Genomic DNA, 143,846 nt, shown 5'->3' with positions numbered 1-143,846 from the left:
CAAATGACACCAGGTGAAAATTTAGATTTGCAGGAAGAAATGAAGAGCACCAGAAATGGTAAATATCTGAAATAAATATAAAATATTTTTTCAAAAATCATCTCTAATTACATTTACATATATATGTTATGTGTGTATATAATGTATTGTAATTTGTATTGTGATTTATAAATTTATAACAAGGATTCAAAGGGCACAGGTGAGTAAATGAAATTATACTCTTGCAAGGTTTCTTACATTATTGATAAAAGAGTATAATATTATTTGAAGGTAGACTATGATAGCCATACCTCGATTCATGGTCATAATGTATAAATCTCATTTGCTTCCATGAGAAGGAAAAATTATAGCATTGCCATGCCAGACATTCCATTTGGTGATTTTCCCAAGTATTACAGGTAGTGTCTGGGTTTCTTGATCAAATACATATCCTTATATTGGAAACTCACATCTAATAGCCTCCTAGAAACTTGGCATTTCTAACAGAGTTGATTATTTTTAATAAGATAACAAGGTCATGCATCTGTAAGTACAGAAAAGAAATATCCTGGAGCAATGGAAAGAGCACTGGAATTTGAGTTAGGGAGCCTAGATCTAAATCCTAGCCAAACTGCTAATCAGCTGTGTGAGCCTTTCCTTCTTGGTTTTAGTTTCCATGTATAAAAATGGGGATTATAATAGTACCGACCTTGGAGGTTTGTTATATTGATTAAATAATGTATAAGAGGGTCTAGTCTAGCACCTAGCGTATCAGTTACTTCTCAAAAATAACAATTGGTACTTGGATGGGAGACCACTAAGGAAGACCAGATGCTGTAGGGTTAAAAAGTTAAAAAATAAGGGATTGTAAGCTGACAAGGTCCTTGCCATCTATGAGGTCAACCAAGGGTTGCCTCACCTAAATAAAAATAAAATAAAATAAATAAAATAAAATAAAAAAATAACAGTTGAATCTAATGTTATAGTATTCAGAAAACTAGAGGTAGCTCAGAATGGGAAAACTGAAGTATTAAGAGATGGAGAAAGAATATCGGCTGGAAGCTCCTTGAAGACGGATAACATTTATTTTTTAAATCATCTTTGTTCTTTGAATATAACTCAGTGCTCTGCTTAGCAAAATTTTGATTCGAAATGATCTTGTCAGGCAAGAAGAGCAAAAGAATTCTAGCAAATTATAGCCCAAATGTTGCTTCTAATATTGTTGACAGGAAGAGGTTAAGCCCTTGCTTAGGCTTTGACCCCTCTTTCTTTATCCCTTACGGCATTCCATTTTATAGTTTAATAGTGGTGAAAAAAATTAGCAGTTATTTAGTGCCTATTACATACCAATCAGTGAGTTAGAGATCTTAACATTATTGAGTGGGTTTTTTTGGTCGTTATTGCAGGGGCGAGGGGCAGAGATTAGTAGTATCCAACAGGAAGTTCCTTTCCCAAACTGTACTACGAAGTGGTGTGTTACAATGAAAGCAAGTCTCACATGAAATCTGCCACATGCTCAAATATTTACTAACAAGCAGGCAAAACCAGTCATACAACTTGGAAGCACAATGAAGTCCCAGCACTTGATCTTTTTAGACACTTTGCCAAGCACTTTGCATGAAAGGATTTACTTTAGGTAAATAAGATACTCTAGCAGCAGGATTCATCTAACCTGCTAGTCAAAATCGGGTAATAGAATCAGGTAACAGAATCACTAAATGGAGGGAAAAAGACCTAATAAGTCCTAGCTCATTACTGGGCTCATTAGATTCTTATATCTTGGTCAGGCAAGGGTGGAGGTGCCTGTACAATACAACACTTCTAGCTAAATCACACATCTTGACACCGCCCATTTCACTTATAAAAAACCATAACTAACATCTAACCATAATTTACAGCCTTCTAGTGTTGATGGAGATAAAGATAGTTGATGTTCTTATTGTAACTGTTATTGGAATATGGACCATTGATTAGATTCCTCAGATATTAGCTAACCACTCCTAGAGTGTATATTTCTTATTAGGGTAATTCAAATGTTAACTAATAGCCTCCAAGATTCACTCTAAAACTAGTTAACACACACATATATCAAACCTTCTAGACTGAAATATTTTAACATATATCATATGTTTAACATATATGATTTCACATAATATAATTGAATATTTAATATAAGTAAATTACAGACAACATAACACCTTCTCTTGGGTTTAGTTTGCTTTATGTGAGGAGATCGGATGAGCTGACTTCTAAAGTTTCTTCCATGATCCTATATATGGATTTTAATGCAATTAGAAGGATCTGCATTAGGATCATGAACAAATGTACTGAGAGTTGCTAGAGAGTCATCAAGCATGAAAATCTTTTATTTTAGAAAACTCCAATATTTTCTTCAAAGGATTTATCTTTCTAAAATAACAGCTCTTCTATTTAGGCCTCAATCACACCTGTCATCCTCTAAACCCCCTTTTATAAATAAACATTTTTAAAATTATTGAAGTAAAATTGACATAAAACATTTATTAGTTTCAGGCATATACCTTAATGATCCAATATTTGTATATATCACGTAATGATCACCACAATAAGTGTAGGTAACATCTGTCACCATACGCGATTACAGAATTTTTTTTCTTGTGATGAGAACTTTTAAGATATACTCTTAGCAACTTCAAAATATGAAATACAGTATTATTAACTATAGTGACAATGCTGTACATTACATTCCCATGACTTATTTTATAACTGGAAGATTGTACCTTTGACTCACCCGTTTTGCCCACCCTCTACCCATGGCCTCTGGCAACCACCAATCTGTTCTCTATGTCTATGAACTCAGTTTGTTTTTAAATTCCACACTTGAGTAAAATTATGTGGTATTTATCTTTCTGCCTGATTTATTTCATTTAGCATAATGCCCTCAGGGTCCATCCCTATTGTTGTAAATGGTAAGATTTCATTCTTTTTATAGCTAAATAATATATGCTGCCATCTTCTGTATACACACACATACATACACATACATATACATATCACATCTTTTTACATTCATCTATTGATGGATACTTAGGTTGTTTCCATATCCTGCCTGTTGTAAATAATACTGCAATAAACATTTTCTTCAGAGAAATACCCAAAGTGAAATTGTTGGATCATATGATAATTTTATTTTTAATGTTTTGAAAAACCTCCATACTGTTTTTCATAGTGGCCGCACTAATTTACATTCCCACCGACAGTACAGAAAGGTTCCCTTTTTTCCACATCCTTGCCAGCACCTGCTATCTCTTGTCTAATGATGATAACCATTCGAACAGGTGTGAGGTGATCTGTTATCGTGGTTTTGATTTGCATTTTCCTGATGATTAGTGATGTTGAGTGCCTTTTCGTGTACTTGTTGGCCATCTGTATGTCTTCTTCGGAAAAATGTCTATTCAGTTCCTTTGTCCATTTTTTAATTGGATATTTTTGGTGTTATATAGTCATATGAGTTCTTTATATATTCTGGATATTAACTCCTTATCAGACACTTGATTTGCAAATATTTTCTCCCATTAAGTAGGTTGGCTTTTCATTTTGTTTATTTCCTATGCTATGCAGGAGGGAAAGTTTGCAGAAAGCTTGATGTATCCCCACTTATTTATTTTAGCTTTTGTTGCCTTTTAGGTATCAAATCCCAAAAACTGTCACCAAAACTGGTGTCAAGGAACTTACTGCCTATTCTCTTCTAGGAATTTTATGGTTTCACGTCTCATGTTTAAGTCTTAGATCCATTTTGAGTTAACTTTTGTGGTATGGTATACAGTGGCACACTTTCATTCTTTTACGTGTAGCTGTCCAGTGTTCCCAACGCCATTTATTGAAGAGATTGTTCTTTCTCTCATTGTATATTCTTAGCTCCTTTGTTGTAAGTTAATTGACCCTATATACATGGGTTTATTTCTGGGCTCTACGCTGTTCCATTGATCTATGTGTCTGTTTTTAATGCCAAACCATACTGGTTTGATTACTATAGCTTTATGATATAGTTTGAAATCAGAGAGTGTTATGCTCCCAGCTTTGTTCTTCCTTCTCAACATTATTTTGGCTATTTGGGGGTCTATCCTCTAACCCCTTAACATCTGATATTTTTCTTGAAAACATTTATCACTACCTGACATTACATATTTATTTACTTATTTATTTTCTATCTTCTACTACAAGACTATAATCTTCATAAGAGTAGAAATTTTGTTTAAAACTATATCCTCCCTGCATGATCCATGGCAGCAGCTTGTTTCAACGATCTATTGTGGCATAACACACCATACTAAAATGCAATGGCTTATTTGTTTACCCACAATTCTGTAATTTAGCTAGGCTTAGTTGGCCAATTTTTCTCTTGGTTGCACCTTTGGTCATTCATATGGCTGCATTCCCTTGGAGGCCCAGTGGGGCTGGATAGTCCAAGATAGTCAAGTCTAGCTGGTAGCTGTTGATTGAAATACTTTGATTCTCCTATGTATGGCCCATTCAAAAAGATATCTTGGGTTTCTTAAATGGTGGCATCAGTGTTCTAAGATAATGAAGGGGAAGCTGCAAAGCTTAGCCTCAGAAGCTATATGTATGTATGTATGTATGTATGTATGTATACACACACACATATAAAAACATACACTATTACTTTCACTATATTCATTTGATCAGTGCAAGTAACAAGGACAGTACAGATTTAAGAGATTGGGAATTATATGGGAGGTATAGCGAAATTATACTGAAAAAGGGATTGTTATTCTAACAATCTATCACAATGCTCAATAAAGGTTTGTAGAGTGAACAAATGATTGTATTATATCATGTCTAAAGTTCCATGCTTTATATTCAGAGTCTGCTGTAATCTCGTTTCCAGAGCATAAATCTTATATCTTTCCAGCAATACTCGTTAAAATCTGCTTTGTAATTTATTTATTTGTATATGTGTTTTATCCTCAAAGGAAGATATCTGTCTTGTTTTCTGTGTATATCCCATGTATCTAGTAGATATTCAGGCTCCAAAGAGACACTCTGTAGATACTTATTAAGTTGAACTTAATTCAACAACCTTGACATCTTATTCCCCACCTTCCATTCCATCATTACAAAGTCACTGGTTGAACAAGTCCCTGAAAATCTTACCATCATTCATGTCTCTGTTCCTGTTGCATTTTCCCTGCCTAAAATACTCTCCTTCTTTCTCTTTGCTTATTTCAGTGTTTCTCACTGACATTTAGCAACCTTGGCCCTACCCACTAAATTCCAGTAGAGGCTGGGTCATATGACAATCATGATATATATCCACTGGCTGAATACCACTGGTAAAACCATTCTTAGGGCCGACAGTGAGAACAATATTATTTTGTCTATCAAGTACCACCTCCTGTCTTAGGAAGTGTTCCTTCCCCTACTCCAACTACATTGTGCTTGAAAGAGTTACTATATTCCTATACTATTCTGCCCTTCTAGGGACTGTTGAATTATCTGCCTGTTTTCAAAGGGGTCAGGTATTAACACTCAATACAAGATTTAATACAAAGTAGGAGTGGAGCAGATCCCCTTTGTTCTGTAATAGAATCGCCTTCCCCAAAACATTAATACACGGGTAGAGTCTCCCTAGATTGGTTGAGGCATACGTGACTGAGATATAATTGACCAAGTCCCGGGAATGCTAATGTCTAAATAAACACTGGCACCACCAAGGCTTTAGGAGGAGGTTGGGTCATGAAAACATTTGAGTTTTTACAAAACCTGAATCAAAAAGCCTGAGGAAAAAAAACTGAATAAAGCAGGGCAGAAAAATTTCTCTTATACATTTTTTTTCCTGGGTAGGTAGCCAGAAAGGAAAAGGGCATTGAAGAGAAAATATATGAATGGAATACAAAAAGCTACTTAATTAAGATTTTTGGTTGCTGCATGAATGGCAGTCGGAAACGGAATGGAGAGATGAGCCTGCATTTGGGGAAAACCTCTTCAGTCACCAGAAAAGCTGAGAGAGAGAGAACGAGAGAGAGAGAGAGAGAGAGAGAGAGAGAGAGAGAGAGAGAGAGAGAGAGAGAGAGAGAGAGAGAGACTGAGAGCAAGCGTGAGCATGAGCACATTTCAGTTTGGACAATGGGTGGACAGGGATGAGCTAGAAAGGGAAAATTTTTTATTCTACATATTAACTGCACCAAGCTTAAGTGACTCCATATTTGGAATTAGTGACCTATATTCTCATATTGGTGAATGACACCATCATCTGTCATTCACTAATCCACAAACCTGACTGTCATGACAGTCACACTGTCTCCAACATCCCTTGCCCCTCAAGGTTAGTCATCCTACAAGCCCTGTCAGTTTTGCCTCTTTTCTCCAGTCCATGTCCTCTCCACTGCTACTGTCATTGACCTAATTCAGGTCCTTATAATCTCCCACATAGACAACTGGTCTTCCTGCCTCCAGTCTAATCCCCTTCCAATCCATCCTTTAGATGCTGCCAGAATAATCTTTTCCTAACATGTATCTAACCATGTTGCTCTCTTTCTTAACACCTCTCCCACCCCCACCCCCCAGCTGCCCAGTTTATACTGTCTAAAAACTAAACTCTAAGGATAGTATTCTAGACTTTTTCTTCCCTGTTTAACTTTCAGACTTTGTTTAGGCCACCGCGCGCCCCGCCCCCCCCCCCCCACACACACCCTGTACTCTAGTCCTTCTGACCTACTTTCACTTCCCCAAACACAACATGCTTTATCAAGTCCCTGCACATACCTGGAACGCCTTCTGCTTCCTGTACCAGCCTGGAGAACTCTAATCCATCTTGGAAACTCAGTTCAGAGTCATTTCCCTTTGACTTACCCCAGACAAAGTTAATCGCCTCTCTCTCATGGTCCCACAGCTGCTTGTACACACTTTCACTATTATACAAGCTTGTTTGCTTGCCTGTCTACAGTCAATAATGGAAATCTCTCTGAGAATGAGACTTTGTTTTATCTTTATATTCTCTGTGTCTAGCATTGGCTTAAAATAAGTGCTCAAGATTTGTTGAATGAGTGGATGAATATTTAATAGATACTTTAGGTTGCTAAAAATTGTGGTCAAGAAGCTTCTGCAAACAAAACATTGATGGTGTGCGTGCTGTCTTGCCTTGGCAAAAGGCCCTGGTATTTTTTAGTTTTGTTTTTTAGGCCATGGTATTTTAATAATTTATTCCACAATTATTTATTAAGCTCCCACTGTGTGTCAGGTCCTGTGCTGTTTTTAAAGGTCAGGGGATACAACATTAAGCAAGAAAAACAGCCTTGACCTTTGAGCAGGACACTCTTCAAGAGAAGATTTAATAACTATGGAATTACAGTACAGATTTTTTTAAAGCAGATTCTGGGAGATGCAATTATTTCAAAGGAAAGTTTAAACAACTCTTTGAATAACACTTAAATTTAAAAAATGGTTTTAGGGTAGAGTAATACATGGACTGACATGACCACATCCTGCCACATGGTGGCACTGTTTCTCCATGAATGAAGATTAAGCGGCCTAGGACTTCAGAATAAAGCGAATAGTTCCCACAGTTTACTTCAGAGGAATGGTAGTACTAAAAATTTAACACGGTAGCATTTCTCGATTTGCAATAAAAATGAACTAAAAGATATAATTCGTCAATATTTTCCCTCCAAACTTTCGTAAGCCTTTGGAATCTGCTTTTGTTTGCTTTCTAGCAAGCAAATATAAATAAAATTTTGGAATGGGCTGAGAATGTTAAATTTCATAGTCTATGTTTTCATAGACATCTAATCTCAGAATTGCTTTTTCTTATCGATTTGGGTGCTATAATAATAGATCCTACTAGTGAAAATGTTTCTTAATTTATATGACCAAATTAAAGTGTCAGTACTGTAACGTATTTTCTACAGATTATCTTAATTCTAGGTGCTGTGCCAATTAAATCCATTTGAAAATGAAGATCTAATCCAATCTTTTATAATTACAAATAGAGAAAACAAGACTCTGAGACACTAAATGACTTCTCTAAGGTCACAAAGCCATTTACAGGACAAGTTCAGGCTCGTCCCTGCAAAGTGAACATTCCAGATCTTTTTCTGGTTGTCATCTATCAACTTCATAAACAGAAACTGTTGGGAGATTAACCTGGAGAGTCAAGAGATAGAGCAGAGTCAAGGTGACTCCCAGGTTTCTTAATTGGTGAGTGATGAATTACGGTGCCATTCAGCAAAATTGAGACTACAGACTGCTAATTCCAAATACAAACTCCCTTTAGCTTGGCATAAATTAATATATAGAATAAAAGGTTTTGCCTTCCTAGCATACCCCTTCCACCCATTATCCAGATCAGAACTCTCTTAGTTTCTCTGGTGACTGAAGAGGTGCTCTCTAAAGAGCAGGTTCAAGAAGAATACTATAGTTTTCAAATGACTAAATTAATTTGTTCAATGAATATTGATCGACTTTCCTACTATGAGCCAAGTATGTTCTAAGCCCTTTGTTTTCAAAGTGTGGTCTCCATATCAGCAACATTAACATCACCTGGAAAGTGTTAGAAATACAAATTCTTGGGCCTCACATGAGACATACTGAATCAGAAACTCTGGGAGTGGGGTCTGAAATTCTGTTTTTACCATCCCTTCAGATCATTCTTATGCGCGCTCAAGTTTAAGAACAACTATTCTAGATAGTAAGGACATGGCGTTAAAGAAAACAAAGTGTCCTCTTGGAGCAAACGATATACAAATAGATAAATGTAAAATTTTAGGCAGAGGTAAGTTTTATCAGGGAAACCAAAACAGGAGACAGAGGGAGAAGGTACAGGGTACTCAGGCAAGGTCTTTCTGAGGAGTATGAACTCTGGAATCAGACTGAACAGGGTGTGAATATTGGCTCCACCAGTTACTAGCCTTTTAATGGTTAAGTTTCCTCATCTATTAAAATGGAAATAGTAATATTACTTACCTTACAAAGCTACTCCGAAGATTAAATAAGATAATGTTTTTCAAAATTCTTGCAACATGGTAACCTCCAAATAAATGTTAGCCCTCCAAATATGAGTAAGGAGTGCTATAGATGTATATCTGGGAATAATCAATATAGAAATTAATAGCAAAGTAGGTGAAAAGGTGGATATACTGAGATGTGAGAGGAGAGAATGGATGATAGACTCTTGTTGGTGGGGGCAGAGTGGGCTGAGAAGTGGTAAGGAGGGGAAGAAATGAAGATGAGGGGAGAGAACTTTTATCAGAGCACAGTTAAAGGTGGAAATTTGGAAGAGGAGTCCAGTGTATAGATTGACTAAGTATCCTGGTTTGCCTAGGATTGAGGAAATGCCCAGGAGATGCGAACTTCAATGCTAAAACCTGGAAAATTTCAAAAACAAACAAACAAACCCTAAAAAAATTAATTAAATTTAATTAATTAAAAATCGAATAAATAAAATAAAATAAAATAAAACCTGGGAAATCTGGGATAAGTTGGTCACCTTAAAAGTGGATAGGATCATGGGGAGGAAAGTGGGGATGGTAACTACTGCAAACTTTGGTGCTCTCTGATCTCCTTTCAATAATCTTATAAAGTACCTTCCAGTAGCTTGACTCAACTGAAGCCAGAGGGCAAGGGAGCTCAAGAATGCAGTGGGGAGAAGTCAGCCTTGGCTGGACAGAGCAGGATAAGGTAAGACAGAGAATGGACTTGAAGGGGCAAAAAGATGGTAACCAGCATACTGAAAAGAGATTAGAATTTTCTGGAATTAGCCTTATTCTATACTCTTTGTTCTTTTTACTGTCTTGTCCAAAGAGCTGGGGAGTAGGATGGGTGGGTGTTTTCTGCATCCTCGAATTAACCTTACATAAAATTATAAAGGTTATCCAAGGATATTCTTTAGTATCTGAGCGGCCCACAAAACTTTTTCTTTTTGATGTTCAGTGGTTTGAGTGTCATGAACAAGAAGGAGCAGGTAGAATGTAACTGCTCCAGAGATGGAGGTTCTGGAGAAAGTCCCCGCAGGCACTGGACTCTAGTATGGAACAGGGATGCCCTCTGGTGCTCAGAGATTTACTCCCAGCTCATTTCCTGCCTGGAAGGCTTACTCATCAAATTACTGCTAGATGGGAGCTGTTGCGCTATGGTAAGGGTCAAAGGTCAAAAATCACCACTTTCATGGTACAGTCTTGCAAGGGCAGGACACTTCCAGCCATCCCCAGGCTCAGTTGACAAGGCAAGCCGCTACCCGCCAACCCAAACCAGATTATAGTTGCAGGGCTAGCCGAAATCGCTTCATGATTGGTAGACGGATTTGGGGCGTGGCTTTAATTTCGAGAGCCTCCTCTGGATTGGTGCAAATCGTCGAGGGCGGAACCTCCACTCTGGGTAGGCGCGAAAGCTTAAAAGTCGCTGCAGGGCTGGAGACGGCGGGAGCAGCTGCTCAGCGGCTAAGGGAACTCAAGACCTACTTGGTCCCAAGGGGAGTGCTGGAGAGGCCGGAGTCATGACGGCCGAAGTGGCTTCTGAGGTGAGTTCATGTACACGCTTCCATCCGCGGCCGTGGAGATGAGGCGCCGAGGGGTGGAGTGGAGCAGGGGTAGTGCGGGACAGAGCGGGTCGCGGAGGCCGGGAAGACTACAGCTCCCGAAGTGCACCGCGGTGTCTCAGCCTCGGGGACCCGGCAGCAGAGACCCCCCGGCCTCGCGATCGTGTGGTCCAGTTCCAACGCTGGGATTCCCGCGCCTTGGTCCCCTCCGCTGAGTTGCTCCGGGTTTTAGCAGCGCGCGCGGCCGGCCTCGCAGCTCTTCCTCAGCCTGCCCCGCCCTCCCCTTTGGCGCGTTTCCTGCAGTAGGAGTTCTTTTTAAAGCAGCCCAAAAGAGAGGAAGGCCCAAGCCGAACCCGGCCTCTGGGCTACGGGGCAGGATTCTCTGTAAATGGACGGCGTGGGTCTAAGGGAGTTCGTAAGAGGTCATCGCGCGGGGCGGGAGAGAAGTACCAGTCTCGGGGCCTTCCGGGTGGTAGCTGGCTGGGCGCTGGCGGAACGGGTCATAGAAACGACTTCTGTTTCCAGTCCTGTGTTCTTTCCTGGGCGGGACTAGGGTGAAACACTTGCCTTGGGAGCAGACTTCAATGAAACGCCAAAAAACTCAGTAATCGAGATAGTATTTTAATGCAGCATTAAAAAGTTAATAAATGCAAAAAATCCCATCACTTGATAATGAATAAAATATCAAACTTTTAAATAAAGACAAGACCTGACCCTGTGCTTGCATGACTCAGTCTCTCACCTCACCCTAATCCTGGCCCTGGTTCCAATAAAACTTCATTTATAAAACAGGCGGCTTTCTCTGAGATCTGCTTTTAAGTGGATCAGTGATGAAAATAGCCAAATCTGAGCATCAGAAGACATTCCTGTCTACCTGACGTATGATCGCTATAGTTCTAAGAAGCAAAAGTATAAACAATAAGAGGGTGTGTGTGTGTGTGTGTATAAAGGTGACAGTGGATAAGTGAGGACTTGATGAATGAATGAGACTCGGGGTGGGGGAGATAAGTGTGTATGAAAGGCTAATTAATTCTGAGCAATGATGAAAAGGTGTTACTACTGACCTTTATAAATATGGAGGTTTCTACACTTGATCTGAGTTCAGAATTGGGGGAGAAAAAAAAAGCAGGCAGCCGACTTCATGATTTTTAAAAATATATTCATATTAAGATAGTATGTTGATTATTGAGTTTTTTGAGATCCTCTCTTCTCACCCTGTTCTTGGCCCTGTCTTTTAACTGTTACTAGTACTGCTGCAAATTGCCTAGAATAAAGTGATTAACAGCAACGCTATATATTGAACTGTGTGGTTACCTAGTATCTGGATCCACAAATGGAACCAATAGTCTTACTGCTTTGGATTGTTGGGAAGACCGTCAGCATATACATGATGATCCTCAGTGGTTCTTCAGTGCATGTTATCTTTGGTTATTTTAATAATTGTACCAAGCATTCAAATCAATTTAATAGTTATTAGAGAAGCCTGTAGGGTGAGGTCTTGTAGCCTATTACATGACAGATGTTAATATTTTTCCCCTTATTAAGTTGATTCAGAAACCTGAGAACACCAAGGAGGTCAGAGACCTGGCATCTATGACAGCTTGGTCACTAACTTGTCAAGTGAGCTAATTTAGCTCTCCTTTAATATTTTACCTTTGACTTTTAAAATGATTTTGTTCGGAAATTTTCGAACATACAAATGTAGAAAAGCTAGTCTAATGAACCATCACCTAACTTCAACGTTTATCAAATCATGCCAATCTTGTTTCATTTATACCACCACCCATTTCCCCCTCACTAGATTACTACTTGAAAGCACATTATTTCATCTATAAACATTTCATTTTGCATCTTTGAAAAATAAGGGCTTTCCAAAAAAGATATTACCACAATATTATTACAACACCTAAAATTTAGAATTATTGCTTAATATTAAATATCCAGTCAGTGTAGATTTCTTTCACACACATATACTTTTAGTTTGTTTGAATCGAGATCCACAGAAAGTTCACATATTATGGTTGTTGGTATATGTGTACAGATCCCCCTCCCTCTCTTTCTTTCCTTGCAATTTATTGTTAAAGAAACCACATAGTTTGTCATACAGAGTCTCCCACACCTGGATTGCATCTCTGATGTTATTTCACATGTCATTTGGATACACTGAGAAACAGTTCACATAGAAAAGGCATAATAAATGCTTGATTCTTTTCATTTTTTACCATTACAGTCGCCCCTCCCCCCCATCTTATCCACCGAGTACACTTTCCAAGACCCCCAGTGGATGCCTGAAACTGCAGATAGTAATGAACCCTATAAAAACTTTTCCTATGCATACATACCTATGATATAGTTTAAGTTGTCAATTAGGCACAAGAAATTAACAACACCAATTATAAAATAGAGCAATTATAACAATGCGCGAGTGTGGTTTCTTGCTCAAAATACCTCAATGTAACCATCCTTTACTTAAAGTAAATGGCTTTGTGTCGCTTGTTTCAGGAGATCCCTTGCTGAAGTCTCCATGTAGGCTCAATGCTTTCTGGTGCAACACATTACAGTCAATTAGAACATGTTTTCTGTTCTGTTTTTCACCTACAAATTCAATGCCTATCCCATCTTAACTAAGCACTTATCACACACTGTGGCCATAACTTTAGCAGTTCGAGGTGGGACAGCAAAACTAGCACGAATTTCTTTCTCTTCTACAATGTCACATTTTAATTCTTACTGTAGATCTTAGTAACCTCAGCATATGATGTTTTTTTCTTTCCTTACTGAGAACTTTCACCTTTTCACTTAAAGGAATCACTTTACGGCTTCTCTTTAGTGTGTTTGAATAGCCAACATCACTACTCTTTTACTTTGGATCTATTATTAAGTAAAATAAAGGTTCCTTGAACACAGGCACTGCACTATCAGGACAATCCATCTGATAACTTAGGCAGCTACTAAGTGACTAACAGCTGGGCAGTGTGTACAGTATGGATATGCTGAACAAAGGGATGGATGATTTATGTCCTAGGTGGGACGGAGTGGCATGGTGTGAGATTTCATCATGCTACTCAGAATCATGTGCAATTTAAAACTTATGAATTAAAAAATAAATAAAACTTATGAATTATTTGTTGAATTATTTCTGGAATTTTCCATTTAATATTTTCAGACCACAGTCAACTGCAGGTAATTGAAAGCGAAACTGTGGATTAGGGTGGGGACTACTATACTCAAAATGAAGAGTTGGTTCTATAGAATTCTTTGCAGGTGAACAATGAATTTTTGTGTCATCCTTCATTGAACCATTATACATATGTATACATATATATGTAGACATATATATACTTTTAACCTTATTTCATCCTGATGATTCCATAATGATTTGTGTGTTATTAGGTACTTAGAGCTTTCTGTCATCTGCTGGTCAATACAAAGTATATTTGTACTTTCTAGGTTCACCTAGAAGTCAGTGATCCAAAACTCATTTCACAAGAAGAAGCAGACAGTCCTTCAGACAGTGGACAGGGCAGCTGTGAAACAATTGGGACTTTGAGTGAAAGAGGTTTGTAATAGTACTTTTATTTTTAGGACAAGAATGTGGGAGCCTGGGTTGTAAGTGGATTAGATTAATTTCATTATTCTCTTGATTTGCTAAATTATTAATGCCCAACCTTATCGTTTATTATTTGTCCCTTCCCCCAACCTTATTGTTTATTTTATTATAAAAGTAAAATAATAGTGTTTGTGCCCTTTTGAAAATAACCATTTTTATTATATTATTATGTATGAAACATCCAGAAGCTACCACATTGCCTGGTTGAATGCATTCATTCCTGCTATAATAAAAGGATTTTTAACACCTGCCAGAAGGATTAGATTGTAAATATGTATAATTACATTCCTCAGTAAGAGACATTTTTCCAGGGACAATATTTTTCAAAATATATTTTTAGATTTGCTTTGCTACAATCACTTAGTGGAAGTTACATAATATCACAAGGTAATATATCACTTGGATAATTGTATATGTTTTTGAGGAGTAGTAGGAGGAAGGCCAAATGACAGTAGACTTCTAAATAAAAGTTGTGTTTCCTCCAGATTCAGATGAAGAGATATTCGTGAGTAAGAAATTGAAAAGCAGGAAGGTGCTACATGACAGCGATTCTGAAAGAGAGGACACAAATGCCTCTCCAGAGGAAACTACCTATGACAGTGTCGAGGAGGAAAATAAAGAGAACTTATATGCTGGAAGAAATGGGAAAGTCAGAAGGATTTACAAAACTCTGGCAGACAGTGATGAAAGTGACATCGAGGCGTCTTTGTATCGGGAAAATCTTGAAACCCAAGTGACACCTTGCTTAGAGGTGGGTCTCCAGTCTGAAAACTCAGTGGACTTTACTGTTAACAGAAAAATTTCCAAAACAAACATACGTGATAAAGAAGGAACTGGAGGAAAAGCAAAAGTAAAATCAAAGAGAAGACTTGAGAAAGAGGAGAGAAAGATGGAGAAAATTAGGCGGCTGAAAAAGAAGGAAACAAAAAACAAGGTACATTTTAAAGAATCATTGGCTATTTCTAAGGCAGATTCACATTTTAGAAAAGAATGCTTTTAGTTCTTGAGGTTGTTTCTGCACTCCGAATATTGCTTTGACTTGAGTTTTGCATTGTAAGAAATGTGGTATGTGATTTAAAACTTGCTCTCATTCCCTAGTTCAGAGGACACTTTCAAGTAAATGGGTTTCTGATTTTCTTTGTGAGCACATGGAGTAATTCTTTGCTACTTCCAACCTGATGAAAATTAACTTAAAAGGAGGATTTTTCATGTGTTCATCAGTCAAAAGTCTTATTTGCTAACTGGAAAACAATCCTCAAGTTTTATAAACTAGTTGCTGAATAAGTAATTGACCTTTCAAAAATATTTACTGTTAATTAAGTTAGTTTTGGACAGTTGCATACAATCACAGCTTGAACTTCAAGGGATGACTGTGGGTTAAGGAACCAGTGAGAATGTTCTAGAATGCCACATATTTGTCTACAGATGAAACACGGGCTTTTTTTGGCCTGATCCAAATTGCCATATGATGTTGTGAAATACTGGATTTTGAAGTGATTGAATTTTGCTTTTTCTTTATGCATTATTCAGGAAGATAATGTGAAACAGCCATTTAATGATAGTGGCTGTCTTCTTGTGGATAAAGATCTTTTTGAAACCGGATTGGAGGAGGAAAGTAACTCTCCATTGGAAGATGAAGAGTCACTGGAATCCATAAGGGCAGCTGTGAAAAGCAAAGTAAAAAAGCACAAGGCAAGTAAATGTCGATTGCAATAAGAGCTAACCCATTGCTTCTAACCTTTGCTTTATTTTATGATTTACTGTTGGAAACTTAATTTTTTTTTTCAACATTAGAAGAACACATATCAATTGATGTAAGTGTTTCCAGCTGTTAATTTTGGAATTATGCAGTACAAGTGACAGGCATGCCAACTTGTTTGAAAACTAGGCAGTTGGGCAAAAAGTAAGATACTTTATGTTGTGTAAGAAGCAGGTAAGTAGTGAGGCAGAGATGGAAATTTTCACCTTGTGGCCTCTAAGAAATGAAACTAGAGGGTTTCAGAAAGGATATCGAAGAGACACATCAGTCAAAGCATTGTTGTCCCGAGTGTTTGGAAGCATAATTGTTCTTCCTAAGGTCATCTTTAGCAACCTGGGAATCATGCTCCCTCCTTAGGGAAAGACATACTACAGAAATATAGGAAATGAGGGCTTAAACTCCATTTGAGACATCTGATTTGTTTTTTAGGCATTGTAGAATGCTGTATGGTTAAAGTTTTCTATTTGATAATTATTGATTTATTATTAATGTACCATAATGTAATGTTGGAGTATAAAAGCCATCTTGAGTAAGCAACATTTTATTTCAGCTTCACTTTTTGTTTTATTCAACTTGTAATCTTCTCTTCAGAAAAAGGAGCTGTCTTTGGATAGTGGGGTCTCTTCTTTTGAAGAAGCAAGTGAATTATCAAAAGGCACCATGAGGAAGGTGAGGTAAAGCTGTATACTGAATAGTTGTCATGTTGATCTCTTTCCCCAGGAGACGGAATTTCTCAGGGATAAATATTTTACCTCGTTTATTATATTTTCCTGGTATCCAAGATATTGCTTTGTACATAGTAGGGATACAAATATGGATTAGGTTGAATTAATTCTATCTGACCTGCAAATAAATAGAGCTCCTTGAGTTGATATTGTATTGTTATTATTAGTGGTTACTGTTACCTCTCTGTCCTCTTTCTTGGAGAGAGCAAATCCTTGCGAAATAAATATTTTCTGGATAATAGTTTTAATGTGGTCTCACTTTTTGTTTTCTTCAAGGAAAGAAAGGCAGCCAAATTAAGTAAGGAAGCATTAAAAAAACTGCATAGTGAAACTCAGCGCCTTATTCGAGGTAATACAAATCAATACAGTAAACTTTGAGGCAAATCACAATATTTCTTTGTAAGCTCAATTTAGATGTTGGGGATTTTTGTTTTTTTAACACTCCTAACGTGAATTGGATTACAATATCAAATTTAGAATGGCTCTTGGTGAATGGACATTGTTCTAAAGCTGTGGGACATTACTACAAACAAAATGTCTAGAACTGTAGTGGTGATAAGAGAGAGTGGTTTTGTTTGTTTGTCTTGCCATGGTGTTTTATTAGTTATTTTTGATAGTTGCTCCATTTACATTAATTTTTAGCTTTTGAGTAGAATAGTATTTTAAATGGTTGTACTTCTAGTTAATATAAAACAGTTAAATTTCCAGATTTATAAAACAGCAAAGTTGGGAGTGTTTTTTTAATGGTTTTCTATGCTATATCAGGACCCTTTTGGAAACTTTTCAAATATGCAAATTTTTAGGCTCACAGAAATTTTTATTTCATCGGCTTGAAAGGGATCCAAGAATCTGTATTTTTTAAAAAAAAACTCCCTGGATCAGTTTGACTTCACAACCAGATTAGAAAGCCATTGGTCTTCAGGGAGTTCTTTTCTACTCAGGTCTAGTCTTTATTAAAGCCAGGATTGTTTTCTATTTCTGGTGATGTCTTTAGTTGTACTGTTTAGTTGACTAAATATAAAGTGACATTTCAGAATATACAATATATAAATTTGCTTGTTTTGTTTCATTTTATAGAGTCTGCACTTAATCTTCCATATCATATGCCTGAGAACAAAACCATTCATGATTTCTTCAAACGTAAACCCCGACCCACTTGCCAGGGAAATGCCATGGCATTACTGAAGTAAGAACCCTCTTTCCTGTGATTGTAATTTTCATAGACATTCAGTTTTGTAGCACTCCAAAAGTTCAGATTCCTTACATCTTAAAAACCGATTTAACTGATTCATTTTATACTAAAGAATGAGGTGGTTTCAAATTTAGGATAATTCTCTACTCAAACATATTTCCCCTTCTCTAGGTCATCTAAGTATCAGTTAAGCCATTACAAAGAAATCACAGACACTGCAAACACAACTGAGATAATGAGTGACCACCATAGCAAAGATTCTGAGCAGACAACAGGTACAGGATACGAAATGGGAATTAATGCACTCCCTGCAGTTTCAAAGGAGCTCCAGACCACTGCTGGATCGGATGAGTCTTGCAGTCAGGATTTGGTGGGAAGTGAAGTATTAGAAATCCAGGAGAAACAGAAGCAGAGTGGTGCTAGACCTTCACCTGGGGACAGCTCTGTGGCACAACAGGAATCCAGCTTCCTCAGGACCGAGGACAATGAGGGGTATCAGACTGGAGGGCTTGTAGTACCTGAACTTGATGCCCCAGAAGGAGAAGAAGGCCTGAAAAAAACAGAAGAAGCAGATGAAAAGGTGGAAGAGCCCAGGCAGCAAACTAAATCAGCAGCAGTTGTGCCCTCTGAAAAAGCAAGGAAGTTTACTCTGGATAGACTTAAACAACTGGGAGTAGATGTTTTCATTAAACCTCGTCTGGGTGCTGATGAAGATTCCTTTGTGACACTTGAAGAACCTGAAGCCAACAGAGGTAATTGTGGGGAGCCTCTCCAGAGTGATTCTGGTAGCTTTCGATTATATGCCTTTTGGAAGACAAGGGAACATAGGAGAAACCAGTAACCATACATGATCTTATTCTACAGATAAACAAGCACACCTCTCTTTATTGAGCTTTGCAGGTGTTGCATTTTTTACAAATTGAAGGGAAGCCCCTCCACCAGCAAAACGATTATGACTTGTTTTATTGTGATATCTGCTTTATTGCGGTGGACTGGCACTAAACCTGCAATAACTCTGAACTATGCCTGTACCAGATATGGGTAGACTCCCATTTAGATAAATTTGGCAGAGTATCATGTTTTAAACTGTGTTTTAAATGGAAGCCTGTTAATAGGTTAATATTCAAAAGAAATACATTGCTATTACGGTATGACGTTCATAAAAGCATTACTATTCATCTCATGGTCAAAGAAACATTTTGGTTCAGGAAATTGTCTGCAAACTGAGTTTTTTTTTACTCATTCAAATATTAAACTGTCTACTACATGCAAGATGCTGTAGGACATTCTCCCCCCAAAAATCTGACATTTATCCTCCACTTAAGCCACTCACACATTAGTAGGGAAGATAACTATGCAAGAAAGTGGTGACATGTTTTATAATGAACGTGTGCCCCTGTGCCCCTGATAGTTGGAAAACATTAAATAATGTGAAGAAAATGGAAAAGTATTCTTTGCTGAAAGAAACATTTAGAATAAACTGCTATCGGAGCTCAGAGGAGGGATAAATTTCTTCCAATAGGTAGTTAAAGGAAAGCTTGACGAGTAGATGGATATACTTAATTGTTGACTGCCTTCTTTATATTTTAAGTAGGATTTTCTGGCTTGTTCCCTACTCTGTCTCTGGTGCTTCCACAGTGGATGACTCATTCATTGTAGGTTTCATGAATGAATGAATGATCCTTCAAGATAGAACTCAAGTATTACCACATTAGATAAACTTTCTGACTTACAGGTAGTATTGGGTGTTCCCTCTGCGTTGAGGCAGTGTGGTATGATAATTAAGAGCTTATGCTTTATAGCAAAGCCAGAGTTTGAATCTAGACTGCTATTTACTATTTAACCTTTAGTATGCTATTTGGCCTCTCTAAGCTATCTTTTTTAAAAAATGAAATAATGGCACTATCTGGTTCATAAGGCTATTGTGAGGATTTGTTGAAATTATGCATACAATTAGACAGCATAAAGCAACACTCAAGAGCTGCTGCTTCTGCTAGTATTAGTGAAATTAATACAGCAAGACTCTCCTTCGTGAAACAGCTTATGGTTGACATGTGCTATGTCTACCACAGTATTTGGTGTGTAAAATATGCTCAGTGAGTCTTTGTTGATTGAATGGATAGACTTCGTGGAAGTAGAGATAAATACATCCTTGGAAGCAACAGAAAGCTCCACATGGTACATATTGGAAGGATGTGTAAGTCAGTTTGACCAGAGCAGAAGGTGAAGTGGAAGGGTTGTGTGACAGAACTAGCATGGTTCCGGATGTAGTTCCATAGTGTAATGGTTAGCATGTCAGCTTTACACACAAAAGGTCCTGAGTTCACGCCCCAGTAGAGCCACAGTCTATGGTCTATGGCCATGCCACCCTGAACAAGCCCAGTGTATGATCTTGGAAGCTAAGCGGGCTCGGGCCTGGTTAATTCTTGGATGGGAGACCACCTAGGAAGACCAGGTGCTCCAGGCATAAATAATAATAATAATAATAATAAAATAAAATAAAAACTAGTATAGCTCCATTAGCAAAGAAGCCTGGGAATGAGCTGTTACCCAGAACGTGGGAGGAAAGTTTTGTTATGTGGGAATAAACGTTCTCTAAACAGTTCCAGTGTAAGAGATGGGGAAGAAACATGTTTTTGAGTACTTACTATATTAGATATTGCTAAATTTTGTTGTACGGGACTACAAGTTACCTAAACAGTCCTGGACTGACAGACAAGAAAGGGAAGAAACCTGATTTTGAGTACCTACTATATAGATTCTATATTAGTTATCTTGTATACCAGTTAGGTTTGTGGTTCAGGGGCCAAATGTGAGTGGGATTTCCTCTCTGATTGTACTGATTATGCAGCTTCATAAAAAACTTCTATTCCTACTACTGAGTTACATCACTGACTGGATCGATCGTGATTTTCTTTCTTTTTTTTTTTTAATTGCCCATAAGAGTGCTTAATAAATGGTGAAATGTTCAAAATAGGGAATTTTTTAAAAGGAGACTGAAATCAATGAAAAATTAAGCCCCCTAAATAACTGAGAATTACGGTAATTTTTTCTGCCAGTTTGATACTTTAAAAAAAAAAATGTACATATTTAGAAACGCCAGTTGTAAATTTCTACCCTAAAGTGAAGAACAGTTGCAGCAATCCATTGGTTTGGCTTAAGTTTTTTGAATTCGACACAGGTGTTAGTAGCAAAGGAGTGTATGGTGTTTCTTGTGTGTTTTTCTTCCCTACAACTTTGTCAAGCTTAAAAAACTTAGCTTATAATTCTTAATTGGAATCTTAAAGGAAAGAGTTTGAGTGTGGCAAACTGACATACTGGTTGACCTTTTGGTTTAGAACTGGAAGCATTGAAGCAGCGTTTCTGGAAGCATGCTAATCCAGCAGTCAAACCCAGGGCTGGTCAGAAGGTAAATGTGAACATCGTAGTGAAAGATGTGGGCACTGATGGAAAGGAAGAGCTAAAGGCAGATGTGGTACCTGTGACTTTGGCAGCTGAGAAGCTGGATGAAGTAAGCCACACAAAACCAGGTATTTAAGTTTACTTCTTTTTTTTTCTTTTTCAGCTTTATACTTTGTACTCTTTCAGGTCTTTTATGGCCACTGAAGTGAAAACTTGTAGAATCTTTTTTTCTTCGATACTTTGGAGATTGACTAACACTACTTCTAGCATGATTCACATGTAGCATTGCCTAGATGTATGGGGTTGGTAAGATGACTTTATTTCTTAAAATAACCTCTGTCTTATTTTAAGAAACTGAATATCCATTGTAGAAAATACGTAGAAAGAATAAACAAAATCTTCTACAGTCCTCTCTCAGAGACAGTTTCTATATCCATATTGTGTTATATCTATCCTTTTAAACTCTATTTGCATATATGTATGTTTTTTAAAAAACTGTAATCATGCCATTCCTTCTGCTGTGTAATCCGCTTTTTTATTTTAACAATGTACTAGAGGCAGATCTGTTGTTCTCACTCCCACTTTGAAAATACAAGTGATATGTCACATGGAAAAAATGTAAAACACTGAGGAAAAGATTTAAAATGAAAAAGTAGTCTTCCTAAAGACAACTGTTAACATATTTTGTGTTCTAGGAAAATTCATATGTATATACCATTGTGTGTCTTCTGTGTGTGTGAGAGAAGGAGAGAGACAGACAGACAGACAGAGACACAGATAGACAGACACGGAATACTTACTCTCTCAATGCCAGGCATTGCTTTAGGTACTTTACAGTAAATAACATCAATATCCTTATTTTATATATGAAGAAATGATAGACAAAGTATTTACACAGCTCTGTTATCAGTAGCCTAACCAGACCACCTAACTCCAGAGCTCAAACACACATTATGTTGCTTTTGAGGTTTTTTTTAACAGCTGCCTAATATTCCATTGTGTGAATATAATATGATTTATTTAATCATGTTCCTGTTAAGGAATCTTGTTTGTTACAGTTTTTGGTTTCTGATACAGTGTTACATCCTATTATGAGATATACATTGGTATAGCTGGATATAAAATTCTTTACAATGGAATCATTGAGTCAAATTTTCATATACATCTCATCGTCCTTTAAAATAGTTACATCAATTTATACTCTGAATCACAATGCGTAAGAGTTCTTGTTTTCTCTTGTTAAATATGTCAAAAACAATATCTCATTTTCATTTGTATCTTTTAAATTAGAGGTGAGGTTAAACATTATTTTAATTTATTAACAATATATGTTCTTTTTTCTGTGAACTCCCAGTTCATATTTTTTGCCCATTTTACTCTTGAATTGTTTCTTTTTTTTTTTAATGGCCTCTTTGCCAGACTCCTGAAGTCCCACTACCCCCCGCCCCTACCGTGGCTTTTTGCCCTTTTAATAGTAAATTTACAATCCCAGAGTATAGAACATAATTCTGGAAGTTCTCTTTTACACTTCAATTCATAACAACACCCATTTGTTAAAATAACAAAAGCCTAGAGTGCTAAGGTCTCTGATTTTCCTTTTGGAATGTGACGATAATACTTCTGGAGTTGCCTGGAATTCACACTCATGTAGTATGTAGTCAGTCATCGTGTCTAAAGCATTTCTTCGTATTTCTGTTCAGGTGAAAAGCTTCTGGTGCTGAAAGCGAAACTGCAAGAAGCAATGAAACTCCGAAGGTTTGAGGAACGCCAAAAGCGCCAGGCATTATTTAAACTAGATAATGAAGATGGATTTGAAGAGGAGGAGGAGGAAGAGGAAGAAATGACTGATGAGTCTGAGGAAGACGGAGAAGAAGAGGAAGAGGAAAAGTTAGAGGAAGGAGAGGAGAAAAAAGAGGAAGAGGAGGAAGAAGGCAATCAGGAGGTTTCTGGCAATTATGTAATTTTGTTACTTGGTCATGATGAATAAGAAAATCAGATCTGAATAAGAGTATAAGCATATTTCAATTTGAATAAAATAGTAACACCTGCAGTTCATAGAGCTATGCTATGGCTTGTGTTAGTTTATGTATTGTAATGTAATGCTGATATTGAGATGCCTTCCTATGAGTAGGGACTTTTATCTCTGTTGTTTATTTAGTTTATTCAGAATAGAAAGTGATTTTAACCTTGGCCAGGTTGATGTCTGGAATTAATTCTCAGGCAGGCTGAGACCTTCCTGAGTTAATTTCATTTTTCATTGAGGAAGGTATTTATAGAAGGGCCTCTTGCCCTCATTCCATAGTATTGTTTTCTTCTGAGAGAAGATTGATGATGATAGGATTTTTGGTAATAGAAAAAAGAAAAGCTTCCTTGTTTGTGTGCTGGGGGCGCTTGAAAGAGTTGGGTAATATTTAACCTGGGTGAAGACAGAGGAAAGCAGTGGCTGAACTGGGCAGCATGTCACAGTCTGGTGGGTTTGAGATCAGTAGTTGCCCTACAATCTCAGGCTAATCTTATAACCTCTCACTGGTAATTTTAGACTTCTTTCATAATCTTGTAGCAATTTTGGGAGGGTAAAAGGTAAGGTAAAATAAGTATAAAAGAGCTCTAAAAGTGTCAGGAAAGATTATGTTAATAATAGTTAGACTGAGCCTCCTACAGGTTTACCTTTTCAGATTTAAGGTGTGACCAAGTAGCTATATTTCAGACTAACTGCGTTTGCTTTCAAATCTTTTGACGTGTATCATTTTGTTTTGGGGCGGCATGATTGATTGATAAAGGATGCAGAATTCCTTCTCAGTAATGAAGAAATAGAAACCAAAGATGAAAAAGAAATGGAAAAAGAAAACAACGATGACAGTAGTGAAACTGGCAAGTCAGTCGGCCTTCTGTCTGTTCTCAAGCCTCTTTCATCAGATTCCACCTTACTTCTCTTTAAGGACAACTCTTCCAAGATGGGGTAAGTAGTTTTCTCTAAGGAAAAATAAGATCCCCTTCGCTTTGCCACTCTAGTAAGAAGCAGACATATATCTCAAGTAATTTACGTTCTTATTTTGTAGTTACTTTCCTGGTGAAGAAAAATCAGAAACAGATGAAAACTCAGGCAAAAGGACTAGCAAACTGGGTAAGTAGTGACTCCTGGGCAAAAAGTGACTTTTCTTTGATTGTCCAACTTTGATACTGAAGGACTACAACTCCATAAGTTTCATTTTTTGAACCTTAGTGGACTTTTCCCAGTCTTACATGTGGTAATGGAAGCAGTATATGAATTAGAATATTTTTCTTGGTTCAGTTTTTGAAAACTTACGCGCAGTTTCTTTATAGTTGACCAGGGGCATATAATAGGACTGTAGCGAGTATGTGTTAACCGTGTGAACCATAAAACATTTCTACTGTATGTAGATAAAGGAAGGGACTAGATAATGGCGAGAGTGATCACAGGCATTAGGCAGGGTGATAGACAGGAACTTTCAGGTGGTACTTAGCTCAGAGGGATAAACCTTGACCCTATAATACACTTTTAGCACTGTAATTTACCTTTGTAAATTATATGTTTTGGAACATATAACTTGAGAGTTTTGCTTATGAAGGTTACCTGACAATTTCAGTCTCAACTCTTTTTCTTAAACATATCCACCTTACTTCTGGAAGCACATTTGTAAAAGTTATTTCTCTTTCTTTAGATGAAGATGATTCATGCTCATTGCTAACAAAGGAGAGCAGCCACAATAGCAGCTTCGAGCTCATTGGCTCCACAATTCCATCCTATCAGCCCTGCAATAGACAAATAGGCCGTGGGACTAGTTTTTTCCCTACAGCAGCAGGATTTAGATCTCCTTCCCCTGGGCTATTTCGAGCCAGTTTGGTCAGCTCAGCTTCTAAGGTAAGATGGTAATGGCTTTCTGATTTCCTCCCCCTTTTGCTTCCCACAGTTCTAAATAAAGTGTGTCCAAGCCAACCAACTCCCACCACATTATGTATGCTCAGTTTAAAAATCCACCTCCTTTGTGTATTAAACACAAGCTCATCCAGTATTCTTACTTTCTTGGAAATAGTTTTCTTTTTGCTTCTCTTGGCTATACATTGTCCTTCTCAACTACAATTGCGTGAGAGTAGATTAAATATTGCAAATAGCAACTTCTGTTGTTGTCATGACAGTGAATGACATTTGTAAAATGTTTTGTTTTTGTTTGGTTTTATTTTGGTGCCAGAGTTCAGGAAAGCTGTCTGAGCCTTCACTTCCCATAGAGGATTCCCAGGATCTGTATAACGCCTCCCCAGAGCCTAAGACACTTTTCCTAGGAGCAGGAGACTTCCAGTTCTGTTTAGAAGATGACACTCAGAGCCAACTGTTGGATGCAGATGGGTAGGTAGTTTTATGTTTCTGTGGGTGGGATGGTGCTGGGTACTGCTTAATTTTGTTTAAAAATAAAGTGAGCTTCTGTCACTCCATCTGTGCTTTCTCTTCTGAGAAAGAGGTGTACAGACCATTAGTATTACATTCTACAAGTTTGAACAAAGTCTCTCCAGAAAATAAACATAAATAGCCCTTGCTGGCATTCTGATCCTTCGGTCTCTGCCTTATTTGAAATGTATTGCTCTTGTAAAGGCATCAAATTTCCTTGTATCCATCCTACTATGTTATGATTGCTGGGTGGGGTTGAGAGTTGAGACCTGTGGCACATTACATGGACATAACACCAAGCCCTATTCTAGCATTAGCTAAAGCCAGAATTATCCTTTACCCTTTATCTTTTAAATAGCATTTATGCTTTCATGAAACTTCCTCCTCTCTCTTTAGATTATCACAAGGCTAAAGGTTGAATCTTTTGTGTTCTGGTTTAGGATTCAGCTTCTAACTTTGGTATTGAAAATGAGATGAGTTTTTCACCCACTACTTTGTTTTTTCCCTAGAGTTTTTTATACTCTTCATTGTGCTTGTAGGTTCTTAAATGTTAGAAACCATAGGAATCAGTACCAAGCTTTGAAGCCTCGATTGCCATTGGCCAGTATGGATGAGAATGCCATGGACGCTAACATGGATGAGCTATTGGATTTGTGCACTGGAAAATTCACATCTCAGGCTGAAAAAGCTTTGCCCAGGAAGAACGACAAGAAAGAGAACATGGAGGAACTTCTGAATCTTTGCTCAGGAAAATTCAGTTCTCAGGGTAAATATCCAACAAAGAGCATCAGGCTCACCACAGTCAAATATCTTAAGTCAGTACCCTTGAAAAGAATCATCTTACTCTCAAGTGAAAAGTTTATAGAAAACAGGATGTGATGGATTCCTGTATGTAGGTTGAATTTACTGCTTAGCCTCTGACATTTAGAGCCCTTATTTTCTTAGGGCGATAAAGCGTCAACTTAAGATTGCTCTAGCTTTGGCCATATGATTTGTCATTTATGGTTAATATATGTGCAAAGCTTAGAAAAGTGTCTAGTGTGTAGTAAATATAAATGCTAACTTATTATTGCCACCGGTACACCCCTACCTCCCCCTGACAGCAGAGGCTGTAATGTAAGCTCTGTGAGAGTTGGGATCTTTGTCTTGTTCGCTACTGCATCCATGGTACCTGGAACGTAGTAAGCACTAAATAAGGATTTGTCAAATGAATGAATAGCTGGTTAGCTCTTTTTGGCTAGCTTTAGAACTCTATTGAGCTGGCATGTCTTTAGATGACTGGGGAAAGTGGATAAAGCTGTCATTCCTTGGTAACAAATCTTTTTCTTTGTTATGTAGATGTCTCCACTCTGGCTCCATCAGAGTTAAATAAGCAGGAGAAGGAGAGCAGCATTGGTGATCCAATGGAAGAAGCACTTGCTCTTTGTTCAGGCTCTTTCCCAACAGACAGGTGATTCTCAATGATTGGTTGAAACTTGGGAAGGCTTAGTCTTCTGATGAAATTCTGGGGTCAGGTTCTCTGTGCTTAGCAATAATCAACCATCTTAGAGGCTTCATATCCTGGCTGAGAGCATTGAAGTAGGTCTGAGCACTCCACATCCAAAAATTAGAGAAAGGCAAATCAAAACCGCAATAAGCTACTACCTCATACTCATTAGGATGGCTACTATCGAAACAAACAAACAAAACTTTTTTTACGGAAAAATTTGTTCTCTGTTGGTGGGAATGTAAAAAGAAGCTGCTATGGAAAACCGAATGGCAGTTTCTCAAAAAATTAAAAATACAATATGATTTAGCAATTCTATTTTTGGGTATATACACAAATGAAGTGAAAATGGACTCAAAGAGATATTTGCACACCCATGTTCATAGCATCATTATTCAGAATACTCAAAAGGTGGAAGCATCCCAAGGAGATAAACAAAATATGTTTTGTGTGTTGTTTGTGTGTAAGCAATGGAATATTATTCAGCCTTAAAAAGGAAAGAAATTCTGATATGCTGCAACATAATGAATTGTCAGGACATTATGCTAAGTAAAATAAGCCAGTCACAGAAATACAAATACTGTATGACTCAATTTTCATGAAGTACTTAGAATAGCCTAAGTTATAGAGACTGAAAGTAGAAGGGTGATTGCCAGGGGCTGGAGAGGAAAGAATGGGGAGATGTTTTAAGGGTATAGAGTTTCAGTTCTGCAAGATGAAGAGTTCTGGAGGTTGGTTGCATGACAATGTGAATGTACTTAATGCTACTGAACTGTACACTTAAAAATAATTAAGGTGATAAATGTTATGTTATATGTATTTTATCATGATTAAAAATTTTAAGGTGTGATATTTTGTTTCCTGATTCTCGAAGAGATTGTTGGTACTAATAAAATACTTTCAATACTTTAGTTCTTAAGGCTTTCAACAACTTATTTTATTGATTTGTCAATTTGCATTTTAGGGAAGAAGAAGGTGAAGAGGAGGAATTTGGAGACTTTCGGCTTGTCCCAAATGATAATGAGTTTGATAGTGATCAGGTGAATTCAAAGAGAGCAAAGTAATCATAACTGAATTCCATGTATTGCTGCTGTATGGTGTTTTTTTTCTAGTCTTAATTCTTGAGAATTTTAAATTTAGCATCTTAACCAAAGCAATTTCCTAGAATAAGATGTTTGGGCAGAAGTTTATAAATCTTGTTTTAGTTGAGGACATGTTTTACTCTACGTAACTTTGGGTGTGGTCCTGTATGATTTTGCAGGATGAATCTAGTGACTCTGATAATGAAGATGTGGCAGCGGAAGACTACGAAGATGATGATGAAGAGGAGCTCCTGAAGCAATCCGAGAGGCTGAAAAGGAAAATGTAGGTGTTAGGTACATTTCTTCAATTGCTAGAGAGCCCTCCTAACATTGAGTTGTAGCTTGCCACCTTTTTTACCTAAATTTGCTGGTTCTATTTTTGCTTTTTGTGGTTAGCACAGATGAAATAAAATCCATTCACATGATATCTCTTGAATATTCAAAGACAGTCATGTCTTTAGGTGTTTTCTATACTGAATATCTCTGGTTCCTTCAGCTCTTTCTCATGTGACATTGCTTTCATATTCCTCACGTTCTGGATATTCTCTTTATTTTCAGATGTGGTCTGGCTACTGCTGTACGTAGTAGAACAACCACATTCCTTGTTCTGGGTGCGTACTACTTAGAATGTAACTGAAGGTCATCAGAACTGATTCATTGTAGATCCTGAGGATCTAGTAGACAATTAAAATTCTCTGTATCTTTTTGCTTATGAATTAATGTCATTCCAAGTTTTCCTCAACCTCGTCTTGAGCAAATGATTCTCATTTATTTTTCTAATATTTTGTTATCGTACTGATCATGTAAGTAAAACCATTTATTTTAGAATAGTTAAAAGAAGAAAGATATAAATAAAAAGTCATCTATGTCCATCATCCAGAATATTTATGGAAGTGTTGTTGGTGGTTATTGCCTCATAACCTTTTTTATTATATATAACTATATTTTTTATAGTTAAATAATATATTATTATATAGTTGAAATCTGTACAAATTTTTTATGTGTACAATTTTGCTTTCTTTCCCACTTAGCATTTCCATAAGCAATTTCCCATGATACTACATAGTTTTATAAATAACATTTTAATAGGTAGTTCATATTATATGTGGATGACTTTTGGATTTCATTTATAGGACATCATATTGATCCCTATTAGATTTATATTATTGTTTTTAGCCCATTATTCCATTCTATTAAGATCAGTTTTTGGTTGTAATTTGTCACCTGTCAAATTAATTATCTCATACGGCATTAGGTCATCTATAAATTTTTCTAAGGCAGTGGTTCTTAAACCTTGTTTAAGTGCATAGTCCTTTGTTCAGATGAAATTTTATAAAGAATGACAGCTAAAAGTTGAACTCAAAGAGGGTAGATGGAAAGATTGGGAAACTTAGTGACTAGTAGCCCCAAAAGAATTCCCCCAGAAACAGGATTTAGAGAAACTCAGCTTTAAAAAAATAACAAGTCCATGATAAACACCAGCCTTTAGAAAGGCTTCAGACTTCTGCTACTCATAAGCGTAGATAACAGGACTTTGAACCCAGAGTGATAGCAGTTTTGTTCTCAATGAGAACTGAAGTCAGAAAAACTCACAGTGGTTTTGATTACCGGTAACTCTGCGCCTCAGACATGCCTCTAACTTGGGGGTCAAGATTTGGTGGACTGTAAGAGATCCCAGTCTGTTTACAGGGTAGAAAGCAGACTGGGATCAAGGTAATTCGAACCTTCCAGCACACATGTCTCAATTGTATAGAGGAGATCGAGAGTTCTGGCTTTAAAGTCACCAGCCTAATTGAATCCAGGCTCTATTACCTCCTAGCTGTGTGACCTTGGGTAAATTGTTTACTCTCTGAATCTCAGTTCCTTCAACTGTAAATTGAAGGGAATAATAGTACCCCCTTCCGAGATTATGCCCTGTAAAGCACAGTGGCACACAGGATGATGAAATGAGACTTTTTGTTATCAAAATGTATTACTATAAAGTTGCTTATTGTTATTATTAGAGGTGGCTCTGTGTTCTACTTTTCTCATTGCTTCAGTATTCTGTGTATGTATTTATCATTGCATTTTCTACTCTTCAAAATTATTTTTCAGGAGATTGAAAAAATACCTGGAAGATGAGGCAGAGGTGTCAGGGAGTGACGTGGGAAGTGAAGACGAGTATGACGGGGAAGAGATTGATGAATATGAAGAGGATGTAATCGATGAAGTACTTCCTTCCGATGAGGAACTACAGAGTCAAATCAAGAAAATACACATGTCAGTATCCCAATAAGCCTTTCAGTGCATTGGGGTGTGCCTTAAAGCAGGCCCCATAAACAGGTCCTGGATTTGAACACTATCGCTTCTCCTGTTGTAGGAAAACGATGTTGGATGACGATAAGCGACAGCTCCGTTTATACCAAGAGAGGTACCTTGCCGATGGGGACCTGCACAGTGATGGTCCTGGACGAATGAGGAAATTCCGATGGAAAAACATAGGTATCTTGGTTGTCGCCTTTAGAAGCAAATGGTACAATGTGCATATTTGTCCAATTTAAGATGACAAATGGAAATCAAAACTATTGCAGGCTGTTGTGGAGGACCTGGCCGTAACCATTATTTTCGATTACTGGGTGGGAAAATTTTGTGTCAGTGTATGGTAAATGGTAGGAGTTCATTTGTATATGTCCAGGCATCCTCTCCTATGGGAATTGCAAGATGCTGAGAACCGTAACTCTTTGCTTTAGATGATGCTTCCCAGATGGACTTGTTCCACAGAGACTCAGATGATGAACAGATCGAAGAACAGCTTGATGAGACAGAAGCCAGATGGAGGAAGGAGCGAATTGAACGAGAGCAGTGGCTTCGAGACCAGGTAGGGAGTTTGCAAGGAATTTGCCTCTTCTGACCCTAGTGCATGAGGAGAGGAGCTAGCCACATAGCTTGTCATGGCAGTTTCAAACTCTTGGACAACATATTGCTATTCCTTTTAATCCTCGAATTTTCTTCTGTGCTTTGAGGTTTACTGTGGGCGATTTTCTTCATGTTTCTTTGTCAAAAATTAATTTTTTTCTTTTTGGTCTAAAACAACAAAAGGTTGGAAAAAGGAAAACTAATGATATCCCAGGTATTTTAGCTTCATAATCCAGGCTATACTATTTGGGGGAGCTGTAAACTTTTGTTAATACTGTCTGACTTTCATTTTCAGGCACAGCAGGGGAAAATTGCAGCTGAAGAAGAAGAAGAAATTGGGGAAGATAGTCAGTTTATGATCCTGGCCAAGAAAGTTACAGCCAAAGCACTGCAAAAAAATGGTGAGCTCTTGGTCCTCCTCAGGGTCTAGTGCCCTGGATTATTAGTGCTGGAACTTTGGAGGTGACTCAACCTTCAGGGGCTATTGCAGCTTAGTCATGGGTCTGTATCTAATATTGTCTTAAGGAGGCACTTCAGAGGTGGGGAGAGTTGGTTGTGTTCTTGGATCTTAGGCTATTGGGTAATAGATATTGTACTTGTGAGTACATACAGATAGCTGCTTTTGCATTGCTTTTGCATTTTTTATATAGTTGCCTGAGATTATATATCTAAGTGTTAGAGCTAGAATTCGAACCCAGATATATCTAACTCCAGAACTGAGGTTCTTAAACACTACTCTGCACTCTTAGCGACTCATTTTTTCTTATTACTGTTAATGTTTAGTCATTAGTTCAGCTCAGTTCTCTGTCTTTATGTTACTACTTGCTATAGTTTCAAGTCAACATTGTAGAATAATCAGATTCCCTATGGCTTTAGTTTATTGTTATAGTTAAAGGCTTCTTAGCTTGTTTAGATTTCAAAGTAATCCTCCCCACTTTTGCCCAGAACAAACTTCTCTATTCTTTTCAGCCAATCGCACTGTGGTTATTGAAGAAACAAAGTCTTTACTCAGAAATCCTTTTGAAGCCATCAGACCAGAAAGTGCCCACCAGGTTGGTTGAGGACCTTGTTAGCCTCATGTCATGATCTGCAAAGTTATAAAGTCCCAGGTCAAACTAAGGGAATACTCTGTCACTAGGGGAGGGAGGTGGCTGTAGGAAACAGAAGTAAATGGCAAAGGACCCTGCTATTTCTTTTCTACCGAAAGGGGTAGGAATATGTCCCCTCAATACCTGAGGAGGCTGGGAGAGACCGACTTTTCATTCTATCTTTGGCACTTGGAATTTGATACCAGATGACTCTTCTTTCCTCAGCTGAAGACAGGCTCACTGCTAAACCAGCCCAAAGCTGTGCTTCAGAAACTGGCTGCCCTCTCTGACCTCAACCCCAGTGCTCCCCGAAATTTAAGAAAGTTTGTCTTCCATACACTTTCTCCTGTCAAGGCTGAGGCAACAAAGGAATCACCTAAGCCACAGGTAGGGAATTTGAGAATTGATTTGGTAGCTTTCCAAAGCAGAATTTACTTCTTTTTATTAAAAAAAAAAAAAAAAAACACACATACACACACACGTGTATATATAAATACACACACAAACACACACACCACAGAATGTGTGTGTGTGTTTGTGTGTGTGTGTGTGTGTATGTATTTCCAGCTTAAAGGCTTCTGCTGCAGTGTTAATTTTGGATTCCCCAGTAAGGTACAAGGCGATTGCTAACCCTAGTAGGTAATTAGGTTTGAAACTTGCCTGGGGAGTTTATATATATATATATACTTTTTCTGTTGTTATTCATCCATGATTTAACTGAGTTAATCAATTAGCTGAAGAGCTAATTGAAGGCAAGCACTTGTATGAGAGTCTTGAGCTGCCTTGACTCTGTCTTTGCTCTCTAGGTGAGGCGAAAGGCTACATCATTAATGAAAACTCCTTCACCTAAGCGCCTCAAAACAGGTGATAGAACTTCAGAATTGAAGCAAAGTATCTTCAGGTACTTGGAAAGCTAACACCGTCAAGGATACCAGCACCTACAATGTAACTGCTTTGAGAATTTTCTGGCATTGAAAAATGAAATCAATGCTCACATGGATGATTCTTCCCTTCCTTCATAATCAATGCATTGAGATTGCCAACACAGATTCCAGGTTTTTTCTCTGCATGGCTCTGGACGTCTTTTTCCTAGTATTGTTTCCTGGGTTGGCCACTAATCTTAATTCTGCAGTGTTTACAACATTGACTCATGGGACACTTGGGTGAAGACTTACTTCCTCCATTAAATATTTGACATTCTATCCTAGCAGCTTTCTGGGTTGATACCTCTTTGTGAAAGGGGTGGTTAGAGGAGGAGGAGAAGGAGGAAAAGTATGGCATTATAGAAAATTAGAGAAAGCAGTGACTGTGAATACCAGCATGACTCCTTCACACCCATACGATCTGTACCACAGTGACTGGAACTCAGTGAGAGACTTCTTGGAGGACCTAGGAACCAACAGATGGGCTGTTCCATTAGTCTTGCCCCTTCCATTTTTTTGTATACATCTTCCCAAGACAGCCCAAGTTTCCAAATAACCTTTGCTTCCTCTATAATAAGGACTCAAACTGGTACCCAAGTCAGAAAGACCTTGGCCCCAATTTTGGGGACTATGAGGATGAAGATAAAAGGATTATACCCAGAGTCTATCCCATGGGGCAGAGAACCTGCTCCTGGGACTGAATTATTGATTTGAAACAGTGTCGCTCCAAGACCTCCGTTCTCATCCTGACAAAAAGAAATATAACCATTATTTATTGCATTCACCTGGGTGGAGTACATCACCAGTCAGAGGACAATGTAATGCGTCATTACTTATTCTGAGAGAAGACCACCATGAAGTTTAACCAAAATAGTGTTAAGAGAATTGCCATCACTCCTGAGTTTCCCTAAACTACCATGAGGCACTCAGATTTTAGATATATATTTGTTCCCTCAGAACTGAGCATCACTGTTGTTTTAGGGAAACATTCCATGTGAATGATGGGGTTTCACTGTTGGGAGCTGGACTTGGGAAGTTGGATGAATTACACCAGTTTTTATTGGCAGGTGGGAAACACCAATTTAACTGATGCAATTAGGGTGTCGGTGTTCTCCATTTCTTTCTAATACACAAGATGCTGACTTTGACAGAATTCATATTTGTATATTTGTAATCTTGTAATGGGAAAAATGTATATAAAGGTGTTTTAATATGTATGTAGTTTTTCAATAAATCTCAATGCCTCGAAGGCAGGATTTGCTGTCCAGATTGAGTGTCTATCTAATGTTGAGGAACAGGTTGAATGTTGTTTCTTTCCTCACATTTAATTTCGATTTTGATTTTTTTAATGCTTTTTTTTTGTTTTCAAGGAGCATTTTATTTTCAGCCTATCATAGGGAAGCCCTCTGGGTCTAAAGTGAGAGGCTGTTGTAGTTGTCCCTACACTGGCTTCTCAACTCCAGTGAATTTATCAAATTACCAAATGTTTTGGGTTCAGTGCAGGTGAGGAAAGTTTATATAAATAGTACCTGTTGCTACAGCCTTGTGATTGGCAGCCATGGGTCCAAGGTGAGGGTTATTTCCCTTCACTCTGAGTCCTCTAAACAGTGCTGGGCAAAAGAGAACGGGCCAAGAGGGCTTGATATTTCTCCACCATTGCTTTCCTGTATCCTTTTTGTGGAGAGAGATGGAGACTCTTTGGAATTGACCAAATCAGAGCCTGAGAAATTTTGGAAGCAAATGGTTTCTGTTATAGCTTCCAGAAAGAGAGCACTCTTTGGAAAAAGAGAAGTTGAATCTTAAGGTCTGAGTCATTTTTCCTCGTGCCAGCATAGCTGTCATAAGTTAATCTAAGCCTCCATCTTGGTAACAGATTTGAAGTGGAGAGTTGTGACCTTACTCATGCGCCCCGTGCCCAAAGCATTGAGCCATCAGCTTCAGCTCTGTTTTAATGAAACTGAGGCCCCATGACTTGCTGCTATGGCTCCTGCTAGGACTAGCTCTACTAGTTTGGAAATTACATACCTGGAGGTATGAGTCTGGGAGACAGAGTATGCTCAGTTTCAATCCTTTTACCTCTTGTTCTACACACCAGCATAGGGACATATGGTGTTTGCTTCATTTAAACAGGTCTCTGACCTCATTAATTGTGTCCATGATTGCATAAGCCATTCTAGGGTCTTTTCCATAAAGCACCAAGTTATATTCACCAAAGCACTATAGAGACAAGGTGCTCAGCTCCCTGTGTATCCCTTATCTTCACTGCTTCTCTGCAAACTTTACTCCACTTCGAGAATGTCTAATGGCTGAGACTGGGTATTTTTGATCTCTGTCCCTTGAAGCCCTGTCCTGAGATTTGTGCATCTAAGGATAAGGAACAGTGCTTCCAGGAGGAGTATTGTTATGCTATTATCTGATTATATCATTGTTGAGATGGTGTTATATCTTCTACCTTGTATCCTACTCACTGCCTGGCACATGGCCTGGAATGTAGTGTTGCTCAGTAAATGGTGAATGAATAATACCACACCTTTCAGAGCCTCCATTTATATCTGTAAAATGAGGATAGTAATTCATCCTTGTCTCAGGGCTGCTGTGAAACAAGTTGAAAATGTACGTAAATACATTATGTCAAGTGCTACTCCGTAACCATAAGAAATTGCCAATGTCATAATAACATGTTTTGTGGACCACTCCTTAAAGGCCTGTTGTTTCATTAGCTTCTTAAAGTTAACATTTTTAAAAATGTGATCTTCCCTAAAAACCTGCTAACCCTCTTGTGTTTCTCATTTCAGTAAAAGGTACCTCCACACACCTAGTCACTCAGGTTAGAAACTGGAAAGGCATTCCTGACACCTACTTCCTTACTCCCATAATCAGTCTCTAGGTCCTGTTATTTCTACTTTTTTATTTATTTTTTAGGCAAGACAACCCTTAGTTGACCTCACAGATTGCAAGGATCTTGTCATCTTACAATCCCTAATTTTTATTTTTTTGTTTTTTACACCTGTAGCACCTGGTCTTCCTAGGTGGTCTACCATCCAAGTACTAACCAGGCCCAACATTGCTTAGCTTCCGAGTTCAGATGGGACCAGGCTTGTTCAGGGTGGCATGGCCGTAGACAACTACTTTTGAATTACATCTTAAGTCAGCTCACTTCTTCCAGCTCAGTAGCCATGTCCTCCTCCAAGATTTATAACTTGGCAGGTTACTGCAAATGTATGCTTTGGGTAGTGCCATGCCTGGCACATAGAATAACTCAATAAATATTTATTGAGCAATATGTGATCTGAAACCTGGAAGAGTTAATGGTGAAAAGCTTGGAGCCGAATCCCCTACAAAGATGCTTTCTAGTGGGGGATAGAATAGAGGTGGTTGCTATGTGAGACCTTAAGTCCTTGCTCAGCAATTTACAAGTGACATGACCTTGGATAAGTCATTCTCTCTGAACTTTTTCCTTAACTGGAAATGAGGCGAAAGTGAAATGGCTTGATTTCGCACACAGGGTGATGGTTAGGATCAAAGGGACAAATTCATGTGAAATGACTGAGGCTGAGCTAATGCCGGCTAATCCACTGCTGAGGAAGGGGTAGTGCTGATGCCTCACCACAGTTTAGCTGAGTGGGAAGGAGATGCCAAGCCTCACCAGTCTCCACAGGTTCCAGCCCATGGGCGGATCTCAGGACCAGTGATGGCTAGCTCTGTGCCAGGACCTGCGAGGGTGGTCGGGATGTAGATCTGCTCATGTGTCTGGATTCTCACAGTGAGCTGGAGAAACAGGGACATCTTTGTATATGGCTGACGTCATCCCAGATTTTATTTTTGGAGACCCAGGTACCAGATATCTCTGTCCCGAGTAGTTGTATCATCTTGGGCTGTGCTACCCACGTCTCCCATCCCCTCTTTCTGTTCTTTTTTTTTTTCACCTTAAAGTTTTTTCATTTTCAGTTTATTGATCTAGTTCTTGCCTGCGGTGGGATACATAATGGGAAAAGGGGGTTCCAAATAGCATAGCCTAAGGGTGATTGGCAGAAACTATGGGGTTGGGCGCCTGGGTTCTTTCCCTTTATTCTAGAAGGAATGGCAGTGTTATTCTTGATAGCTGGTGGGCTAGAGGTGGGGGTGAAGAGGCAGCTCTGAGCTCCAGGCTGGAGAATAACTGGACCCAGTCTAAGGGGTGGAAAGCGCTGGGGCAGGGTTGGGAGTGAGTTGTGTAGGTTTTTCATCCTCCACCTCTCACCCTTTTTCTCAGAGGCTGAAGGAAGGAAAAATGCTGACTGCCCACCCCTCTCTGTTTGTCTTGTCTAATTTAACTTATGTTATTTATCAAATAGACAGGTTATTTGGAAAACCAGATGGACCCAGGCAAAAATCATCTGAGTTTTCCAAATGTGAAAAATTAGGTTCTGGGGGCCCAGGAGGAAAGGCGTGTGTGTGTGTGTGTGTGTGTGTGTGTGTGTGTGTGTGTGTGTGGTGGCGGGGTGGGGGGGATTGGGAGGGGGTGAGGAGTATTGAGGATACTTTTATGTCTCTGTAGTCAGAACCAGAAATTGCCCCATGACATCCAAGCTTCCCCCCTCCCTCTTTTTCCTTCAAGTTCTTTATGATTAGAATATAAATGAGAAAACTAAAATCTTTATGTTGGTGGCTGGGAGTGGTGAAAGGTTTAATTGGCCAAAGATGAGAACTTGTCAGGGCTATAATAGAACAACAGCTGACAGCTTTCTCTGTCTCTCCAGCTCTCACCTCCTACAGAGCCAGTGGGTTAGCAAGAGGTACAGGGTACAGAGAGATTTCTGGAGCAGAAACCTCCACTTCTTGTCCCTTCAGTGTTATCCCAAAACGGTCACAGGGACTGGGAAAGTTAGATGTAGGGGAAGAACTGACCCTTTCATAACTTCCCGATGATCAGATGGCCAAAGAACACTGGGGATTAGGAGTTGTCTCTTCATTAAATATCCAGGGAAGGAGCTGGCTCTGTGGTTACAACCAGGGTTCTGCTACCTCCGAGCAGCAGAGCAGCAACCTTATTAGGAACGAATCGAAGCAGCAAGTGATGGAGGCACAGCTCTTGGCTGCAACAGAAGAAACGTTCTGGCTGAAGGCAGAGAAAAAGCCATCTCTCTACATACACACATGCACATGCAAGGAACAGAGCCAAGACCCTTTCTGACAGTAGCAATAGCACTTGTCTCATTGTGAGTGTCATTTTTTAAAAGTGTTGTTAGACTGTGAAAGCCACTTAATAACTTCATCTCATCTGAATAATCTGAGTTAATACTAGCATCACAGTTGTGAGGATTAAATAAAAAGGAATTCGTAAAGTGTCTGCCTCCAGGCCTAGCACATAGTAAAACTCAGTGAAAGTCAGTTGAATGAATTAATCCTTGAATCCAAGCATTAAGGTTCCCCTGACCATTTCCAAAGTCCAGAGTATAACAACTTGAATATCTGAGACTTATGGGCTGTTGCATTGAGCCTGGAGCCTGAGAAATGACCTAACCCTGCCATTCATTTAACACATGTTTAGTGAGTTTCTGTGGTATTCAGGGTAAACCCCATGATGAACCACCCCATCCCTCTTTGATGAAGGCCTTGTTGGGCCAGCTACTGGGAGCACTTACTGCAGGCAGCCTTAACCAGTCAGCCCCTTTGGAGACTGCCTCAGTTGCAGAGAACACCTTGCCCCAAGTCATGCCCCTTTTCAGCACAGCCCCCATCCAATGACAACAAGGGTGTAAATACCTGGCCTTCTCAGCTCATTTCAGGACAATTCTGAAGGGCCATTCTCTCTTCAGAGCTCTCCTAGGGGTGAGCAAAGATGATCATAGGCCTGTATGGAAATTCAGCTTCCGTCTCCTCCTTTCTACAGATGTTGATCCAAAGAGCACTTTTTAATAAACATCCTGCATGCTAAACTGAGTCTGCTTCCTGGCAAATCCAACCTGCAAGTGCTAATCCTGGTGGCCAAGGCTTTAGGACAGGAAGTAACAGACTCCTTTGCAGTTTCCAGCGTTTGTCTTCAAGCATTGGAGGTGTTGGTGCTGTCTTTTAATGCCCACCAGAGGGCAGCAGCATCAAAGCAACGTGCCCTCCGGAGGCTCAGCGATGTGGGAGGACTTTTTCCAGTCCCCTCTCCCCTCCCACCACTAGTGTCAGAGTTAGGCAGGATCCATTCCCTTAGTGTGTCCACCCTCCTGTCTAAGGGGAGAAAACTTTCTGAAACTTTCTAGACCTTAGTTTTGTCAATCTTAACACCCCCTGCTCCCATACAGCACCAATCCCTCATCTTCTAAGGCCAATCTGTCTTCTTACTGCAACCCCTCCCCCCTCCTCAGGGGGCAACCTCCTTGCCCAGGATCTCCCAGCCCGCCACACTTAACACCCTCAACAGATTTGTTTTCTGTGTGACAGGGTAATTATGAGCTTGGGGCCAGGAGGCCCAGGGGCCAGTCTGAGGATGGTCACTTCAATCTGGTTCTCCCTGTTCTGCTAACATTATTGATTTTTAGTTTTATTTATTATGATGATGTTTTGTGTGTGATCTGGCCCTGGTGACATGAGAAATGGAGGCGAGAGGGCAAGAACACGTTTATTCTTGTCACAATTTAGTTTCTCAAAACCAACTACCTACCTGACATTTTTTTAATCTACAGGTTTTATAGTATTTTTTGTTTACTTATCTTCATTCTGTCCCCTAAAGCCAAAAGTACTCCCAGAGGTTCTTCCAGGAACCAGAGCCAGATGTGGCTACAGAATGGGTCTGGGGAGAGAAGTGGGTACAGCAAACATGGCATCATTCGTTAGCCATTAACTCTTCCAGCAAGCCTTTATTGCATTCCCATTACCTGTCAGTTATTTCTAGGCTAAGCTCCCCAACTCCCAGTCTGTTTTCATTTCTCCCCCACTCCCCAGGGTCGTCCTGAGTCAGGCCAAGCTCTTTTTTTTTTTTTTTCTACATTGGTTTTTCTAGCTGTGAAATGGGTGAGAGAAAAACCTGGTCAGTAAGGTCTCAGAGAAAGAGGGATTGAGATTGGGTGGATCCAATTCAAAGGTTGCCTGCCTGACTCTCAGGCTACTAAAGGCCTCCCATAATGTACTCTACTTCCTTATAGGGAAGAGGAAGGACAAGCTTTAGGCAATAAATCACAAGTAGGAGCTGGCGCTCTTAACCTCTTAACCAGGATGATTGCCATGGGAATCAGCTGAGGCCAAGGGCGATTTGTGGGGCCATGTTCCCCCAGCCTGTTTTCACTGTGTGAGCCGGGAGAATGAATAAATCATTGTTCAGGGGCGGGATGCAGCTGCTGGGCTCCTCCCTTCGGCACATGCTCCGACTTCAGCTCCTCCATTGAGGGCTGCTGGAGCAGAGCGGTTTATACACCCAGCTCCCCAAATCCTATTGAGGCCTCCCCCTCTGCACGAGCCACCGGCTCCAAGTCCATTCAGCCTGGCCCTTTGTGCTGGAGGTTAAGTGGTTACATGTGGGGGACACCCAGAAAGGACCTGTCAGGCCCTGAAAAGCTGTGCTGATACTGAGCCCTCCTACTGATGAATGGGGTGGGTGGAGCAGAGGTGGGCGGCCAGAGGGTGGGGTGGGGAGAGGGCATGTGGATTATGGAGCCCACAGAGGCAGCTGCTAGGAAGGGGGTGGAACAGGCGCCCCCTTCTCTCATTCCTCCTTCAGCTTCTCTGTTGTGTGCTCTGGGGTGTTCAGCAGCCTCGGAAGCTTGGATTCGGTTTTTCTGGACTCCTGGTGGAAGAGCGGTTTCAGGGAGACCACTTAGCACTTGGTCCGCATTTGTCACAAGGGTGCACTGGGGAGAAAGAGTCCACACTACCTTTTATTCTTCCAGCAGCTCCAAAACACCCCTTAGTTTCTCCTTTTTCCCTTCAGTTGTGGGAGGGCAGGTGGGTGGGGATTCATCTCCTAGATTCATGTGCTGCGGTGGATTTGAAACTGTCCCATTGAGCTTTAAAAGCTTCATCACAGTCCCCTCAGGAGCTGTTTACAGTGGGAGGGTTCAGGGGAGGAGAGAATATCTCAGACTGGGTGTGTTGCTAAGAGTTTGCCTGAAAAGAAAAGATTGTAAGGCTTCAAAACAATTTTTTTAACTTTCAGATCTGACATATCTCCTGTTCCACTTTACAGCTGAGGAAACAGGTGGGAAATGACCTGTCTTACTTGATCACACAGCAATTTCTGGGTAGGCTAGAGTGGCACTTCACCTTTAGAGGCAGAGGAGAAATGGATGAAGAAAATAATGAGTTCATCAGCTTTGTAGGCCTTCCTTTCCCAAGATGAGCTAATTCTGGGGAATGAATTTCCTTCTAATCTGCCTCAAAGGCTTTCTGCTATGCCAAAGGTCGTCCAGGGCTGTGCCTGGTCCTGGGAGCCCAAGCAACAATGTTCACATTAGAATGTTATTTGTCAATGTTCACAGCATATTATCTTTATTTAACCTAAAAAGGTTTAAATAATTTGATTTGCCGAAGTTCCCAAAGCCATGTGAGGAGGCTGGAAGATAATGTGGGCTCAGGAAAAGAGAAGAAAGCAGGTAACAATGTAGCTTGTACTCCAGGACTAGAAGCCTGTGCTTTGTTCTGATGTGGACACTTTGGGGGCTTCCTCCGTCATTTCCCTGCTGCCTCCAGGAAGAAGCCTCAACTCCTGGGAACGGTGGTGAAGACCTTTCACCATTTGGCCCACTTTATCCTCCAGCCTCATCTCCTACCTCTGTTTCTCCCCAAGCTCCAATCACATTAGCCTCCTCTGAACACTCTTACCACACACACCAAATACAGTCTCCTCTACCTTCTGCTTTCTCTTGGTGAGCTTCTATTCATCCTTCAAAGTCTGGCTCAAATATCACCTCTGTGAAGCCTTTCCTTAGCATCTTGTGTGCTCCTTACTTTTGGCTTCTAGCTATGTTGCAGGGCCCGTCACATTGTATAGCCCACCTTTTTTTATTTCCCTTTCTAAACAGGGAGCTCCCTGAGGCCACTGCCAGTTCTGATCCTGCTCTGACGAAAAGTAAGCACTCCTAAACTGTGTGCTGAATGTGAATAAATGGACGGGAAAGGGCGGGTCTTTGACATTGAAACACCTTGATCCTACATACCTCTTTCTTCCTGGAAGGACTGACATTGAAAAATTATCCGTCTACAGAGGAACTCATGCCTGTCTTATTTCTTGGAGTAGAATTTCCTTTTGTCTTCTCTTGTTTCCTTGCCTGGATCTGGCTACTTGCTGCTTGCCTCTCTTGGCTCTGGGATCTGTCTACTTGCCAAGACATCTACTCACTGACCACTGCTGTATCTTCATGATGGGCTGGCCTGCTGCAGAGCCCTGTTCAGGCTGGTACTGACCATTTCTGGTGATTTTGGTGCCCCTGTTAATTAAGTCTCTGCAATCTAAGTAGCCACAGATACCCCTTCACCTAGCATGACTGATTCCCTGGTATCCTGACTGAGGAAGCTTCTGGTGAATGAATAATAGACAACTATACATCTGCTTTTCCGTGGTCATGTAGACATAGGTGCCTCTGCCTTTCTGTTTTTTTTAATTCTCCAGGCTCCCAGCACTTTGAAAATTAGAGAGTGGCCAGACCCACTGTATGAGTACTTTGTTAATTATAAAATGTTAGCATATCCCATACAACACTGCCCTTGACTAAGAGAGGCTATAACCTGATGCCACTGGAATTCATTGGACTTATCACATACTATGTTATTTAGAACATCTAGATATAGAACAATAGAGTGAATAATTGATGATTCAGCTATGCCAGGTTGGGTGCTTTAAATCAACAATCTATAATTATTTTTCTTTTGTAGCTAGAACATACATGAAGAGGTCGAGGTAGGTGTGGCAACTTACTATGATTTTGCCTCATGACTTTCTCAAAGAGTTTACTTCCTGTCTCTGACATTCTAGATTCTGCAGATCAAGAGGTTTCAGCATCTAGGGAGGAATGTTTCCAATAAGGGAACACAAAGATGATTCTATTGCATTTCAAGCTTCTCATAATACTAGAGGAATAGAAGAAAGAAGGTCATAGTATAGGCTGGACTGATAAAGGGGAAATAGAGTTGCTACTACTTAATGGGGGTTAAAAGTCATGAGTGGGAGCCAGGGGTGCTCTATTAATCAGGATTCTTTTGATTGCCAGTGAAAGAAAGTCCACTCAAGTTACGCATGGCAAAATAAAGGCCTTATTGAAAGGTATACAAAGGTCTCGGGACACAGGGACTGGAACATCACTAGGACTTGTCTTTTGTCTCTGCTTCTGTGTGTCAGCATCATTTTTTCCTACTACAAACTGACTTCTACTTGCCAGGGAATGTGAATGCTATAGCCCTAGGCTCATATCTTCCCTCCTTTGTCTTTCTTTAATTTTATTTCAGAAAGTTGCAGAGAAGGACTCTGACTGACTCATTTGGAGTGGGGAATCCTACCTCTGGACTCATCAGTCTCCCATTTAACCCATATGGTTAGAATTGGGAGAGATAGAGCCAAAGGAGAGGTGGGAACTGTTCTGGGCCCACCAATTAGTCAGATTACATTATGGCTTTATGGAATAGAAAGCTCTGTATAACTCTAGACCACTGAAGCTCAGAGCCTGTAGGAGTGAGGATTTGGATCACCTCATTAGGAAGAAAGCTCTGGCTAAAGGCAAGGGAAACTTGCAGTGGATAAAGGAAAAGGGAAGACTAGTTAGGCCTTGGGACCTAATGTAAAAATGGGGCTGAGGTCTCTGCTTATATATTCTTAGCTGGAAGAGTGTCCAAAGGTTGAATTACTTTTGCCTTCTCCTTTTTATTTCTTTTTCTCTCTTAAATTATAAGTTGTCATAATCATAGGATTTTTTTCACCCTCTTCCATTTTCTTTTGTACGCAGGATTCTTTAGTGTGGTTTAATTTGGCATTTAGTCTCTAGGTTGCAGAATGAGTTGGAATCAAGTTGAAACCGGAAGAGGATGCCATATCATGGAGATCACAGACTGGAATTTTTCCTCATTAAAAAGCAACAACAAAAAACCACCATCACCACTACCATCAACAAAAACAGCAAAAGAGAGAGAGGAGGGAAAGGCAAGATATTTTAAATGTATTATGATTCAAAGATGAATCCATATTAGTTTAGATTTGAAACAGGGTATGTAGGGGGGTCAATGAAGCAGATGGAGCCAATTGCATAGTTTGCTCAGTAAAATGGGGGTGTGGAAAGGACCTCCTGGAAGCTTATCTACCTGGAAGGCTAAATTTGTCCAGTCTTTCTGGGGCTGTTTTAAGGAAAGAACTTAATTTAAGAAGCCTTAAGTTCCCAAATACCAGCCAGTACTTTGGTTTCTATCATTAAAATTAGCCATTACTCTGTTCTTTTGATTGCAAACTGGGCCCCCAAACTCTGCCTCAAAGAAGAAGGGAGTGAGGGGATCAGGCTTTGGTAAGTAGAAACTGAGAAGAGCTCGCTGCACTGGGGTCATGGAGGTGTTCCCTGCCCTATGGAAATCCACCCTGGCCTGGGGACAGTAGCCCAATGTCCCAAAGCAGATTTTCTTTCTTCTCTTAAAAACATAGCTCTCACTCAACAGCAAAAATACCCCCAAACAATCCAATTTAAAAAAAAATGAGCAGAAGACCAGAACAGATACTTCTCCAAAGAGGAACTACAGATGATGGCTAACAGACAAATGAAAAGATGCTCAAGGTCGTTAATCATCAGAGAAATGCAAATTAAAACCACATTGAAATATTACCTCACACCTGTCAGAATGGCTATCATCAATAAATCAAAAAACAGCAAGTGTTGGTGAGGATGCAGAGAAAAGGGAACCCTCAATACATTGTTGGTGGGATTGTAAATTGGTACAGCCGCTATGGAAAACAGTATGGAGGTTTCTCAAAAAATTAAAAATGGATATACCTTTTGACGCAGCAATTGCACTTCTGAATATCCAAAGAAAACCAAAACAATAATTCATAAAGATCTATGCATTCCAATGTTCATGGCAGCACAATTTACAATAGCCAAGATATAGAAGCAACCTAAATGCCCATCAACAGATAATAGAATAAAGAAATTATGGTTCATATATACAATGGAATATTACTCAGCCATTAAAAAAATGAAATCCTACCATTTCCAATGACATGGATGGACCTAGAGGTTATTATGCTGAGTGAAATAAGTCAGACAGAGAAAGATAAATACCATATGATTACACTTATACGTGGAATGTAAGGAACAGAAAGAACAAACTAATCAAAAACAGACTCATGAATATAGTGGACAATTTGGTAATTGACAGAGGGGAGGGGTTTTGGGGGCTGGGAGAATGGGGTGAAGGATTAAAGAAGTACAAATTAGTAGTTGATAGTTGAACACAAGGAAGGGGAGCATGGCACAGGAAAAGCAGTGAGCATTAATATGATGGCTAAGTGGAGGGCCAGGGGAGGGAGGGAGCAATTGGGGGAATCGGTTTATGAACAATATAAATGTCTAACCAATGTACTGTATACTTGAAACTAATTTAAGTAAATAAAATTTTTAAAAACATAGCTCTCATAAGTGGCTTTAATAATTAAGCATAAAATGAATACGTAATTTCCAATTTGTCATAGATGCTATGAAGAAAAGGAACAAAGTGCCCAGGGATGATATAAAAGGGGGGTCAGAGAAGGTTGATCTGAGAAGAGATCTGAAATATGAGAGGGGGGAAGAGAACGTAAGGCAGAGGAAATCGTGTGTCCAAAAGCCCCTCTGCAGGAAGAAGCAAGCGTCAGGCGGGAGTGCCTGAGGTGGAGCGCAAGGGCTGAGCCAGGGGAAGCAGACAGGGTAGGATGCTCAGAGGGGCCCGAGGCTGCTGCTGCCTTAAGGATTTACCCTGCAACGGGGAAGCTAACGAGGGTTTTTCAGCAGGAGGGTGGTGACATGATCAGTTTTCATTCTGAAAACGTCACTGTATCTGCAGTGAGGCGAGCCGATTGGAGAGGCCCAGCGATTACAGTTAGGAAATAAAACTGGACCTACAGGCCTCGGTCAAGGCTGCGGGAGGCGAAGCAGGGGAAGCGGTTTCTGCGTTCGGCGCCCGCGCGCGCGCGCGGCGCCGCAGGAAACCGAACCAGCCCACGTGGGCCAGGCCGCCCCGCCCCGCGCGCTGACACCTCCCGGCTCCGCAGTCCGCTCCTGGGGCTGGGCGCGCTCTCGTGCACCCGCACCCCACGCCGGGGTCCCGCGTGACGTCCAGGCCGAGGGACCCCTCAGCCGGAAGGGTCAAGTTCTCGCCGCCGGGAGTGCAGCACCAGAGCCAGCAGCGCAGAGAGGAGCCTCCAGGCGGTGAGTCCGAGCCCAGGGCGGGGAGGTGGGGCGGTCTGCGGACGAGAGGGAAATCGCAGCCTCCGCCCAACTGCCGCATAGGGGGGGATTAGGGAAGGATGGTCTCTATCCTGCCCGGGGGGTAGCCGACCTCTTCCGCAGGGCCAAGCAGGAAGGGAGGCCGCTTCTCTCCATCCTTACAGAGCCAACTTTCCCCTTACCCACCCACCCGCACCCCGGCAAACTGCGGATTAGCTTGGAGAGAAGCCTTATCCTGAGGTGTCTGGGTTCCCATTTCACCGTCCACGAGAACCCTGTCATTCGCAGCACCACCCCTGTTGCATCCGAGCTTCCTTCACGGCCCCGCCCAAGTTCAGGGAAAAGAAAACATTTGGGTGGGGAAGATATCCAGGCACCTTGCTTAGCTGAGAGTTCGTAGATCACCCTACACCATTTCCCCAGGACTTCCGCCCACTACTGGATGTGGGGAGGGTCCTTGCCACTTCCACTATCCCTCACTCTCACTGATCCCTCATCTTTCTAATCCTAGTGATAATGTGGTCAGTAGAAATCTCTTGCCAGTTCGAACCCTAATTTTGGTAGAAGCTGATTATTGGGGAGGAATTAGGAGCATGGTCTGCCCTCCCTCCAGGCCTCAGGTTGGAGCAAGCTACAGGCGGGGACACAAGACAGGAGGCATGGAGGCGGGGAGAAGGTCCTAAGAGAGGCTCGTGGTCAGTGTGTGTGTGGGGCCCTCCTTGGGCAGTCAGCAGAAGCCTCCTGCTACTACTGGCCCTGTTTACCTGAGCAGAGATAGCCCACTGCAGTCCCCTCCCTCTTTCAACAAGTATGGTCTGACACCTGCTTAGTGCCAAGCTCCATGCGGGCTCCTGCAAATATTCTGGAGGATAGAGAAGTTCCATGTCTAGTCAGGGAGCCAGATTTATAAATTATTATAAGAGAGTTTTTAAAAAATTGAATAGACATTTACTGACCCATCAACTATGTGCCAGTGACAGGAAACAAACATGAATAAGACAGTATGTACTCAGGGCAGCGGAGACCCAGAGGAAGCCAAAGTTAATTGTGTTTGTTTGTGTATATTGGGGCAGTGGGGAAAATATCAGGATGGCTTCAGAGAGGCGGGGATATTAGAGCCGAGTTTTGAATTATGAAAAAGAATTTGCTGGGTGGAGAAGGGAGGACCTCAGGGGGAGGGGAGAGGAAGGGTATTGCAGGCAAAGGGAATTGTGTAAGGAGAATAATAAGATCTCTGAGCACTTTGATATGATGGGAGGGGCAGAGTGGCAAGAGGCAAGTCTGCAAGGGTAAAGAGGGACCAGTTGAAGCACAACTCTGTAGGGCATGTAGGGATTTAGCAGGAGTGTAGGCAGGGAACTCAGAGCTGTGACCAATGAAATTTACATTTTTCACCGGAGGCAGAAAGATCAATGAAAATGCTGTGACAGTCTGTTATCCAGGTAAGAAGTGGTCTGAACCAAGTGAAAGTGAGGCGAGATGTATGTAAATAAACACATAGGTTTTTTAGGAGGAAGAATTGTTGGAATTTGGTGGCCATTGAGATGGGGGAAGGAAGCAGAATGAGGAGTCCAGGATGCTCTCAGGTTTCTAGCTGCAATGACTGAATGGAGAGTGGGGCCATTCTGCTGGGGACAGTGAAAGTGGTGAATTGATTTGGACGTGTAGAGTTTGAGGAGCCTGTGGTTGGTTGCAGAGTTGGATATCAGTTGGATCTGGGCTGGAGACAGACCTGAGAGTCACCAACACGTTATGGCTCTTGAAGCTACAGCAGAGCAATGAGGTCATCTGGGGAGAAGTGTATAGAATGAGAAGACAACCTGCCTCAGAGAGCTGAAGGAAAACCTTCTGCAGGAGACTGAGAAGGAACAGTCAGAGGAAGAGGAGGAAAACCAGGAAAGGAGGTGTGACCAGAGTCCAGGGAAGGGGACTGAGAGGGAGCAGCCAGGCTCACGCTCTCTTCCTTGTCCCTGCAGCTCGGTCGCCTTGACTCAGGCACCCCATTCTGTCCTGCTCTGACTCATTCTTCTGCTTCCCCTCTACAGACCAGATGTTCGCCATCCAGCCAGGGGTAGCTGAGGGGGGCCAGTTCCTGGGGGGCCCACCTCCTCGAGAATGTCAGCCTGAGTTCCAACCAGACAGCAACTCCAACTTCGTGGCAAGTGCCAAGGATGCCAATGAGAATTGGCATGGGATGCCAGGCCAGGTGGAGCCCATCTTGAGGAGGAGGTCCTCTCAGCTGCCCTCTGACAAGCAGGCCTTCCAGGCCCCTGGGCTTCCTGAGGGGGAGGTCCGCAGCCCACCAGAGGGGGCAGAGATCCCCAGAGCTGAGCCAGAGAAGATGGGTGGTACTGGCACAGTCTGTTCCCCTCTGGAGGACAACGGCTATGCCAGCAGCTCCCTGAGCATTGACAGCCCTAACGGCAGCCCCGAGCCTGCCTGTGGGACCCCTCGAGGCTCTGGCATTTCAGATCCTCTTCTGCCCTCAGTGGCCCAGGCCGTGCAGAAGCTGCAAGCTCAAGAGCGCTACAAAGAACAAGAAAAAGAGAAGCACCACATGCACTTGGTGATGTACCGTCGGCTGGCCCTGCTCCAGTGGATCCGCGGCCTGCAGCACCAGCTGGTTGACCAGCAGGCCCGTCTGCAGGAGAGCTTTGACACCATCCTAGACAACCGAAAGGAACTTATCCGCTGTCTCCAACAGAGGGCAGCGCCATCCAGGCCCCAGGACCAAGGTTAAGAGTGTACTGCCACAGAGCGTGGCAAGGGTATATGCATAGATTTGCAGGCGTGTGAGTGTTTGTGTACATGTACATGATTATTAGCTGGTATGAATGCAGGTAAGCATAAGTGAATATGTACGTGCTAATATGTAGGCAGATATGTGCAGACGTGTGAATCAGCACCTGTGTATCACCTTGTGTGTGTTGTGTGCACACACGAGCTAACTTATGTGCAAGCCTATGTATGAGTGTGTCCATCTGTGTATGGGTAGTATGTATGTAAGAGGGAGTATATTTGTACATGCATGTGAGGACAGGTACTCAACAGTGTGTGTATATGTGCATGAGTGAGGATATACAGCTGACCCTTAACAGATTTGAACTGCACAGGTCCACTTATGTGTAGATTTTTTTCCAGCAAATATATACATACAATACTGTAAATATATTTTCCTTATGATTTCCTTAATGACATTTTCTTTTCTCTAGCTTACTTCATTGTAAGAATATAGTATATAATACATATACAAAATATGTGCTAATCAACTGTGTTATCAGTAAGGCTTCTGGTCAATAGCAGGCTACAAGTAGTTAAGTTTTGGGGGATTCAAAAGTTATAGATGGGTTTTTGACTGTTGGGGGTCAGCACCCCTGCCTTGTTCAAGGGTCAACTGTATATGCAAAAGATGTGTGTGCCTATGAGTGAGTTTGAGTGTGCAGTGTTGTGGTGGGTGTATATGAGTGAACCCTAGTGTGTGCAGGCCTATGGGTAGAGGTGCACGTGCACAGGTGCCGCCATGGGAAGTGTATGTCAGGAACATGTGTATTTGCAGGCAGACTCCCTAGCAAGTGTGTGAAAATATATATTCAATGCACACGTGGGGCATCCATCTTCACCCTATGCTACCCATGGCCTGCCATAGCCTTTTTTCTCCACAGGGTCCCACTGCTCCCTGGAAGGAGTGACTCCTGCTGTCATTTACAGATGATCCATTCTCCTGGGATTTCCCAGGCCACCTTTCCTTCTCCCTCCCCTCACTCCTCCCAGGCCTTGCTCTACTAAGGCTGTTGTTCCTGATGATGGATTTGTTGAAGGTGGTAGCTGCTTTGACCTGCCTTGGCTTTTTGGCCACAATTTTGCCAGGGCAATTGGTAGAGAATTAGTATCAGGGAGGGGAGCTGGGGATGGTGATCAACACCATGGCAGGGAAGGGGGCGGGATCAGAGAAGAAGAAGATGATAGGGGACTGTCCCTTTAAAACTCTGCTTTTGGGCATATGGGAGATAGGGATGGGGGGATAAGGATGGCAGAACCCTACGAAGAATAGGATAATGAGAATTCTAAAATACCACTTCCAAGCAAACCACACTTCTCCACTGCGAAGGAGCTGTTGCAGATCATATTGATTTAAGCTTCTGATGAAAAGGAATGTGTGCTTATAAGCTTGCAAGGAATGGACAAGGTGTTCCTAAGTTGCTGGGACAAATCTTACTTCCTTCTTTGTGCCTCTACTTGTTATGTCTCTCTGGCTTTAGCAACACTGGATGTTGACTTAGTTTGGTCGTTTCCCTGAAGTCAGACTGTTGAGGCCAGAAGGAGCCACAGTTTGGTTCTCAAGGTGGGTAGGGGGCAGTGTCTGCCCAGCCTCTGGAACCTCTTAGATGTTGGGTCTTATCCTCTTCCACCACTGCATGGCCCTTTAAATGGGGATTGACAGTCTCCAGCTGAAGCTCTGAGAGGTGCAGAACCAGTGAGTTCTGGGGAGAGCCAAGGACTAAGGTAGCCAAGCTCTCTGTTTTGCTTCTGGGAGCCAAGAAGATGCAAGATCCTGATGGGTGAGCAGCAGCACTGAGGTCACCAACTCTGCCACTGACCTTCAGTCTTCCTATCTGCAAAATGTGGGGACTCTTTCTGACTATCTCTAAAGAGTTTCATCCCTGACAGGTGGATGGGTGAGAGGAATGGGAAGTGAGGCTGATGCAATGAACTTGGGAACTGAGTGTCTATAACTTCTGCATGTTGAGTGTGAACCAAGATAAATAAACTGGGCCAGAGAAATGCATTTCTTGTTTGTGTTTTTATTCTACCTGTTGTCTGGTGGCTTCTTTTCCACATGTCTGAACTCCCTTTTTGAGCAGGGCTCTGAACTGGGGTTTTAGTCCCAGACCCATAAGTTTAATAAATGCTGGTGGTGAGAAAGGAGCAGGGATGGGGATGCTCTGGGGTCTGAGCCAGGCCTCAAATCCACACTCATCATATACATGCCCACACCTACCAGGCACCTACAGAGACACACGGGCACCTGCCAGACCGCACACCTATGCAGGCGTTCACGCCTACACACAAGAGCTCACACAAATGCACACTCCTGGACACAGATCCTCACGCGTGCTCCCTCTGCTCCCCCACCGCTCTCAGAAACACCCCTGCAGCCCCCTGTGATGCTCCCAACCCCAGCACGGGGAAGCCTGGGAACGTGTCTGCTCCTCTCCAAGCCTGAGGACTTCTCTAGTCAATCCTTATTCTTGCCCCGCTCCTCCCACCAAGCCCCTAGGATCAAAACAGGTCGATCCTATTCTCGTTTATCACCGGTAGGTTTGAGGAGAGATCCATCTGGTTGTGAGAGTGGCGAGCGCCGGGAGGGAGGTGGCGCCGGAGAAAGCTGGAGCGGGGGAGCGGGGTGCATCTCATTAAGGTCAAGGCTGGGGGAGGGGCTAGGTCCTCTGAGGGCCCGTAACCCCCCACACTCAGGATGAAAGAGGGCTTTGGCGATGGGACAGGGGCAGGCGAGGGGCTCTGGGCTGGGGGGGCCGTGACCTTGTCCCATAAGGGAGCGCGAGGTGGAGCTCCAGTGCTCCGCGCTAGGGAAAGAGGAGAGGGCTGGAGGCCAGCGTTCAGCTGGTGTTCAGTGGTCTCGGACAGGGCTCCTCCCCCGAAAGGCGAACACAAAGGGGAGGCCTCCGCGGACTCGGTGCTGCCTGGAGCCGCGCCCCGGACTGCACAAAGCGGGGGCAGGGCGGGGCCGAGCCCGCCCCACACGCCGGCGCGCCCTGGACTGCTGATCCGCACCACTGCGAGCGACGTTTCCTGCGCCTAATCCCAACAAGCATGAAAACGGCTCCGGCAGGCCCGCCAGCAGGCCTTTTGTTCTGGCCCCTCGCGGGACAGCTGCAGCCGGGATCCCTCCCCTCTTTTGGGTCTTCTCCCCCGCATCCCTTGCCTTTCTCCCCACCTCAGCTGCCTGGAAGGCCGGCAGCCTTCCAGGGCTTTCGCCTCGGGCACTTGGACGCACAAAGGGGGGCAGCGCCCCTAATCTGGGGGAGGGGGAGGATTAACCCCAGGGTCTGCAGGGAGGGTTGGGGCCGTGGAGTGAAGAGCAAGAGAGGGCTGCAGATAGGCCCTCCGCTGCTAGTGTAGGGGTGTGCAGGTGATGTGGGCTGCAGGTGAGAACGTAGTTGCAGGACTGGACCTGTGAGCGTGCATGTCTGACTGGGTGCGAGTTAGGGCGGAGGGGGCTCCGGTGTTCCGCAGGCTTCTTGGACTCCTAGCCGGCCCCCCAAACCTAGTATTCAGACAGCTCTCCCTAGACCTTGATTCCCCCCTTGGGCTGTCCTGGAACTCCTCTCCACACTCCTCCCGGGATCTCCATCACTCTGTGTCTTCAGTTCCCACCCATTCTCGGGACTCCCGAACCTCTGTCTCCAGCAGGGCCTCTGCCTCCCACCCTCACCTGCAAATCCAACTGGCCGCTGGACAGTGCCACCCAGATGACCCGGAGCAACTCAAACTTCCCATGTCCCAAACTGAGCTCATCTTCTCCCCACCCATAAACTGGGTCGCCCCACTCTTTCATTTGTGGTGTGAGTTTCACCCCTCCTACTCACTCCTCCTGGCACTCAACCACCAAATTCAGTCCCTCCCATCTCCCAAGCACTTCTCTAGCTCATGTCTTCCTCTCCACTCCAACTTACCCCACCTTGGTTCAGACCTCCATGATCTTACCTGGACAACGGGAAGGACCCCTGTTCTTGCTCTCTCTCTTGCATCTACCATACTACTCTATAATGGGCTCATATAAGACTCCTTCAACCGAAGACCTTTCCAAGTCTCTCCAGTGGCTCTACTTGCTTGCCTTGCCTTGCAAGGCCTTCTCTGATTGGTTCCTGCATCTCTGCTAGCCTCCTATTTCTCCAGAGTCTGGTGTTCCACAAGTTACTGTCTAGTCTATGAAGATATTCCCCAAGAGCCTTCATGGAGATTTTTCCCTCTCAGGAAAGGGAATGAAATCGCTGGCTAGCCTTGTTCCTCACAGAACTACCCTTCAGAGTCCCAACGATCAGGGAACTACAGAGCAGTGGATGATTCAGAGAAGCCAGCCAGACCCTCCAAAGATGGTGAGTGTTGGCCCAGGCTTGCCCACACGATGCTTGCCACATGCAGGATGGCTGGGTTCCTCTTGAGCTGATGAGGTGCTGCCCTTCGTTGGGCTCCCTCAGGCCACTGTGGCTACAGAGGCCACTCTAGCTGCCTGAACCCCCGGGGATGCTGGGTACCTTTGTTTGTGTCCAAGATCCCTCAAGATGAACCACATCCCCAGAGAGCCCAGAACCCCACAGTCTGCAAGCATGTCTATGTCACTCTGTTCCTGTCACCATTGTCACCAGACACCTCCTCCCAGACATTACCAAGAACCTGCCTCCAAAGTGCTCTTCACATCCTCATCTTAGTCACTAGCAGGAAATTCCTGAGTTCAACAAGTATTTATTATTGTTTACCATGTAGGAGACCCTCTGCCAGGCACTGGGGACCAAGATGAATCGGACACAGTCCCATTCTGCGGGGACTTCAGTCTGTCCAGGAAGACAGACCCAGACATGGGTAATGAGAATATAGTGTGCTAAGTGCTAATAGAAGTCTGTATATGGTGCTATGGAAGCACTTTCCAAAGCATGTTCCAGCAGTTGGGATGTAAAAGATTTCTGATCAAAGGAGCTTGAGAAACACTAGGTTAAATGATGTAACTGGACTTCTTTACTGCAGGACTCTTCACGGCCTTTACTGCACCAGTTACACATTGTGAATGCCTGAGAGAAGGGCTTCTCAAACCTCTTTGAGCGTGGAACCCTTTTTTCATGGATTGTTTTCTAGATTGAGGGTTCCAGGGATCACATTTGGGAAACATTTCTGTGGGAACTGAGAGAATGGAGAGACTAGTTCTGTGTTTGGGGTTTGGGGTAGGGAAAGGGATAAGGTTAGTGAGGGACAACCAAGAAAGAGTTCCCAGAGGATGTGAACTGGAACTGATGTCAACCTGGAAGATGACTAAGTCAAAGAGGAAAAGACCAGCCTAGGAAAGGTGAAGGGGACTTGCCCTGGGGAGGCTGGGACCAGGGGCCCCTGAGGGCTCAGAAGCAGGGCACTGTCCCAGGGACAGAGGAGTCTTTTCGAGCCAGCAACTGCAGTGTGGAGAGGGGCTTTATCTGTACAACTGTTGTGAATACATGTTCTCATGAGCTTGGCTAAAACATCACATCACTTTCTGGGCTGCTGGGAAGTATATTAAGGTCAGTAAAAGTATGTCTGTGAGCCAGACATACTTCTGTCTTCAGGTATACTCAAGACCTTCGCCGTTTGGGTGTGCATGCAGTAATAATGGGTGCAGACCTGGAAGTCCAGGAGCCAGTCTTCTGAAGAGAGGGGTTCTGAACCAAGGTCAGTGGGCTTCATTATGGGAGCCAATAAGACTCCCTCAAAAACCTTCCTTGCTTTGTGTCAGCTGAATTTGGTCCTGTAGGAACCATCAACATAGGCTCAGTCCAGAACATGCAGATGTGTATAGATATACATGTGTGTGTCCAGACTTCTGTGAAGAAGTCCAAAGCTGCTGCTGCTGCTGCTGCTGCTGCTGCTGCTGCTGCTGCTGCTGCTGCTGCTTCTTCTTCTTCTTCTTCTTCTTCTTCTTCTTCTTCTTCTTCTTCTTCTTCTTCTTCTTCTCTTTCTCCTCCTCCTCCTCCTCTTCCTCCTCCTCCTCCTCCTCCTCCTCCTCCTCCTCCTCTTCTTCCTCCTCCTCCTTTTTCTTTTCTTCTTCTTCCTGGTGGATCTGGTGGGTTTCAATGCCATGCTCATTTCTATTTGTTATTCCTATCTCTGTAGCCAGCCATCTTCTTCCCATTTTCAACACCATCTTTCCCAACTTCCTTCTCCATTGTAGCCCATGCCATCTCCCTAACAACAACAATAAGAGAAAGAAAAAGAAGGAGAAGAAGGAAGAGGAGCGAGGAGACAGAGGGGGAGGGGGACGAGAAGAGTGCTTCCTTTGTGCCAGGGCAGGCACTGTTCTTGGCACGTGTTAACCCAGAATAGCTACCTCTTCTGCTTCCTGTGCTCAGAGTGCCTGAAATCCTCTTCTATACAGCCTCCCAGGACTCACAAACCACCCTTTCCCTAAATTTATTCCTACCTCCCAAACTCACCCAGAAAGAAGCAGACCCTTCTAAGTGACTGTCTGGCTCCCTCACCCACCAAATTGTCTCAGGTACAATCACCTCTTCTTCTTCATAATGAAACTTCTTCTATATGAGACACTCAGAGACTCCCCTAATTCTAATGAGAACTTCTAGTTGGTGTGTGTGTGTACACATGTGCATGTATGTGCACATATGCATTTTGGGGATGGGGAGTCAGAATGGCTATGTACTCATTAACAGGTGAGGGCTAAGCAGAGAGAGATGAGAGATCTTTCTGGCTCATCTGGAAATGGCAAATTACCTCATAGAGTTTTCTAGTACCTCGCCTCTTCATAATATGTAACATTTTTTCAAATCACTTCCAATTGTTATTTGGCTATAGCATACATGCACTCAACCTCGAGCAACATTAACTGTGGAAGCCGACCTTGTGACCAGGAGCCCCTCATCCTGTGAGGCAGGAATGGTTAAGGTCACCACGGCCTTATCAACTTCACCTGGAGAGAGATAACTACCTTTAGAAATCCCTTACTAAATTAGCCTACATTCTGCTCCCCATTATAATAACATCCCCTTATGTGTGCTCATACTTTTCCTCGATTTTCCCATTGCCTCCTCTGACTACATGGAGAGGTAGGCATTGGTGTGCCTTTTTATAGAAGCATGGGGCTCAGAGAGGTTAAGTGACTTGTGCTTGTGATGGAGAGAAGATCCTGCTCATTCAACTAACTACACATAACCACCTAAGCCTCACCCAGGTCGCTATTGAATCCCGTGGCAGCGCTTAAGGGAAAGGTTTGCACATGTGTGCAGAGAGGGTTGCTGGCTCAGTGGGGGTGCCTTTGGCATTTGGATAATTTTTTGAGCGGGACTGTCCAAGGCAATGCAGAGTCCCAATTTAGCATCCCTGTCCCCTAGACATGAAATACCAACAGCCCTGCCTACCCAATTATTAAAATAACCAAAAGATCTCTCTCATATTTTAAAAAGCCCCCTATAGGGTTGATATCTCTCCACCCTCCTCTCTTCCCCCTGTCACTTAGAACCACAGGACCAAGGTCTCAGCTTTGGACCTGGTGCCCTTTCTATTGTCCCAGTCTCTGGACTCCCTTCCTTTTGGGCTCTCTCAGCCAGAAAGTGTCGAGAGTTAACTGAGGCTTAAGTTCCAACCTGCCTCTGAGGCCTAAGGAGGCTGTTCCTTTAAGGAGGCTGGTTCCCAGGACCAATAGAGCATAATGGGGGTTGGGATGAGGTGGTAGGAGAGAAGGGAGAGGACCCCACCCCCGCCCCCTGCAGGCCTCACCTAATCGCCACACTCTGCATTATTACCCGCCTAACGCAGCGTGCTTTTAAATAATATATGCAAAGATTTCCCTCTCAAATTATCTCCCCAGGCAAGCGAGCTCAACTCCAGCTTGTTAATGGAAAAAATGCAAATAGGGCCTCCCACCTCTCTCCCCCAGCCCCTAGGCTCTGGACAGCTAATGTGATTTCCTTCTTTTTTGGGAATTTCTGTTTCTATTGAAACCATTTTTTAGGGCAGTTGAGGGGGGTGATTTCCCAAGTGCCACCCAAAGGGATAGTCTTAGAAGGGCTGGCACAGTTCAGGTAGAAGTTTGAGGAAATCACTCTATTATGGAGCCTGCCTTTTTCTGAGCCTCATTTTCCTCATCTGAGATCTCAATTAGTTCTTCCCAGAACTGCTGTGAGGCTGAATGGAGGGCAAGGCATGGAGCCCTGCACTGTGCAGGCACATCTTTTCAATTTAAACCTGCTGTGCTTGGTGGATACAGAGATGGAGAAAACAGATGTGGCTTCTGCCCTCATGAAGCTCACAGTCTAGCAGGATCATTTAAAATTTTAAAAGCAATTATGGGACACCTTAATCAGGCAATCAAAATCAATATCATCATAGTGAGACAAATGGACATCCACTTCCTGGTGTGAAGTCCTGAGGACACGCTATCCTGCCAAAGAGGCAGAAAGAAGCTAAGGAATGCAGAACCAGGAGGGAAACCACCAGACAAACTTAAATTCAGAGTCAAGTTAGCAAGCAGTGGCAAAGGCTCTTTAGAAATAGCAAAGCTATAAAAGAAGAATTAACTATTCCAGATCAACAGGGCTAAAGAGACAATATATCTAAAAGCAATGTATGATTCTAGGTCAGGTATTGAATTGGAAAAAATTTCCATTAAAACATTGGGATATTTGGCAAAATGTAAATATGGATTATATTATAGATATTTTATTGTATCTATCTTAAATTTCCTGAATATGATAATCATATCTGTGTCACATAGAAAAATCTTGTTTCGAGGAAATATATGTGGAAATGTTTAGAGGTAAAAGATAATGATGTTTGCGATTTAGCCCTTAGATGGTTCAGAGAACAAATGTGGCAGAATATTAACAATGGGTGAATTAGGCGAAAATTTTAGGGTTGTTTGTTGAATTATTTTTGCTACTTTTCTGTAGGTTTAAAATTTTTCAAAATAAAAAATTGAAAAAAGGAAAAAATGATTAGCTTTTTAAAAGCATGATAATGCTATTGTAACTATGATTTTTAAAAGTCCTTATCTTTTAGAGACACTCGCTAAATAAAACATTTCCAGATGAAATAAAACGATCTGTATTATTTGCTCAAAAATCATACAGAAGGAAGCTATTTGGGGGTTTAGACAAAATCAGATTGGCTGTGAGTTGATAACTGAAATTGTGTGATAAGAATATTCTCTTCTTTTTTTCTTATATTTAAAGTTTCTATAATAAAAGTGTCATTTTTTAAAAAAGCAATTACAAGAAATATGATGAGTGTCAGGAGAGAAGTATAGGTCTAGTAGGTGAACGCTATCTAGTCTAGAGTTTTGGAGGAAGCTTTCTAGAAGAGAGTGTTAAAACAGACTCAGAGTGAGTGGGACAAAAGTAGAGTGAGTAGGGGTGAGGTGGGAGAGCGCTTTCCAGGCCAATGGGCCAGCAAGTACAAGAGCAAGATAGCCTGGTGGATTTTGTAGGACCCAAAAGTAAAGTGGAGAGAAGCCAGGTAGAGAATGGAGAGAGTTGGAGGTAGAAAGGACCTTTCATCCCAGGAACCAGTGTAGGGATTTTATCCTGAAGGCAATAGAGAGCTTTAAGCAGAGAAGTAACAGGATCAGCTTTGCATTTGTGAAAGACCACTCTGGTGTTTTGTGGGCTGATAGAAAGATGCAAGACTGGGGACAGTTAAAAACTTCTGTTTTTTTGAATTGGATCTGAATCATTTCCCTCTCTTCGGGCTTCCTGAACTTCCCAGACTTCTGACTAAGGGATAGAGAGCTTGGGTGTCTGATTTCCAACATGGGACTAACCCACTTCAGAGCTCTAATGGTCCTCATTCCATCTCCCATTCCTTTTGCCTCCATCATCATAGGGAAGCAGTATGGCTGGCGGTTAAGAATTTCAGACTCTGAAGCCAAGCTGCCTAGTTTTAGTTCCAGCCTCTGCCCCTTCCTAGCTGATGACCTTGAATAAATTTCTTTACTTTGACTCTGTGTATAAAACAGGGATGACAATAATATTACATCACAGCGAGACTGCGGGGATTAAATGCCTTGATATGTGTCAGGTGCTAGAACCGTGTAGTGCCCATTATAAGGCTTTTTAAAGTTTACTCTGTACCAAGTATATTCCTGGAAGGATGCAGATGAACAGAAAGGGAAGAGAATAAAGAAGATTCTTTATTCTCAGGCTTACTGGACAGATGGAACACAGATTAAAAAGAGCAATATCAAAGCACTATATTATTGCATTGTTTACAGTATTAAATACAGCTGGAAACAACCAAAGGTCCATCAATAGGGGAATGGCTAAAAAAATTGTTACATTTGGTATTGTTTAGAAGGAGGTTGGGAAAATTCTTATTTTATCATATTAGATGAAAAATCCAGAAGCAAAATTGCAAATGTCATATGACTTCAATCATATTTTTGAAAGAATAAAGAGAAAAAAACTTGAAGGAAACACACTGAAATAGTTACAGTGGTTACCTCTAGATGGTGCTGTTTGGGTGTGGTTTAATTTTTAAAATCTGTTTCCAAAGTATCTAATAATATGCATGAATTACTTTTATAATGGGAACATTGCAACCTCGCTTTGTTAAAAAATTGCTTTTGGTTACAAATGAATAATGGTGAACATCATTAGCCATCAAGGAAATGCAAATCAAACCACATTGAGATACCACTTCACACCCACGAGGATGGGTGTTGGTGAGGATGTGGAGAAATTGGAAGCCTCATGATCTGCTAGTGAGAATATAAAATAATGCAGTTGAGAAAACAATCTGGCAATTCCTCAAAAGGTTAAACATAGAGTTAACATAATTCCACAACCCAGCAATTGCACTCCTACTACATATATACCCAAGAGAATTGAAAATATATATTCACCTAAAAATTTGTGCATGAGTGTTCTTAGTAACCCAAAGTGGAAACAACCCAAATGTTCATTAAATGCTGAATGGATAAATAAAATGTGGCACGGTATATCCATATAACGAAGTATTACTTAGCAATAAGAAGAAATTAAGTACTAATCCATTTTAATTTATTATATTATAATTGCATTATATATATAATACTATAAAAGTAACAAGGCTACCAACTACATCTTTGAAAAACGGGGTTGTGGTATTATCAATGGCGGGTGATGACTCCATACTTTTTGTGTAAGAGGGATTTGTAATAGCAATCAGATGGAAGAGGCTGGATCTTAGAGTTGGATTTCCATAGCATTTTACAAACTAAGAAAATCCAATAATGAGGGGGAGATTATCATGGAGGAAGAGGGACTAAAGAGACCAGGGAATGACTTTTCTCTAATACAAGGACTCTTAGCATGGTTGGCGTGTTTTCCTTCAGAATGTTTTCCCTGCTCATACTTTTTACATAGTTGCAGTCATACTACCTAGCATGATGAGAATCCTAATGTTTTGACTTAACATTAAAGTAATCATTTTCCATGCTTTTATGTAGACTTTTTGACCATTATTTTAGATGACTTTATAATGTTACTACAACTTAGTTAATTCATCCTCTATTGTAAGGTATTTAAGTTGCTTCTAACTTTTCTACTAAAATCAATAAAATTAACATCTTTGTTCATATTTTCCCTCATATTTCAAACTATGTGGGGGTAGATTCTCAAAGTTAGAATTCCTGCATCAAAGGGTCTTTATGGCTCTTGAGAAATATCATAAACTCATTTTCCAAAGACGTCCTTGCAAACTTAATAAATATCGAATCAATTATTTGATATAATTGAACATATTTGAAATAATTGATATAATTGAATGATTTAAAAAAGTATATTTTTAATTGTATTATAATATTATAATGTTATATATAAAGTTATATATAATAATTATGTAATATTATATGTGATATCATATATTATATATATTATGTTATATATGATATTATAATTAACTATATACATTATTAAAATTGTTATTTTCTTTTCCTTCTTTTCTTCCTTCTTTCTTTTCTCCCTATTTTCTAGTGAGGTTAAGTATTCCTCGTTTTTAAATAATATCCAAATAAACCTTTTGTGTAATACCTATTCTGTATTAAGCGGCTCTTTCCACTGAACCTTTGGAAGGTAATTAAAGTTCAAGCCCATAGCAAGGTTGTGAGGGCCTGAGCCAGTTCAATGGTGGTGAGAAGGAGGAGATGAGAATGAACCCAAGAGACTTTAGGCGAAGTCTAATACCCTCTACAGGATGAGGTATCAGTCGGATGTAGGGTAAAGTTGAGGGAAGATAACTGACCCAGACTTGACAAGCCTAGGAGTTTGGTCATAATACTAGAAAACCTAGAAAAGAAGCAGATTCAGTTCAGTCTGGGGCATATTGAGTTTGAAATCCCCAAGGACATCCAAGTGGTGCTTCGTGTAGTGGATACTGTGATATATTACCCAGATTCCTCTTTCAGGGCCAAAATGCTCGTTCTCACATTTCTGGAAGCATTTGTGGCTGAGGGCTCTCAGCTGAATCCTTCCCTGTGTTTGCCCTCAGCTGAAGATAGCTACCTGGCCCAAGGTCACACTGCCTTTGTAGGCCGCCAATATCTAATGAATGAGCATTGTAGGGATCTAAAGGCCGGGCACCCTTTATCAGGGCAGGACCAATCTGAAGGCCATCCTAGAGCTCATTACAGGATCAGTTGTGGCTTTGTTTTCGACCATTCAGTTCCTTGTCTGCCTAGTTCTCATTCCTTACCTCTACCACTGCTGTTGACCCCAGAGCACTTCCAGACCTGCCTGCAGGTCTGCATTTCAGAGTCTGTTTTCAGGAAACCAACTTTAGACAGTTGGAGATACATATCTGGGCTTGGGAGGAGAGTTTGTTTGAGAGACAGGAATTCAGGGACCAGTTGCCATAGTAATAATGTGAGGAGTGAGCGAGATGATGGGAGTTGAGGGGCCAGAGGGCAGAGATTGCATATTAGGAAATGAAGACTTACACTGAGAGGACAGAAAGAAGAAGAGACAGAGAGGGGAGCATGATAAGGTAAGGTTGAGAAGTTTATTTTTAGGAAAAACAGCCTGTCAGGGCCTCTCAGAGGCTGACACAGTCCAGGCCACTTTTGTTTATTTTGAAGATCAAGGTTACATTAAAAAATGCCCAATACCAAAGCAGTGTGCTTTAAATGTAGTATAATTTAAATGCTTTCATTAATAAATTAATTATTTTAATAGTGATACAAAAATACAAAAAAAATAAATCTAATTTTAAAGTACAAAATTTAGGCTCTTAATGAATAGGATGCCTGGGCCGAAAGTCTCTTCTGGTCACTGATTGTCCCACCCTCCCTTGCACTAGGTTCTGTAGTCAGCAGAGGCTGACTGGTCAGAATTTGGAAAACAAAAACAGAAAATAACAAATGTCAACAAGGATGTGTAGAAATTGCAACCTTTGTGCATTGCTGTCAGGAATGTAAAACAGTACAGTTGCTGTGGAAAATATTATGGCAATTTCTCAAAAAATTAAACAGAATTACCAAATGATCCAGAAATTTCACCTCTGGGTAAATACTCAAAAGAATGGAAAGCAGGGACTCAAACATGTTCATAGTAGTATTATTCACAATAGCCAAAACATGGAAGCAACCCATGTATCCATCAATGATAGATAAGCAAAATGTGGTATATACATACAATGGAATATTACCCAGCCTTAAAAAAGGAAGGAAATTCTGCCACATGCTGCCACATGGAGGAATCCCGAAGATCTTATATTAAGTGAAATAAGCCAATCATAAAAGGACAAATACCGTATGATTCCACTTATATAAGGTACCTAGAATAGTCGAATTCAGAGAGACAGAAAGTAGAATGGCGGTTGCCAGGGGCTGGGGGTGGAAGACAAATGAAGAGTTATTGTTTAATGGGTACAGAGTTTCAGTTTTGCAAGATGGAAAGAGAGAGTTCTAGAGATGGTGATGGTTACACAACAATGTGAATGCACTTAATGCTACGCAACTGCACACTTAAAATGGTAAGTGTTATGTTACGTGTATTTTACCACACACACAAAAACAAACAGGCAGGAAAAGTGATTGTCGTAAGCTCCACTCTTGTAAGAGTACTTCCGTTGCTGACTTGCCGGGACCAATTAGCCATAAGTGACATCACGCAGTCCACACTCAGCAGCAGCATAAGCAAGCAGCACACCAGCCCCGATGGCTTAGGAACTAAACTAGCTCTGCAGGTGATGTGGTGTTTTACAAGATGTAATTGAAAAATGAATTACTTGTGGTTGGTGACTAATAAAATAATTAACTTATACCCACAGCAACAACAACAAAAAAAAAATTGTTGGCAAGTAACAAGTAGGAACAGCTTGAATCAGGTGTTACAAAATAACTCAAGTTCTGATTTTGAAAGGATTCACCTCTTCGACTTGGGTAATCTTGCCATTTGGAAAAAAGAGAACTTGAATTCATGTCAGTGGTCCTGACAGCCGATAGTGACTGTAAGGAAGTACGAAGATGGTTATATTTTCATCATGGTCCATGTGAATGGTACCCTAAAGATGTGCAGTCTACAACCTGCACAACCATACTGAGCTCTGAGTGACAGGCAGTGAGTTAGAGGAACATGTAAACACTTTGCAGAATCCTCAGAAATACATGGGCGAGGGGATGGACTTTGGTAGTCACCCAAGATGGGGGCTGGGGTTATTATTATTTAAAAAAAGCCTCAAAGACACATTAGGGACTCCAGTTTATGTGTGGGCAGATGCGTGTTTACTGGACACAAAGGTCACCCTTTCCTCAAGCAGGTGAGAGCAAACGGAAGAGCTTTCGTCCTAGTGCCAGGAGCTGAGTGTGATGCCTTTGACTATTAAAATGGTGTTAGTACAAATCCTATAGATGTAGCCACTCTTTCAGAACACATATGAATTGTTGTGGGCTGTGAGGGCTGAAAATTATTCCTGGGTTGCTGGCCTTAGAGGCAGCCCAGCCCCTCCTGACCCAGTGATTCAGCTCGGCCCTGCTCTCATTATCTCAATCCTGAGGTCAGGGAAGAAGGATTCAGCACAGAAGTTAAGGGCTCTGGGCTTGGTGATCGTCCTAAGTTTCTGTGACCCTCTCGTCTTGGGATGGGATGGGAGAAGGGAGCACCGCAGTCAGGCCCCTTCTGAGGGGCTGAGCTGGGGCTCTAGAGGCTTGGGATTCTGGCCAAGTGCCCGCTCCAGTGCTGGGCATCCAGTCAGACTCCCAGCCTTGCTCTTGGTTCTTCAATCCTTCCCCCCCTCTCCCTCCCCAGCTCACTAGAGACATGGCTGGCTGGGTCTCTGCCAGGCAGGTGCATAGATAGTGGCAAATCCCAGGGGAGAAAGCAATCCCTTTCCTTCCCCAGGACCCCTTTGCCCCTCTTACAACCTCTTTCCCAGGGGACCTGTGTGGAAATGGGGTGAGAGCCAGAACAGAATTAAGCCTCTGGCTCTTTATTAAAGGTGTACGTGCGTGCGTGTGTGTGTGTGTGTGTGTGTGTGTGTGTGTGTGCGCGCGCGCGCGCGTGCGTGGAGGGAGAGAAAGAGAGAGGTGTGCTGAAAAATGAATGTGTCGCTTTTCCAATTTCCCCACAGCTCCCACCTCCCAGGCCTGCTCATCTGTGTAGGTGGACCTGAGGCTTGTCATTAAGTCTGTGTCTCTGACACCCCTGCAGCTTCCATGCCTGGGGCACCTCTGCTTCTCTCTCTCCTTCTCCCTCCCCCAGCTTAGGTTCAGCTACATATTGTCACCCAGCATCCTTGAAGTTGCTCCCTCCCATTCCAGGGCCCCACCCCAGTGCCAGCCCTTCACAAAGCAATCCTCCGGCCCTTCTCCAACGAACTAGCAATGAACTCTTAGATAATTGGAGGAAGAGACAGAGGAAGCAAAAAGAGGAGGAATTCAGAGAACATACTGATTCTACAAAGATCAAGTTTAGGGAGGAAAGAGTCAGTCAGTCAAGCTATTTTATGATCATCTATTCACTTAGCCATATGCCTACCTGCTTGCCTCTCCCCTCTACTTCTCTCTCTCTTTTTCTGAGTTTTTCTTTGATCTATTATTTATTATTCATTCATGCATGCATTCTTCCTTTGCTGATCAAGTCCCAAATAGAACTGCAAAGCAATTTACGTATAAGAAAACTTTCCAAGCTCCATTTTTGGAAACATTTACTTTCATCTAATATCTCCACTCTTACTCTGCCCAAGGATAATTTGTACCTATCTCCCTCTCGCTCTCCAAACTCTTACTCCCCCCAGGCACACCTGTGCTTCTCCACCTTCTCACTGACATCCAGATTCCCTCACCCTCGGCCTCCTTCATTACCTGCCAGCACCCACACCAGGCTGGCCCACTAAAGGTTTGGGGAGAGATTTCCATGGCCTTTCTGCCCTCAAGGGGCACTCAGTGATGCTCCCTCCCCTATTCCCACATCATCCCATATGCTCAGACCTCCTCCACTCTCCTTCCCCAAACCCCTACCTGTTCTGCTCCTCCTTATCCCCTTGACCAGGGCCCAGCTACTGACTCCACCTAGCCATGGATGTGAACCTCCTCGATTTGCTCCCCCCAATCCAAACTCCAATGATTTTTTGCTCTCCTCATCCTTCTTTCCCTCTGGATTTTGATTTCTCCTTTTAAGAAAGGCCAAAAATTTTTAATTGAGATACAATTAACATATAACATTATATTAGTTTCAGGTGCACAGTATAATGATTTGATATTTGTAAACACTGTGAAATGATCGCCCAGTAAGTCTAGTTACCATTCATCATCATATATAGTTTCAAAATTTTTCTTGTGATGAGAACTTTTAAGATTTACTCTTAGCAGTTTTCAAATAAACAATACAGTATTACTACCTATTGTCACCATGCTGTACATTACATACCTATGACTTATTTATTTTATAACTGGAAGTTTGTTCCTTTTGTTCTCCTTCACCCATTTTGCCCATACCCCATCCTCCCTCCCCTCTGGCAATTACCAATCTTTTCTCTGTATTTATGAGCTTGGTTTTTGTTTTGTTTTGTTTTGTTTTTTAGATTTCACATATAAAAGAGATCATGTGGTATTTGTCTTCCTCTGTCTGACTTATTTCATTTAACATAATGCCCTCAAAGTCCATCCTTTTTGTCAGAAATGGCAGGATTCCACACTTTTTAATAGCTGAGTAGTAGTCCATTTTGTATATCTATATATCTATATCTATAGCTCTTTTATCTATTCATCCATTAATGGACACTTAGGTTATTTCCATATCTTGGCTATTGTAAACAATGTTGCAATGAAAAGGGGTGGGGAGGTGCATATATCTTTTAGAGTTAGTGTTTTAGTTTTCTCTGGATAAATACTAAGAAGTGGAATTGCTGGATCATATGGTAGTTTTATTTTTATTTTTTTGAGGAACTTCCATACCGTTTCCCACAGTGGCTGATCCAACTTACATTCCCACCAACAGTGCATGAGGGTTCCCTTTTTTCCAGTCCTCGCCAAGACTTGTTATTTCTTGTTCTTTTGATGATAGCCATCCTAACAAGTGTGAGGTGATATCTCATTATGGACAACTTTGAGGTTAACCCCTGCCTTCTCTAGCTATTGCGGGATACCTTGTCTTTTCTGCACCTTCTGTCTCTTCTTCCCCACGGCGTCTTCCTCTCTGCCCACGCATGCTTTCTCCCCTACCTCTTGTTCCACTAGCACCGGTTCGGTTCCCTTCCTTCTGAGTTGCACTTCAGATGGAGGCCCTTCCTGTCTCCTTCTCTGCAGTGCCTCCCATTCACTCTGTAATTCACTACCTTTAGGCTTCTGACCCTCAGTTCTTCATGAAACAACTCTGACCAGGGTAATCAATGACCTCCATGTCTTTAAACTTCATGGTATCCAGTCTGTTCTTACTTACCTTGTCCACAATGCAGTATTTGATTTAATACACTATCTTGAAACACTGTTCTCTATCGTCTTCTGGAAAATCATTGTCTCCATGTTCTCATCATGCCTTTGTAATACTTTCCTCATAGCATTTCTGCTTAAGATGTCAGACCGTGTTGGCATTTTCATCCAAACACATAGAAATGTGAGATAGAAAGTTTTAGATTTTTTTCCTTCCAGTTAAAAAAATGTGTAGCCGAGCTTGAAAGCAACAAAGATAAAAATTTAAATGCCAAAGTAACACTATGAATTCCTTCAGTGGTGAGTGGGAGCCAAAGTCATGTAGCTCATGAAAGTGTTGAGATCTAACTTGTGGGGCTGGGCCTTTAACACCAGATGCTAGAGTCAAAGTCAAAAGTACAAGCTAGAACTGGCAAGCATAAGCTGGAGGCATAAAAGGGCTCTCCTGTCTGTTACTTTGGACTTATAAAACTCTTTACCTGCCCATTGTCTCGGATATATGGTCAGAAATGGAAATGGTCCCCTCGACACAGACTAGGAGAGGTATTCATGTCAATCCTGAGAAATCTGAACCTCTAGTCTGAGTAATATGTGAGTAAAGAGCTACGATTTTACACTACCTTCCTGATATAGAAACCTCAACCTTGAAATAGCCCCATCCCGAGATAAAATTGACTCAGAGCCAATGAACCACGTTGGTCAGTGACAATCTACAGTCTACTGCACAACCCAGGGTATTTATAGAACTCTACAGAAGAAAATTTCCCCCAAAGATATGTTTACAAATGAAAATTACAAAACAAGCAAGGAAATCAAATATTATAAGATATAGTCTGCAAAGCATAGGTAATAGAGTAATCTTGTGGGGTTGAAAATATTAAAAGAGAGAAAGGAAATAATAAAATACATACAGTGTAAATAAGACATAACAATTAACAGGTGAATTTAAAATAAATTTTAAAAGTAAAAATTGCAGTCTTTGAAAGAAGTAATTCAATGAATGAGTTAAACAATTGACTAGACAAAACTGAAGAGAGAATTATTAAATTCTCTGGAAATAACCCAAGATGTAGCACAACAAAATGAAGATCTGGAAGAAAGAGTTAAGAGACTCAGATAATAGGATGGTAAGCTTCAAAATACATCTAATAGGAATTCTAGAAGGAGAGAATAGAGAGCATAAGGGAAAGACAATAATAGGACATATAATGGCTAATAATTTTTCAGAATGGATAAATGAGATGAATTCTCAAGTTGAAAATAAGCATGGAGTCTCAAGAAGAATAAATTGATAGAGAGTCACACCGAGTACGTCACAGTGAACTATAGAATATTAAGGAAAAATAGGAAACCTTAAAAGCTACTGAAAAGAGAAGATATGCTACATAAAAAAAAAATTGGCAAGCAGACCAATAGCAGATTTCTCAACACCAATAATAGATACTAGAAGGCAATGGCATAATATCATCAAAGTGTGGGAGAAAATAACTGTCCGCTTAGAGTTCTATACCTGGCTGACCTATCACAGAAAGGTGAGGATGAAAGAAAGTTATTTCAATCACATAAAGACAAAGATAGATCATGCTGAAAGAATTATTAAAGGATGTACTTGAGCAAGAAAAACGTTAAATCCAGAAGGAAAGTGTGGGATGCAAGAATCAATAACGTTAAAAAGGTTTCCAAATTTTTTAAAAAATTTCTATCTCCTTTATAGGCTTCCCCTTATCTAATCATCTTTTAAATATTGTAGTTTCTTTTATTTTTCTGACTCTACTTGGGAAATTATACCCACACAAATGCTTTCAGCTATCATCTATAAACTGATTCTTCAAAAGACTTTACTGACTCCTAAATCCTTCTCTCCTTCCCCAAGTCATTGCCTTGATTCAGGCCACCATCATCCCCAGCCTTAACTTCAAAGGCAAGTAAGCTTTTACTTGTAAGCCTTGACTTAAACAAGACAAAACAAGTGGTAGAGTGCTTAGTGGATAGTAACTACATAATAAGTGACAGTTACTTAGTTTTTTTTTTTTTAATTAGATGATCACAAACACTTTGTGAATTAGGTTCTACTCTTATTCCTATTTTAGAGTTGGGAAAACCAATTCTCATGTAAACTAATGTCACTTACCCAAAGTCACATGCCTTTCTGATTGAAAACCTCAAACTCTTAACCTCTGTACTACAGTGCTTCCCTTACCACATACTGTTTTAAATGTAGACGGAGGAGTGCATTTCCCCTAAAAGGTCAGGAGCTGGTCGAGGTCAGGGACAATATTGATTTGTTTCTGTATTATTAATAAATATTCACTGAACTGAATCTGATTGAGAGCTTTGAGGATGGACTTGACATTGGGTAGGTGCCCACAGGATTAATGGTATAGTTAGTGAAGAGATTAACAGGCGGGGGTGGGGGGTGGTGATTGTGGGCAAGAGGTACCTTAGGGGGCTGATGGAAAGGGGGACTTGAGGAGTGGAGCACCTGAAAGACACTGCCTCAGAGTTTGAGTCTCTGTCACTAAAGCTATTTCTTCTTTATGGTCCTTCTGGCTTTATTTGGTGGGGGGCGAGGTAGGAATGCAAGGGGGCTATACTGGTGCTGAAGTGGTCACATTGCAAGCATCCAAACTCTTCATTGTTCCTCTGGATGGAGGAGAAAGGAATTTAGTGCTCATCTCCCAGGGAGAAAAAGTTCCTGTCAGTTTTTTAGTTTTAGCAAATGTATCATGGCAATATGAAATGTTAACAATAAGAAAATTGAGTGAAGGGTATATAGGAACTCTTAACTATCCTTGTAACTTTTCTGTGAATCTAAAGTTATTATAAAATAAAAAGTTTATGAAAAACAGAAAAACAAGGTACAGTTGAACCTATGGCTGGAATCCCAGAGCAGAGCCTCTGAACAGAGAAAAGTAAACTTCTTCTGTTCTTAGACAAGCTACTTTGCTGCTCTGGACTTCAGTTTGTTCATCTATGCAACAGAGAAATGTCCTCTTGCAGTGAACCTGTTGAAGATATGGTGATAATGAAAGAAATGAAAGAAGCAAAGGAACAGGAAAGAGGTCAGGATCCCAGGAGAGCAGTGAGATTCAGGACCAGGCTATAGGACCAGCAGCAAACAAGCCCAAGTTCTGGGCAGAGGCAATGCGGGGTGAGGTTGGATCAGTTCATTCCAATATACTGGATACTAAGGCTTGTTAACTCAAGACCCCACCCAGCCCATGGAGATAAGTCAGGGGTCTGCTTGATGGAGCAAGGGCAGGCAGAGACTAACACTTCCTTGGAAATGATGTCGCAAAATCCTGGGCCCTAAATGGCTTATTTCTGGCTCCTCCTGTCCTTCTGGCTCTTCTAGGAGAGATGGACAGTTCAGAGGAAGAGGTTGAGGGGGCCAGAGCTCAGTAAGAATAGTAGCTCAGGTTCCGGGCCCAGAGAACAGGTCCTCCCTTCTCCATGCATGGAGGTAGGCAGACAGGTAGCAGCTAATGGCCAGGGGGACAAAGTGGCAACTTTGGGCTGGGGGCAATGAGTGAGGCTGTGCTGTGGCAGGTAGAGGCTGAACATTCCTGCACGCCTGGGCCTTCCTTTGCATTAATTACCAGCTGACATGGTTTGTGCACCGCTCTCTCTTCGTGCTATTTTAATTAACAGAGATCTCCTCCGAGCAAACCAGCTGCTGTGTAAGTTGTCAAACTGTCAGCACACACAGATGGGTGCCATGGGGACATTAAGTGTGGGAACTACTGATGGGCTCCACATCTCCTTGGAGCATTTAACACCCTCCCCCAACCCATCGCAGTAGTAATAATGGGCAGAAGAACATCAAGATCAAGAACGTGGCTTTAGGTTCAGACAGACAGGTTTGAACTTTGACTCTACTACTAATTTGCTATGAGAATTTGGGCAAATCACTTAACCTTTCTGAATCTTATTTTCCTCGTCAGCAAAGTGGGAATAGTAATATGTATCTTGTCACAGGATTGTGGTAGATGTATATAACATGTTTCACCTAGTACCTGTAGTGCCCAATAAATATTGCTTGTTAAGTCTGTTTTTCTGGTCAGTGTAGGGTTTCCTATAGGCCCTTTCTAAGTTCATTATGGACAGAGAGGAACTTTTAATTAAAGCATATATGGGAGAAATTTCCATAATTTCATTATTGAATTTCAATTTTTCTATGTACTGTCAGTCTATGTTCAGTGAACCCTTGTTTTCCCATTGGCTTTGCCTCCTAACAAATCATTAGGACCCTACAATCCTATTCTCCCAGTTTCTTCCTTCCTTTGCAGGTCAATGGGTGGACTGAGCATTTTCCTTGAGGCTCTTAAAATTTACATGCAATTACCTTCAGTGAATAACTGGACAAATAAATAAATAGATATATGGAGGTGGGGGCTTTAAGGAGGAGCCAGTGGTGGAATTGAGCTCTGAAGGAGAAATAATTTAGGTAAAAGAAGGGATTGAGGATAGAAGAGGGTGTTTTAGGAAGAGATAATATTACTTTCAAATGACCAAAGGCAAGAGATAGCATGCTGTATTTGAGGATCTGAAAAGGGTGTAGCTGAACTGAAAAAAGGTATGTAAAAAGCAAAGAGGGTAAGTGTGAGAGATGAGGCTACGGAGGGAGGTGGGGTCTGGGCACAGAGGACTTTAAGTCCTCTTTCAGAGTGTGGATTTTATCCTTTACAATGAGAAGCCAATGAGGAATGTTATGCAGCAAAAAGATATAGTGAGATCTATATTTTAAAAGGATCCCTTAGATGAGGTAAGATGAGGTAGATGAGGTATAGAGTAAGGTAGAAACGGCAGGAGTGGATCCAGGGCACCCAATTAGGGAGGTGTTGTTTGAATTCAGGTTAAAGCTGAGAGTCTCATTTGGGATGAAGACAGCAGAACTTCCTTACTTTTAGAAAATCTTAAGGAAGTAGAAGCTACAGAATGAATATTGATTGGACACAGGAAATTGAAGAATAGGGCAGAGGAAGAAGAGGACAATAAGGGGTAATTAGAGAGGTAAAAAGAAGAAAAGAGAGAGTCAAAACTTGCCAATGCAGGAGACAACCAAGAGAGAATTTCAAGGAGGAAATGGGCAACAGTACTTAATGGTGGTAAGAGGCCCCAGCTATAGGGATTGGGGAGTGAATATTGGGTCTAGCTCAAAAGATTTGGCTGGGTAGGATGAGGTGCAGAAAACACAGCAGTGACTTGGGAACGGAAGGGGTGCTAAGCAAAGGAGAGTGAGTGAAGATAACTCTTTTAAGAAAATTGGCAATGAATGGAGGGAGAGAGAGTGGCAGATAGAAGGAAATGTACAGAATAATAACTTAATTTTTAAGATGTAAGCGATTAGAGCATATTTATATGTAAAGGCAAGGATCTAGTAGAGAGTAAGAGACTGAACATACTGGAGATGGGTGATAGTTGATAGAGAAAGGTTCTTGAAGAGGTGGGAGGGAGTGGCATGCAGAACATCAGTGAGTTCACCTGTGGATACTTCTGAGCTGGGAGGAGGTCTGAATAAGAACCAATACAAGCAGGTTCCTATTGTGGGGTCAGGAAGGGTCTTCTTCTGTTTGTCCCTGGTCTATTTATATTCTCCGTAAAGAAGAAAGTGAGATCGTGTGCTGAGAGTGAAGCCAGGAGGTGGTGGAGATGTGGGCTTGACAAGAGCAATTGAAGCAGCTGTTTGGGGAACGGCTGCGAACTGATCGAGGGTTTGTGAAAGGCCTGTGTGCAAGGCTGAGCCCCTGATGAAAGAACAAACATGGGCTGGTTTTTAGATAAAGTTTTTCCTTTTCCTAAACTTGAGTGTTTCATCACCCAGTGGAGATGCATCTGTACCCTGCTCATCGGCTGGTGAGCAGTGAAGTCAGGAGAGAAGAAAAGAGCTCGAGGCAGCTGAATTTGTGTAGACGTCCCATGAGATATATTTGACGACTGTGGCATTGGCCTAGGGGACAAGGGCTTTCCAAGGATAAGAACTGTGACTCAGAGAATCCCCAGCTCCAGCTCAGGTACGTGGGAGCAGGGCCCCCTGGGCATCTGGAGAGAGGCAGACAGAGAGAGGGAGAGGTCCGTTCTTCCCCACCTGCTCCTATGCTATCGGCAGTCTTGCTCTTTTGCTTTTTAAAAATTGAGATATAATTCACATACCATAAAATTCATCATTTTTAAAGTGTATTAACAAGATTGTGCAATCATTGCCACTAGTTCCAGAAACTTTTCATCGCCCCAGAAAGAAACCCTCTACCAGTTAATAGTTATTCCCTATTCCTTCCTCCCCCCAGCCCCTGGCAACCACTGACTTACTTTCTGTCTCTGGATTTGCCTAGTCTGGACATTTCATATAAACAGAATCATACAATATGTGGTCTTTTGTATCTAGCTTCTTTCATTTAGTATAATGTCTTCAAGGTTCATTCATGTTGTAATATGTGTCAAAATTTCCTTCCTTTTTATGGCTGAATAATATTCCATTTTATGGATAGAGCACGTGCAATTTACATTTTATATTCTTATATTCTGCACAATTCTATGCCATAGAGATTATTGCCTTTATTTTCCCAGTGAAGAAATAGGAACTTAAAAGGGACTGGCTTGCCTTAAAGGCAGAAACAGGGCTGGGATCCAGGTCCCATCCTGTTTCTTTCCTTACTCATTACGTCAATATAAGGCCACAGGCACAGGTCTCATTCTCACCTGTGACCTAGATTCTCAGACAGTTCATGGTGGGAGGTCTGCCCCATATGCCCTCAATATGCAAGTCGCTGTAAGCTAGATTTTGTTATAGGAGACACTGTTTGAAACTGGGACTCAGACCCCACACAGATCTCTAGGGACAGAATAGGGAGAGTGCTTGGTTGTAGGTGAGGAGGGGGCTTGTCAGGGAGCGTCACTGGCTCTGGAAGAAGGTAGTAAAGCCTGACTCTGACCTTACGGATGGGATCTGTGAATAGCGGTGGTATTTCTGGCATGAAATAACTGGGAAAGAGAATTTGTATGATTGGGGCAGGAGGTCCTTCAGACATTTTCTAGACAGGCTAGCAAGATGCTCAGTTGCCATCCTATGAAGCAAACTGTTCCAGATAGAACTTTAAAGGAGAGCAAGAGTGGGAGGAGGGAAACACGTATGGAGTAGAGCCCCATCGCTGAGCCTGGCGCAGTTAGGTGCAGGCATGTATGAGGGCGGACTCAGGTATGAACTCCATGTTAGAAAGTGCGATGCCATGGGCACAGTCATGTTCACGTCTAGAGTAGAGGAGGGGAGTCCCAAGCCATCTCAGCTGCTGGGCTAAGACTCCCTGTGTCCAATCCTGCCCCCATCGAAGAAGGAAGGTCCTGAGGAAGGAAGGCATCGAGAGGACAGATCACATCATGTCAGAACTTGGCATAGCATGGCTTGTGGCATCTTTCTGCTTGTCTCGCCCTGGTGTAGGCCATCGTAGCAGCCCCCTGGATGTTGCCTGGTGCCTCATTAATGGCATTGCCAGCTCATTAAGTTGATCTTTCTCCTCTCCTTAGTTTCCAAGCTCTGAGCTGTCGCCTCAGTCACTTTAAGCCTGGGGCTGGGTTATCCCTTGGTGGCAACAGCACAGAGGATCCTGCAAAGGTTGCATTCAGTCCCATGACGCAGATTCAGAAAGACTGACCCGAGCTCCCTTTGGGGGTGGATTAGTTTGCTAGGGCTGCTGTAACAAAGTACCACAAGCTGAGTGGCTTAAACAACAGAATATTCTCTCACAGTTCTGGAGGTTGGAAATCCGAGATCAAGGTGTCAGCAGGGTTGGTGTCTTTTGAACTCTGTGAGCAAGAATCTGTTCCATGCTTCTCTCGTAGCTTCTGGTGGTTTTCTGGAAAACTTTGGCCTTCATTTTCACATGGCTTTCTCCCTGCGTGTGTGTCTGTCCCCAAATTTTCTGTTTTTATAAGGACACCAGTCACATTGGATTAGGACCCACCCTAATGACCTCATTCTAACTTGATTACTTCTGGAAAAATCCTGTCTCAAGATAGGTCTCATTCTGAGGTACTGGTGGCTAGGACTCTAACGTCGTCTTTTTGGGAGGACAGACTTCGACCCAAAACAGGGGATAATTCCTTACCTTTCACAGTCCCCTCTGAACACCATCTGTCTTTAGGAAACACCTAAGCTTTTGCATCCAGAATGACATAAACTAAAGCTCAGAAATAACTTCCTAATAGAACATGGTGATAAACAAGTCTCTGGCCAGTGAGAGGAGAAGAGAGAAGAGGAAGAGGAGAGGAGGAAACAGAGAAAGAGAGGAAATGAAGGAGAAAAGTCATTTTCAGGACAATGCTAACAAGAAAGGAAGCCATAGCAAAATCTCCCTAAGGACTTGGGTTGACTCTCTCAGCTGGATGCAAGCAAAAGTCTTAGCCAGGGAATACAATTTATATTAAAGAATTTTTCCTCCCACAAACAAAATGTTGAGTGAAAGAAGTCACACATAAAAAAAAAATGGGCACGTCATATGATTCCATTTATACGAAAGTGAAGACTAGACAAAACAAGTCTGTGGTAACAGAGGTCAGAAGTGGTTACCTTTGGGAGGTATTGATTAGGAGGGGCCGTAAGGGTACTTTTTTTCTGAGATGGCGACACTACTGAGCTTTATATTTAAGATGACCTCACTTCGCTATAACTAAATCATACCATAGGTAAATAAGTAGACTAACCCAGGCCTTACTTTTCTTCTTGCCACTAATCACCCCAGGCCACTGTCCAGCTTTCAGGCTGTTCTCATACTCTTTCATGCTCGCAAACGCTCACAAATGTGAAATAATATCAACGTCCAGTGTGATGTCCAGCACACAATAGGTACTCACAAAATGCAAATTCGCATCATGCTCTTGTGTATGTGATGTTCTGGGAATACATAAGGGGTAGTATCCAGAGATGATCTGGGCTCCCTCTTTGCTTCCCATCCATGGAGCATAGTGCTAGGCTTTAGGAGCAGAAAGTGTTCAGGCCTTCATGGAAGACTAGTAAAAAAATCATGTCCCCTATCCCCAGGAACAAAACATAGCCCAGCAGAAAACCTAAATTATAATTAAAAGATACCCTACAACTCTCTTGGCAGCATAAATTTTGAAGATGAAAGTAAATGATTAAAATAATTAAACACTTCAAGCTGACAAGCTGGAGCAGAATCTTGCCAGCGGACGTTTGTCAGTAATTAGCTAATTAATCCTGGCGCAGATTATAAGCCATAACAAACCAGTCAGGCTGAACAGAGACGGCTGCTCAGAATTAGACTTTTAAAAAAGAGAAGAGTAGGGGGAGGATTGGTGAATAAGAGGGAAGGAGGAAAAATAAGAAAAAGACAGCATTTGTGGCCACCTGTCCTTATCCTAGCAGATAGTGTTGGTCCAGTCTATAGGGGGCTTCCTGGAGAATTCTGGGCTTGTGTCTAGGCCAGAGACCAGCATTTGCTGGAACTTCAAGCAGAATAGATACTAGAGAGGAGAGAAGGAGTATTCTGTCCCCTAAACCAGAAGGAACAGTGGGAAGGAGTTCAGGTAGGCGGTGATGTCCTCATCAGGTGGGTACGACATTATTTCATTCATCATTCCATTCAGCAAGGAACCTCAATAGTGACAAGTGTTCCATTTCTGTGGAAAGGAATGACAAGGTCCACACAGGGGATCAGGGCCTAGTCAAGCAATCCGGGATCAGAACAGGCTGCAGACTAAAAATATAATGTGAGCCACAAATGTAATTCAAGGAAATAAAAAGAAACAGGTGGAATTAATTTTAATAATATATTTTATTTAACCCAATATATCCAAAAGGCTATTATTTCAGCATATATTAATATAAAAACATTTTTTCCCCACAAGATATGTTACCTTTTTTGGTGTGAAATCTTTAAACTGTTATTTATTTTATACTTATAGCCCATCTCAGTTTTTACTAGTCACATTCAAATGCTCAATAGCCACATGTGGCTAGTGCTCTCGTATTGGATGACACAGCTCTAGACATAAAAAGAAGTGGGGGACTGGGATCCCAAGCCCTGGGACCATCTGTAGCAGGGTGGAGGCAGACCAAAGTAACACGACCTCCTCATTGTCTGTCTTTTTCTCCTGGGCCATTCTTCTACCTAACTGTTCCTGCTATTTCCAGCTAAATCAGCCTCGGCTTTAAGGTTCTCCAAGATGAAGGGTCTGAGAAGGACAGAGGAGAATCCAGAGAGACTGGATTTCTGCCCTGGTACATACACCAGGTGTGGGTCAGGGCAATGTTACTGTTACACGCTGAGTTGTGCCTTGCAGTCCTGGAGTGTGAGTGTGTCTATGCACCTGTGTGTTTCAGAGGCACTCCAGGATCTAAGCATGGACCTTCAGAAAGCTCCCTGCAGCTACAGTCATTGGCTAAAGTTCAGTTTCCTTCCTAACAATCACATTAGTCAAGGGACAAGAAATGGCACATTTTTCTCTAGTAGAATATTCTGTAAAGATTGTCAGACAGAATCTGTCTCTTGGAAAATAATCAGAATCTTTTCTTTTTTTCAATTTTTCTTGTTGTAGTAAAGTACACATAACATAAAAGTTGCCATCATAACCATTTTTAAGTGTACAGTGCGATGGTATTAAGTATATTTATATTTTAGTATAATATAAATATTGTAGTACAATATAAATATTGTACCATCACCACCATCCATCTCCAGAACTTCTTTATCTTGCAAAACTGAAACTCTGTATTCATTAGTTAATAATTCCCCATTTCCCCCCGCACCTCTTAGTCCCTGGCAACTACCATTCTACTTTCTGTCTCTGTGGATCTGACTAATCCAGGTACTTTAAATAAGTGGAATCATAGAGTATTTTTCTTTTTTGTGACTGGCTTGTTTTACTTAGCACAGTGTCCCCAAGCTTCATCCATGTTGGAGCATGTTAGAATTTTCTTTCTCTTTAAGGCTGAATAATATTCCATTGTATGTGTATACCATATTCTGTTTATCCATTCATCTTTGATGAACACCTGGGTTGCTTTTACATTTTAGTTATTGTGAATAATAGCTAGTCAGTATCTTTTTTGGGGCAGAGATCGGCTGCTTCCAGCTGGAGACCAATTTGTTTTCCACCATCATCTTGGCTTAAGCTCTGTGTAGAGATGAATTGAATTTCTCAGAACCCAAAGCAAAGCTCTGGTAAGAGTGGGGGACACAGCCTCTAGACCAGTGGGACAGACTTACTGGTGCAGGCATGCCACTGCCCCCACTGCTCAGAGGAGAGGTCTGGAGAGGGAAGAGGAGGCAAGAGGGAGAAGATGAGCATTGAGGGCCACGGCCACAGCTCAGAATGCAGGGCAACAGAAGCCACTTTAATTTCTAATCTTTCCACCAAAGAAACAAAACACTCCTTCCCTGGCCTCAAAACCTTATCTTTGTTTAGCTACGCCCGTGTCTCCTGCCTGTAAGAAGGAGGAAAGCTCTGTTGTTGTACACTGAAAGATCCCCATTTGACTATGATTCTTAGCCAGTAAGTAGCTCTGTGCCCACAAAGAGTAAAGCAGCACTGCTTAGGGCTAAGGGAGATGCACAGAGAATCCTGTGCTGGCTCTGTCAGCTGATTGATCAGGGAAAAACCCAAAGAAGAGATGAGCTTGAGTTGTATCTTGGAGATGGAAGGAATCAGAGAGCAGGGAGGAGGGAGGAGGGCACTTTGGTAGAGGAATTTAACATAGGCCTTCTCATTCACATAGCTCTTTAAAGCTTACAAAGTATGTTCACATGTGTAATCCCATTTCATCCTCATTGGGCTGCAGGATCCCAGAGGTACTGTCTCATTTGAGAGGCAATATAGTGTAGCAATTATGAGTGCAGTCTTTGGATTTCTGGTTAAATGCGACAGATGGAGTGTGTGCATTTATATCTTCTCTCTCAACAAACCTCACTAAAATAAAAGTAAAGGAATACCGAAGAGGCAATGGTGGACCACAGATGTCAACATGTTTTTAGAAGATGTCAAGTGAATGGAGGAGTTGGAAGAGCTGAGATACCAAGTGCTACAGCAAAGGATGCCAAAGGGGAGTCAGCCAATTGGAGACTTAGGACCAGGGAAAGAACAAATTCTTGAGACAGCACTTACTGCAGAATGTAGGAGTGAGGCTTGGGGCTAAGAACAAGGGAATGGGCAGAAAGTCTGTATAAGAAATAGGTCCCTTCCCTATCATACACAGACAACTGACTATGTCTTTCATACTCTGGCAGAGACTGGAGATTTTATTCTGTTGCAAAAGCAAATGAGAAAGTCTCCATCTAAGAATGCTGGGCACAGTGGAAATCAGGGTAGAATGTCATAATGAAAAGAGGGACATTAGGAGAGAGTTTGAAAAATAAGATTCTAGGGCTCATGAAATTCGTTTTCTAGAATGCTTGTTGTCACCTGCAAACCCTCTTATCTCAGGTGGAGAAAAGATCTTTAGATATATATAGAGAGATCAAATAAACTGGAGAGAAGAGATTCACAGAAACAATCGAACAAAATTTCTCAGTGCTAAACAGACATAAGGTTCCAGAGTGAAAAGGCCTACCAAAGGTATAATGAATACAATGAAAGAAAATAAGCCCATACCAAGTCTCATTAGCATAAACTTTTAGATGATCAAGGATACAGGTAAAATCTTTTTTCATACAGAAAGTACAAAATACATGCAAAGGATAACATAGAATCAGGAATGGCAATGGATTCTCAACAGCCGCACTAGAGCAATGCCTTCAAAATTCTAAAGAATTACTATACTAGCCAAGCTATAAATCAACTGTGAAGGTAGAATAAAGAATTGTCTGAAATTCAAGATTTTGAAATTTTTACTTCTCATATATTATTTCTCAGGAAGCTACTATAGGATGTGTTCCATCAAAATGAAGAGTTAAACCAAGAAGGAAAAAGATGTGGGCCCAGGAAAAGGGGAGCCCAGAAAAAAATTACAAAAGGATTCCTCTGAACAACTGCTGTGCAGAAGGCCCAGGGAGTAAGTACACACCAAGCAGGGAGATAGAAAGGTGCAGGAGGGATACCTCCAGGGGAAAACAAAACAAAACAAAACAAAAAAGATTTAATAAAATACCTGATGTGTTTAACCATGTGGAAATTAGCATGGTTTTTACATTCTGTTAAAGAGTTTGGGAAGATTTCATAATAAGGATATGGAAAACCAAGAAAATTGAAGAAAGGGAAAAAACAAGGCCATTAACACAAGGGAGGACAAAAAAATCTGAAAAAGAAAAGTAGTGCAATATTAGTTTCAGCAGTGAACCATGTGTGCAAATCAATAAAGCAAAGCCTAAATACTGATTTAACAAAAAATTGTGATAAAGTTATATTAGAAGGATATAAGGGAGAGAGGTGTGGGGATGGAATACTATAAAAATATTAAATATTATATTACTTCTTATAATATATAAGAACTAGCATAAAAGCATACTATTCAGAGGTAAACAGCTGCAGACACAGCTAAAATGATTTTAAGTGGTTGCCTTGATGAATGAGACTTGGGAAGTTAGGGACTACTGTTTTTTTTGTGATAAGACTTGTAGTGTTAGTTGACTTTTTAAAACCCTGTACAGGTATTAATTTGCTTATTTAAAAAAGAAACATACAGTGAACTATTATTCAACCTTAACAAGAAGAAAATTCTGACAATGCTACAACATGGATGAAACTTGAGGACATTATGTTAATTGAAATAATCCAGTTACAAAATATTCAAACCCTGTGTGATTCCACCATATGTGATCCTAGAGTAGTCAAATTTAGAGAGAGAGAAAGTAGAATGGTGGCTGCCAGGGGTTGGAAGTAGGGGAGAATTGGGAGTTATTGTTTAATGGATGTAGAGTATTACTTTTGCAAAATAAAAAGAGTTCTAGAGATGAATGTAGTAGTTACACAACAATGTGAAAGTACTCGATATCACTGAACTGCACATTTAAAAATAATTATTATGGTAAATTTTATGTTATTTTTACCACAATTTAAAAAATATAAATAATTTAAAAATTGTTTAATATGGTTAATTTTGTTATATGATTTTTTATAACTAAAAAATTTTCAATTAAAAAAAAACACAGCCTATGATTCAGATTTCCAGAAGATTAAATGTAGAATTAGGATGTAGGGATCAAGTGTAAACCCCAAGAAGGCAGAGAGTTTTGCTGTCTGCTCACTGCTATATCCCTGGAGCCTAGCATAGTAGTCACTCAATAAACAAAGATAGTGAGCACTCAATAAAAGCTATTTATTATTATTTATATTTGTCTTCAGGGTACATCCCTTCATGCTAGAACATCAGCATTGCTTCTCGTCATACATATGTACACATGTACATGCATGCACACAAGTATGCAGAAAAGCCTTAGAGCATATTTCTTCGAGTACTTCTGATTAAATTCAGAATGACTCTGCAAGGCAAGCTTTATTACCCCATTTTTCAGATGAAGAAAGTGAGCCCATATAGCCCATGAATGGGATAACCAGCATTTCCAATCTTGGTCTTCAGATTCCAAGTGTGGTATTCTTCCCTCAGCAGCCAATATCTGAAGAGTTGCAGAAGCACAGAGCTGAGAAATCACCTAGCTTTAATGGGAGTGATAAATGTACCTGCTTGGCTGGAAAAGAAGAGGAATTGTGCAGATGAGTAGTAGGAGATGACTCAGAGATGTGCAAGTTTTTCAGAGGGTGGGGAGGGCCTTGAATGTCAAGTGCAGAGGCCTAGAAATTATTCAGAAGCAATGTTGAGCCATTGAAAGTCTTTATGTGAAAGAAGCCTTTTAAGAAGCTTTATTTGGCATCAGAATGCAGTGTGTACTGGAGTGGAAGGCTGAAGTATAAAGGCCTCTTAGGAGGCTGCCACAATGAAATGATAATGTTCTAAACTGGCACAATGGAGGCAATGGCAGGAATAATGAAAAGTCAATAAAATTTATAAACATTTAGTCAGACTAATCAGGAATATTAGTGGAGAGAATATCCACATTACCAATATCAATATCAGGAACCAGAAGGAGATTATGGCTATAGATTCTACAAAAATTAAAAGAATAATAAGGGAGTTCCATGAACAACTTTATACCAATAAATTTGACAACTTGGATAAAAATACAAAGTTCCTGAATCATTCAAGAAGAAATAGATAGCCTTACATTTATTAAAGACACCACTTCTTGTTTCTAGGTAAAAGAGATGAGCCAATAACTTACCATTGCTTGTTGTATCAAGTCTTGGCATTCAGTGCCACCAAAAGGCCCTTCTCATTCATCAGGCCCATCCAAAGACTATCTTAGGTTGGTTTAAAGTAGATTTTCATTTATTGTACTCAGAACAATCTTAACTAATCTGGGTTCTTTTCTATTAATTTTTTTTATTATTAATTTCAAGTATACTGTACATTGGTTAGACATTTATACGGTTTATAAGACAATCCCCCTAATTGCTCTTTCTCTCCTCTGGCTCTCCACCTAGACATTACATTAATGCTACTGGATCCCCTATGCTATGCTCCCCTTCCCTATGACCATCTATCAACTACTGATTTGTACTTCTTTAACTCTTCACCTCTTTCTCCCAGACCCTCAACCTCCCTCCCCTCTGGCCTCACCAGATTGTCCTCTACATTTGTGAGACTGTTTTTGATCAGTTTTTTTGTTTGTTTGTTTCGTAGATTCAGCATATAAGTGAAATCACATGGTATTTATACTTCTTTGTTTGACTTATTTCACTCAGCATAATAATGTCTAGGACCATCCATGTCGTTGCAAATTAATCCTGGTGCTTACAGGCTGAACTTAAGGGTAACGCAGCCTGTGGTGTCTGTCCATGGTGCTGATCCTGTGCCCCTGTTCACTGCTTATGCATGGAGTCAGGGCCACTGAATGTACCGCAGGCAACCCGGGCCCAGTGGGTTCTGTCCAGGGTCCTGAGCACAATCCTTATTTGTCACTACAGTCCTAGGGATCATTATCAGAGCATAACTCAGTCACACGCTCCAAATTTGGGAACTCAAGAAGATGTTCCCCTCTGGCTGTAGCATCAGGGACCTTCGATGATCCTGCAGTGCCCCACTCAGGCAAGGCTGAGGCCAAGCTCTGGTAACAGAAGGCCTAAATAACTTGGCAGAAAGCCATTATCAGTAGACAAGTCCATACCCCTCAGGAAAAGTCTGGCAAGATCAAGGCAGGCAATCAAGACCACTGCCAACTGCACAGAGCTCCATACTTGGAGGGGCAAGAGGAAAAAGAAACAAATTGAGAATTGGTGGACTAAGTACAATCGGGGGTAATGGAAATGGTCACAGCCTGACAGTCATGAGAATGTCCAGGGCATCCCTAGACATGATAAGCCTAGAACAGAACCTCTAAGTCCAGAAGGACCATGGGCATCTGACAAATCTGAGTCTGTCTGGTTCCTTGCTGGAATTGACAGTTCACTCCTCCAAAGGCAATCCAATACTATGGGCTAAGTTTCCTTAGATGCAGAACTTCTCCAGGTCAGGGAAAACACTGAGGCTTTTGCTGTCACCTGCACATGACACTCGAATGATGAAAAGAGAGATAGAAGTGGGATCAACCTAAAAAGGCTTTCCAGAGAGGGTGTCTCTTGAGGAGAGTCGAGAGTCAATTTTCAACTAACATCTTTAGTTCTTACTGTGTGCCAGGGACTGCAAAAATACTTTCACACATACTTCTTTATTTAATCCAAACAATCCAGTGAGAAAGCTATTTTTAATTCCATACTGTATTAGTCAGGGTTCTCCAGAGAACAGAACCAATAATATATATATATGTGTGTGTGTGTATATATATATACATACATATATATAGATATATGTGTGTGTGTATACACACACACACATATAAGAGGAGATTTATTATAGTAATTGTCTCACATGGTTATGGAGGCTGAGAAGTACCACAATATGTTATTTACAAGCTAGAGAACTAGAAAAGCTGGTGCTATAATTCAGCCTGAGTCTAAAGACCTGAGAACAAGGAGCTCTGATATCCTAAGGCAGGAGATAATGGCTATCTCAGTACAAAGGGAGAGAGAGAGAGAGAGAGAGAGAGAGAGAGAGAGAGAGAGAGAGAGAGAGAATCCATCTTTTTTCTGCCTTTTTTTCCTACTTGGGCCCATCAACAAATTGAATGATGCCCACTAACATTTGGTGAAAGTGGATCTTCTTTACTACTGATTCAAATACTAATATCTTCTGGAAACACCCTCCCAGACACACTCAGATATATTTACCAGTTATCTGGGTATCCCTTAGGTCCATTAAATTGACACCTAAAATTAACCATCACACATACACAAAGGGAAACTGGAGCATAGAGGAGCAAATGATTTGCAAAAGGTCACATGGTCAATATGGAGCAGAGCCCCTGTTTTTCCACTGCATAGTGTAAGCTTCAAGCCAACCCTGCACCTACTCACACACTCTGGATTCTCCAAGCAGGCAGTGCCTTTTCAAAAGGCCATCTGTCTTTCTACCACCTGCACCTAGCATGGCCAAATGAGGTGGGTATCAGCTATGCCCTCCTCTTTGGTCAGGAGCAGCTAGAGAAGTTTTGAGCACCCATTAGGCCTGGGAGTTGGAAGAGGTTTGGAGACTTCAGATGGCAGGGAGGGGGAGGAAACCTTTGTGGAGGGAAGGAGCTGGTGGGGATGGAGTTGGGCTAGGACTGGCTCCCTGCTGCTCCCAGAATGATTCTCACCTGCCAATCGATGCTTGTGGCTGGACACTCACGCAAGTGCTAATCAGCTCCATTGACACACACAGGCTGGGGCTACAATCCATTTTCACATGGAATAGCAGATCGATTCCTCATTCTCTACAGTCCCCAATCAGCCTCATCAGGCTATCTGTCCTTGACGGTCTGAGAAGCCGGTTAACTCTCTGCACCTCTAGGCACTTGCAATCTCGCTCCCCAAACCATCGCCAGGCAGAGCACTACAGTGGAACTCTGGACTGGGAGTCCAACAGGCCTGGGTTCCAGCCTCAGATCAGCATCCAACTTTGTGAACTTGAACAAGTCACTTCATCTCTTCTAACCTCAATTTTCTCATCTGTGTAATGGGGATAAAAATTTCAGCTTTGTAGGGTCTCTGTGAGCATCCCAATTATACCTAGAGAATGTAAATTTGGAAAACACTGCAAAACATAGCTAATATAAAGCACAAGCTATTGCTCTTAGAAGAATAGGTTCTTTACCCAAATCTGGTCCTTTCACCTCAAGCCCTTGAAGGTCTGACAATTCTGGGAGAAAAGCTCTGTTGACAAAGGCCTAGGAGAAGTTTTCTCTTCTCTCCAGTTATGTTAAGTAGCCAAAACAGCTCTTGAGTCTTTATTCTCCTGATATGATCAGGGGTGAATCTTTATCAGTTGTCCTGGTCTCATTTGGGCCAGTTTTCTCAATGAGGGCCAGGAAACTAAGCAGATCTAAACAGTCACTAGGAATAAAAAGCCTTACCAGCCACCTCTGAAGCTAGAATAGTGCACAGACCTGGACCCAGGTACTACAAAGGAGCCCAGGCCATTACTGTCCCCCTATGGGTTCTGCACAGCCATCTGAACTCCCCCAGACCTGCCAGCCTGCTGAGCTCTCCAGGGAGATTCCTGCCTGATTACTCATATGGATAACTGCTTGGAGAATATCTCAAATAGGGTACCACCCAGCTCAGGGTTTACATTTCCTGACTGTGCTCTCAGTTCCTCCTTTTCCAGAGCATTCACAGCCAGCTACCCTGGTTCAGAACTTTTCTCACATCCATGCTCTCCTCACCAGCCCCTGTCCTGACTGCACTATTTCCCACTGGATGATGCTATCAGCCTCTCTCATTGGTTTGCTGGGGCAAAGTTTCTCTCCCTCCTCACAGTGGCTTCAACAACTTTGCTAAAATACATGCCTGACTGTGTCATGCCTTTGCTTTAAAAACAATGGCTCCCTCCCATCACCCTGGGAAATGGGGAGCAGCTGGAAAGGGACCCACCCCCTCACCTGACACACAATGCAAGTTCCTGGGGAACTTGGTGCTCAACCATTCGTAGGTGACTTACTTCTGGGTTGGGGTTTCCTACACAGCAGAGCAGCTCTCTGACTGATATCTACTGAAAGTGAGCGCTCCACACAAAGGTTAAAGAGATTTTTTAAAAAGGTAAAAAGTGAGTAAGCAAATAAATAAATAAAAGCAATGGCTCCTTTTAAGATGTTACTTTTACGGAAAATTGAGTGAAGGATGTCTTGGAACTGTCAGCACTACTTTGTAACTTTTCTGTAAATCTAAAATTATTCCAAAGTAAAAAGTTTATTTAAAAAAGTAAAGATTAACCATGCCTCTTACCCTGATATCCAAAATCCCGTGGCAAACCCCCTGTTCCCAGCTGCCTTCTCACCTTTCCTTGAGGATGCCATCCTGTTGGAAACCTCAATACTATTACATTGTTTGGAGTGCTCTTCTTTGCATCATTAATTTTCCACCCTGTCAGCCTGATGAGTTCCTAGCTAGCCGTTTTTATTTATAAAACATTAAGGTAGTACCATGTGCTACTATGTGTATAGTACAAATGCCATGTTCTAAGCACTTAACAGATATATTAACTCATGTAATCTTTATAATGACTTCATAAGGGAGGTACTGCTATTAAACCATTTTACAGATAAGGGAACCGAGGCACAGAGAAGTTAAGTAACATGCCCAAAGCTACACAGAGTTGATATTCAGACCCAGGCACTCTGAATTCAGTCTCCATGCTCTTAACTAGTACACTGTGCTACCTCTTCATCTTTCAGAATTCAGCTCAAATGTCACCTCCTCTGGAAGCCTTCCTGACTTCTTTCCTAAAATATTACTCTTTCCTCCACTCTCAGATCCCATGGCCCTTTGTTCATTCATTCGTTCATTCATTAACTCATTCATTCAATGTTTATTGAAACATTTATTGAACATTCACTATGGCTTATCACTTTCTAGGCACTGGGGATATATCCATCAACAACAGTCTGTATAATCCTATGTTAGAATTATTTGTTGATCCCTCTCCCTGTGGACTATTCCTTGAAGGTGTTAAACTTTGTAAGTCCTTTAGAATTTCACAGAATCTGGCATGCACTTTGTCCTCAGTAAATGTCTTTTCCAGAAATAAATGAATAGTTATCAAGAATGGTGATGACAGTAATGATAATGTCAGTCATTCAGATGAATCTGGTGTGTGACTGTGACAGTATAGGCCAGGGGCCAGATACATTGTCACAGTCAAGCCCCAGGCCAGGAGGCTCCTGGGGAGATGACAAGTACCTTCTGCATGTAGACCAAGCCGTTGTTGTCACTGTGATTATTTCTGCTATTAGTGTTGGTGTTATGTTACAGTGTGGCGGGTGCCAGCAGCAAGCTGGCCTGCCACACTTCCTCATGGCAGGAGAAATATCAGGGAAGCAAATGATCTTAGAAGATGAGCAGCAAGGAGGACCAGGCTCAGGATAGGCTTTCAGCCTGGAGTCCCAGGAGTCCAAATGTCAGTTCTAGGTGGCTGGGTCAGGACACATTTGAATCTTACTCTTGTCTCCACAGTTCAAAACCCTAGGTATATTGGGGAGTGAGGATGTTGAGGAGGAGTGCTATAAACAGTGGACCACCAGATTAAAGGACATTAATTAACAGGGCTCATCAAATGTTCCTCTGATCAGAGCCTTAAGGGGTGGTAGGGTACTTAAGGGTGGTGGACTCTGGGTGGAAGTTGGATTTGGGGTGGGAATGAGAAGGGGACAGATATGGCAAGGTTTAACACGGTCCTGAATTCCTTTATAGTCCCAAACCCTAGGAGGAGTCACAGCATACTTCCTGATTCTGTATAATCTCCTTGGGAACCAAAAGTCAGATGGCACAAATGATATTTCTGATGTTTGTGCACTCCTCTATGAATTTTCCTAAAGGATCCCAGACTCACTATGTCAAATGATTATAGGCTTATTGGGCCACTGGAATTTTTGAAAAGTCATTAGGTCCATTCCCCCTGCCTCTGGGTGAGAAATTGAAACAATTACAGATATTAAATAGCATTGTTTGCCAGTAATGTGCTTGGTGCAGTCAGTTTCAAACAGTACAAGGCAGAAAAAGATCTCTGATCATGAATCACTTAAATTCTACTGAAGCAGAGCTGTGTTTTTGGCCATCAGCAGGTGTAACCAGTCCCTAAAGAGTAATAAAAGGAGCAGGAAGGTGTCATTTGTCTGATAGCCTCTGGGATGCGAAAACATCAGCCAGCAATGATGTTTGTGTTTTAGGCAAGTCCCACCCTGGGATGATTGCGGGGCATGGAAAATGGGAGATTTTTCCAGGAGAAGGCTTCCTTTCTGGGTGGAGAAGCTAAAGCTTGGAGGGCAAGACTAAGTTGCAGAGTCTGCCCAATTTCTAGGTCTCTGCTTTCCAATTTGACCTATTTCCCCAGGACTGGCCTCATTCTAAAGCCTTCTAATTTAAAGCCAAACTTCTTTTTTTGCAGGTCAGTAATAGGGAAGCAGGAGAGGCAATTTGAAATTTGAGGTTTTTAAAATCCGTCCTGGCTCTTTTTCTCTAAGACTTTGCTTCTATAGCATCAGGGTACCTTGGACCAGGAAGGATATTGGCTTTCAGGTTATTTATTCCAAAGCTGCACAGTACTTCAATCTTGTACTTTAATCTTTCTCTGGCTACCCCAAACATGCCCTCATCTATCCCTGCCTTCTCCCTTGCTTTGCCTCTCCAGGTGAGGGGTTGGTGGACTGCCTTCCCCCTTCTACACTTTGGTTTGGTACCCTGCCTTCTTCTGTCTGGCCTGATTCCCTTCTGGCCCAACCACTCCTGTAATGAACTTCCCACAGTAGTGGATGGTTCTAATGGACAGTTCTTACTGGGTCTTGATTGGCCCTTTGCACAGCTACTTAACAGCTCTGGAGCTTGAACAAATGACTTCGAAGATGATGACAATAACAACAACAACAACAACAACAACAACATTTATTGAATGCATATTTACAACAGGCATTAGGCAAAGCACTTTGTTTTATCTCATTTCATCCTCACAATGACTCTATAAGATAAGTAGGATGAACTTTCATGTTCATTCCCCATTTTATAGAAAATGAAACTCAAAGAAGATGAGCATATTGGTCGAGATCTCCCAACTGGTAAGTGGTAGAGCTAGGATTCAAACTCAGGCTTATTTTATTTCCAAATACAAGTTTTTATATCTTTTTATTGTCTAATTGCTGTGGCTAAGACTTCCAATACTACGTTGAATAGAAGTGGTAATAGTGGGCATTCTTGTTTCTAATCTAAAAGTAAAAAGTTTCAGCTTTTCACTGTTGAGTATGATATTAGCTATTGGTTTGTCACATATAGCCTTTATTATGTTGAGGTATGTTCCTTCTATACTCACTTTGTTGAGAGTTTTTATCATAACAGGATGTTAAATTTTGTCAAATGGTTTTTCTGCTTCTATCGAGATGATCATATGATTTTTATTCTTTATTTTGTTAATACATCATGATTTATGGATGTTGAACCATCCTTGTATCCCTGGGATAAATCTCACTTGGTCATGGTATATAATCCTTTTAATGTATTGTTGAACCATTTGGATAATATTTTGTTGAGAATTTTTGCATTGATGTTCATCAAGGATAGAGGCCTGTAATTTTCTTTTTTTGTATTATCTTTGTCTGGTTTTGGTATCAGGGTAATGCTGGATTCATATAATGAGTTTGGAAGTGTTCCTTCCTCTTTAATTTTTGAAATAGTTTAAGAAGGATAGGTGTTAATTCTTAAAATATCTGGTAGAATTCACCTGTGAAGTCATCTGGTCCTGGACTTTTATTGTTAGATCATGGTTCAATTTCAATGTTAGTAATCACAATGTTTGAAATTTCAGTTTCTTCCTGGTAAAGTCTTAAAAATTATATACCTCTAGGAATATTTTCATTTCTTCTAGGTTATTGAATTTGTTGGCATATATATTTTTTGTAGTATTCTTTAATGATTTCTTGTTTTTCTGTGGCATCGGTTGTAACTTGTCTTTCATTCGTGATTTTATTCATTTGGACTCTCTCTCTTTTTTCCTTGATGAGTTTGGCTAAAGGTTTGTCAATTTTGCTTATCTTTTCAAAGAACCAGCTCTTAGTTTTATCCATGTTTTTCTGTTGTTTTTTAAACTTTCTATTTTGTGTTTATTTCCTCTCTGATCTAGGTTATTTCCTTTCTTCCGTTTACTTTGGGTTTTGTTTGTTCTTTTTCTAGTTCCTTTAGATTTTCAGTTAGGTTGTTTATTTAGAAAAGTTTCTTGTTTCTTGAGGTCGGCCTGTATAGCTATGAACTTCCCTCTTAAAACTACTTTTGCTACATCTCATAAATTTCTAGGATCACTTTTGGTACCAAATATTTTGGATTAAGTTTCCTAGAAGCAGAGCCAAAATGAGAATACTTATTCGTCATTTATTCCTGGAGTAGTTCTCTCAGGAGATAGGGAGTAACAGAAGCGAGATAAGGCAAGGGGAAAAAGCTAAGCAAGAATGTGATCTTGGCTGTAGACTACCTTTACGCTGATCCACAGGGAGATTCTGGAGGACAAACTATCTCACTTTAAATTGAGGGCACTGATTTTTTCCCCTTGTGTCAATCAGTCATTGGCTGGGGGGAAGGTATAGGTACATAACCTCTCAGGCAAGAATGCCTCCCATATTGTTGAGGGAAATTCTCTGACTAAAGGGACAGTTGTGAGTTGTTACCAAACAACATTTTTAGCAACTGGGGAATAGCAGCTACCAAAGGTAGGTAAAAGGGCAGGGCATCGACAGTATCCAATACATTAACATATCTGAATATTTAGAGGTGAGCTTCTGATCTCCAGTCTAACGTTGTCCCTCCACTATTGTCTAAGTTCACAGAGTCTTTTGAGTGTTGGTGCACTGATACTTCCATGTTACCTTCAGCTTGAGAGTCTTGGCAAGGTGGGTAGCTTACCATACTATAGCCATATTCTCTAGATACAGTACAGTTATTCTTTTATAAGATCCTCCCAAACTCCTCAGGGTTCATGAAGAATCAAGATATGGTTTCTTATATTGATGGAACCAACCAAAACTTGCATCCCCTTTTTATCTCAAAAGAAATACAAAGTAAATCTCTCTTCTGAATATCCCTTTTATAAATAAGGAAATTGAGGTTTAATAGATTTTGCACCAAGATTGGAAAAAGTAGAGATGGGACCAGAGTTAGGTGTTGATTACAGTCCTCCTGCTACTTTAGGGATTGGGAAACTATGGCCCATGGGCCAAATCCACCACTGCCCCTCCCCCTCTCATGGTTTTGTTTTATTAGAACATAGCCATAGTCACTTATTTATGTGCTGATTATGGTGGCTTTTGCTCTTACAGTGGTATCATTAAACAGTGGCAGATACTGTATGGTCTGAAAAGGTAAAAATATTTACTATCTGGGCTTTACAGGAAAAGTTGGCTACATTATGCTGTTTCTGGAACAAGCACAGACTTTTTTCTAATTCTGAGACTCAGTTATTCTAAGCCTTTAAGTGGAGGAGGAATTCTCCTTGACTTCTAGTGAGATAACACAAGTTAGGTCTTGAAAATCCACTTTCTTCTATATTAACAAGAAGTTAAGAGACTCTCTGGTGTGACTTATCTAAAGGAGATTTCAAGAGTCGTTGGAGAGGAAGAGAGAATCGCTAGTTTAAAAGATTGTTGGGTTCTTTAAAAAATAGATTGTGGATCTTCTAATTTAGAATGAATGAATGAATATTGTAGGAAAAAAGGTCTGGAAGGATACAGACATCTGGTGGAAGGACAAGTATTTAATGCTTCATTTCTTCTATATTATTTGTATGTGAGTATATGTGTGTGTGTAGTACAAGTATGTACTTTTTGCAATTAAAAAACACAGAAACACACGCAATGGCAGAGATGGGGAGGGGGAGGGAGGGAAAGAGAGAGAGAAAAGGAGAGAGAAAGGCTTGAGAGTCTTCTTCCCCAGTGATGTTTAAGAAAAGGATTTCTAGGATGATGGATGCATCTGTGTTCATAGTGGGATGGTTGACTTAATGACCTCCTTGCTCCTGGTAACCATCCCATGATAGATGGACTTCCCCAAACTCCTTAGGGTCTATGTTCCTTCTTGGGCAGAGAGCTGGAAGAAACATTCAGAACAGAGTAAGAATTACACATTTGTGCAGAAGCAAATGGATTGCATAGTTGTGTTTGAAATATGATTGCAATTCTGATCCCATTTTTCATGAAGCTAGTATGGCTAGTATGGAGACTTAATTGTGGATGTCAGAAAGTAATCCTGGATTATTTCAGCTTTTACCAGAATGGTTGGAAGATATAAAGAGATGGTTGTGCTTTGTCTTATTTTTTAAAAATGAGTAATATAGGAGTATTGTGAAACATTCAAACAATACAGATACATATAAAATAAAAAGTGAGAGATCTCCTTTCCAATCACTCTTATCAGAGGTAATTACTGCATATAATTTGAGGTTGGAATATATGTAAATATGTCTCTTTTCATTCATATTCATATATATATTTTTGAACAAAATGGCATCGTTCTACATACAGGAATGCATTTTCATTTTCATTTAACATTTATGAGCCACAAGGAATATATAGGTATATTTAGATTCATTTTATTCTTTTTAATGGTTGAATAATATTCCTCTGCGTGAGCGTATCATCATTTATACAATAAATTCTCCACTTATGGACATTTCAGTTGGTCCCCTCCTTTTACCATTGCAGTGCTATAGTGAACGTCTCTGCATACAAATATTTGTATATTTATACATATATTTGTTTAGGACACATATAAAAAGTTATATACATTTAATTTTCATGATATCCAATTGTCCTCTATAAAAAGGTCATGACCGATTTATCTTACCAAGAATTTATAGTCTTAGTGTTCCTTATTTATCATGTTCTTAATTACCATTGAGGTTGCAGATCTTTTCATGTTTATTTGCTATTTGTATTGCTCCTTTTGTGAATTGCATGTCCTTAACCTTTGGCCATTAAAAAGTCATGCTATCTTTTCTCCACTGATTTTTAAGAATGCCTTTTAAGTTACAGATATTAGCTATTTCATATATTGAAATATTTCTCAATTTACATTTATGTTTAAACATTATGATAACTTTCACCGTATAGAGACTTTATGTAGCCAAATTGTCAATCTTTTCCTATACCGTTTCTGGGTTTTCTGTCCTACTTAGAAACACATGTCCCTTCCAAAGGTGATCAAATTATTCTTTTTTCTACCATTGTTTTGATGTCTTTAATCTTCACGCTTATAAATTTAAGTCATATTTTATTTTTGTGAAACATGTAAAAAGGGCTCTGGTCAAGTTTATTTTCTCCAGTCTGGCTTGTAAGGAATGAGTTTCTGGAGATATTTTACCGATCAACAGCCATCTAGGGGCACACGACTTTTTGGCATTTATATGTGCTCGGGACTTTAGATATAGTACATGATTTCATCCTGAAGCAAGTTTTTAACTCTCAGTTTATAAATAACGAAATTGGGCGCTACATAACGTAAACGCTCGGTAGTGCACGCATTGCTACAGACCAGACACGCCAAGAAACGAATAGAGAGCTCAACACAACAAACGCACATCCGCTTTCCAACTTCTCGCGACAGTTGTACGTCATCCGAGAGCGCCGGTGGCCGGGGCCGTCGCGCGGCCTGCGTCACGCAGAACTGCAGTCTGCCGTGCTGTCTCACTGGTGCGGCCGAGAAGCCGGTGAATTCCTCACTCTTCCCAAACTGCAGTACCCGTCCTCCCGCCACCATGGAGTATCTCATCGGCATCCAGGGCCCCGACTATGTCCTTGTTGCCTCCGACCGGGTGGCCGCTAACAATATTGTCCAGATGAAGGACGGTGAGAGGAACCAAGGGAGGCCCGGTTGGGCCTAGGTGTAGTGGCAGCCGGGAAAAAGTTCGTGGTGATGGTGGTAGGATGTTGGGTTGGTACCAGGGAGGTCTGGGAGGTGGGACCCCGCCTGCCGCGATCTACACTTGCTTATTTTTTAGAATTAGGAGACAGGCAGTTAAGTTTAGGGCCTTAATATTCGCTTCTCCCAAGGCTCCCAGGTCAGTGCTCTGCTCTGGCGTTCGTTAAAAGCTTGCTAGGCGAGAGTTGCCTAAGGGAATTAACTTTTTAGGTATTTAAGCGCCTGCGGGGCATCACTGAATCTGATGAATTTCCCGTTGTCGCTACTAATGAGGTTAGTTTACTGGCATCATAAGGTGGGATCCTGGGGAGAGTGAGACTGTGCGACCACTTGGCATTCTCCTTCGCTGCCTCTATTCTCCCGTGTCTCAGCTCTCATCCTTGTTTTCCAGGGCATTGGTGTTTCGTTTTTCTTACATTTAAGTAGTTAGCGGAGTTGGGAGACTAGAGCCCTGTCAATTATTTGCTTTATAACTTTGTATAAGTTGTTTTTGGTGTGTCCCAATTTCCTCATCTGTTAAATCAGGTTAGTAATACTAATCTCACAAGCTTGTTGGAAGGATTTAGTGAAAAAAAAAATGCCATTGCTTAGCACAGTGACAGATACTTAGTAATAATAATACTAAGCACTTATGTATAGGTGTTGTTTTAGGCAATTTGCATTATTCATTTAACCTTTTGCAGTAAGCATTATTATATCGCCAGTTTACAGGTGTTAATTTTGAAGTTAGTTTATAGAGGTTAAGAAACTTGCCTAAGGCCACAGTGGCAGAACCCAGGTTCAAACCTATGCAGTTTGAATTCATATCTTTAGCCCATAATTACTGTACATACTGTGTCCTTATAGTCAGGACTCAGTAAATAGTTGTTTAAAGATTTTTGGTTATTGATCTGTGGAATCCAAGAGTGAGTTTTCATGATTGACTATAGACATGTTACTGTTGAAAAAACACTATTTTTCGGTGCTGGTGACCTAATGTTCACTTGACAAATAGATTTTGGACACTTAGGTACCTTTTACAGTGCTAGATTCTGAAGGGATGCAAAGAAAAATGAGATATGACCTATATCTTAAAAGAATACAGTTTAACAAGAGACTCATACATGTGTACCAATAATTATAGCAAAGCTAGAAAATTATGCTGCATCTGAAAAGTATGGTCAAACTTCTCAGGTACTGCAGAGGAAGAAGAGATTGTTTTTAGATAATACAAAGGAAGAAGAGATTCTGGTTGTAGAGATTAGGGAAAGCTTCGAGGGCAGGTGATAGTTCATCTGGGGTTTAAAGAAATAAAAATTATTAAATCTGGGGTTTCCTGAAGTATGTGAACAAAGGGAAAAAAGTATCTTCCACTGCTTTTGTCAGCGATCTGATTGTCAGGTCGCCATCACTTGGAAAGAACTCTGAGGGACTTTGCTTGAGTTCTTTTCCTTCTGAAGAAGTAGACCTGAAAGTGATTTGTTAAACATCTGTGCTGTGATATGGATTGTTTTGTAAGTCAAACTACTACATGAAGTTCCGTGATTAGTTTGTAGAAGTTCTGTTTGTAAATCATGCTTTCCAAAGGAGTAAAATTGTCTTGAGAGTAAAAACAAAATAATCTGTCCATTATTTTGAAACTAAGACCTTCGATATTTAAGTGATTTTAGCATGAAGTGGTGCTTAAGTAGAGCAATAACCAAAGCAGTAGTACCTTTACAGTTGTTCTGTTTCATCACAATAATGTATATTAATTCACTTTGAAAAGTAGAATGTTCTTTAAGCCTACTTATGTGCACAGTACTTCTGGGTGTTATAGGGGATGCAAAGTATTATGTATAATCCATAGCGTGGTCTAAGACATTAAGAAACCAAGGAAATAAATACTACAGGATGATTTTTGTATGATAAAAGAAGTATCACTAGTAAGTATTAGGTTAGCTTTTAAATTGATGATTTTAAAGGTAAATCTTAAGGGTATTGAGAGCAAAGAAAGATCACTGTGGTATGAAAGAAAGATGAATTTGAGTTAGTTCTTGAAAAATGGTTGGAAATAATTGCACTTAACTCAGTGTCTAGTTTTTCCTATAGTCTTTTCCAGTATAAAAATTTTTGTGATAGGAACTTTGGGATTGTATAAATACTTCCTACCTTTCATTTTGTAAAGGAACTCGTATAGGATAGGTAAGAATGCTGAAAATGAGTAACCTTTTGGGATTCATTTTCTCCAAGTATAAAATGAGAATGATATTTCCAATCACTGTGTTAGTTTGTCACTTTGTAAGATATTTAATACTATATATAGAGAAGATATTTCCCAGAGATTGCTTGCTTATTAAAGTGTCACAACTCTTCATTTTAGTTATATGTCCCATTTCTTGTCTCTTGTTTCCCGGCCTGTAGAGAATTGTTTGGAGTTCTCCAGCCCACACAGAATACTCTTCTTTTCAGCATTTGTATAGAATGTATAATCTGAATTATATCGTTTAACACTGAGTCTAATAATATTGAACATGTACAGTTTTTCCCATCTATGAGTTAGGTAGCAGTAAGTCATAGTATTACTATGAACATACTTGGAAACTGGGGCTTAGAGAGGGCAAATAATTTACCCAAATTCAGAGTATTGAGCCCAGATTATGGCTAAGGTCTGTTGGGTTCTAATCCAGCTGGTTTTCCACAGACTTGTTCACTGATGTTCATTTTGTTGTCTATTTGTTTCTTGTATGTGGATCTTTTAAGTTCTTTGTCAAGGATCAGAAATTCCCTAGAACTACACAGGCTGTTTCCTGTACAACTCGGGGAGACATTAGCATCTATCACTTTTATTTTTATATGTCCTTTCATTACACACTGGACATGCAATAGATGTTTAAAAACCACTTCTGGCCTTGTATTAAGTTAATTTCAGAGTCGAACAGTTTACTGCCTAGAATTTTAGCATTTCTTCTAAATGGGACATAATAAGAACAGCTTTTCTTCTCATGAAAATAATACAAACTTATTAAGTAATGCTTTCTTACAAAAATGATGTGTGTTAATAAGTATAGACATTTTAGGAACTACTGATAAGCAAAAAGAAAGAAATAAAAATTGCCCATACTCTTGCCACTGGCAAAAACTTAGATGCCAGTGGCATCTAATACTCTTCTGGTCCTTTTTCTTTGTATAGGTAATATAGCTGTAAGTGATTTTTTTTTTCTTTCTTAAACAAGTTTACAAACTAACAATCTTTAAATCTCTTGTAGTCTCTAACAAATAAACTTGTTTGTTTGGGAGTTTCAAGGCAATTTGATATTACCTACCAGCAGAGAGAGAGAGAGAGAGAGAGAGAGGGAGAAAGAGAAAGAGAAAGAGAGAGTGTGTGTGTGTGCACAAAGTCTAAGCTGTGTTCCTGGTATCTTCAACTCACAAATACTTGTAAAATGTTTGACTATAGCATTTTGTTTTTTAAATCCTATTAAGGGATTTTGACATTCCAGAAGCTTTCATGTAGGAAACATGTCTCCCAGGGAAGATTATTCAGCACTATTTGAAAAATGAAAAGTGAAAGCGAGAGTAAGATAGGAAGATTTAGGCTTTTTCTGAAGCTGCAGACTGAATATGGAACGTTCTTCCCTAGGCACTAATTGCAGTCAGAATACTTATTTATCTGTCTAATCTGAGTGAGCCTGGTTCAGCTAGATAAGATTAGCATGTTGGATTTTTGAGGAGTTTTTAAATAGCTTAGTGCTACAATATTCCTTAGAATTTTCACTTTGGCAACCATTTTAATTTTCCTTTGGAAATGGAGGTGGTTTACTTTTTAAGGTGATTTGTGTTCTCAATTGATTTCTTTTTGAGATGACGACTTAATTTTAATTGTAGCACCAGTCTTTTTCATATATGCTTTTGTATGTGTATACACATAATAACTAGTGTGTGTATTAATAGAGACATTTCAGGGCTTTGTAATCATGAGCCTAAAGTTAATGGCCCTTGGCTTGATTTCTTGTTTCTTTGGTTTTATTCCTTGCATTTCAAATGTCTTTAAATATTTTTAACTGTATTCTCAATTGTTAGCTTTCATATATATTCTCCAACTGAAATTGACATTAAAAAAATATGCTGATGGGTTTAACATAGAGAATGGAGAGTAATTAATGCAGTTGCCCATTAAAATCTTCTAAAAACAGTGATTAGTCTAATTATTAAATATAGTAATTGATAAACCTGTTTGTAGTTACCTATATAATTGTAAATTTCTGATAAGGTAATTTCTAACACTGGCTTTTTCTTTGAGCAGATCATGACAAGATGTTTAAGATGAGTGAGAAAATCTTACTCCTATGTGTTGGAGAGGCTGGAGACACTGTACAGTTTGCAGAATATATTCAGAAAAATGTGCAACTTTATAAGATGCGAAATGGTGGGTAACATTTAGAATGTATCTTTGATTGGTTTTTCTTCAACCTTGAACTGAAAAGAATATTCTTTATTGGTGGTTCTGTACATGAGCAGACCAAGGTGGTCATGTTTTTATTCAAGTCTTCCTGGTTTTGAAACCTTATCTAGACTCTCTTTCTGATCCTAAAAGATTTTCTACAAAATTCTCCGAGCAGAGAAGAGAACCATTATAACACTGATACTTGGGGGATAAAACTAACACCATCTTATGGATGGGTGTGGTACTATCAGACTTTTTAAATCTTAGATATTTCAGAGGATGTGCTTTGAGCTAAAGTATATCTGAATCTCAGAGCTAAAAGACCTAAGTTAACCTGGTTTTACTTTTTTCTTTTCTTTTCTTTTCTTTTTTTTTTTTTTTTTGATATGTCAAGTCACTTATCTTCTCTGGCTTTTTTATTTTCCTTATTTCTAAAATGGAATTATAATAATGTTAATGAATAATATGTATGAAAATGCTTTGTAAACTTAAACCTTTGAGTAATTGCATTACTGTCATAAAAGAATTCTGCCTTGCCTTGCTGGTAAGTTCTTGTGTAGGAAGATAATTAGTTTTTTTGTGATATAGTTTGCGAGTTCTCTCTGAGACTCATGAACTCTTATCCACTGGGAAAGCCCTGTAATCGAATATTAGCCACTAGCCCTCTGATCCAGGAAATTTTATAGTGACAGTCTAGCAGAAAGAACCTTACTTTCAGTTACTTATTTCACAGTTTAATATCACTGTTATACACAGCACTGGTATAATGTGGAACTGTGAAGGAACTTAATTTGAATATAATTGTATATGTAAAATGACTAGATATGATTCATTCATATAGTTTTTTAGGCAGCAAATTTAGGATTATGTATTCAATTCCATAAATATTTTCGAGGGCCTCATCTGTGTTAAACACTCTGCCTAGTACCACAGAGAATTCAAAGATGAACAAGGCTCATTCCCCACCACTCAGGAACCTAAAGCACATGTACTTAGGTTTAAGCAGCTTAGAAAACTTTTGCCTACATGGCAAGTAAAGGATGCATTACAATTACCTGTCAAGTATAGTTCTGTGTATGTAACTTTACACAGTAATTCCTATGCATATTAAAGTTTAGGAACTGAGCTAAAATAAGGGAAAGAAAGAAAAATCTATATGTAGGTGGTCAGGCATCAGACTTTTCCGCCTTTAAAATAACTGTCAAATCCTTAATTGTATTTACAGGATTAAGTGGAGAATTGGAAAGTATAGCTGCTTGTCCAAATTTGCTTCCATTAGGATTTAATATGTAGTAATAGACTTGACATGAGGATGAAATTCATTAATATATGTGAAAGCACCTAACATAGACCCTGAAATACAATAACTGTTCAATATTTGTTAGAATTTTAATCTAAGTCTTACCTGATGTGACACTAGTGTTTAAAATGTTATAGGGAATAACTTAACCACATGCTATGTGTCTTTCCAAATTGGCATTTTATGTGTGAGTCTGCTGAGTAGTGAGCCATTCTTATGTCTTTTAGTACTAGTCCCATTTTACTGGGAGTTACGTTCCAAAGTGAGTGCACTATGAAATTCACACCTGATGCCATTCATTTGGACTGTATTTTTGTTGGCATTACAACTTTTTTAAAGGTTTTACATTTGAGATACTCTTTTTAAAAATGTTTAGTGATAGAAAATCTATTTTCGCTGGCTTGTACTTTTGAAAATCATATTACACTTCTTAATAAAGTTACTTTTTTAAGAAAGAAAACTTTGTAAAGTATAACTCTGAGACGATCCTAACTTCCAATCTTTTCCATTTATCTTTTTAAAATAAACTAAAAAAATTGGCATCTCAAGAACCTCTTTCTTTTTTTTTCAACACCTTTGTATTTGTACCCCTTTCATTATACAGAGGAAACTACAGTCTGTTGATGAATGAATAACTTAAGGCTGTGAATTTATTCTTACCACAAAATGGTTAGATCTCACCTTGGTTCCGTTTTGTGACCAGGAATTAATGTCAGTACTAACAAGCCATTTCACAACTGTTATATGGGGAAAAGGACAAGAAATAAGATTGTACTCCTTGTTCTTTAAATATTCTTGAGTATACAGAGGATGGTAGGCTGTAAGAAGAGGAGTGGTGGAATGATTTGGGGTATTGTTATTCCTTCTGCTTCACTTAAATGTGACCCTTTATCTCTTGTACCAGGTTATGAATTGTCTCCTACAGCAGCAGCTAATTTCACACGCCGAAACCTGGCTGACTGTCTTCGGAGTCGGGTAAGAAATACAGCCTTAGATAAGAGCAAAAAATCTTCTGTGCTTCTTTTTATACTCCATTACACATGAGTAGTATTTTTGTCCTTTTTTTCGGGCCTTCTGTAGCCCTTTCCATTCTTTAGTTTCTTTGGATTTGTTTTCTCTTTCTGCACAGTTGCTAATTAAAGCCCAAAGGGCAAATATACATTCCAAAGAACTTGGATGGGGCACACCATCATGAAAGCCTGTGACAGCCTTAAAAAATTATTTTCAGAGTGTTTTCATAGAAACCATGTTTCTTAATCCTTATGGTTGAAGGACCCTACATGTTAGTGGAGGTGAAATCTTGAAAATAATAATGCAAATTTCACCTTGAGATTATCTGTGTCTTTCTATGACTGTTCTTGCCAAAGCACACAGAATTATTCTTCCTCACTTATTCTGGCTTGTTGCTATCTCAGAGCTATCTTTGTTCCGTTGATGGTATGTTAAAAGATGCAACATTAAGTTAAGGATTGAGTGTATTAAAGATTGTGTAAAATGTGCCAAGAGAGTTCATAGGATTGCTAAAGTTGTATATTATTCTCTTCCCACAGGGACTAAGTAAATGGAAGTTTACCATGTGACCTTACCCCCTGTGCCTGTTTACTCATCTGTGAAATCTAGATAACTTCCTAACCCCACAGGAGTGCTAGGAAAATGAATGCTTGTAAATCATAATATTTAACATTCATTTGACTTTTGCCCAAAGCATTTTGTTTATTAATTTAATGTACTCACTATACAACTGAGATATATAGTAGTCAATTCTCTATCACTAATAAGGAATGAAAGGCATAAAGTGGCAAAGGGACTAGTTCCAGGTCATGTAGCAGGTCAGGCAAAGCTACATAAATGGTGCCATAATTACCTGACTGTTCTATCTTACATCAGCTCCTTGGTTTTTTAAGTAACGTTTCTAGAACATTGGTGCTATTCGTATTTTTTATTATGGTTTTAGCTTTATCTGCACTTCCGTAAGCTGAAGTATGATGGAACTCTAAACAAGTATAGGTGTTTTCATAAAGGTTACTTATTACAGATCTTTAAGGAAGTTTATTTTTTAGTGACTGGTAATACTGGATTGAAAACTTCTCAATAAATGGAATGTCTTTTTCAGTGCTAGCTTTGGCCAAAGAGCTTGTGAAATATGAAGGATCATGAATTTTGAAGAGAAACCAGAGACATGATGGATTTGAAGGAGACAGATTTACATACTTTGTTTTGATCTGGGTAAAAGGTCAATGAATGGCCTTTTCTTTTTCATGTCTTCATCTTCATGAGAGCAGAAAATGGGTCAGATATGACTTATCCTGCCACCCAGAAGATCCCGTGGAATTCAGTAAAGAGTATGCTATGGCTTGCTGTGTAAAATACGCCTCTTGACTCATTAGGCAGAACTGGAATAAGAATTCCAGCTTTGGGCACAATAAACACTTTGTCATAAATGCTGTCATAAGTTCCTTCTAGAATTTAGATAAGAGTGGCAGTGTGCTTCATGCAAATGTAATGAATCCAGTTAATCTTCTCAGCAGAAATGTTTGATGTCTCAACAAATACATATCCCAGTGACATGGAGCTCTAGTAAATACTGACTACCTATGCCTTGTGCTTCTAGGTTCAGTCCCTGCTCTCCTACTCTTTTATCAAAATAGGCTATTTGTTCTAAAATAGGAGTTTATATTTTAGTCATTTTATTCTAGAGAGAAAAGTGGTAGTGGTTTTTCAGCCTTCCTAATAAGTGCAGTCGCTGGATTTTGTACATTTACAGTTATACCAGTTAGTACATGAGACTTATTTTGGGTTAGCACGCATAACACTGTGTCTAAAGCTCAAATTGTTTGATTTCCAATTTGCTATATGTATGTGTGTGTGCGAGTACGCATGTGTGCACGTTTGGCCATACTTGGTTGGGAGGACACTTATTTATTGTGGTGTAGATAATTTTATGTAAACTGGTTCTTTAAAATGCAGGCAGCTTAGCATGGTCTTTATGTACAGTCTCTGGAATTAGACTTCCTGAGTTTAAATCTTTGTTCACTGACTTGTTAGCTGTGACTTTGGACAAATTCTAAGCTTAATATCCCTACTTAAAAAATAATAATATCTACTTCATTGAATTATCATAAAGAATAAATGAGGTAATCATGCAAAGTTGTTAGCACAGTGTATGGAGCATACAGCTAATTAATAAGTCACTTTTGTTTTTATGCTCCTATTGCTGTTTGGGTAAGAAGTTATTTAATAGCTGTAAGTTAGTTTCCTATAGGAGATTCTTTGTTATTTTAGTTGAACCGATGTTCTAGTAAAGAGGGGAATATAAAAAATTACTGATAATGATAAGGAACATAGAAATAAACCAGTGTCAATTATGTGCTAGGCTTTGTTCTAGATCAACACAGTCCAGTAAAGTAGTCACTAGTCATATGTGGCTATTTAAATTTAAAGTAATTAAAATTAAATAAAATGATAAAATTCAGTTCCTGGGTGAGAGTCTCCTGGATTTTGAATGAGAAATAAACTTTTATTTCTGTAAAAATATTTGGTTCCTCAGTTAGATTAGCTATGTTTCAAGTGCTCAGTAGCCGCATGTGGTTAGTGGCTATCGTATTGGACATTGGAGATATAGAACATTTTTATCATCATAGAAAGTTCTCTTGGACAGTGCTACTCTAGATAGTTATATATGTGGCCTATTTAATGCTTATTATGACACCATAAAACGAGTCTTGCCTACATTTTACTTACAAGGATAATAAGGCTGGTTAATAAAGAGTAGTATTTCTCTTATGTGTCCCAGTATACCAGAGGCACTTATAATGCTTGTTAAAGGCTGAAGTAAAATTCTCACTTCAAATACCATACTCTCTCATATCTTTTCCTTTATTAATTACTGGAGTAATTTAGGGAAGCATGAAATGTTCAGTTCTGTTAAAATGTCAGGCTCTTCACATAGGATTATATAGATAAGATTTAAATGTGTACCCATTGTAGATGTTCAATAAATACTTGCTGAATAAATGTCATTCAGTTAGATCCATATAGACCACTGAAAATGTTATTGTGTATTTATACACTGGAAGAGAATTTTATTAAAGAGTTCTTAATGAATGGATTTTACTTTTCCATGTGAGAAATATATGAGATCAGCAAGAAGAGATGGAAAAAGACACATAGGGGGAAAAAATAAAGAGCCTTTATTTTAGTTTTTATTTAAATGCATGTGTACATTTAAGTTGGTCTGCTTCTGGTTCTACCCTACAGAGCAGAAAAAGGGCTTATTAGGCTTTTGCTATGGGTTTGACTCACAATTTCAAATATTTATGAGACTTTTTCGAACATGAGTTTTGGAGTCATATAACACTTCTCTGATACGTACTAGTTTGTATGATTTTTGAATAAGTTACTTATATTTGCTGAGCCTCTCTTTATCTGTTAAGGAAGGCATGATCAAATGTGGCAAATTAAGATAACTGAGAATTAACCATTGGTTTAATAAAATATATTTTGAGTAAGTGAAATGATATCTCTCTGGAAAAGAGTATTTAATAAATGATTCCATCATTTAGAAACTACTACTTGGATTTTTTAACAGGATTATTTTGAAAATTTTGTGGTGACTTATAGGCATAGTTCACACAAGGCTTGTTTAAATTCTCCTTATGCTTTAATTACTGGGCTCTGGAAGGGAGAGTGATAAGCAATGGGGGTTATTTCTTGCCTGAAATAAATTATGCGGTACATTTGGTATAGCCCATCTGAATGCCCTGAAATTTTCTGTTATTGTTCTTACATATGTAGAGATTGAGGTATGAACCAGCTGAGTCTGTTTTCGTTGTGGAATGTGGAGAGTGTGGCAAGGCTTAGAGGAAAGTGCTGACTTCCGTGGTGTCTAATCCTCAGGGCTTTACTACTGCTCCTCATTGGCCAAAGTATTTTCATAGAACCTCTTCTGAAGGAGTTTGGTGAGCTTTTGGTAATTTACCTTTTTAAAGGGCTATATTTGTAAATGCTTACTTAGCAAATAAACAAAAGAAATAATGAGTTGGGAAAATATCTAACCTGGTATAGTGGTTTTCAAACTTTGTTCCCTGAAGCTGCCTCATGAAACTCAGCAAGCAAGGTCAGGATGGCACAACTTTAGATCTACTTCATATAGATCAACTCAGCTTTTATCTACTTTAATATTGGGATTCTATGTATGATTTTATTTGAAAAAGTGGCTTCACTGTCTCCATCCCACCAAAGGTTGAAAACGAATGATATAGTTGAAAGAGCCCTGTTCCAGAAGGTTAGCACCAGCTCTCCTGTGAGCTAGTTGAAAAACCTTGGGAGAAAGAGAGAATTTGATTGAATAATTTTTTATGGTTTTTCCCCCTGCCCCCCCCCACCAAACAGTATGATTTAAAAATTCAATGTCAAGACCATAACCAGACTTGAATTTATTTTTTTTTCAGTGAAAGAGAAGGAATATGTATGAAAGAATTTTGGGTATAATTCTGGTTAATAGTAGGCATCTATAGTGTGTTCCTGTCCTAAAAGAATCCCGTTGCTTTGAGCCTCTTTTCTGACCACTAGAGTTGTTGTTTTCTTGCTTTTGGTGGCTGGCACAAAGATATCATCTGTTTATTGGTATTAGTGAGGTCGTGTGACCCTTATGAACAGATGGCCCAGGTGAAACTTTGACTTTGCAGGTCTTATCTCCTAAACACAACCAACCATTTGTTACATGTGATTAAAATATCACTAACAAGGGTAATTTCACATGCTTTCTGGCAAATGTGGTTAGCAGGATGTGACATGACACGGCACTGCCTTCTTCCTCCATGTGCCATCTCCCTTGAGGCCTCATATCCCCCGCTTGCCCCTGTCTCACCCATGCTCAGGCTTGCCTTCCAGCTCACCTGCTCCAGATGGGTGGCACAGTGGGAGGACACTGGCAAAGGCAGATGTGTTTATTTTCCGGAGACAAAATGTTGTGCTGCCGCAGATGGCAGTGCCTTAGAGCAAATGGCAGCCTTTGACACTGCTGCTACCCAGCCCGGGCGTCTTGGCAGAACTGGCTTTTGGTGATAGGGGAGTTGAAAAAAAAAATCAAGATGTTCAGCATAAAACTCATGGAATTTAGTGTAAGCACAGTTCTTTTAGACCTGGAGAGCAATTTTCTTTTCCACCAGACCTCAGTTAACTAGTCAGCTAACTGGATTTTCACAATGGGCCAAGAGTTATGTGTCCGTTAATTATTTTTATCTCCTAGCCTTAATAGGACATAAAGTAAAACCTGAAAACATATAGCTACATTTAGATGGGTACTCACTCAATGGCATTGCAAAACACATGTGCATACCAGGTTACATCTCAAAAGGAGTATTTTAGGATTGGGCGTGGGCCATTGTTGCCCCATTGGAGATACTGCTCTTCTATTTTTAGTGGTCGTTTTGATTATCCAAAGGCTCAGAGACAGATGTGCCTGAAATTGAGATGCCTTAATTAATATGACAATTCTTTGTGCATATAGTGTTTTTCTACCAAGAAAACTAAGAATTCTGACAGCTGCCCTTTTAAGCTGTTTGCTTATACAGTCATTAGAGCTTGACTAAGTTCGTTAGGAAGACAAAGAGTTAGATGTTGAATCATACTTACTAGTCTAAGAAAAAATGGCTTAAGAAGATTCTTCTTTGAAAGTTACTGGCTTTATCAGGAAACCTTTTATTTCCTTCTTTTTAAAAAATATGTGCTGTTTTTCCCAGCCCTAGTGCTGATAGAGTTAGGAGTTTTGCAGGTGTAAAGTCCTCCCCCCCTCCCTCTCCCTGTCTCTCTCCAGGGGGTTGTATGTGAGAAGGTGTTGCTTTCTCACTCAGAGAGCATATATGTGCTACCCTGTTGGATGCCTGCTGTGAGCAGAGAGAACCCCTGTTCTGGCTGAATGGAATGAGCCTATTGGGTGACTGGGATTGTACAACCTCATAATGCCAACTTTTCACTTAAAGCATCTTTCCTACCCACAGTGAGGGTGAAGCAGTATAGGTAATTGGTCTAAATCTGTATTGTTTTAAAACTATGTCTTGAAAATTATGTAGTTTCCTATCAGGGTTTGGTTTAAGTCATGAGGAGTAGAGTACTGTGTCTGCTTAGTAAAAATACCCCTTTATTTTGAAAATGCTTCCCGTTAGAGGTGCCAGTTTACCCCAACTTTTAAGATTGCCTTAAACCAGTGCCCTGGCATGTGTGGGCATGTCCTCACACATACTCACAGATAGAAATACACATATACCCTGGCATCTTGGTGCCTCTTTATCTGCCCTGTTACAGGATCATGTAGTGATATGAATCTAGGGGCTGATCCCAAAACCTCCATGAGACTTTTCTTTATTCTCTCCTAAAACACAGTAATCTAAAATGGAAGACAGTGGAAAGTCTTTGGATGGAGAAATAGTTGATTGTTCTATTTCTTGACTTGGGAAGTAGTTAATGTGTATTCACTTTATTCATTAAGCTATACACGTATATCTTATGCACTTTTATGTATACATGTTATTTCACTAAAAAAAAGTTCAAGAAAATAAGAAGTCTAAAAGGCAGGAAAGCACATTTTTTTGAAAAGTTAAAAATGAAAAAAACAGATTCAGATTTACCATTACTCTTGAGTATAGACATCAGAGCAAATAGGATTAACTAGATTGGCAAGAAAAAAGAAAGGAGGGAAAATAATAATAATTTAGTTATGTGATTATATAATTTAATTATATAATTAATAATATAAATATTGAGGAATATTTATAAACTGAAATAACCCTCCAGAATTCCATATTTCCCTTCCTAATGACTCTTAATTTGTGCTGTTTCCCACAGCTGAGAAGTGCCATAGGTGCTAATGTTCATTTAGCAAATCTATAGCCTGCTTTGTATTTGGGGCTGAGGAAACAGAGATCCAAAGCTCAGTGTGTGCCTTCAAATGGAGAAATAGGGAAGTAAGCAGTCAATTGCACTGCAGAATGACAAATGCTGCAGTAGCCATACAGATAGGTGCTCTGGGAACAGAGCCTAACTTGAACCTTGAAGGACCAGCTGTCATTAAGGCAAAGATGAAACAGAAAAGAGCACTGGAAGCGCAGACCAAGGAGGTGTGTGAGAACATATGTTAGGTTAGGCCCAGTGGTTTTCTGATGATATTCTGAGCAGCGACAAATAGTTCTCTAAGCCTCCTACTCCTAGTTTTTTTTTATCTGTTTTAATTAGTGGGGTACTGTATATAAGGGCTTACTGATTGAAAAACAAATATAAATAAGTATCTTTATATAGTTTTACTATATATGTATATATAGTCCACAATATAAAGTAGTTTATTAAATACAGGTGAGGTTTTTAGAGAACTGGTAAGAGATTGAAACTAGAGAGGTAGTCCACGTAATGAAAACTTTCATGAAAAATCTTTATGCTAAAAGCAGTGGAGTTCTCTGGAAACACATTGGCTAAGAGGGAGTTAACATGATCAGATAAGATTTGGTTAGACCATTGGCTGCTCCTTGTTTGAGCATTTGGAGAAAGAAGCAGGGAGACCAATGAGGAGATTCCATGTCCATTGAAGAGGTAGAAGTAACTTGTGTTGGACCTAGGCTGCTAATGGGGTGCACTATGTTCTAATAGAAGGGCTCCTAAATAGTCTGTTTCCCAGGATTTCCTGAGTACTCTCTATTAGTTGCTATAGACCCCTGAAAACATATACAGCCATATCTAGTCCTAAATAGTTTTTTTCTAGCAAACTTACTTATTAACTCAGGGAAATGAATCAGCTCTGATGTTCAACATGGATACTCATGGACATGCTTAGGATGTACAACTTAATGTGTGCTTTGTGTATGAAGCATGGCTTCTGCATTATTTTTTGAGAACTGACTTAAGAGTATATGGAGTCTTAAATTTTCCCTAGAAACTGCCAGCTCATTAAAAAAAAGAATTCAAGTGGTCTTGTTGCAGACATGGTGTTGTTGGTTTTACCATTGCACAGTCAGCAATTTTATTTTGATGTTATTTGGGAGAAAACAGTATTTTTGATTAGCAAGTAAAATTAATGTAGAAAACAAATACTGTGTTAACTAGTTGGTATAATAAGGCATCTGTGCCATGTTGCATTTCAACTCATTAAATTTCTAAACTTCTAATTACTATGATTACACTTTAATAGGAGAATCGTTCAAACTTGAAATTAGTGATGGCGTTAGAGAAGTAAAATATATAGAAATTTTGGAATTATTGAAAAGGGACTTTAAAATCTAGTTTTGCTGAAAATTGAAATATATAATATATTTAAATTTTCTCCTCCTAAAATTCAGATGCAGTTGACATTTATTGGGCACCTACTACTTACTAGGCCTTCTTCCAGGAACTTTAACACAGTGAACAACTTTTCATTCCTCACAGCTGTCAGGCAAGCAGTACTATCCCTACATTCAGATAGGGTACTTGAGGCTCCAAGACTAAGTGACTATCTCAGGTAACACAAATATAAAGTGATAAAGCCATATTTGATCTCAGATCTTTATTGCTTTTTTCACAAAAGCACATGCCTATCTTATGACTTACAGCACTAAAAATTATAGTTTATTCAAACAACAATTTAAAAGGTATTTTAATTTTATAGTTTAAAATGTTCATTCTAAATTTAGCAGTAACATTCCTGAGTGTATAAGATCTCAACCGTTATAAGAATTTTTGCCAGTGTGTTAAGCAAAAATATTTGGACATGAGGTAATCATTATTAACAGAAAATGAAGACAATTTTTATATTTTGATTTTGCATCTACCAACACCAGACAGGTATACCAGCCCTTTCAGAGAAAAGGAAAAGGAAATCTTGATTAGACAGTCTCACTTTCAAAGTAATGTTTTATTTTGTCTTGGGGTTCTGAAAATCAAAGATTTGCTTCTTTTGAGGCACACTTGCTTCCTTATTTCTCAATTTAGTGTGAGAATTTATGAACGTGGGACAGTTTGTTTTTTAGTGCTACAGCAGATAAGTGTGAAACAGGAGAGCAAGAAAAGTCAGGCAGTCAGTTTAACGTCCTTGTTGTGAAGCTCAGTTTAGTATTCTGATCAGTTTAAATCCATACTTTTTTCAGCCACAGAATTAAAAGGAAACTTTTCACCTTTCAACTTCCTAGCTCCTTCCCTTCCCCAATGGCAACAGTAGATAATAGGACTGGTCCCAGCTTGTGATCATGAAGGAGAAAAAAGTCCAGTTTCTACGAGGCTCCCCAGAACTACTCTCTTAATCTTTCAAGTTCACAGTCTTAGAGATTAGCCTCTTTTATTTCTTCTTTCACTTCTCCTGCTGTGTTTCCTGACCGCCCTTTCATCCCTTTCTCATTCATATTCTCCTTTTACCAAATCACTTGTATTTCCCCTAGCTTTCTGTGGTTCTCTCTTGTATCTCTGCCTTTGCCTATTTCCCCTGAATGTACTCCTACATTTCCAAATGGCTAACTCTTAATTGCTGGTTAAGACTCAGTTCAGCAATCTTGGGGGAAACTTGCTTTGTATTTCCCCGCCCCCCACCACACACGTCACCCTCAACTTCTTTGTGCTCTCATGGGAACCTAGAAATACCTCTGCAGTATTGTCCTGTCGCAATTGTTTTCTTCACTGTCTTCCACATATAAGCATAGGAGTGTGTGTTTGTGTAAATAAAGCCTCCTCACTCGCTGGCTCTTTATTCAGTCTCATGATCTCAGTTATATACTAATTTTTCTTTCCAGCTCCCTCTAGACAATTCAACTTAAGCTCATTGGGTCCAAAATTACATTTGTTCTGCCACCTTTCCCCTTATTGAGGTTTCTCTTAATTCTTTCTCCCTCATTTTGCAGTCTACTAGTTATTAATTCTGTCAGTTCCACTTTGCAAATATATCTCATATTCTACATCTTCCCTTCTGTTCCTACTGCTTCTGCAATGTTCCGAGATGAGAAAAAGGCTTGGATTGGATTGGCAGGAGAGTGGGAGTGGTTTTTACTGGCTCCTCCATGGTTTATATACTGAAGTTCATATTCTTTAGTCTACGAAGTCAATGACAGTATCATCCCAGTTCCTATCATTCATTTCCTACTCTCTGCTTCCTGCTAAAATTGCCTAATTCACTAGGTACGTGTGTTCCATATTCTCCAATACCCAGACATTCCATGTTTCTCTATGTTTATTTGCCTTCACATAGGCTGTTTCCTCCATCTGGAATCCTTCCTACCCCCATCTACCTTGTAAGCTCCGTCTAGATTCAGGTTTTCATCTTCATCACCTGGCACAATTCTTCTCACAGGGTAAATGCTAAATAACATTTACTGAATTTATAATATATTCACATTTTAAATGCAAAGTGAATTTGTTTGGGGCACCCTCCCACTTCATAATTATCCTGTGTTGTAGTCTCGAGAACTTTCGCAGGACTTAGTTGATAACTTTTGTAAATTGTGTACATTTATTTTAAGGCATAGTCACCATTGTTATTAGAAAAAGAAATTGATGATTTCCTTAAAAAGGCCTGTGTCAAAGAGGATTAAAATCAGGATACAAATGATTCTATATTGCTCATGTATTAGGGATGGCTAGATCTTCCCCAGCCTCATCCTCATCCATAGAACCATAATCTTTTAGAGCTGGAAAGGGTTCTTAGGTCATGAGGACAGTTGCAAGTTGCTGAAATCTTTTGAGATAGTTTTTGTTTAAAATATTGAACATTGCAAGTTATACCACCAACCCCACCCAAAGGAGCTAGCTAGTAAATTATGCTGGTTATTGGAAACTAGCTATTTTTTTTAAGTGAATGTTTTCCATTTGATTTCTAAATTTTATTTTCTGTGAACAAGCTCTTGATTCAGAGTTCAGAGCACAGTGTAAGAAAATAATAATTGATCTATTTTATTTGTTAATGAAATTGAAAATTTGGGCATTGGCAAAGCAGTTAAGATGTTGGTATCTGTTATCACATGTATTTATTGAGTACCTACTACATGTCTTACATAGTTTTAGACCCTTTAGAGGAATCATAATGGTCTGATGTTAAATCTGCCCTTTTGAAACTTAAAATATTATTGGTCATATAAGATGTGATATGTGAAATATAGAACAATAGATGCTGGTATGCAAAATAGTACATTCTGAAATATTTGAGTGTGAAACTGACATTTACATACTGAATCATATTTTCACACTAATTTCCATTTTGTGGAGGCAGCATGGTTTCCTAGAAAAGCACATAAAACTTGGAATCAGGAAGCCTGGATTCTGGTCCTGATTCTGACGCTAATTAGTGGTGTGGTTTAGGGCAAGTCACTGTCCCCTCTTTGAACATGAGTCCCACATTTGTAAAAGGAATGTTAGATAAACTAATTGAGCTTTTAGATCGCTGCTAACTCTATAACTGCATTTTTGTGAAATACTCTCAGTGCCAAAGATGAAATTTTAGGCAGCTTTGACAATCAGCTGGACTAAAAGAAATAGCAGGCACTGTTTCCTTCAAAGCCTAGTCTCTGGTTAGTGTCTTTAGAAATCCATTAAAACACTGTCATCACTAGACAAACTCTTTTGTCTCATTGGTGGTTCTGCATCTCCTTCCAAATTACTGACCTTCCAGGAATGGAAGTATGCTTCGCACACTGCTTAATGTTCCAAGGTGCAGCACATCGCAAAAGAAACTGTACCACCAAGGCACCTCTCTCATAGCGACATCATCCTATTCAATTAGAGGTGGCAAAGGCTGGCCTGGCTCCAAAGGAAGACTGTCAATTCCTCTCTTTTTCTGTGTCCACGCTCCACAGGATGCTTCCTCACGCCCACCTCTCTCCCCCTTGCTGTGACTTTGGCTTCCGCCAGATGTCACACCGCTGCTTGTCACCGCCCAGACTCTCGTCACTGATTTTGTTGTTTCAGTGTATTTATCACAACTGTTCTCTTTAGCTGTAAAATTTATGGAATTTCACACTTTTCTTAATCACTACGGTGTTTCTTTTTCATGAGAGAGTAAATATACAAGGAGTTGTATGTGCAAGAGTTGGAGGGAGGGCAACATTCCATCTAACTTAAGGGAAGTTTGTGTATGTGTGCCATGTACATCTCTCATCGCCGGATGTACAAGGGAACTGAGCTCAAATGTGTGAAGTAGAACTAAAGTCAATTCTATAGGGCTCCAAAGTACTTAGAAGTCCATTTCAATCCCAGGGAGAAGTACATAAAAGATACACTCATTGGCTAATTCCCTGGCCTTAATTTTATCCCTTTTAGAAGCCAAAAAGAGGTGGATAATTTTATTGGCTCTTTGTGGTACATCTTGATTTTCTTATTATCTAGTCGGATCTGTTAAGTAATGTAGTAGTAGGATCCTAAAAATGATAGAGGTGGTAGTGATGGTGGTGATAATAACTAATCTGTATTATTTCTATGTAACAGCATTACATTGAGTACTTCACATTTTTTTAAACTTTGCCGCAGCTCTATAATGATGTACACTGCTATTATCCCTGTTGTATAAATGAGGAAATCTCAAAATGACTTAAAGCTCTCTGCTTTAAAAATAAGCTTATGTTGTGTATTTTTTAAGGGAAGAAAAGATACCACATTTGTCTAGGTTCTTTTTTTTTCCCACTTGTAAAAAGAGGCAAAATTTTGGTGGTACCTTATTTTAGAAGCTAAAATTCATTTTGAGTTCCCTGGATGGTTCATTTAAATTTTTTCCTTTGTACATCAATTAGATACAACTTTAAAATTAAGCATTGACTGCAAACAGTTGATGGTGATCCTCAAGTCCATTGGACAGAGTGTCTCAACTAAATCTTTGGATTCATTTACTGGTTATTTGGATGTTTATGTTAGTTCAGAATGATATATAATATTCAGTCCCGGCCTGCCCCTCGCAATGGGGACCTCATAACTTTGGTTAATTGCCTAGATTTGCTATCTAAACAATTAGAATAGTGGACACAGGCAAAGACTAAATTATGTCATGCACAGAATAAGGATTACTTGGTAAAAGAGGATTCTTAGAAATTTGGTCATGATCGATTAGTGTTCCCATTTCCCCAGAATAATTGGCAAATTCTCACATGTAATGCTGATCATGGTTGGGGAAAAAGTAGCTGGAAAATGAGGCTCAGCACTCAGGATGGACGTATCTATAAGGATAGAAACAGCATGAAGCTACTTAATGGTAATTTACTCTCCAAATCTGGATATAGGATTTGTTTTTGGTTTTGTTTTTTCAGGCTTCCAGAAAATCTGTCTTCATGTCTTTGTCAATTTCAAGATAGGATAGAGTGGGTTGGCTATAAAGCAGATATATTCTAAGTGTTCGTGTATGAATGTTTGCATAAATAAACCCCATCACCTTAGGGCCTGAGAAAGAGTCTGGGAAGTAGAGAGGAGGAAGCTGTCATTTACTGCATTTTACCATGTGTCAGGCAGCGTACCAGGCACTTATATAAACATCTTTTCGTATCCCTTTATAAAGACATTTAGGAGTAATTTATCCTGTATTTCAGTGCCAGGAGTAGATGGTCTTCTCCTGAGTACTTGCCCTATTTATTTTGTGGGCACTATGAACTTCATAAATGATTGCGTTTCTCTAGTAATAATTTTAGCATTTTCTGAGCCTTTACTATGTTTTAGGCACTGTGCTTATTATTTATATGCATATCTCTGTGAATCTTCACTGGAGCCCTTTTGTAGTAGGTATTATTGCATGTTTTCAATGAGAACACTAAAATTGAGGGAGGTTAAGTGACTAACTTTTCTAAAGTCACACATCTGGTAGTAGAGCCAAATTTCAAACTCAGGTCTAACTCTGCAGTGTAGCCCAGCTGTTTCTTCCTAAGATATTTATGTTATTGTCTCCCTTTATTTAATTCTAAACACCTAACCTGTATCCTAAATTGTTTTTTAGTTAGCAACCCATGTCTAAAGGGAGGTCAAAGAGAAGGACCCAGGAGTCTAGCAAAAAAACAGCAATATGTATATACTCAGAGAGGAACTGGTGGTTGATTTAAAACTTGGACCAGTTCTCAAAAGTAGGGCCTATAACTTTTTGGCGTTTGTTCAGTGATTTTCTTAATCTTATGATACTAGGCATTAGCCACATATAAAAACATATAATGCATTCTGGTATGATTATTCAGCAAATATTTTTTTTCATATACTATATGCTTATACATCATTTAACAAGCCAGACATTTGTCTCAAATAAGAAAACACTAATGAATCAAGACTATAAAGGAATGTAACAGTCAAGAAACCTGTAACTATGGCTTAGTCATTTTGAATGCCATGATTCTTAGAGTGAGAGAGTGACAGTACACAAGACTTTATTTAAAATTTTAAAAAACTAGTGTGAGCCAGAGATCTTTGATGGAGCATTGTCAGAAGAATTTCAGAAACTGCAAGTTGTTACACAGATGTATTGATTTAATTAGTCTAGATAACACCATTTATTTATGCTTAAGCATCTCACACATGCGAAGTTGGTAATTCGAAGTCACACAATAATTTGTGAGTTATCTTCTATACCACGTGTTGTAGCTTCTGAATACCAACTTTGACAAGTGTGTGTGTCAGATGCTTAAGCATAAATAAATGATATTATATAGACCAATTAAGCAAGACAGTTTACTTTTGGAATTCTGTTGACATAGTTTCATGTAAAATTTTTTGGTGGTAGCTTTTAAAATCACATTAATTGTATTAAACAGTTTAATCTTATAGTATGGGCAAGATCCTTATTGAAGTAGAACATATCTGGGTTCCGCTGGTTAGGTCTCTGGGTATTTGTGGGGATCCTTAATATACCATTGCAACTTGATAAAATTGTTTTTGTTAACCATGCAATGGGTATTTTATTTTGGCCAGTGGATAAAGAAGAGTAGAGTTATCCTCTTAGCAAAAAATGAACTTATTTTTGTGATAGGTAGGAGTCTGTATTTTTAAACCTTTTGGGGAAGAAGACCAGTCAGAATACCCTTTCTTTCCTCATCCCTCCCTCCGTCTCTCTCTGTCCCTCCCTGCCTCCCTCCTTCACTCTCTCTCCTTATCTCTGTCTTCCTATCTCTCTTTTCTTTGTTCCCTCCCTCTCTACCCACCCTTTTAGCTATTCTAATTTTAACTATAAGAACATCAAGTTTTTTTTATGTGTGCCTGATTTTACAGTACTGTTTTCACATATTAAAAAATGTTATCAGTTATACTGTATATTTTTTTATCTGTATCTAATTTTAAAAGTTTTGTTGTGATTTAAAATGGTAAGCTATCGAAGGAACTGATAGTAGGAACTCAGTGTCTTCTTTCAGAGTTTGGGATGCCTCGCCTCTATTATTTTTTCTCACCATACTCCCTGGAAGATAGAAAGGGGAAAGATTAATTAACCCAGTTTTACACCTGAGAAAACAGAAGCTCATAGGGGTTAAATGTCTTGCCTAGGGTTAGACTTACTGAGACCATAGTCACAGAATGCAACAGAGAATTCCAGAGCCTGGCAGAGTGTAGCACACTACTCACTGGGAAATGTGATAGGCAGGTAATTATTTTCTCAGAAAACTTGACTATTGCTGGTCAATTCTTATTCTTCTGAGACTATCCACCATCTTATCCCCAAGGCAGAAACTTGTTTGCAGGTTAGGGCTGCTACTCTGTAATCTTTAGGAGATGTTACTTAGGACAGCTGGCTTGGAATTCCAAGTAAGTATAATATTTTCATGTGTTCTTCTAACATGAGTTTCTTCAGGCTGCTAAGTGCCCATGTTAATCAGTGTTCAAAGAATGTAAGATGTCACTTTTAAGACCATTAGCTGTTTTAACTTTATGCTCTGTAACAGGGGGCATAAAGGTATTTGATTTCATCTAATGTGCACTAAATTGAATACTTGAGTTTAGGGATGGTAACAACCTTGGGCAAGGCCTGCTCACTACCCATTCAGTCAGGCAAATGCAAGAGGGAAAACACGTTTTGCAGAGAAAAAGGAAGCCATGTAAAATGGGAGCCTTGCTGCTGATGCCTGGGGGCATAGACAGACTGAATTTAATATGGAAAATGGCCCAGCTGGTATAGGAAAAAAATCATCCATTTGGAGATAAAGAGCAAGGCAGACTTAGTCAAGGTTCTCTGAAGGAACTTGTATTCTTAGATTTGCAGGTAAAACAAAGACCACCTATAAATCCAAGTTATATTTACTTTTTATTTGTCTCATTTATAAAAATTACTTCTGAGTTATCTTAGGGAAACCTAGTTATATTAGGAAAATGTTAACATTTCACCTAAATCTACAGTTCTGTGTAGATTTAGTATTCATGGAGTTCCATTATTATTATCTGCATTAACAGTTTAGTGATTTTTCTTAGATATTTGAGACCTACTATCCTTCCCCACCCTGAGTTGTTTCCTTAATAGTGGGGCATACTGTTAACCACTTAAGATTTTGGTTCAGGCGCTCAGACTGAGCCTGTTTATTTTGGATGATGTGGTTGGAGCTGCTGCTTTCTTTAGTCTGTGGCCTGACACTCTCAGAATTGTGTTTGTTGGTTTCAGCAGTTCGGAGAGACATAAGAGCACCCATGATTTGCCTTTGAAATGCATTTGTAACAGGTTCTGATCCATAGGTTTTAAGAAGAAAGCTTTTTCATATACCTTAAAGTGCTCCGAGTGGTCTTCTGTTCAAAGAAAACAAGCCAACCTCCTATCACCTCTCACCACATTCTAGGTTCTTTAGATTTCTCTAAATTTTTACTTTCATCATGTTTGACTTAGCTGCTGCTATTTTCTTATTCAGCAAGGCTTGGAATGTTCCCATTTGCTGTGGGAAGAGATGCTGGTATTACTGCTTTGACGATCAATTTGTCAACATCTTTCTTTCTCAGACCCCGTATCATGTCAACCTTCTCCTGGCTGGCTACGATGAGCATGAGGGTCCAGCACTCTACTACATGGACTACCTGGCAGCTTTGGCCAAGGCCCCTTTTGCAGCTCATGGCTATGGTGCCTTCCTGACACTCAGTATCCTGGATCGATACTACACACCAAGTAAGTTCTAGCATTCAGTAGGAGAGTCCCATCCTCAGCTGCTCCCCAGTTTTGTGCACTGTCCCTTGGAGTTGGGTGGCCAGGACTTGAATAAAGGCTGGAGCCTAAGAAGCACATGCAAGTACCCTCTGGGAGCTGTTCTCTCCTGTGGGTTATGGAAAAGCTGATAAAAGTCCCTCTTTTGCCAGGCAAAATGAGATATTACATGTGTGTTTTATTTTGTTTTAAAGGGAGTTGAGTAGTAAGTAAAATGATAATTGTTCAGTTACAAACGGTCAATTTTTTCACTTATTTTGCTCTGCCTGCATGCTTAGCTATTGAAGATGAACAAGTAAACTAAGTGGTCTGTGTGCTTGTTTTGAGCTTGTGAGTGTGAGCAGGTCCCCAGTGTGACAACTGAGGACTCCTTTGTTTAAAGGCAAAGCTTTTGAAGACCACAAATCTACACCTTTTCTTTGGTTCTTATCACCCAATGGCTGCTCCTCCTGCAAGATAAAGCTTGCTCTCTACTTGTCAGTAAACTGCCAGCTTGGCACGGGGATGCTTTTGTGCTAAGTTCTATCTTCTAACCCCAGTCCCAACCTCAACTTTAGCCACTGTGAGCACTAGATATTTGGGAGTCTTAGCTTTTATAGGTCTTAGATACAGCACAGATAACCACTTCTCTCTTATATTCCATTCTTCCCTGTCAGTATAGTAAAAATCTGGCTTGTTCATTCCTTTTTTGGTCCTGCCCTCTCGCTCAACCTCAGCCTTGCCAGAACTCCAGGCCACTTCCTGAAAACAATTAGCCTGGCCTCCTAGTGACTGTTTCTTGATTTGGCATCTGTCGATAATACAGCTCATTTTGCCCACCAAAATAACCACCAACTACCCCTGAAGCCTAACTGCATAATATGTCATCCCCGTTTGCCATGCTCATGGACAGTTCCTTTGGCTTCTATTTTGTGAGAGTCTCAGCCTTATCCTATGAATTCTCTTTCCATTGTTAAACTGAGACCCAGCTGGGAAAATGAGGCTGAAACTCCATCCCTGTCCTCCCTTTCCCTGATTTGCAGCTGGCCAGGGCAGATGGAACTGGTTTAAGCCCTGGTCCAAGGTGGGGGATGGGCTATAAAAAAAGAGGCAGGCTGCTGGACTTCTCTAGAGGCAGGCCCTGGCCATGGGAGGCAGAATTCCGTCATGCTTACCCTTCTCTGTAGCAAATCAATTTGCAATGGCTTGTGGCTGCCAGAGCATTGGGTCTGGGGCACCCTCAACTGCATATGGAATAAGTTTGTTGCAAGCTAAAAGGCTAGGCATTTTTTTTTTTTTTTATCTTTTCCGTTTGTGTGACACACTGACCTGAAGAAGTTTGGAACTTAAAAGTTGTGGCAGAGAGTTGGATTTAATGGCAGCCCTTTGAGTGCTTGGCCTCTGTGTTCTTTTTCAGCTATCTCACGTGAGAGGGCAGTGGAGCTTCTTAGGAAATGTCTAGAGGAGGTGAGTAGCCCCCATGGGATCCTGAAAGAACTGAAAAGAATGTTTTGTCTCTCTGTTTGCCAATATTGTTCTAGTTTCTCGGTTGCATTTTTTTCTCATCCTTGCCAGAAGGTGTAATAAATACCCACTAACCAGATGCAAAGTTGCTACCAGAGATAGAGCTTGTTTTTCCTCTCATGGGTCACCTCATCATCAATGTCAGTTTTACAATTTAATATCTTTTTGGTTCATGCAGACTAGTCGTTCTCAAATTTTAGCATGTATAAGAATCATCTGATTCTTGTTTAAAAACCAAAAACATATTCAGCACCCACCTCCCCACTGCCTTCTGATTCACTTGTTCTGGTGTAGAGCCTGAAGATATTTTAACCATCAGTCCCATCAGGTGATTTTGCTGCAGGTGGTAACTGTGCCATACTTTAAGAACTGCTGCCCTAGACTTTATACCTGCTGTATTCTTGTGACACTTAGAGTTGCCATACTGTCTGTTCCCTTAACAGTGCATGAGTCCAGGAGAGAAAGCCTCCCCTGAGAATTCAGGAGGCCATTGAAAGCAACTAGGAAGCTTCGGGTAGAAGGGGAGAGAATCCTTTAGTTTATGAGGCCAAGAACATGGACCCCACCCATTCTAGTACTACTAGGAGTCAGAGGCTTTGGGGTATGATTTGAGGGTGAGGAGGAAAAGAAAGCTCCCTTAGCCTTTTTAAATCCTTTTACTATTCTTGTGGACTAAGGATTAACTTGAATTTGTGGTCTAGTCAGAGAGTAGGAAGATGAGAACAGGGGGAGCTTTGGACATAATGTCAGTTTACCTATACACAGGCCTGTCATTTTCAGTCCACAGTGCCCCCTTCTTCCTCTTGTTTGTCAATCCCCTTTCCAAAGCAGAAGCTGAAAATAAACTCATGTGCTTTTCTTAACCATTTAGCTGAGAGGCCATATTAGTCTGGCAGCCCCAAGAATTGCAAGGGGCTGCCAGGAAGAAGCCACTGCAATACAAGTGCTTTGAGATTATTCCTCATAGATTCTAAAGATGATCATTTTAGAAACCCACATTTTCTTATGGTCACCTTTTCTTGATCTTGGAGCTTGTTTCTGGACATAAGTGTCATCAGCCAGAGAAGTCTCTGGAAGTGAATGGATTATTGCTGCTCAGTCCTCAGCAGTAAAGGAGCTGGGAGGAGACAGGGAACGTCAAAGGTGGGAGGGCTTAGGTCTGGAGAGGTGGACATTTCCAGGATATGCTCCTAAGGGAGCAGGTAGGGAGCTTTGTGCCTTCTCTCTGGAGTATGAGCAAGGCATCCAGGAAGGGTAGCCACGGAACCAAAGATTTCCTCAAGCCTGTTTAGTAATCTCCAGCCAGATTTGTGGGGCTGTCTGCTTCCACTCATGTAGACCACAGCTCCTTCGGAATACCCTCTCAAGCAGGGAGTCATAACGAGAGCGCAGAGATGTTACTTTAATGACAGGTCAACTTATATTGGAGAAGACAGAAGCAGGGGTTGTTCCAAGAGCAGTTTTGCTGACATCCTTCCCACCGTGCCACCAGCTATACACACACACATTCACACGGTCCTTATAACGTGGGAGAGTGACTGGAGCAAACTGTTGGGACCTAGGAATACCTCGCTTTGGTCCAAAGCTTATTCCTAGGGCAATCTTTTGTTGGCTTATTACCTTGAACCACTTTAAAAGAGAAGTCTGTATTTACCAGTCTAATTGGTAGCAGACTGTGGGAAATAGAGCATTGGAGTGTCTCATTTTTCATCAGCTGACTGACCAGAGAGGAGCTCCCAGCTGCATCTCCCAGTTCTCACTACCTTCCAGTCAGCCTTCAGCTACAGTTTAAGCTTTCCTCATTGTCCTAGTACCGATGGTCCCTGATAGGATGTAAGCTCCGCAAAAGCAGGGATTTTTATCTGCTTTTGTGCCTAGTGCCTCAAACAGAGCCTGGCCCATAGTTGGTGCTCAGTGAATATTTGATGACTGATTTCCTCCATGTCTTTCTGCAGCTCCAGAAACGCTTCATCCTGAATCTGCCAACCTTCAGTGTTCGAATCATCGACAAAAATGGCATCCATGATCTGGACAACATTTCTTTCCCTAAACAGGGTTCCTAACGTCATGCACTCTCTGCCACTTTCCAGGGAACTTTTTTTGATGGGCTCCTTTATTTTTTTCTACTCTTTTGCCATGCACTCTTGATAGATGCTTAATTCAGAATAAAACTGAATATGAATAAATTGAACTCTCTGGTTTGAGTCTCAGTTTACCTGACATCACCTCAGGAGGGAGATGGAGGTGGGATCATCTGGCAGGACTGTCTTCTGTCCCCTTCTCTTCAGTCATGCTCTAATTGCCCTTGAGCTGCCCACAGCCCTACATTCTATTTCACCACCCAGCTTTCTTCCTATCCAGCTCTTTCATAAAGCTAGTTTGTTTGTGTCTAATTCCTGCTAAAGCAATGGTTCTTTTTGCCTCTAAGCTTAAAATTTTTTAAATTAATGTGAATAGGTAATACATGCACTTAGTGAAAACTATAAACAGTACGAAGATACATGGTAAGAAATGTTTCTTGTTCCTATAATTTGATCACCTGCTTCCCTTTCCAGAGAGAACTGCAGCTACTAATTTGTTATTTGTCCTTTAAAAGATATGCTATTCATATATAAAATGTGCATGTGCATTTTGAAAATAAGGCTGCACTCGCTTCCAGATTCCAGCTGAGTAGGTTTGGGACACAAGACTATTTTTTCAAGGTTCCCAAGTAATTCTTGTCTTCAGCCATGATGGAGAACCACTGGATTGAAATTTCTTTAGAGCACTGGCGCTCACACTTTTACATACATCCCAATCCCCTGGAGGGCTTACTGGAACACAGCCTGCTGGGTCCTACCCCTATAGTTTCTAGGTGTTTGAAGTGTGGCCTAAGATTTTGCATTTCTGAAATTTCCAATTGTAAGGTAAGCCCTACTTTATCCAGTTCTGTACTACTCTTAATAACACACAAAGATAGGTTGTCAGTTTATCTGAAATGAAATATCTCTCTAGGATATTACCTATAGATCGGAACATTTGTATTAACAGTATTGATCAGATTTTAATCTCATACACTATTTAACACCCAATGGTAAATGCTTTATACCATAAGAAAAAAGTTACTCATTGGGTAAATGGAAGGAAAGAGATGATTCATATGACCACAGCTGGTTCAACCTCCAGTACCACTATAAATATGTGTAGGTTTGGGCTAGATTCCTAAATCTCTTTCTAAGGCATCTATTTTTTGAAGTTCCACACGTGATTCTGATAACTGCTCCAGTTGAGTACCACTACTAAGCATAGGCAGTCCTGCTTCATGATTTTCCCATCTGAAAAATGGTCAAAACTGTACCTTTCCCATGGGGGTGGTTATGAGGATTCTATGAGGTAATACAGAGCAGTGTCTGGGATGCATAAGTGCTTAGTAAATATATCATCATTGGTAAACATGTTATGCTGCATCTGGGCCTCCCCAGGAATGAAATGGTTCTCTGCCTTTGAATGTAAGTGTCCCTAGGACAATCTAGGCAAGCCCACCAGCCCACTCTGACTCCCAGTGTCTATTCTCTAACCCAGATCTCTTTCCTGAGCCTCAGATCAACTTACTCCTAACTATCTCATCTTCCAGCCATAGGGACATCAAACTCAACATGTCTGACGCTGAGCCTTACGATCTGCCATGCTCCAGACCTCTACAGTATTCCATGTTAGAATATCAGAGCCACCTGGCTCCCAAGTACCCAAGCCAGAAACCTAGGTATCATTTATTTTTAATAAATGAGTTTTGGAAAAAAATTTGGTTTTACAGAAAAGTTGCAAAGATAATGGAGTTTCCTTATACCCCTCACCTGGTTTCCCCGTATGGTAACATCTTACCTAGCCACACTACATTTGTCAAAACTGAGAAACCAACATTGCTTGGTACATTAGTATTAATTAAACTCCAGCTTTTATTCAAGTTTCACCAGTTTTCCACGATGTCTCTTCTGTTCTGGGATACCACATTGCATTTAGGTAGGCATAGTTTTTGATGCCGTCTTTCTCTACCTTCACATAGTCACCAAGTTCTGGTGGTTTCACTTCTTAAATCTCTTCATAATCTCCATTCCTATTATTCTGATTTATCCCCCATCATTTCTTCCTTGGACTTTTAATAGCCTCCTAATTTCCCAACTTTTAATCTCTTCCCTCCCTGGTCCTTTCTCTTTATAAGACAACTTGATCATCCTTAAAACTCTCCTCACTTAAAACTTTCTGATGGTTTCTCATTGCTTATAAAGTCCAATTCTTTGGTTTCACATGCTAGGCATTTCATAGCCCTCTTTCACCCGAGCTCCCCCATTTTCCTTATTCCTTCACCTCAAAGAGCTCATGATCCAATCGAATTTATATGGCTTCAGCCAACATTTATGACTTCACACTTATGTGCGTTGCTTCATAGAACTCCCTTCCTAGATATGTATATGTGTGTTTGAGTCATGATGCAGTGCACTGATACTTTCTAGTGCTTTTTTCTACCAGATTTTATTTGTTTAATGCCAGCTATGACCTAAATTATTTCCTAAAGTTTGAAAAACACTGAATACACTGATTCTATAACACTCCTGGCCAAACACTACTCAGAATGGTCTTCTAATTGGTTTTTATCTGCTTTCAGGTTATTAAGACACAGAAAACAATTTATTCCTCCCAGGCTTGGGGTGAGAGGGAATAGAAGAGAGCCATTGTTTTGCCTCAGAGTAGGGAAGCTCAGCCCTGACCAGTAAAGATGTTAAGGAGGCTGACAAGGAACCTCTAAGAGGTGGAAAAGGGCGCTGAAGTAGCTTGAGAAGCTCTCTGCATGCCCAGTTGAGCCACAGTGGCTGGCTGAGCTTGCTCTGCTTGAATCCTGGTTCATGCCTAAAGCCCAGCATCCTTCCTCTTTGTCTCCTTGCCTTAGTTCTCTGGCTGAAGCAGCAGCCGTGCCTAAGCAGGAGGAAGAGGGACATTGTCGGGATCCTTTCTAAATATCTGCTGCTCGTTTAGTTCCTCTGTGTGTTTGTATGTGTTTGAGAGGAGAAAGGCCTGCAGCTCAGCCTCACCTTCGCGAGGTTTGAGGGAAGGAAGGTTTTCAAAGGCAGTCCTTACCTTATTTCTCCTGGAGCACTATGATTGTTAAAAATGGGAAAGCCCTTTTTTTAATGAGTATAAACTGCAAAAATCATATTACCCAGCCTAATACGTTCCATTTAATTTGCAGCTACTGGCTTTGCAAAAAAGAAGCCATGCAAATTACCTGTGTGTACTTCTTCTTTAATTATCATCTACTTTTTGTTAGGACTAAACCTAGGTAGTCAGAGGCTAAAACACTATTTTGCTATAGGGGGAAAAAACCTTATTGAGAAAATTGAATGCTGAGACCTCATCAGAAGCTTCTTATACCACAGCTTCTTATACCATAGTTTCTACACTATACTCTTGCCTCTGCACTATTATGATCCTTGTCCTTTTAGTAGAGCAGAACATAGAGGCCTGAAAGGCTGGGAGGATCTGCTTCCTATCGCTGGGCTCAGGCCTGTGAGCCTCTGCAGGAGCCATAGGTGCAGTGGGAATGAAGGGACGAGTGAATCAAATCTGTATGAATACTACTCTGTGACCTTCGGTAAGTTGCTCTGAGCCATAATTTTCTTATCTCCAGTATAGGACTTGGTAAGGACTGCATGGTCAACTTAGGGAAAGTTGTCTAGCACTGAGAAACTGGATCATGATAAACTAGTTTCTTCCTTGTTCACCTTAGAGCTATTTACAACCATTTGTTGATTTGTTACTCTGTGCTGGGCATTATTTAAATGCTATATGTCTGTTATCTCATTTAATCCCCTCAACTATCCATAGTCTACAATAATTTTAGTAGTTGAATGTCTCTTGCCAGGCCCAAAGCTTTGGTTAAAGCAGAGCATACTTCCAGGCTTTCCTCCATTCCTCCTCTCATATGAGTGGGTAGAGGTAGGGAAAAGAAATCACAACTTTAGTCCTTAACCATGGGAGATGACGCCTAGATCCCATGTTCCCTTAACTTCTGTAGAATGTTCAACATCTGTTTGCCAGCACACTTGCAAAGGACTGGGGGAAGAGCATTCTTGGTAAAGAGAAAAGTGAGTACAATGGCCCCGAAACAAAATAAAGTGGTAATTTGAGGAACAGAAAGGAAACCAGTATAGCTTGAGTAAAGAGAGTATGAAGAGAATACTTTAAGATATGATTGAAGAAGTAGGTAAAGTTCAGATCCTTGCAGAGCCTTAGTTTGAAAGTGCACCACTGAAAATAGAGACCAGTTGGAAGACTTGCAGTGGTCCAGAGGACTAGGGTGGTGGCAGAGGCAATAGAAGAAGATGGAGTTTCTGATGGATTGGGTACAGGGAGAGAATCAAATATGATTTCTGGCTTGAGCAACTGGGTAGTAGAGGGTGGTGCCATTTACTGAAAAGGGAAGTGGGGGGGGGGAGGTCAAGATTTGAGTACTTGATTCAAGTACTCCATTTTGGACATAAGTTTGAGATGCCTGTTAGATAATCCAGTGGAGACATCAGGCCGACAGTTGTACATTTAAACCTGGAGTTCAGTGAGAAGGCCCTAAGGAAGGCCAGCAGTTAGAGGCCAAGTGGAGAAGGAGCCAGAGGTAGAACCAGTGAGATCAGGAAACCAAAAGTTAGGAATCACAGAGAAGAGAGTGTTTCAGAAAAGAGCAAGTGGCCAACAATGCAAATGCTTCTAAGTTCAGAAAAGAGGCCTTTGGATTTGTCATTGTGGCCATTGATGACCTTGCTAAGTGGATTTCCAGAGACTGGTAGGGATAGGAGCCAGTTTGAAGTGGGTCGAAGAGTAAATTGGAGGTGAGGAAGTAGAGTTAAGGGTGTAACAATCTTTCAGAAACTTAAACTGTAAGAGAAATAAATGGGGAAAGGATTTTGTTTTGTAAGATAAGACCCTAGAATACGTGTGCTTTGGGGGATGATTCAGTAGACTATTTAGTAAGAGGATGGGACTGATGATACAGGAAAGAAAAGATCCCTGAAGAGTGAAATCCACTAGAAGATAAGAGTGCTGGATTAGTGTTGGCTTGAGACACACACACACATACATGCATGCACACATTCACCATCATTTACACACACATACAAACCTGCTATCAATGGTAACACATCCATAACAACCGGACTGACACATTCACACACAGGCCCACCAAGTCACAATAATGCACATATACATGCAAGAGTCACTTCACACACACACATACACACAACTAAAAGCCACACTGAACAAGCCAGATAGACCCACTATCTGCACTGCACCCCCTCTCACACAGGTGTCCACAGCCCCCTCCTATGATTCTGCCTTAGAGGTTCCTGACCACTCCAAACCTTCCTAATTCCCAGGGCCTCTTGAGAGGTGAATCCAGGCCTGGGCTGAAGAAGGACAGGGAGGGCTTCACATCCAATGGAAAGGTTTTATTAAGAGAAGAGAGAAAGCAATCTGAGAGTTGGGGAAGGTACATCAACTGTGGGGTAAGAGAAATAACAGCAAATACAAAATCTCAGCAACAACATCAAGGTCCCTGACATCTTTTTTCCCTCCCACCCCCAACCAGCCCTTTGTGAGCAAAAATACCCTCTCCATCCCTGTCCAGCTGGACATCTTGGTGCATGAGCAGAAAACAGTGCAACAAGAGTCCTCAGCTTATTGAGATAAATAAGTTGCGCCAGACATTGTTAAGTTTTCGAATTTAATTATAACACACATGAATAAATAGGACAGACAGCAACAGGACTGTGAAGTGCAGCCTGGATTCAAGTTCTGAAATTTGTGCTTTGTCTTCTTCGTTCCTTGAGGGCCCCTTCCGCCTACTTTTCAAAGAGTGGGAGGGGTTCAAAGAGCCCACTGGGGCTTCCTACTAGCACCCCTTTTTTCAGGGCAGGAGATTCTAGGATGAAGGGCACCAACTCCTCAGTAGCACCTCTGGTTTTTAAAGTTTTTCTCCTGCCATCACTAAAACCAGAAGGCCTTGGACCCTCGGGGCATCCACCACTGCCCAAGCACCCTAACGGGCAGAGCTTGGCCCCAGGAACCAGGCTCTTCCATGCCAATTTCCTGTCTGAGCACTTCTCAGCAATCAGGGTCAGAAAATTGCATACATGAGGCAGACACCTGGGCCCTTATCAATAAACCATCACAGAGAGGCCGCCCCTGCCTTTCCAAACCAGATCTCTAACTGAGGGGTTTCTGGATGGATGTTCTCTTTCTGGCCTGACTCCAACCCCACCTTTCAATCCTTTCTGATGTAGCTGCCCCCAGGAGCAATATGACCACATTTCAGGCCTTGGGAGCCCTTTAAAAACGGGGCAGGGAAGGGGTTATTTATGATGCTTGGCATCCTTCTCTGAAGGCTTGGAATCTCCATGCCCACTGCCCGCACTGCTTAGAAACATCTTGTCCAGCCCCTTGAGTGATTCTAGCAAGTAGTTCTGGAAGGCAGTGAGGGCAGCACAGATGGCCGGCCCACCGAAGCCATGGGTGATGAGGCTAAAGTGTGTCAGACAACTCTGCACTCCTGGCTCCAGGATGAGGGCTGGGCGGCTGTTGCCCAGTGGTGAGCGGTCCTGAGCCATCAAGTCCGCAAACTCCTTGCAGATCTGCCTGATGGGGGTTAAGAGGGTCAGAGGTTAGAGGACAAAGTTCTGAGCCCAGAGAAGGGCCCACAATATGCTAGGCACTTTATATATATTTATGATTGCAGATCCTGCCAATAATCTGCACATGATGATCATACTTATCTTACAGAGAAGAAAATTAATGTTCGGAGACATTATCTGACTTGTTCATATTAGGTAGCTGGTAAACAGCACATGCCAATACCCTACGATCTCTTCCTGTGGACGTCCTGCATGCACTCGAAGTCCAGCCCCACTACCTTATCCAGGAGACTCCCTGATCCCCTCTCCCTCTCCTACTCCCATCCCAAACACCCAGTGCTTCACAAAGCTTCGTCTTTGAAATTATTAGGGAATAATCCAGAATCTGCCTTGAATAATTGAAATAATAGCTAGTAGTGAACATAAATTGGGGTCTAGATCATGTGCCAAGCACACTGTGTGCATCATCTCACTTAATCCTCACAACAAATCTATACTGCTATTATCCTCCCCATTGTGTGATGAGGAAACTGGTTTTGGATAAGTTTGATGATCTACTCAAGTGGCTAAGCTGGGATTTGAATCCAGCTCCAGTGTGTGACCATTATTCATTTATTTGTGCATCTTGCATATGGCTCAGGCAGAATAACCACTCATGTCTCACTTTTATATCACCATGGAACCCAGTCAGCACTTTAGACATGACTGGGACCCAGGAAGTGCTTGATGAGTTAGCTGATTCATAAGTGAGATGAGCCCTGCCCTAGATATGTTTCTCCAGCTACCATATGAGCAGCCTCAAAGGTCCCATGAATCATGGCAGTCCCTGAGTCTGTGATTCCACTTCTGCCTAGGGAACTTGAGGAAGCCTCAAAGGAGGGAGGGTGGGGTTGTGATTTGCATTAGATGGGGAGACTGGATAGTATTCTAAGCGGAAGAGCAAGCCCAAGGATGAGTGGGCAGGAGAGAGCAAGTGGATCAGTTGGAATGGGCGTGGTCTGTGCCAGCAGATTGTGGGGCCCTTAAAGGAATCCAAACTTTACCATACAGATTGCTGATTTTCAATTTTTTTAAAAAAAATCCTTCTCTCTCTCTCTCTCTTTCTCTCTCTGGGACCCTTTCTAAAGATGAAATTTTATTAGAATGCTGGCTTATTAAACAGACCTCAAGGCGTCCCCACAGACCTGTTTGAACATCAGTGCAGTAGCAGTGGGAGCCACTGAAGGTTCTTGGGCAGAGGATCAGCCAGTGCATGGGCAGAGAGTCCAAGGGAACTGTGGGGTGCTGTGGCGGAGGCCCAGGAGTGAAATTAGGAGGCCAGAGTTGAGGTGGCAACATTCGAATGGTAATGAGGGTGGCACCCATGGGACTTGGCAGAGCGGTGAAGTGTGAAGTAAGGACAAGGGAGAGTCAACCTGCGGCCTAGGTAGGCATTTGTGCCCTGATGGCAGTCACAAGAGCAGAAGGGCTGATGGGCAAGGCTCAGGCAGGGGGAGTAAGACCGCAGAACCTCAGACCCATGATGGGACTGGGGTTGGTGATGCCACAGGGGTGTGGCGCAGACTGTGTAAGCCTGTCTGCGACATTATTTTTTGCTGATTCATAGACTCCAGATATGTTCACCTATGTCCCTGTGTGCCCTGTGGCAGCACAGCACGGAGCCTCGGCGTGCCATGCGTGGTGTCTGTCTCTGTGCATTGCGCCTACGTGTGCCTGTTCGTGGCACCCATGACAGCCTGACCATGGTGTCCAAGAGCACCCACACATGCACTCTCACTCACTTTGCGGCCAGAAGCATGTTCTTGCGGCTGTGCAGTTCTCCGGGCTCAGCGTGCTGTCGGCACAGGTACTCGGCAGCTGCCTTGGCCGGGAACTCAGTCTCACAGACATAGCCAAAGTCTCGGGCTAGGTGTACGGCCTCTCCTGGGGAGAGGAGAGGCAGAGAGATAAGCCGTCACTGTGGCCAGGTGTATCTTTGAGCCTGGAGTGCTGCCTTGAACCTCTGAAACCCTGGCCAGGGGCCATCTGTCCCATCTTGCTTATATAGATGTGCCTTCCTCTGATTTCTCTCCTTAGCCCCACTCCAGTCACAATCCCATTGCCCTCCCTTGGGGCCAGCGATGGGCCCTGAGCTCAGGGGTGGGAGCTGAGCCCACCGCGTATCCCAGAGCCTGACTCAAGATGAACAAGCCCAGAGTCACCAGTTTTCAGGGAAAGGGCTCTCACGCCTTCACCCCTTTACCACATCCGAGCACTGGCCACTCTTACCCCATACACACACACACGCACTCACACATACTATCTACTGCATAAGCACATGCACACAAGCGATACACATACACATAATGACTATATGCACATATTACACACACCACTTACTTATACATAACACGCGAAGAACACACACATGACTAAACATACCCTCCTGCATTAGAGGCAGTCACACACAATCACACTGATGACACGGTCCCCTCAGGCTCACGCTAATGCCCACCCTCAGGCCTCACTTACCCTCCACCAGTGAAGTCAGCAGTGTTACGTTGGCCGCCTTACGACGGCCAGCTGGCAAGTTTAGCCCAATTTTCTCCAGCCGTTCCCGCAGGCACCGGCCCCCATTCTTGGACTTGGCCCTTCACATGCACAGGGAGAGACAGACAGACACACGCTATGAAGACAAGAGAGAAGCATGTAGGCTAAGTGACCTTGCTGCCTCCACCAACCCCTGCTGAGGCTTGAGGACACTCTGGGACTTCTTTCAGCCTTATTCTAACCTCTTCCTAACTTCACTGGCTTTGTAGCCAAGATGGGAGCAGAGGGCCTAGCATCCAGCCCCAGGGTCCCCCCTCATTTCTCCCTAATCCTCTCAACAGCAGGGACAGTCCAGGGTGGGACAGGATAGGTCAAATCTTGGGGTCCTTTTTTCTACCTTAACATGCCAGCTGGGCCATACACAGCTACCAAGAGACACATAGACCTTTATGCAGAGATACTGGGACAGGCAGACACACACACAAGACACAGATACACATAGGTACACACACATAGATGAACACACACTGAGGGCCAAGAATAAACACATACCCCAACAGAGACAGACATATGCACAGATACACAGACTCAGACACCCAGAGACTTATAGAGACAGAGACGCGTGTTCATGCTAAGTCAGGATCCCAGGTACATATGTACAGACATAGATTCACACGAGTCCTTCTGGGGTGCTCAAAGAAACCAGGACTAAGGAGATACTCCCACACTTGCACAAATGTAACCACACCACAGAGACACAGACATGTAAACATACATATGTCTGGCTCCAGATAGACATGCAATCACACATATGTACAGAATAGGACACACACTAGCCAACATATCGTCTAAAAATAACACAGGAAACTCACACTCATGGAAACATATCCTCCTGGCCATCCCCTACACCACATACACACAAACACGCACACATGCACACACCATCCTCAGACCATCAAAACTCATAGCCCTGAAACACAAGTACCTGACCCAGGAAAAAGGACATGCACGAAGAGAAACAGATATACAACTATGAAGATAATCATGGACCTAAACATACAAACACCAGAGAGGCCTATGCTCCTTAGGGAGTGGGGTTTGGGTCCTGGGGGTTCCTTTTCTGGGGAGGGGGTGAAGATGACACTCTCTTCTCCAGACTAGCTTTGTCTATCCCGCCCAGTGTGGGTGAATCCTCCAACCCTTCTTTGTGCTCAGGCTTCTTCCTTCACTCCCCCATCCCAAGCCCACAGACCTGGGGTTGCTGCTTGGGGCCTGGGCCTGCCCCTAGAGCAGCACAATCCCCCAGGGGATCTGAGGCTAGATGGCTCTATGGCCTGGAGTGAGGCTGGCCCCTCACCAATCCACCAAGAAGGTCTGAGATGACCACAGATTTTGGCCCAGGCACTGTGTAGGGAGTGTGAGCTGGCCTTCCTACCTGCGAAGGACGCCTCCCAGGAGCGAGGCATTGAGGCACTCAGGAGGCGAGAGTCGCCGCTGGACCTCCCCCACTGTCACCTTGTACTTGGATGTTGAGCTGAGCAGTGAGAGCCGGCCTGGCACGGAGCAGAAGACCTCACTGGGGTTTGTGATGCCGCCAACCAGGCTGTCTTTGGCCAGTGAGAGTGCTGAGAGGCTGCTGGCTTTGGAGGGGATGGGGACTGTGGAGCAGAAGCAAGAGCAAGGGAGAGAGAGAGAACAATGAGCCATGGACCACAGACCACTAGCCAGCTCCGGAGTGAGCGCATTGATAAAGTACCAGCTGTGTTCAGGGCATCATGCTACTTGCTGGGCACACACGGCCACATCTCAATGTCCCAGCACCATTCAGAGGAAAGTTCTATTATCCATGCTTTACAAAGGAAGAAACTGAGGCACATTGAGGTTAACATGACTCTCCCAAGTTCACTCCACTAATGGTGGTGGAGATTGAACCCAGGGCTGTCTGGCTCTTGAACCCATGTTCCCTTCACTAAGCCAGGCTAGTTCTCTGTGAAAACTCAAACGGCTTCAACAGAGCCTTGGAATTTAGGCATCTGCAGTCAGAGAGGGAGTTGGAAATGAGGAAACGGAGTCTGAGCTGGAGGCAGGATTCCTGGTCTCTGTAGCACGGCCCAGACAGATCTGCACAGTCACAAGGAGTCCCCAACTCACCTCTGCCCACTGTGATCCCCATGTTTTCCCTTCCCCCAGGGGCTTTGGACTCCCACATCCCGGGGACAAGGACACTATGGCTCCATTAAGCCTCCATCCCTGGCCCATTCTTGCCAAATCATTCTGAGATGCTCTAAGAGACTAGGAAGAAAGAGACATACTTAATAGCACCCTCCCCGAAGTGCTCTCTAATTATCTTCTAATATCTATGAAGGGCAGGGAAGGGAATCTGAGAAGTTAATTTTCTAAAACCCACCTGGATACTCTTGGCTCTAAAAAAGAAGTTCTTCCTGCAGTCTAACCTCCATCCTCCTGCTCAGCCTCAGGGGAAAGGGAGAATAATTAAGGCATTTGTTTTCCCTGAAGCTTCTCTTCTTTCAAAAAAAGTGGTAGATAAGGCAGGCCTTCTGTGTGTGTTGGGTAGGGGGATCAAGTGGGCATCTGAGGCCAAAAGTTACCGAGCACTCACTATGCTATGTGCTGACACGGACGACCTCACCGAATTCTCTGAACAACCCACAAGGGAGCTACATTTACTATTCTTACTTTACAGATGAGGAAACTGAAACCCGGAGAGATGAAGTAGTAGTATACCTGACAGCACACAGCTGATAGATTTGGAACCTGGCGCAAGCCCTGGATTACGGTCCCAAAGGCAACACGCTCTTAGCCCATCAGCCATTCAGCAAATATTCGCTGAGCACTTGTGTGCCAGGAACTGTGCTAGGCCTTGGAATTGCAGAAGAAGGCAAGGCTGACCCTGTCCCCGGCCTGGCAGAGCCCCTCCAGCTTCTACCTCTCTGGATGTTCATCCCTACCCTCCACCTAGTCACCCAGCCAGAAACCTCAGTGATGTGCCCCCCCACACACACACTGCCCTCCCACACCACATCCATCCATCACCATGTCCTACGGCCCTCATTTCTCCACATGCCCTGGATGTAGCCACTTCCCCACCTGTGTGCACGCAGAGGCTCACGAAGTCCCCGCAGGAATGTCAGCACAGCCCCTGCTCTGGTCTCCCTGCCTTGCTCCAGAGGGATCCTTCTGAAACATGCATCACTCCCCAGCCTAAAACCAGTCAGTGCCTGGTCAGTTCCCTGAGAACCACATTCCAGCTTCGGAGCTGGATGGAATATCGCCTCTCCTTCGGGGAGTGCCGACTATGTATGTACCAAGTGCTTTACATCGATAGCTCTGTGGAGTGGGTCTATCATCCAGCCCCATTTCAAAACGAAGAAACTAAAACTTCAAACAGGTTAAAGTGGCACAGCAATGAGAAGTAGAAAAGGGTCTCGACCTCTAGTGGTGGGCTCCAAAGTTCACATCCTTACCGTCGTCCTTCCCCTCCCTCGACCTCCTTTGCGGTTTGGCTGTGCCCACCCCTCTTGCCTTGTCCCCCATTTGTCCTTTAGCCTCTGGACCCACACTGACCACTAGAAATATACTGTGAGCCACAGATGTAAATTTCCGTTTTTATCATAGTCCCATTAAAAAAAAAAAAGGAAAAAGAAACACGTAAGGTTAATTTTAATATTTTATTTATCCCAATATCACTGAAACATAATCGATATTTTAAAAATTACTAATGGGCTATTTTACATTCTTTTCTTGTACTTATTCTTCAAAATTCAATGTATTTTAATGCTTACAGCCCTCCTTAATTCAGACTAGCCACATTTCAAGTGCCCAATAGCTCCAGGTGGCTAGTGGCTCCCCCAGTAAACAACAACATGGCTCTAGACTTCAAAGGGGGCAGAGCACGACACCGCGGGACATATGTCCTCAGGGGGTGGGGGACTGGTGACTGGCACCGCCCCCTGTAAAGCCACTACTCACTGGCTGTTATCATGCAGGACACACCGGCATTGCCAGAACTCCTGTTTTTTTTTCTTTTTTTCTTTTCCTGGGGAGACAAGGATTCTGGATTTCTGTGTAAAATCTCTATGTTTTTAAACACTGGCAACTGATCCAAACGTTTAAAAACCCAGAGCTGACCAAACGGACCGCGTGTGAAGCGCCGCCTGGGCGTGTGAGCTCTGTGAGCCCCCTTTACTGCTTGCTGCCTGTTTCAAGGGCCCTTCTCCCCTTCGCTGAGCTCCCTCCTTCTCAAGCCTCGTCTAGGTACCATCCCAGGGGCAAAGCTTCCTGGGCCCTCCCTCCCAGCTCCCCCTCAGCCTCTGTCATTGTCCTTACACCCTGAACCTTCACATCTACTTCTACCTCCATCTTCCCCACCAACTAGGAGTGCCATGAGGGCAGAGTCTTTGCACAAGTGGGTGTCAGTGAATGTAGAATAAATGAGTGAAGAAAGGGCCCTTGAAACCTGAATTGAAAAAAAGAATAATGGCCCACAGCCCAGATTTGGGGGGTGGGGCAGCACTGGGGAGCCTCATTCCTTTGTTAGCACCTAATAGCGAAACTGCTCTTTCTCCCTGGGTCCCCATTCAGGTCATGGATTGGGGGGGGGGGAGTGGGAGAAGTGGAGGCGGAGGCATGGGGCTGTGGAGAGAATGACCAGCACACACACCCTTCCCCAGACCGGTTCCCTGTCCCCAGAACAGGACCAAAAGTCGAGTGAGACTAGTGAAGCACTCGCCTTGGGTGCAAAATTTAAGGAGGCGCCAAAAAAAAAAAAAAAAAACCCAACAACAACAACAACAACAACAACAACAACAAACCCTCAGCAATCAAGATAAATAGTATTTTAATGAAATATTAAAAAATAAAAGTCAATGAAAAACTCCATGATGACAAAATACCAAATTTTAATCAGCCACAGGCTCTGATCCTGCTCTTGCGCAACCCTGCCTCGCCCACCTGACCCTAAACTCAGCCCTCCCCCAGAGGGAGGAGCAAGGATGTCCTGACTCACAGACACACCGACACTGGACAAGCAACAGAAGCCATCCCTGCCTCCCACTCCGGTGTCTCCCAGGCCTGCGTATGAGCTTCTTTTTCACCCGTGTCTCTCTGCCTTGAGGAGATTTTTGGGGGGTGATGGAACTATTCTATATCTTAATTGTTTTCATGGTTATATGACCATATATGTTTATAGTTGTCAAAATTCATAGAAATGTACATCTAAAAAGAGGGCGAACTATATTCTATGTCAATTATACCTCACACTGGACTTAAAAAATAAAACGACAATTAAATTAAAAATAAAAAGTCTGTCCTCCCTCCCTTGACCCCTAGCCAGAGGGAGCGGTCAGAGGAACAGAGATTTCTTCTCTCCTCCAGCAGCCTCTTCTTTTCGACTTTGATGAGAACCTGGGGCCCCCTGAGGCCAGGCTGTGTGAGAGGGAAGGAGGGCCATGGCTGCGTGAGGCTATTTGTGTGTGTGCAGACAGAGACAAGGTGAGCACATGTGTGTCACAAAAATGACTACACAAAAATTATATGCTCCATCATAGAACAATGAGGGTGAGAGTGTGCATGTGCACACTTACTCGGCAAATACTGAGCCCCAGCTATACACACAGTCTCTGCCCTCCTCGAGTGTTGCAGGAACGTGGCAGCCTGCGTAGGGCTATCTGCAAGTGTTTTTGCTCCTGTTGATATGTTTAAATATAGTGTATCTCAGATTTATGCAAACATAGGTGCAGCTGAGTATGGGTGACAGGTGGACACATGTTTGTGTATATGAATGAGAGGCTTTTCTGTTTTCCCCATTTGTCCTTCCCCTTTTCCTCAGAGCCTCTTCCTTCAAAAATGGTAAGAGGGATGGAACTCAAGGTAAGGGAAGCAGGTAGCCTGGGGAAGGGATAGTCATGAGGATGGAAATTAAGCTAGCACAGATTGCAAGGCGGGGACACTGGTGTTTGTCTTCCATACCACAGGGACTCTTGAAGCTGAAGTGGTCTACATATGGCGTCCCCCGGTCACACAAGCAGAAGCCATTCACATATACTACATGCTCCTACAGATACCAAAGCTCCCAGTTATTCAACCTGTCAGACAAGACCCACACACATCTACACGCTCTGTCTGTAGGGGGTAGATACATGGTCTGACCACTGAATCTGGAGCATATACAACAGACTCTCCCAGAAAGCTGCTAAAATTACAATTCCTTCTAGAAAGAAGAAAACATAGAAGGAAAATCTTTGTGACCCTGGGTTGGGCAAAGAGTTCCTAGCTACAATATCAAAGACACGACCCATAAAAGAAAATGATAAATTGAACTTCATCAAAATTTAAAATTTTAAACCTCAAAAGACACTATTAAGAAAATAAAAAGACAAATCACAAACTTGAAGACAATTTTGTCAAGTCATACCTGATTAAGGATGTGTATCCAGAATATATAAAGAACTTATAACTCACTAGTAGGATAACCTAATTAGAAAATGACCAAAATACGTGGATAGAATTTCACTAAAAATGATATGTGAATGGCTAATAAGCGCATGAAAAAAGTGCTCAACATCATTAGTCATTAAGGAAATGCAGATTAAAACTATACTGAGATACAACTAGGAAGGTTGTAACAAACATGATAGACCTGTCAAGTGTTACATGCGGATGTGGAGAAACTGGAACCCTCACACATTGCTAGTGGGAATGTAAAGTAGAACAGCTGCTTTATAAAACAGGTAAGCATTTTCTTAAAAAATTAAACACAAACTTACCATAAAATCCAGCATTTCCACTCCTAGGAATTTACCTAAGGGCAATGAAAACATATGTCTACACAAAAGACATGTATGGGGATGAACACAGCAGCATTGTTCATAATAGTCTAAAAGGTGGAAACGACCCAATGTCCACCGACTGATGAATGAATGAACAAAATGTGTTACATCATACAACGGAGTACTACTCAACGATAAAAAAACAAAATGAACTACTGACACATGCTACAACATGGGTGAACTCTGAAGCATTTTGCTCAGTAAAAGAAGCTAGATGTGAAAGTCTGAATATTTATATATTCCATTTATACAACATATCCAGAATATGCAAATTTATAAACAGAAAGCAGATCAGTGGTTGCCTAAGGCTTGGAGTGGGAAGGGGGATTAACTACAAATGGGAATGAAGGAGTTTTGGGGAGGTGATGGAAATATCTTAAAATGGATTGTGGTTATGATTATGCAACTCTATAAATTTACTAAAAATTATCAAATTATAGTCTTACGATGGGTGAATTTGAGTATGTAAATGTTACTTCTGATAAATCCGTTAAAAATGCAAATTCCGGGGTGCTCCAGGGTATTCCAGGGATTCTCCTTCAGTAGTTATGCGGTGGTGCCTGGGAAATCTGCATTTTCAAACAAGTACCCCCAAGGGATCCTGATGCACAAGGCTTCTTAGACAACACTTAAGAGTACAACTGGTCTAAAGCCTTGGGGGTTGGGATACAGCACCGGGAAAGTACCCAGGAGGGACAGTGACCCTCTTCCCAGCCCACCTGAGTCTCCACATCTCCCCCTGTGAGGCCTGCTGGTTTAGTTTCCTTCTCACTAACAGCAGCTTTCTTTGAAATACAGCTCCTACCCTTCACTCCCCTGCTCTCTGTTGCCCTCAGGTACCCTTCAACTCTATCTGCATAGGCAAAGCTCAGTCCTTTTATGGGGCAGTGACCTGCATGGGAGGCAAGTGAGGCAGGGGTGTGAGAATACAGGGTCAGATTTGGTCTTTACGTAAAATTTTGATATATTTTTTTGTCATGGATTTTTTTGCATTATTTTTTATTTTAAAATAACACATTAAGATATATATATTTCTGGATATATTATTTATCCAAATCTTGCCTCAAAGGCAAATACCTCACCCTAGGCCTGGCCCTGCTTGAAAATTCACCTGGAAGCCTAGACCCTCCCATCTCCCCTTTCCTTCTCCAGTGCCAAGGAGAGCGGAGGAGAGGATGGCAATTCACATCAGTCCCTTCCACCCTCTCACCACCCCCCACCCCTGCCCTGGAGAAGCCCTGAGACTGGATGGCAGAGTCCAACAGAGAGGGATTCCCTGCCTCCAACAAGGTAATCCACTCTCCTCCAAGGGAAGGGGGGACATCTCAGTTCTAATCCCCAAAGCACTCTCCTCCAGTTGTGACTGTTTAACCTGAAACCCAGGAACATTTTTAACCTGCCAGGCTTTTCCACAGGTGAGGGCATTTGCACATGCTGGGCTTAGTGTGGTGAAAGCAACTAGACCCTTTCTACACCCCCTCTCCCAATGCAATGAGACTTCAAAACCCATCAATCAATCATTCATTCAACAAACACCCCTTGAGCGCGTATGGAGCTGCTTCCTAAGGTCTCTTCTCCAGGAAGCCTCTCAACCCCAGGCGCTCTCCACTCCTCTTCTGAGCTCCCACCAGGACATGTACAGACCCACTCATTGCCTCTGACCGCTGGAAACTATTCCTGTCCAGGTTTGTCTCCCCAAACAGTTTCGCCTGCTTTCTGTGATCCTGGGGCAGGTTGCAAAACTAGAGATGACAAACGTGGGGAAAAAATGGAGGACTCCTGCTTCCTCTTGGGTCCTGCCATCCTCTGACCCACACAGTGGCTGCAAGGGGTGGCTGGCCTGGAAGAGTGTTGTGGGGCAGGGTACTCCCCTCCCCTCCAGGACAAGAGTTCTGGGCCGGGAGAACTTCCAGGCTCTCCTTCCTGGCAGCACCCCGAGGTAGGAAGGATGCTTCTGGGATAGGGCTGGGGCTGCCTGCTATTCACACTCAGGCTCCAACCGCAGGGGACACAGCCACCCCTCCCTCCAGGGCCAGGAGGACCTGGAGGAATCGGATGTTTCAGATAGCCAAGAGTGACCACTTTCCATAATTCTAGGGCCTGGGCTGGAGAGGTGTTTCCTCACAGCCCGCGGCAGGTGCCAGAGGACTTCAGGACTTGACATGGGCTCCTGATGCCTTCTGAAGGGCCCGAGGGCGAAGAAGGGCGCTAATTCACGGCCCGCGAGGGGCCGGAGTCCAGCAGGGCTCCGGCTGGGCCACCTGCTTAGCCACAGAGGCTCCACTCGGTCGTCCACTATGCACCTCGTAGGTCGAGACCTCCGGGGTTCAGCTCTGCTTCCGCGTTTGCAAAGCCTGAAAGCTCCCGCACTACCCGCTCTCCTCCCTACAGGCCTGTCGCGCGAGCAGAAGGCCAAGCTCTAGGCTCGGGAACCACGCGCTTCCTTCTGCAGGGAGCCACCGGCTCTCGTCCCCAACCTTTTCCGCAGCGCTCTGGGCTGTGACTTGATGTCCAGGGCAGGGTGTCCAGGGCGCAGTCCCCACTTCAGATAGCCGGCGCTTCACCTCACCGAACTCGGCTCCTAACAGGCTGACACTACGATTCAACTGGTGTGCGAGCCCGCGCCCGCGACACACCGGGCCTGCGATACACCGCACCCGTACCCACATCTGCCCTGCAGGGAGCCAGTGCGCAGCACTCCCGGCAGTCCGGGCCTCCCTCAGGTGTGTTCCTTGGGGCTACCTTTGGGGATTCCGGAGCACATCCAGGATCCGGGAATTATGGAAATTGATGTCCCTTGAGAGAAACCAACTTGGGGTAATTCCAGTCCCTCCTAGTAACCAGTCTCCTGTCCTGGCTCTATCTGAGGATTGGGGTTTAAGGTACTCAGAGCCCCAGGTGATCTTTCTCCCCTTCCCCAGGGCAGAGGTCCCCGAATGCAGAGAGGGGACTTGCTTCCCCGAAAGGGTCATGGAGTCAGTGAGCCTAGGCTCCCCAGCCCCTGGGGCCCTGGCACGAGTCAGGATTGGAGGCTGAGACCATGATCCCATCTCTGGGTGGACACGTCTCAGTTGCAGGCTCTTTGCCAACTGCAGACCGAGCTCTTCCTTCCGCTGAGTTCAAAAAAGTCCACTAAGCCAAAGACAGTGCCTACCCCAAAGAGCCAGATCCTGAACTGCACACCTCCACCCCTACTCCAGGCAACTGGGTTCCCAGGGTCCTCTCACCCCCCAGTTCCAGGTGACACAGCCCCAATACCTGGCGCCCTCCCCCCTCCCCAAGCTCCAGGAGGCCTGTCTCCCCATTTTCCCCACCCACGCTCTAGGAGGTCCAACCGGCAGCCCCTAGTAACAGCCCCCGTTATCCTCCATCCCCAACCCTACTCCCAGCCTCCCCTGGGAACACGTGGAGCGAAAACAGAGCCGAGGCTTGAATTCGCTGTTGGGAAAAAACAAAACAAAACAAAAAAACAAAACTGGAGCCGAACCCGCAGGAGCCGCGCCTGCCCCAGGCACCCAGGGCTTGTCTGCACCTCCGAATTCCTCCGGGGCCCCAGCCCCACATCTAAGGAGCCTGCCTTCCCAGCATCTGGACCCCTCATAACCCCTCTCTCTCTCTCTCTTTCTTTTTCTCACCTTTCCCTGGCAGCAGCCATAATTCAGTCCTCAGGCTAGAAAATCCACTCTAGGGCAGGTCTTAAATCTCTGTCTTTTACTAGTGAAAAGACACAAACACCCCCGACCCCAAAATTACACAGGAGCAACCTTCACATGCTTAGGGATCCTCACACACAGAGAGACCCCCCCAAAACACAGAAATGACCACCGACATAATAGAAACGTGTCACACACACTCACAACAACAGAAACACCAGAAAATACCGGAAAGACACTTAGGAAAGGAACACAGACATGCACAAGACCCTGAACTCACACAGACACCCAGGAGCAGGTGGGCCCCAAACCTCCTGCACAGGGCCTAACAGGATATTCACGCACGAGCTCCCCTAATCCTAAATGTGGCAGGAGGCTCCCGCTTCCAGAGAAAATTCTCCAGGGAAACGCAAGGCCCCCAAGGCTGGAAAGGAAGGGGCAGAAACTGCTTGTCAGACTAGCACATGGTAAGGCTCTGTAAAGTGGAACTCATTTAACAAAATCCGTGGGAACAGCACCCACATTCCCACCTCTTAGGAAACAGGGAAGTGGTTTAACTCCTTCTGCAGATGAACTCCAGATCCACAAGAGCGCCCTTTCCTCTGTAGGGAGAGGCCAGGTCCCTGAGTGGCTTGGCTGGCCGGGGAAGCCTAGGGAGCCCTGATGGACTCGGGCCTACCCCAGACCACAGGCTCTGAGGCCAATTCACCAACCAGGGCAGCTGTTCAAGCTCCGACCAGGACGCCCAGCCTCCACTGCCCCTCTACTGGGCAGGGAAGAGTACCAGCGGCTACCAAGCCGGGCGACGCATGAGGCACGCTGCATGCGGAAGAAACCGGTCTGTGCGCCCAGGGCTTGCACCATCTCGCCCGGTTCTGCCCTGGCAGATACACGCCATTCCTTACCTTTCTTGATCACGGACTGGTCCAGAAGACTCATTCCTGGCTCATCCATGGCCTGCAAATAGGAGCGGGGTGGTAAGGGCGCCTGTGGATCTAGTCTCCTGTCGTTTTCCAAGCCCTTGCTGTGCCTGGTCTCTGCCCTCTCTGCTCCACCCAACGCGCACCACCATCGCTTAGGGCGGCGACGGGCGGAACCAGGATTCGCCGAGGCTCAGCACCTTCTGTGCGGCCGATCTGGGCCCTGGGTACCTCACCCTGCAGTAAGGGAATTTTAAATCGTAGACAGGCAGCTCCTCTGCCTCTCTTCGCTCCAGACACAGGCAGCCCCAACAGCCTGGGACTGGGCGCCGATGCCCTACGTGGCCCAGCGGAGAGACAGAGAGACGTGGCTTAGCCCCTGCCTATGTACTCCGCTGAGGTTTGCTGCCATCCAGGCACCGCGCGCGGACTCGGCGCCAGGACGCCTTAATGGCCAGGCAGCGTCTAACCTAGGTCGTGGGACACATCCTCGGAGTCACGAGTGAGAAGTGGCAGGTTGGGAGAAAAGTCGAGTTCCTGCATTCGTCACTCTGTCTCCAGCCAGAGTCCTAAACCACCGCGGTCGTTCCCGGCCCATCCCGGACCGTTCGGGCCTCACCTGCAGGTCCTCCAGGCCCGGCGGCGCCGCCAGCCCGGGGAGGCCGAGGGGCGCGTCGGCCAGACCGTGCGCGCCGTCGGCCAAGCTGTGCAGGAGCCTGGGCACAGCGGCGGCGTAGTCGCGGCGCGGGTCGAGGCCCAGGGCGCGGGCGGGCGGCGCCAGCAGACCGGGTGGGTCGTCGTGGGCGCGGGCGGCGGCGCGGGGCGCGGCCCAGGCGGCCTGTGGAGGCTGCGGCTGTGCCAGAGGCGCCAGGCCGCCGTACGGGTCGCCGGCCAGGTGCGGAAAGGCGGCGGCGGCGTCGGGCGCCTGGCCGTAGGGCAGCGGCGGCTGCGGGTAGGGCGGCGGAAAGTAGGGCGGCTGGAAGTCGGCGGCCGCGGCGGCGGCCGGCGTGTGGCAGAGCGGCGGCGCCGGTCCGTAGGCTGCTTGGGGCAGGGATGACAGGCGGGCCCCGCCAGCCGCTGCGCCCAGCCCGTCGGGGCGCTCCTGGGGAAGGAGAGGGGCGCGTTAGGCGACCCACCGGCGGCGGAAAGGAGCCCGGCCCAAAAGGACCCTCCTCTCGGACAGCTCGCGAGAGTCCAGCTGCCGTCCTACCCGCTTCCCAGGACCCGAGGTCTATCTCTGAGTGACCCGCGGGCGCAGGAGCCTCGGGCTGGAGACAGCGGTGTTCTGTGCGCACCATTTTCAGCTCGCGGAGTCCCCGTGGCCCCCTCCTTCCGAGATTTCATTGGAGGAGGAGGTTCGGAAGGTCCACGACTCAGGCTTCCTGATGTCCCCGCGCCCCCGGACCCGAGACTACTCACCATGGGGGAGTAAGTGTGCACCAGCATGGGGCGGGTAGCGCGGGGCGGCCAGGAAGCCCTTGCCCGACGGCCAGCGCTGCGGGGAGAGGTGCGGGAGCCTGCCCAGCCTGCAGGGGTCACTTGGCCGCGGCGGGGTTCAACCCAGCCCGGAGCCCAGCAGGCGTCGGGCTCTCAACTATGGGTCCCCCCAGGCGAGTCCATAGGGGCGGGACGTGGGACGGATGGGCGCTAACAGCACTTGGAAAAGTCAGTCAACGGGTGCCTAGCGCCCGCCCTCCTTCCTCTGAGCGCAGCCTGCTCCATGCACACCAGTTATAGTGGCGGGGGCGCGCCGGGCCTTCGGGGGCGCGCATTAAAGAGACACGCTGTGGCTGCTTTTCCCTCCTCCCCAGCGACTGCTCAAGGGGAGGCGTGGCTTTGGCGCGACCCCCCGGGGAGGGTAGGCAGGAGGCGCCGC

General features: G+C 41.8%; 4 protein-coding genes, 2 non-coding genes and 1 pseudogene across 8 annotated transcripts; 5 read left to right on the top strand and 2 right to left on the bottom strand.

The window, feature by feature from the left end:
- Window positions 1-10,357: 10,357 nt before the first annotated feature.
- CLSPN (claspin) lies at window positions 10,358-35,601 on the top strand. Of its 3 annotated transcripts, none has more exons than XM_016147256.2 (25): window positions 10,358-10,492; window positions 13,961-14,069; window positions 14,606-15,054; window positions 15,651-15,812; window positions 16,471-16,548; window positions 16,881-16,953; window positions 17,682-17,790; window positions 17,968-18,548; window positions 21,135-21,326; window positions 22,899-23,155; window positions 23,979-24,157; window positions 24,258-24,322; window positions 24,882-25,081; window positions 25,410-25,564; window positions 26,143-26,369; window positions 26,942-27,053; window positions 28,054-28,129; window positions 28,351-28,454; window positions 30,266-30,430; window positions 30,531-30,652; window positions 30,901-31,028; window positions 31,362-31,467; window positions 32,060-32,118; window positions 32,380-32,541; window positions 32,961-35,601. In XM_016147256.2, exons 1-25 carry the CDS (start codon window positions 10,469-10,471, stop codon window positions 33,069-33,071), a joined length of 4,005 nt encoding a protein of 1,334 aa, XP_016002742.2. In that variant the 5' UTR covers window positions 10,358-10,468; the 3' UTR covers window positions 33,072-35,601. The 3 variants fall into 3 exon arrangements, with proteins under 3 accessions (XP_016002742.2, XP_016002740.2, XP_016002741.2); XM_016147254.2 differs by having other exon boundaries at window positions 32,036-32,118; XM_016147255.2 differs by having other exon boundaries at window positions 10,359-10,492; window positions 22,899-23,140; window positions 32,036-32,118.
- On the top strand, window positions 11,333-11,412 carry LOC118606502. Its single transcript, XR_004952466.1, has one exon. It is a non-coding gene; the product is annotated as a small nucleolar RNA U2-19 (small nucleolar RNA).
- On the top strand, window positions 11,545-11,614 carry LOC118606501. Its single transcript, XR_004952465.1, has one exon. It is a non-coding gene; the product is annotated as a small nucleolar RNA U2-30 (small nucleolar RNA).
- A 480-nt stretch (window positions 35,602-36,081) lies between the features above and the next one.
- LOC118606927 lies at window positions 36,082-36,200 on the bottom strand (annotated as a pseudogene).
- Window positions 36,201-46,226: 10,026 nt separating this feature from the next.
- CUNH1orf216 (chromosome unknown C1orf216 homolog) lies at window positions 46,227-51,224 on the top strand. The gene is made up of 3 exons (XM_016147257.2): window positions 46,227-46,420; window positions 48,484-49,173; window positions 50,101-51,224. Exons 2-3 carry the CDS (start codon window positions 48,489-48,491, stop codon window positions 50,148-50,150), a joined length of 735 nt encoding a protein of 244 aa, XP_016002743.2. The 5' UTR covers window positions 46,227-46,420; window positions 48,484-48,488; the 3' UTR covers window positions 50,151-51,224.
- A 42,591-nt stretch (window positions 51,225-93,815) lies between these two features.
- PSMB2 (proteasome 20S subunit beta 2) lies at window positions 93,816-121,557 on the top strand. The gene is made up of 6 exons (XM_016147260.2): window positions 93,816-94,009; window positions 98,347-98,469; window positions 100,692-100,762; window positions 117,665-117,827; window positions 119,260-119,309; window positions 121,322-121,557. The coding sequence occupies exons 1-6, from the start codon at window positions 93,919-93,921 to the stop codon at window positions 121,427-121,429; spliced, it is 606 nt and encodes a 201-aa protein (XP_016002746.2). The 5' UTR covers window positions 93,816-93,918; the 3' UTR covers window positions 121,430-121,557.
- A 5,548-nt stretch (window positions 121,558-127,105) lies between these two features.
- Window positions 127,106-143,416, bottom strand: TFAP2E (transcription factor AP-2 epsilon). The gene is made up of 7 exons (XM_016147259.2): window positions 143,390-143,416; window positions 142,590-143,072; window positions 141,956-142,007; window positions 131,985-132,207; window positions 130,532-130,650; window positions 129,802-129,943; window positions 127,106-128,024 (listed from the first exon to the last, which is right to left on the bottom strand). The coding sequence occupies exons 1-7, from the start codon at window positions 143,414-143,416 to the stop codon at window positions 127,742-127,744; spliced, it is 1,329 nt and encodes a 442-aa protein (XP_016002745.2). The 3' UTR covers window positions 127,106-127,741.
- Window positions 143,417-143,846: the final 430 nt, after the last annotated feature.

The sequence above is a fragment of the Rousettus aegyptiacus genome, unplaced genomic scaffold (genome assembly GCF_014176215.1).
Source record: "Rousettus aegyptiacus isolate mRouAeg1 unplaced genomic scaffold, mRouAeg1.p scaffold_m13_p_1, whole genome shotgun sequence".
Lineage (NCBI taxonomy): Eukaryota > Metazoa > Chordata > Mammalia > Chiroptera > Pteropodidae > Rousettus > Rousettus aegyptiacus.
Note: the sequence above shows the minus strand (reverse complement) of the source record. Positions and strands in the feature narration are given on the sequence as shown.

Excerpts from the sequence above, each read along its gene's own strand:
- CUNH1orf216 (XM_016147257.2), top strand. The coding sequence starts at position 48,489 with ATGTTCGCCATCCAGCCAGGGGTAGCTGAGGGGGGCCAGTTCCTGGGG. Across the intron at positions 49,174-50,100 it reads ATCCAGGCCCCAGGACCAAG|GGTCCCACTGCTCCCTGGAA; the intron begins GTTAAGAGTGTA and ends TTTTCTCCACAG.
- CLSPN (XM_016147254.2), top strand. The coding sequence starts at position 10,469 with ATGACGGCCGAAGTGGCTTCTGAG. Across the intron at positions 16,954-17,681 it reads AACTCAGCGCCTTATTCGAG|AGTCTGCACTTAATCTTCCA; the intron begins GTAATACAAATC and ends TTCATTTTATAG. Across the intron at positions 21,327-22,898 it reads AGTAAGCCACACAAAACCAG|GTGAAAAGCTTCTGGTGCTG; the intron begins GTATTTAAGTTT and ends ATTTCTGTTCAG.
- PSMB2 (XM_016147260.2), top strand. The coding sequence starts at position 93,919 with ATGGAGTATCTCATCGGCATCCAGGGCCCCGACTATGTCCTTGTTGCC. Across the intron at positions 100,763-117,664 it reads CTGACTGTCTTCGGAGTCGG|ACCCCGTATCATGTCAACCT; the intron begins GTAAGAAATACA and ends TTTCTTTCTCAG. Across the intron at positions 119,310-121,321 it reads TTAGGAAATGTCTAGAGGAG|CTCCAGAAACGCTTCATCCT; the intron begins GTGAGTAGCCCC and ends GTCTTTCTGCAG.
- TFAP2E (XM_016147259.2), bottom strand. The coding sequence starts at position 143,416 with ATGCTGGTGCACACTTACTCCCCCATG. Across the intron at positions 143,073-143,389 it reads TGCACACTTACTCCCCCATG|GAGCGCCCCGACGGGCTGGG; the intron begins GTGAGTAGTCTC and ends CTCCTTCCCCAG. Across the intron at positions 128,025-129,801 it reads AACATGCTTCTGGCCGCAAA|GCAGATCTGCAAGGAGTTTG; the intron begins GTGAGTGAGAGT and ends AACCCCCATCAG.